This window comes from Aythya marila (genome assembly GCF_965140915.1).
Source record: "Aythya marila genome assembly, chromosome: 11".
NCBI classification, from domain to species: domain Eukaryota; kingdom Metazoa; phylum Chordata; class Aves; order Anseriformes; family Anatidae; genus Aythya; species Aythya marila.
The window spans coordinates 19,680,046-19,821,356 of NC_139052.1; the positions used below are offsets into that span (position 1 = coordinate 19,680,046).

The 141,311-nt window shown below is 41.0% G+C and overlaps 7 protein-coding genes across 11 annotated transcripts; 3 read left to right on the forward strand and 4 right to left on the reverse strand.

Annotated features, from left to right (window-relative positions):
- The first annotated feature begins 4,999 nt into the window (after positions 1-4,999).
- Positions 5,000-18,850, forward strand: DIS3L (DIS3 like exosome 3'-5' exoribonuclease). Of its 2 annotated transcripts, none has more exons than XM_082768922.1 (17): positions 5,000-5,177; positions 7,349-7,502; positions 8,299-8,427; positions 9,071-9,206; positions 10,218-10,394; positions 11,030-11,108; positions 11,747-11,926; positions 12,457-12,626; positions 13,425-13,586; positions 14,306-14,553; positions 15,143-15,235; positions 15,917-16,450; positions 16,855-17,009; positions 17,117-17,292; positions 17,606-17,751; positions 18,273-18,447; positions 18,523-18,850. In XM_082768922.1, exons 1-17 carry the CDS (start codon positions 5,048-5,050, stop codon positions 18,832-18,834), a joined length of 3,156 nt encoding a protein of 1,051 aa, XP_082625048.1. In that variant the 5' UTR covers positions 5,000-5,047; the 3' UTR covers positions 18,835-18,850. The 2 variants fall into 2 exon arrangements, with proteins under 2 accessions (XP_082625048.1, XP_082625049.1); XM_082768923.1 differs by having other exon boundaries at positions 5,004-5,098.
- A 1,278-nt stretch (positions 18,851-20,128) lies between these two features.
- Positions 20,129-26,345, reverse strand: TIPIN (TIMELESS interacting protein). 3 transcript variants are annotated; one of them, XM_082768925.1, is made up of 7 exons: positions 26,132-26,345; positions 25,007-25,094; positions 24,085-24,160; positions 22,947-23,069; positions 22,357-22,420; positions 20,449-20,643; positions 20,129-20,297 (listed from the first exon to the last, which is right to left on the reverse strand). In XM_082768925.1, the coding sequence occupies exons 1-7, from the start codon at positions 26,262-26,264 to the stop codon at positions 20,134-20,136; spliced, it is 843 nt and encodes a 280-aa protein (XP_082625051.1). In that variant the 5' UTR covers positions 26,265-26,345; the 3' UTR covers positions 20,129-20,133. The 3 variants fall into 3 exon arrangements, with proteins under 3 accessions (XP_082625051.1, XP_082625052.1, XP_082625050.1); XM_082768926.1 differs by having other exon boundaries at positions 22,366-22,420; positions 25,007-25,100; XM_082768924.1 differs by having other exon boundaries at positions 25,007-25,100.
- Positions 26,346-32,601: 6,256 nt separating this feature from the next.
- MAP2K1 (mitogen-activated protein kinase kinase 1) lies at positions 32,602-69,243 on the forward strand. The gene is made up of 11 exons (XM_082769531.1): positions 32,602-32,796; positions 48,127-48,337; positions 50,519-50,665; positions 53,686-53,763; positions 54,301-54,352; positions 61,110-61,234; positions 63,825-64,032; positions 64,673-64,737; positions 66,373-66,434; positions 67,303-67,348; positions 68,327-69,243. The coding sequence occupies exons 1-11, from the start codon at positions 32,717-32,719 to the stop codon at positions 68,438-68,440; spliced, it is 1,188 nt and encodes a 395-aa protein (XP_082625657.1). The 5' UTR covers positions 32,602-32,716; the 3' UTR covers positions 68,441-69,243.
- A 1,480-nt stretch (positions 69,244-70,723) lies between these two features.
- SNAPC5 (small nuclear RNA activating complex polypeptide 5) lies at positions 70,724-72,969 on the reverse strand. The gene is made up of 3 exons (XM_082769508.1): positions 72,857-72,969; positions 72,483-72,569; positions 70,724-71,937 (listed from the first exon to the last, which is right to left on the reverse strand). Exons 1-3 carry the CDS (start codon positions 72,944-72,946, stop codon positions 71,830-71,832), a joined length of 285 nt encoding a protein of 94 aa, XP_082625634.1. The 5' UTR covers positions 72,947-72,969; the 3' UTR covers positions 70,724-71,829.
- A 732-nt stretch (positions 72,970-73,701) lies between these two features.
- RPL4 (ribosomal protein L4) lies at positions 73,702-78,854 on the reverse strand. The gene is made up of 10 exons (XM_082768890.1): positions 78,730-78,854; positions 77,390-77,561; positions 76,881-76,987; positions 76,306-76,444; positions 75,718-75,842; positions 75,227-75,356; positions 74,646-74,802; positions 74,365-74,448; positions 74,009-74,129; positions 73,702-73,921 (listed from the first exon to the last, which is right to left on the reverse strand). Exons 1-10 carry the CDS (start codon positions 78,730-78,732, stop codon positions 73,784-73,786), a joined length of 1,176 nt encoding a protein of 391 aa, XP_082625016.1. The 5' UTR covers positions 78,733-78,854; the 3' UTR covers positions 73,702-73,783.
- Positions 78,855-78,909: 55 nt separating this feature from the next.
- On the forward strand, positions 78,910-91,066 carry ZWILCH (zwilch kinetochore protein). Of its 2 annotated transcripts, none has more exons than XM_082768889.1 (18): positions 78,910-79,033; positions 79,449-79,500; positions 80,407-80,502; positions 80,621-80,739; positions 81,471-81,667; positions 82,124-82,203; positions 82,478-82,633; positions 82,868-82,939; positions 83,271-83,364; positions 84,217-84,272; positions 85,147-85,249; positions 86,017-86,096; positions 86,301-86,457; positions 87,806-87,834; positions 88,177-88,313; positions 88,587-88,682; positions 88,793-88,911; positions 89,580-91,066. In XM_082768889.1, the coding sequence occupies exons 3-18, from the start codon at positions 80,479-80,481 to the stop codon at positions 89,669-89,671; spliced, it is 1,611 nt and encodes a 536-aa protein (XP_082625015.1). In that variant the 5' UTR covers positions 78,910-79,033; positions 79,449-79,500; positions 80,407-80,478; the 3' UTR covers positions 89,672-91,066. The 2 variants fall into 2 exon arrangements, with proteins under 2 accessions (XP_082625015.1, XP_082625014.1); XM_082768888.1 differs by lacking the exon at positions 78,910-79,033 and adding an exon at positions 79,249-79,296.
- A 327-nt stretch (positions 91,067-91,393) lies between these two features.
- On the reverse strand, positions 91,394-98,194 carry LCTL (lactase like; the record flags this gene model as incomplete). Its single annotated transcript, XM_082769170.1, has 12 exons — positions 91,394-91,733; positions 92,550-92,798; positions 93,253-93,379; positions 93,664-93,938; positions 94,604-94,765; positions 94,858-94,912; positions 95,599-95,694; positions 96,230-96,358; positions 96,619-96,725; positions 96,861-96,948; positions 97,141-97,301; positions 98,092-98,194. The coding sequence occupies 12 exons, from the start codon at positions 98,192-98,194 to the stop codon at positions 91,543-91,545; spliced, it is 1,743 nt and encodes a 580-aa protein (XP_082625296.1). The 3' UTR covers positions 91,394-91,542.
- Between the last annotated feature and the right edge of the window lie 43,117 nt (positions 98,195-141,311).

Here is a 141,311-nt window from a genome sequence, read left to right on the forward strand (position 1 = left end):
AATTTGTCTAGTTATGTTATAAGCAACTCAAAGCAGCTTGTTCACAGAAGCTAAAAAGGTTGAATTTTAGCCTATTAGACATGGTAATGGAAGCTGAAGTTTCATTTCAACCGCAAATCAGTTTAATAGTGTCTCCCAGTGGTGGTAACCGGTATTGAAAACTTAAAGATAGCAAGGTGGTTCATAACAGGAACCCCAGGAGAAAATCTGAATCCTAACAATGCATGAATACATCATAATTTTATTTCCACAGAATAAAAAAGAAAATTAGCATGTTCCTTGTAATGTTATGTAAAATAATTTTAAAGGATAAATGGGATAATCCAGGTAATTATAGGCTTGTCAGTCAAAGAGCAATCCCAGGCAAAATAACAGAAAGTCTAATTAATATGGGATTCAACAAAAATAATTAAAGGAGGGTGAGATAACTAATGCCAGTTGACATGGGATTACAGAAAATAGACCTTGTTAAACTAACTTGAAATATTTCTTAAATATGACTATGGATTTGTTGGTAAAAGCAATATTGTCACTATAATCACAGGATCACAGAATTTTAGGGGTTGGAAGGGACCTCAGGAGATCATCAGGTCCAACCCCCCTGCCAAAGCAGGTTTCCTACAGCAGGTTGCCCAGGCAGGCATCCAGATAGGCTTTGAGCATCTTCAGCGAAGGAGACTCAACAACCTCCCTGGGCAGCCTGTTCCAGTGCTCCATCACCCAGAGCCATTCTGATCTAACATAATAAAATCCCCAGACCTTCAGCTATGACATTTATGCATATTTTATCACTTTTGCTAACAAATGGAGGGACTTTTTATATGCTTTCCCACAAATGAAGGCAAAGAATTCTACTTTGGAAGTGCAGCCAAATGTAAGAGCTACGGGCAGTGATCTTGATTTTATATGGTCTTTGTTCAGAAAACAGTCAACTTCTCTTATTAGCACTTCTCTGCTGCAGAGTATGAAGGAGACTAAATCCTTAAAAGACAGTAAGTATTGGCATCTAGAGTACAGCTAGGTGAGAACTGTATTACACATTTTTACAAGAGCAAGGAGTGGCATACTAATCCTCAGACCAGATATGGGTACTATTTTTTATGATATTTGGCTTTTACTGAACCAACGATCCAGGAGAAAGAATCTCCAGGAGAAAATAAAGCATTTATTCAGTTTTGTATTGGAGTTAGAAGCAGATACTGAACTGCCAGTTGCTTCAAAAGTGCTTTAAAAATGGAAGAACCAACTTCAAAAGATACACTATAAGACAATCAAATCTTGTATCCTCTACCCAGGTGATGGAGTTCTTGGAGAGAAAAAAAGTATTTTTCAAAAAAAATATAAATAAAAATAAGATTGCTATTGATTCCAGAACTGTGTGAATCCTGGACTTTAATACTCTGACTCTCCTTGTCATTTCATGATTTTTTGTCAGCCTGTATCAGACCTCATAGCTTATGTAACCCCACCGTTAGGTTGCCTATGTCAGAGTTGTGTTTACAGGCACAGCAGCTGACCATAAGATAATTTTCTATATGCATTTTTATATATTTCTCCGTTGCTATCTTAAATATAAACACAAATTTGGCTTATGTATCCCCATTTAGCTATGTAGCCTAGTTCATAACATGGGGAAGGGAGGGAGGGAGTTAGTATCGTGTAGTCACAGGTTTTACAAAGCTGAGGAACAAGTCCCTTCACAAGAAGAAAACCCAGCTGTTGCTTTGCCATGACAGGAAGTCAGGTACATTAAAAGGCTCACCTGTGTGGTGCCAACTGAAAAATACTGGTAAGCAAGTGAAATGGCACTACATTTAACAGCCAACAATGTATCACACCTGAGTGTGAATACTTGCTCTTGCCTTGTACATGTTCCATTTCCCCATATAGATGCCTAATAATCTACAAAATAAACTGTTCTACTTCTGTGTTCAAAATTAGTTTCCTAGGTCATATTGTTGTTAGCCATCTGTAAGATGAGTCATGCTTCGAGCTTGCGAAACCTGAGCCAAAAGCTGGTACTCTCCAATGACCCGACACATTTCTTTGCCAAAACACCGAGCAACTTCTATCGAAAGGTACCACATTGAAATTCTGCACTGCTTCTCCTGACATGTTTTTCCAAGCAGGGAGAGACCTCCTGAGAGGCTCACAGTTCTCAACATAGGCAAGAACAAACATGTAATTGAACTTTAAAGGACTTCTCTCACTCATAAAACAAAAGCTTTTCTAGTATTTACTACTGTTATCCAGGGGAGCACTGTATGAAGTAAGGCATACTCTGTGAGAAGAAATATTTATACTGCTCTCTTTGGATGTGCTCTGCCATGTTTTGTTTCTCAAACACTTAAAGGAAAACTATGAAAAAATGTATGTCTCACTGGTCTGCAGCTGTGCTGCATTCCACCTTCACTCTTTGACATTTATTGAGATCTTCTGATTCTATTATTTTGAACTCTTTAGCAGCTTTTATTTCAAAACAATTAAGGATGCTCCTGTGATCCTGTTAGTTCTGTTTTTCCCTGCACAAACTTCTTGCCATATATAAAATCAATTACCAGATCAGCACAGAAGTTTGACTCTGACCTCATTAGGACAAACTCAGATGAAGTGTAAACATTTCTCTTACCTTTAGTGACTCAACCTTAGACTGACTTTTACTTCTAAGAGGTTGCTCTCCAAAAGAAGAAGGAAGGGAGGAGGGAAACTGAAACTTTGAAAAAAATGTCTAACTGGTATATTAGAAATAAGCATGCAGCTCCTCAGCAGTATCAGCAGTGCATGAACTTAGCCCAAAGGTCTTATATTTTTCTCTGTGAAACGGTGAACAAATTAGAGAAGTGATCTCAGTCACTTTCATTTAATTAACCTTACTTTTATTGCAGTCACTGAATGACACAGAGTAGGCACACGGAACTGCGTTCTTCACTGTGTCACAGCAGGCAGCAGCTGCCGCATTTCAAATTGAATTCACTATCTTTCCCAAAAATGTTGTCTTTTTCTTCCCCCTTCTGTCACCACTGGCTACCCTGTCTTTGTTCCTACTGAAGAAGAGCTCCATCATTTTGGTCTCCATTTCCCCTTTCCTCTCACATCCTGCTTACATAACGCATCTAAAATCATCTAGACTACCAAAACCAAGTCCACACTTCAGTCGTCTCTCACTAAGTTATAACACCTCCTCCTCCTCATATGTTTGAGAACTTGGCTTCTACAAATCAGTTTCTTACAGATGGTACTTCCATTTACTGGCACCAATTGGTTACTCAGAAGTATTAGTCATTGGAGATACACATTTTATAAAATATGTGAAAAATAAGCAAATAGAATAAACAGGAACATACAGTGACATACGGCCTTGGCTCTTTCCCAGTCTTTTCTCCTCGTAAGGACAAATAGTTTGCGCCACATATTCTGTTCAAATAAGGTTATGATGTAGGCATTTCTGAAAACGTATTAATGCTTCTTTATTGTCAAAATCATCCCCAAAATGCCACACTAGCTGCATCACAGCCTTTTAAGGAGCCCTGACTGGGACCCAGAAACACTGTGTTGCACTCATGATCCTCCCCTGCTTTTGTTTCATCTTGAGCAAGAATTAATCTTTCATTGCTATCATCTTTCCTCTGTAAATGTGAGGAACAACATTAGTGCCTACTGTCAATCGTTTGACATTAGGGCTTGCCTGCACCCCTTGCTCACCCCAGCCACCTTCCCTAGCTCACAGACCTGGGGCTGCTCCTGGGAGATGCCATGAATGACCATGGAGGTTCACACACATGCATTGATGCAGGACTAGTTTAGGCATAGCAAGACAGCTTCTTCTTCTTCTTCTCTGGAGCCTTTCCAGTCTCCCGGTGCCTCCAACACAAATCATCTCTGCCCTTGTATTAGGAGGCCTAAAAACAAACATAGAAACCCTGAACGTATCTTCACCACACCCCCCAGCCTCACACCACGCACTGCAGCCTAATGGAGGGCAGATTCTTTTTTTCCACCTTCCACAGGCATCCCAGCCATTTTTTCAGTATGTTCTCTAATGATCCCCAGATCTGTCTGTCTTCCTTCACTGAAAGGGAGCCCGTCTCCTCTGGTCACTGAGCCACACAAGCTGGGGATGTCCCTCGGCCCAGCACCGGGCACTCTCCTGTTCTGCTCCCCAGCCCCTCACAGCCTCCCCTCAGCTGCCACTTTGGTTTCCTCAGCTTGTTCTTGGCTCTCCCTCAAAAATTCCCCTCAGCTTTTTTACCCCTCTCCCTCAGAATTTCCCCACAGCTCGCTCCGGCCTGTCCCTCACAAAGTCCCTCAGCTCCTTACTACCTGTGCCTCACAAATTCCCTCAGCTCACTCCCGCCTGCCCCTCAGAATCTCCCCTCAGCTCCTTACTACCTGTCCCTCAGCTTGCTCCTGCCTGTCCCTCAGAACTTCCCCGGGCTTAAGCCCCACATATTCCTCCGAAATTCCCCTCAGCTTTTTCATACCTCTCCCTCAGAACTTCTCCTCAGCTTGCTCCCGCCTTTCCCTCAGAATCTCCCCTCAACTCCTTGCTGCCTATCCCCCTCAGAAACTCCCTCAGCTCCTTACTACCTGTGCCTCACAAATTCCCTCAGCTGGCTCCTGCCTGTCCCTCAGAACTTCGCCAGCCTTAAGCCCCAGTTCCCTCAACTCACTCTCACCTTTTCCTCAGAAATTCCCCTCAGCTTTTCCACACCTCTCCCTCAGAATTTCCCCTCAGCCCGCTCCCGCCTTTCCCTCAGAATCTCCCCTCATTTCCTCACTGCCCGTCCCTCAGAAACTCCCCTCAGCTCCAGCCCGGTTCCCTCAGCCCGCTCCCGCCTGCCCTCAGAGCTCCCCCTCAGCCCAGTCCCTCCGCCTCCACACCGCTCCCTCAGGCCGGCCCCAGCATCGCCTCCCGCCGCTTTCCCGTCCCTCCCCTCCGCTCCTCTCCGTCCCTCCCTCTCCATGCAGCACCGCCTCTCGCACCGTGCGCAGGCGGGCGGCGAGCCCCGGGCCGTGCCGGGCCTGGCCGAGCCGTGTCTCGGCCGAAATGCTCCGTACGGAGAAAGTCCTGCAGCTGCGGAGCCAGCAGGGCCGCTCGGTGCGCGTCGTGAGGGAGCACTACCTGCGGCTCGATGTGCCGTGCCGCAGCGCCCTGTGCCGGGCCGGCTGCCCCGGCGGTGAGCGGGCCGGCGGGGAGGGCTCCGGGAGGAAGGGGAAGGGGGGACGAGGGCTGAGGGAGCCGAGCTCCGGGGGCTGAGGGAGGGCGCCCGGGCTCGTCCCGGGGCGCCTCAGCCCGCCGCCGGCGGGGCCTGACAGGAACCGGCGGGGCAGTGGCGGGCTGAGGAGAGAAAAGGGCATCGAGGAGCCGGGGAAGGGGGGAGATGGGGCAGGGGGAAAGTTTTCTAAAAGCTGGAATCCTCCCTCTGCCGTCCTGAGCTTTAGGGGTGGTGTGAGGGGCGGCAGCACACGGAGCAGGGGGGAAATGAGCAGCTCGGGGGTATGGGGGGAGTGCTGCTTCAGGGCAAAACCAGTCAGGAGTAAACGGAGTGTTAGGGGAGGAAAAAAATGAACCGAAAAGAGACGGGGGTTGATGCAGGAATTGACTGGCAGCAGCTTGGTGACCGGGGTAAAAGGCTGAAGTGGCATGGAGGTGTAACCGAAGACGCCCATGTTTCACACTTTGCTTTTTTAAAACTTCTTTTACATGTGCATTTCATTTATGCACTTCACTTTTTAAAAAGTTCTTACATGTACATTAATTTCTACAGGGTGCTGCTTTATAGCGTGAGCTACATTGTGTGTCTTACCTGTTGATGCAGCCAAGGGGTTATCATGAAGCATTTGTTATTCTGCATCAGCAGTTATTTCTGTTAATTAATTAAGCATAATTGTTCGTTATTGTGATCTAGGGTGTCAGGACTAGTTATAATTTCGGCTCCCTTATGGATCTCGGTGCTGTAGAGGAGCATATTGAATTTAGTTCTGAATTCCCTAAGGATAAATTACAGACACATACCAGACAAAAGTCTTACCTCTCTCCCCATGCCTAACTTTCCCTCTTCTGGGCGTGAATGTAAATTGTGCTGTAGATGAGTGTCAGAATATGTCCCTTTATAATTATTCCAGGTAACTCAGAGGTAAGGAGAACATTTATTTTTATTCCTGACTCTACACACTATGCTGATCAGACTTTCTTTATGTGCTGAGAGAAACCGCCTACATAAATCATGAATCATGAATCTATAGATACCTTTAATGGCATGCGGTTCCTACTTAAAAGTTATTCTGATCTAGATGTATGGGTTAGAAAAGGATAGCTTAACGTGAGCAGATCACATAACTCTTCAAGTGACACTTCAGTTTTAATGCTCTTCTGAATTATTAATAAATATTAGCTTTCCTATGTGCATTCTGCCATCATCCATTATATACCTTCAGAATGAGATGTAGCCTTGTTACGGTATGCAGAATCGTGCTTACTGGAATCAAACTTCTAGTGATAACAATTAATAGACGGTTTGTCCTGTGACAGCTTCTAAGAAATTCATGACAATAACCCGACTTGTCAAGATCTGTGTAGTTTTATTCTTTATAATTTGCCTGCACTAAATTCAGCAGTTGTTCCTATAATATTGTAAGGGATGAATAGATACCGAGAAAAAATACAAAGGAGTTAGTGCCTGCCAGCTAAAAGTTTAGTGGATAATCATTGAAATATCTAAAGTAATTAAACTAATTAATTTGGGGGGACATTTTAAGATTTAATCTATGAGGGGTTTGTTGTGATATTTTGATGGCGTATGCCTAAGGGATGGAGTCTCTAATAGAGAGAATTGGCAATGATGGTAATAGTTTAGATTTGAGAATGTCTTCTCTTATCTGTATTCTTTTATTCGAAGGAGCACAAAAAGAGCTTGCTGTAAATGGATAATGTTGAATAGAGAGATCTGTGGAAGCAGTACATCCTTTGAATAATTCCATGAAAAGATTTTCTCTGGTAGATATATCGTCTCTCTTTTCATGTGGAAGCAGAGAAAAAAAAAAAAAAAGGAATGTTACACTTCAAGTAACTTCCTTTTTCCAATGAAATTGCATCTTTTTCACACATTTGGATGGAATTTACCCTATATTTTGGCATCCGTGGATAGCAAAAGGGCTCTGTCACAAATCGTAGAGATTGTACCGCAGAATTGTACTATAGAAGTCATTATAACTTTGTTCATCAGAAAAATACATATGTATACCTTTGAAGACACACAACTCTAATGTCCGGGCATTTGAAGGTGTTTTTAAGAGAGCAGTATTGCAACTGAAAGTTTAAACCTTTAACGTCTGAATTGTGTTTTAGATGGCAAATTGTTATCAGATGATGTGACTCATTACGTTGTCCCAGACTGGAAGGTTGTTCAAGATTACCTTGAGGTTCTTGAGTTTCCTGAGCTGAAAGGTATTATTTTCATGCAAACAGCGTGTCAAGCTGTGCAACATCAAAAAGGTCGCAGGTACTTATCCTGTAATAACTCATTTTTTAATATAGATTGCAGTAACATATTAAGTTTGTAAAATACATATTTAAGCACAGCTACCCAAAGTCAGCAAAATGCTGTGCTTAAATTGTTTTCAGGTCTTTCAAGTGTCTTAATATGATTTTACAGATGAGAAAGAACTGTGATGCTTTGTGATCCGTAGGTGTCAATGCTTGGCATATTTTTCACTTAATAGTGAATATTAATATTAGGCCTGTAACATTATTAACTAATCAAATGGCTTGTTACAGGAATTAAGGAGAATTTGCAGTAATGATGTATTGTATGCAACAACTAAATTATGCATGTGGTTTTGTTCCTGCTGTATTACGGATTGAGCACTTGTCTTTGAGGAGCAAGTAATACTAGTACATGGTACTTACCTTATCAGACACAAACCATATTGCTGTGGCATATGAGAGTGCAGTTTGCTATCAAGGTCTTCCAGGATTAATAAAGCATAAACATCTTTGAAAAAATATATCTTGTCTCAGAAATAATAAAATAAGCTCCTGAACATTTACAGTGTTTTGTGGGGCTCATTGGAAAACAACTATGTTTAAAACTCAGAAACATTCATAATGAAAATTAGAAAAGCTTGCTTACAGATGTTTTTTTAGGTTTTATTGTCAATTGCAGAATTTAATAAATGCATTTCTTTATGAATTATAGTAATTTTCCTTGAGTTTTTCAGTCATATTTTCAGCTGGAATTAAAATACTCCCATGCTTTCTTTTGACAATGTTATATTGATCTTTTTTTTGTATTCCAGACAGTACAACAAGTTGCGAAATCTAGTGAAGGATGCCCGTCATGACTGTATAGTGTTTGCTAATGAATTCCACCAGCATTCATACCAGCCAAGAGAGAAGGGAGAATCGATGGAGAAATGGCAGACCAGGTTTGCTTTAACTTGCATAGTACTACACTGAATAACATCGTGACATTGTACATAGAAATATTAGTAGACACTGGCTATGTAAGAGTTCATGCTCTTCCTCTGCTTAGCTCTGGAACAGTTCACAATAATTATAAAAGTCCAGAATGTCCTTTTGTGATTAAGAAAGTTTCAACGTTGTTTTCAGAGGAAAACAGCCAAATGTTAATTAAATGCAATAATGCTAAAATAAAAAGCATTGATCATTTTAAAGTTGGACAACCATTTTACAGGGTGCTTTAGCATAATAAACAGAACACTTTAGATCCCATTAGATGTAGTGTCTCATAGCCTACAAACCCCACAGAGCTGGACTCCTGGCAGTTCCAACTAGATTTTTCCAAGCATTCATTCAGAGGAATAATATGTGATGTTTCAGCTGGGGCACATACAGATGTACTGGGGAGGAAGCACTTTCTTTTTCTGTCCTCTCAGTGCTCTTGTGTGGCACATAAACTTTATACCCTCAAAAATTTATGTAGCTTGTTGTATGTATCTCACAGGTATAAGTGTAAAACCAAAATCTCATTTATACAAAGTCTGCAAATGTCTTGCAAGTAGCAAATGAGATATACCAGGAGTCTTATTTCAAACTTTGCTTTTCTAGGAGTATTTACAATGCAGCAGTCTGGTATTACAATCACTGCTTGGGTCAGATGCCAGTTGTTATGGTAACAGAAGATGAAGATGCTATCAGGCAGTACGGAAATGAAACAGAAGGAGTGTTTGTGATTTCCTTCAAGGTAACATGCCAGGAAAATAGAAGAAGGTTGCCTTGGTGCTTCATCAAAATGACAAAGCAAGTACTTTAAAGCCCCATGTATAGTGCAAATCATTTCGGAGTTTACATGTAAAAATTCTACAATGCTAACTCATGACTTCATTTCTCAAAGATAGCAAAGATGTCTGACATGGGAATGTCATTAAAAATGGTGAGTGAGCAAAGCAGAGAACTGAAAAGAAAAGCAGCAGCTTTAAAGATACAGATCATCCTTCTTAGGAGCCCTTTTTATTGTTTTCCTTGTTTTTAAAGAATTTGGCACTGTGACCAATAATAGGTTACCTCAGCCACATGTCTAAATTTGTAGTGCAAGCATTCCATAAACAGAAGTAGCCGAAATATTCAGCATTATTCTGACAGCATGTGTTAGCCTTGACTATATAGGATACACCGATGCATGAGAAGATAATTGATTTGTCATTTAGTTGTTGATCTCTGATACTGCTTGTATTCAGCTGGATACACGGATAGGATGTTTATGTTTAGCCGTGATAGGATATTAAGTAAAACCAACCAGATTTACTTCAAATTTGTATAAAAATGACTATGCTCAAATTGTTCCTTTGAGTGTGGTTCAAATGTAGTACAGAGAATCATACAAAATGCATACAGATAATAGTGGGTTGCCAGTTTGACGATTTTGCTGTGGCACTTTACAATAATTATGTAGCTTGGATGGGGTATATTGCTAGCAGAAGTTTGAGAATCTCTAGTTTAGGATGTTTTCCTAACAGTCATATCTCTTTTGTTATATTTACCAAATGGCTTAGGGTGAATCTGGAACAGATCTGTGGTATTTAGAGCAGACACATCACTACCATTTGGAAATGCAGTCTGAGCATGTGTTAGCAAGCACTAGACACCTCATGAGTGCATGAGACAGCTTGTCTATAATAGGCTTTTCAAATAAAGCATTATTAAAATAACAGTGACCTCTAAATCTTTTCTTGTTTGTTAATATATGTGCATACAGAATTATTTGGATAACTTTTGGCCTGACTTAAAGGCTGCCCACGAACTCTTTGACTCTATAGTTCAAGCTCGGCATGAACGGGAGACTGAAAGCCAAGAAAACAATGGAAAAGAATATCCTGAGCACTTACCCATGGAAATACTGGAGGCTGGGATCAAATCTGGAAGATATATTCAGGTCAGTTGCTATTTAGAGATTATACACAGAAAGATGCAGTCTTGTGCCACGTGTGATATGGAACAACTGTATCTAATTCTCAAATATAGATAATGCTGTATGAGGGCAGCATTTCTTACTTCATTTGCACACAGTCTATATCTCAGTGAAGTGAATTTACAGTTTTTTAGCTTGTCAGGGCCTTAATTGTTGGTGGGCTTCAGTTAAGAAATAATTTAAAGAATTAGAGGCAGTAATTTGTTCTTTGCTTGACTGTTTCACTAGTGAGGTGAAAACAGAATGTGAACAGATAGACTTGAGTTTTCTTTTTTTCTTGAGATGTGGAGATTCAGTATTAGGGCAGGCAACAAAAGTAATCTTACACTGTCTGCGCTTTGAATAAAATGACCTTTACCGCCTTAGGTTAAATTGAGCATTTAAAAGAACTTGCCATTCCTTTACGGAAGGGAGTGCTTAAAGGTCTGCATTGTACGTTCTCTCTCTGTAGAGAGTACAATCCTGTTCAACATAACCTAAATATCAATGAAAACAACTAATTTATCTAAAAATTGTTGGAAGAACAAAAACATATACTTTAAAGTTTGCTATTTAGAGATGTGGCTATTTCATTCTGTTTATTGGTTTATTACTTTTAGGGTACACTGAATGTCAATAAGCATCGAGCACAATTGGAAGCTTTTGTTCGACTTCAGGGATTTGGCAGCAAAGAAACAGGTGAAAAGACAATGAAAGGATGTGTTCAATGACTTCTTGATGCTGTCTGTGCTTTTTATGTGACTCCACCATATATATATAGAGATGTTCAGTTATTAATCAAGATGAAAGCTCAGATATTGCAATGCTTTTTTTTTTTTTTTTTTTTTTTTCCCTTTATGGGCTAGAAAGGAGGCTAGAGATTAACCCAGAGATCGGACCTCCTGAGAAGACAGTACCTTGTATATCCTCCTTCCACATTCTTAGTACCTTTGGCTGTGTTTTGGACTCTTGTCCTACTAATGAGTGTCGCTAGACTTTTTCTGAAGTTAAATATTGACGCAAATTGTTTTATTTGTGCTTGCTCAAACTTCATATGACCACTCATTTGATTGAAATACGTGTTTGCATAGATGTTGGCAGGATTAGGGAGCTGGTCATTGTGATTGTAATAGGAAAAATGCTTTTAGGATCAGATCAGAGCACCGGTATTGTCTTCCTGGTATGAGTTAGTAATTACTACCTTTGAGGGAACAGCACTTTTTGCTTGCACAAGTGTTTTGTCTCAGCTTTCACTAGTAAATACTTTCAAATGTTCAAATGTAGAATTTTTTAGTAGTTCCTATTTCTATTTCTTTTTCTTTTTCTTTTAAATTCAGACCTTCAAAGTGACATTCTTATTTATGGGGCCAGAGCTCGAAATCGTGCAATCCACGGTGATGTGGTAGCTGTAGAGTTACTGCCTTTGCAAGAATGGAAAGGAAGGATTGTTGCCCTTTGTGAAAATGAGACAGAGGATAAAGCACCTGCAGACACCACTGGTGATCCTATGCCCACAGGTAAAGTAGATAGAATGATACAATATTTTATTGAGACTACCTCACCTTTTTGGTCTGATCTGTATTGTGGTCTTTATTTTATAGTCCCTTCCCTGTATCTTATGAGTGTGCTGAGGTCAGAGTTAAAAGTTCAAGATTAGTTCTCTTCCTACCAGAAAATACTGTTTAATTTTGGTCTTTGCCAGTAAATATTTTCTTTATTTTTTACTAGACTTAGACATGTTTTGGTAGTAGTGAGAATCTCGCTGAATAATTTATGTGTTATATCAATTTAAATCTATACAATAAGTTAGTCTTCGTTAGTATCCACAGGAATAAAAGCTCATTAAAAGATGGATGTGCCAACGATAATTTATTACAAACTTGTATTGTTTCCTGCATAATATAAGTTGTTAGCAATTATAATACAGATTTGTGGAAATCATTAGTTCATATTACAAAGCAAGGGATCTTCTATACCTCTTCCGCGTTTGCTTTCATGTCCCTATTTAACTCTTTAACGTACTACCAACAATGTCCCTTATTAAAAGGTAAAGTTGTTGGAATCATTCAAAAGAACTGGAGGGATTATGTGGTCACTTTCCCTTCTAAAGAAGAAAGCCAGTCCCAGGGCAGAAATGCTCAGAAAATCCTTGTTACACCTTGGGACTACAGAATTCCCAAAATCCGGATCAGTACGCAGCAAGCTGAAGCACTACAGGTAATTTGGCAGAAGCGTTTCTCAGTTCTGTATTCCTACAAAATTGCCTGGGTGTTATATGCTCTCATGATGTTTTCAAGGCAAAAAGACAGGTAGAGAACTATTAATCAAGTTAGGTTTGTGAAAGCAGGACACAGTTCAATGTGAAGAAATGTGTTCAATTCCTGTCAAAACTGTAACCTTCAGGTAATAAAGCATATCATAGTTCTGGATGCACCACACTCCCGGTACCCTGAGCATTTGTACACTGCTCGCTTTGTGTATTTTTGTTGCTTTGTTCTGTTTTGTTTCCTGATAAATTCAGAGTCATATTAGGGGTCTGAAATGCAATAGCCCTTGCAGCTTTATTGGCTCTATGACTATATATAACTGGTGAAAGTACGAAGGAGAGCTTTTCAACAAATTGCTAATGAACGATGATGATTGGCCAGCCATTCCTGTAGAAGCAAGAAACATGGCCTTGTCCATTCCTAGCTGCTGTAAATTCCAGTTGTATTCTGTGGTATAGGAATACTTGTTTACATCTTGGTTATGTCTTTTTTTTTTTCCCTCAATATTTATTTACTTCAAGATAGAGATTTTTTTTTATATAATGAACCCAAATGAGTCATTTATTGGGAAATAAATGTAATTCTCAGTAAGCTTCTGATCAGGGGTTTATTTTTCCTTTCTGAAGAGTTTTTAGAGTTGCTTGTGGCTTGTCTCTTTGGATTGCTATGTTTGCCTCTGAAGAATGTTTATATTGATTGCTCGTCAGGAGCAGATTGCTGTTTTAACAGAAGAATTGTCTTGCTGCAGGAGTACAGAGTTGTTGTGCGCATTGATTCTTGGGAATCAAATTCTGTATATCCAAATGGACACTTTGTGAGGGTTTTGGGAAGAATTGGAGATCTTGAAGGGGAAATTGCAGCTATTCTGGTGGAGAACAGCATTTCTGTAGCCCCTTTCTCAGAAATCCAGGTTAGTCTTTGTGATTAGGTACATTCTTTTCTGTTCATTTCTAGGCTCTTGTTCCTCAAAGAGGGGGGCTCTCTTTCAGCTGAGCGTATTGCCAGCAGGCTTTTGAAAACTGAAAGCTATTTTTGGAGTATTTTTCTGGAATTACTTGTGGATATCAGTGGTTCTAGAGATACTAAGAATTTTCAAGTCAATAATGATTTGAAGATAATCTGTTCAGTATAAGGAGATTTCAAACTCGTAGTTCTAATTTGATGTAGACTGTTAAGATATTATTGTCTTTGTATGTGTTTATAGTACTGATCCTAAAGGCCAAGACCTATTGAAATCATTGCTTTAAATCCTTTTTGTCCTCAACCAGGATGGGAAACAGCTCTCACAGGGAAGTATTTTGATTTTTACCTAAAATTAATTGAAGAAAATAAAAAGAGTGTAAGAAACAATGTACAGTGTTGATGTTGACCAGAGCTGCAATATCACTACAGTAATATCAGTTGATAATAATATATGTAGCATTCTTTCAGATACTCTTTTATACTTTCTGGAAAGTAAATGTAGTAGACTGACTTGGAAAATGCAAGGAAAAAATTTGTCAGGGATGGAAAAGTACACCAACACAGAACTATCAATGGATTACAAAAGCAAGAGCTAATTAAATCTGATTTGTTGGCTTCATTTTATAGGAAAGATGTAACTGTATGTTCATCACTGTTTTTGTACAGATGAGCGAAATGCCCACAAGTTCTTCAAAGAATCCGTGGAAGGTGAATCCAGAGGAGGAAAAAAAACGTCTTGACTTGAGAGATACACACTTGATATTCAGCATTGACCCGAAAGGCTGTGAGGATGTTGATGACGCGCTATCCATTAGAACTCTGCCTAATGGGAATCTAGAGCTGGGTGTCCACATTGCAGACGTAACCTACTTTGTGGCAGCAAATTCTTACACTGATGTTGAGGCAAAAGCAAGGTAATGTATTTTCTAAAAATTAAAAAATTACAAACTTCCAATCTCTATCCATGCTATCCTGAAGAAACATTGAGAAGTTCTGTTAATTCTTTTGGAAGAGTTCTTGTTTTTAATATTTAACCTTATGTTATATTCCATACTTTTTTTCTGTTATTACCACTGTTTTGAACTCAGACTACTGAATCACTTTATGAAATGCATTGTTCTCTGTAGATACAAAGAAATATTGTATTTCTGTAGATACAAAGAAATGTAAACTTAATGGCCAGCAAAGGTATTTGTATAGCCATTAAAATGACCTCTTCTGAGCTGAACTTATTTTGTACAGTCCTACCAAGCTCTGCCTTTATTGCAAGTGGGAGATACAGAGGAAGGCAAACTTAGGCTTGTGCTTACACAAATAGTCGTTTGAATAATTTCATTTCAGTACCGCATGTGTGTGTTGGGTAAGAATAACGTTAAGAACAGCCTTCTAAAATCATACTGTGTGTCACGTTCTGCTGATGCCGTAGTTATTTTGCAAACTGCTTGGCAGATAAACACCAATGAGTCACGGTGAGAAGAACAGTGACTGTGTTTTATTCTTCAGGGCAACAACTTACTATTTGGCGGATCGTCGTTATGATATGCTGCCCGCTGTCTTGAGTGCTGACATATGCTCTCTTCTTAGTGGAGTCGATAGGTAAGATTTGGTGATATTTCTGACAAAAGAGATTTTTGCAAGTAATTTAGTTGTTGCTACCAGTCTCTCTGTTTATTAATTGTGTGCATGTTTTGCATTGTTACTAAGTCTTCAACTGAAAGAATAACGTATGTTTAAAAATAACTTCTGTTTCTATGGTGTTCAGGGAAGGCGACTGCTTTGTAATCCTTTACCTTGCCAAAATGCATATGTTCCTGTTTCTCAAATGTGTTGTTACCCTGTTACCCTGCTTTTTTTTTTATATACAATTTACAGGGTAGGTTCGCTGGCCGAAAATGAGGATATGCAGGGTGCAGATATGATCACAGTGGATACAGCTAGCTAATAAAATATATGAATGAAAGTACCTGTTGCAGTGTATCAGTGCTTTAAAAGAGATTTGGCTTTCTATCTTAGGTGCACTCTGGCCCAACAGGTAGATTGAAAATACTGCTGATGTAGTTGGTTCTTATTTATTAAGTGATGCACAAAACGGAAAGCTAAGTGTGTTATTTAGCAGCATCGCTGAACACAGGTTTGTTTCATGAAGAAAAAAGTTTCCAGTAAAAAAAAAAAAAATCAACACAGGATGAAATGTGTAAATTTGGAGCAGTTGTATGTGCTTGAAATGTGAAGCTAACCAGAACTGTTTATAGCGTTGTGATTTTTTTTTTCTTTAAGGTATGCTGTAAGCGTCTTGTGGGAACTAGAAAGAGAGTCGTATGAAATCCTGAGAGTCTGCTACAATAAAACCATCATCCGGTCTGCGTACAAGCTAGTCTATGAAGTAGCACAGGGATTATTAGATGGAGACACAAGTGTTGTTGATGATATCCCGGAACTGAAAGACTTGGATGAAAGAACGAGAAAGAAGAAATTGGATGAATTGGTTTGGGCAATATCAAAACTCACTGACATAGCACGGCACGTTAGAGCTAAGCGGGACAGCTGTGGTGCTCTAGAACTAGAAGGGGTAGAAATCCGAGTGCAACTGGATGACAAAAAAAACATTCACGATCTCATCCCCAAGCAGCCACTGGAGGTGCATGAGACTGTAGCAGAATGTATGATTCTTGCCAACCACTGGGTGGCAAAAAAGATTTCAGAAAACTTCCCTCATCAAGCTTTGCTGCGTCAACATCCTCCACCACGACAGGAATTTTTTACTGAACTTCGAGAATGTGCCAGTGCCAAAGGTTTCCCAATAGACACACGGTACCTTTTGCTACTTATCTTAACCACTTTAATTAGAGATAAGCAATTAACTATTTGGCTTTGTAATCATTACAGTACAGTCTTTTAAAAGATTTGAAATAATTTAGAATGAATGTGTATGTTGGGATTTGATGAGAAGGCTGTAAGCCTCATCACATCGAGGTATCATTTCGATAGATCCCAGAGCATGAAGGCCAGCGGCAGTGATTTTGTTCAGGAGCCCCCTTCCAACCCTCAGCTGCGTTCTGCTGTACAAAGGGGTTTATGAGCAGCTCAGCATGTTTCATTCTGGACAAAAGCAGGTTTTGCTGGAGTCCTTGGTTCTCCAAGTTGCAGGAGTTTAAGCGTAGGCTATTGGGATCAGGGCAGTGTAACTTTATTCAGAATTAACGCTTTTTTGACAGGTCTAACAAAACATTGGCTGAGTCCCTGGATAAAGCAGATGATCCACTGGATCCACTTGTAAACAAACTGTTGCGATGTATGGCCACTCATGCGATGTCTAATGCATTGTACTTCTCAACTGGCTCTTGTTCTGAAGAGGAGTTTCATCATTACGGTATCCCGTCACCTTATTTTCTATGCTATTTATGTTATTTCTGAACTGTTGGGGAGAGGCAGTTGATTGCTTTGACTTATTTTCACTGCTTCCTTTTTTATTTGTAGGACTCGCTCTAGATAAGTACACTCATTTTACTTCTCCAATTAGAAGATACGCTGACATAATTGTCCACAGACTCTTGATGGCAGCCACTCTGAAGGAAACTAAAGATGTTAAGGATAAAGTACTCAGCAATAAGGATCTTGAGGAACTGTGCAAACACATTAATAACAGGAACAGGGTAAGATGGTCACAGTGCGTCTCTGTCTTTGCTGCCCAGTGGAATGGAATACCAGTCTTGACTGCAGCTTCTGGATACTACAATGCCCTAGTATCACTTATTTTTTTATTATTACTTTTTTTTAACTTAACTATCACATTTCTTCTGAGAGTAGTACTCACCTTTACCACAGATAGGATTTCCTTTCACATGTATTTTTTTGGGAGACTGTAGGGGAGTAAATCATGGAAAAATGAATATAAAGACCGAAACCAAACAAGCTTATTATTTACGTAGGCTGTTTTCTCTTCTCTTTTTGTGGGGGTGCTCCCAGGCAGCCCAGCATGCTCAGAAACAGTCTACTGAACTCTTCCAGTGCATGTACTTCAAAGACAAAACCCCAGAAACAGATGAGCGCTGCATAGCAGATGGTGTTATCTACTCAATTCGAACAAATGGCGTGCTTGTTTTTGTACCAAGGTAAGTTCATTAGAGTTGGGGCTGTTTAAAAATAAGACACAAGTATTACTGGAATGCTGTAAGGACACCTCTGGTCCTTAAGAAAGGAAATATTGACTGATTATGCTATTTTATTTTTTGTAAACCACAGACTGCTTTTCTGTTTTCCTCTCCCCTCATGCTGCTGAACCTTAACTCATTTTTAATGGAGAACCAGTTCCAATAACCCGTTACAAAGCTGTTTTTCCATTATCTGGGCATTCTGGGCTTACAGATAATGGATTACTGACTGTATTTTACTTCTGCTTCACTGCTTTTGAAAAACCTCACTCACCATCTCATGCTGTTTTCATATATACTGCTGGGTTACTTTTTTTGATAATACACATTAAGTGCTCCTGAAGCAGGATTATCAAGCTACCCTGGTTGTACCTTTCTGTTGCTTTCCTATAATCCTCACTAGTCCTCCTTTGGTTTCAAAATTAGTGAGAGAACTGATAAGGGTGGAAATTCTTAAAAGATTCTGTTCATGTTTTTTGAAGATATGGAATCAAAGGTGCTGCTTATATGAAAAACAAAGAAGGCTTAGTCATCTCTTGTCGAGGTGACAGAAGCTGCGAGTGGAAGCCTGGATCACTTCAGCGGTTTCAAAACAAAATTACTTCCACTACAACCACTGGAGATTCAGTTACATTAAGTCTTTTCGATCACATAACAGTGAGTATTTAACCTGAAGAAAGTAAAAGGAAATAGCATGATGAGAAATAAAATAATTACTGAATTGCTTTTAAGGTGAAAATACTTGTGCAGACGTCTCGCTGCCATGCTGACACAATCAAGCTTGAAATAATCAGGAATGCACCGTACGAGACTTCAGCCACAGAGGTTTCCCAGAAGAATTTCAATGTGGTGAAATCTGATTTGGTAAAAGAAGTCAGCCAGTCTGCAGAAACTGCCCGGCACACCCAAGAAAAAGCAAGAGTTGAAGTGATTGAGGAAGAGTATCAGCAGTACTGCCAGACAAAGGGACCAAGCTTATACCAGCTGCTAGAGGAGATCAGGGACTTGGCTCTATTGGATGTTTCAGCTGATATCAGAACTTGAACTGTAACCTAACATATGCTTGTTGATGTTCTACTCACATTCAATTTGTACAATTAAGTTTCTAAAAAAAAGAAAAAAAACTATTTAAATATTTGAGTTGTTTTAAGGTAAACTAAATGTCTATTTTAAATTAGAATTATTTTTATTAGGAATACATGTGACTTTTTAAAAGATTTTATACACGATAAATCTTCTAGATTTAAGACTGTGTAGTACATTCTTTCAGCTGCCATTCAAAAAAGTTACTTGTCCTTGTTCTCCATAAACTAATTTCTTAAAACTTAATTATTTCCTGATGTCTTTCTACTGACTAGAGGTGTTAATTCCCCTCCAACACAGTTAAGCAAGTTTAACTCATAACTACAAGCATACAAACAGCACCCTCAGTCACGCTAATCTAGGGCCTTTGGTAATTGCAGTTCTCCAGCCAGCATAAAGTAACAGCTGTTGACATGAACCTGTTCCAGCTGCTGTAAAGGCTGTTCTTGTCCTAACTTAATTCAACTTCCAGAAATTCAGTTTGTTATGAACAGGCCTACCCTAAGCTACTGGAGGGCAGTCCCAGAGCTTTACCACAGTGCTGGTAACTTTGGACTAGTTTCGTGTTCATTCTACCGAAAGGTTATTTTAGGGCTGGTGCTATTGCATAAGATGGAAAAAGAGTATTGTAAAAGGAACATGAAACAGCTTCAAGGTAGAGGACTAGATGAAGAAAGACAGATAATTTATCAAACTATGGTCCTCTAAGATGTACTTGTCTAAGGATGTTTGACTTGCACCAGGGAGGGGGAAGTTTTCAGTGCCCGTAGTGTAACAGCCTCATACAAGAATTTCAGGTTTGACTTTCAAATTTAATTGCTTCTGTTGTGTAAGAACAAGATAGAGGTACTTGATAAAGGAGTTAAAAAAATCCAGGGTGCCTGTCCAGACTTAACACTCCTGTTATAGATCTTCCATTAAAAACCTGAATACAAACTTAACCTCTCAACATCCCTGTTCATTCAGTTTGACATCAACTGTAAGAACAGGTCAGAGTAGGCCAGAAAACTCATTAACACTTCCTAAACAACATCAGTGAACCATAACAGAAGTCCCACATGCAGATGAAGGATGGCGCCCTGTTTGCCAGCATATGGAGCAATTCATTGGCAGTGTGAAGAAATCAGTTCTGCCCAGCCACGCAGGCGTCACAGTTAGGGCTTCCTTGCACTTCTGGAGTTGGAGTGTGAAGAGCCAGCAGCTTTTCAATAAGAAGGGTAGTACTTAACCGAAGCACCCCACCAGTTCTAAGAAAGTCGCTCAAGGGCTGGGAAAAGGTCTCTGCGTTCCACTGGCACTTTCCAGTTCTGTATCTCTGTCCTCAGCTTCTGTAACAGCAACTTGTGGGTCTTCTGTGACATCAGCCAGGCCCTGCGCAATTGGGGTATTAAACTCCTCCTCTTCTGGGTAACTAGGAGAGAGCTCTGTTAAACGAAAAACAAGGTGGCCCACAGTGAGAAAGCACTGGTGCTGTGCGCTTAATGACTGCAGTTTCTGTCACTCGAATCACGGCTCCTGACTCAGGAGCTCAGTTGCCTAAGCTTATTGGCTTAACACTTCAGTCAGAATTCTTACCGTTGTGTTGCGACTGGCTGTTGCACTGCATCTTTGCTTGCCTACGTTCCAAGGCCAGCTGCCTGTTCCTCTTGATCCGCTGTTGTTGCTCTTCTGTAAGAGTTGTACCAAGCAGAGTATCCAATTCTACGTTCCCAGAGCACGGATACACTTCTTCATTGGCTGTATCCAGTCCATTGCTTTCACCTCCACCATCTGGATAAAGATTGAAGAAGTAAAAGGGTGAGGAGGGGCAGAAAGCAGCATTTTGAACATGGAGAGGATTCTGCTGCTCAATATCTGTCAAAGAGTTTTAAATAATTTCTGATTATGTTCTACATTTTAAAATCATTATGAAAGCTGAAGATCATTCCGTGATTTAGTTTTAACTTGCAATCACCTGTCTAGGTTCCTATTCCTGATACTCAAAATAGGAAACAAATCAGAAGAACCCAGACACACTTCAGTAATAAATACCCAAGTTTAAGGGAAGTACAGCTCTGGGTACTAAGTTAGCAATTGTAAGCCGTGCTTGACGGTTGAAGGGACAGTAAGTTCAAGCTGTTCTTACCAAAAGCCCAGATACTTTTCTTCCCATCCCTTTGGAAAGTAGGAGTAGTTCCAGGAATCAGTCAGATTCAACACAGACACTAAATAGTTTCAAGTTCGCTGTGCTACTGTTACAGAATATTTACTCATTTGCTACATGCAAAATGGAGGCAGTCCAATTCTGTCACAGAACTTCACCCTCGAACAGAGAAGGCAGAGCACTCTTTTGAAAGAGTGCGTGAGGCCAATTAAGCTTGTGCCTCCGCAGTACTCGAAGCCCATGAACACAGAAGGTACTTGACAAGGTTTTTTTTTTTAATACTATACCCTAGATTGAGTTTTTATTTCAAAATGCAAGACACCCACTCAGGTTTGTCAACTGAGGACTGATGGCTGTAGCAGTACACTGGCTAACATGGTTCAAGACCTCACCAGCACTGCACTGAAATACAGATGTATGGAACCATCGCACAGAAAATCTGATAACTCTACAGACACTGTCGGCAGGAACCATTTACTTCACTGTTTGTGGCTGCTTATGGCTGCATTCCATTTCCAGCAAATGCAGTCAACAGCAAAGACAGCCACATGGCATTAACCACCCCCACGGTTTTACCCACAAGTAGGGCAAGGCTGTAGCATTGGGTAACTCATTCCCCAGGTGTGAACACAAACTAGACAAATGGGTAGATAATTGTCTCAAGAGCAATCAGCTTTTACTTATTAGAGTAAAAGAAAAAACCCTGCAACAGACCTTAAGAAGGGCTACAAAATTCTTTCATTTCTGCTAATGAGGTTTCTTTCAAACAACTAGGTGAACTCTGCTCCCTCTTTTTAAAAAAAGCCTGTTTGTTTCTGAGTTATCTAAAAAAACATCATCTGAGTAGAAGAGACTCCTGAATTATTTACTTGTTAAGCGGATAGATTTTGGTATCAGAAGAAAAAACACTCAACAGTAGGCACACAAGACTGACACACGCACCAGTGCCCACAGGTATTAGTGAGTACTTTCCCTATAGAAGGCTCAACATCCTGACTTCACCGTAAGAACTGGTGGTAGGAAGACAAAGATTTTTTTTTCCAAAAACATTGCTAACACCACCAGTGGTAATACCCACTTTTCATGTCCTTCCTCTATGCCATGCACTTCATGCACATACAGAAAGCACTTCAGTCTGAGAACCAGTTCAGTTTTGTAGATCTGAGTCTCACAGAAACTTGTTTGTTTTTTCTCCCCTCCCCAGAAGCCTGGTTTTAAAATAGAGGACCACTCAACAATTTCTTCTAAAACATAAAAATGTATCGTGGGCATTGATTTCTAGTTGGTAAGAGGGGAAGAAAAATTTTTAAACCACTGAACTAACAGTGTAACAAGCATACCTTCATTACCTGTGAAGTCTTCAGATAAAATAGGAAGATCAAGTCTAATCCGTTTTAGGCAGGTCTGCAAAACAAGAGAAATTAGTATTTCACCTGTGACAAAATCTTTCACGTTACGTTGGTATGTTTTTAATAGTACTTGCATTTCTCTTTACATTTTATTACTCTAAAATAATATTCCCTTCATTATGTGTCTGACCCTCAACTTGAATTGAATGCTGTGGTTTGTTTTCCTAGCCTTTAATCTGTCCCTTAGCCAAATGAAGCAGCATTCTTCCTAAGTCTTCTTTTGCAGATTCAAATGTAAAAAGAGTTCCAGAACTCTTCAGCAAATCACTTTGGTAAAGATGCCCTGTAAAAGTTGAAGCAGATTCTCTGAAACATTAAATAAAGGCTATATCTAAATGCCAGATGCCTTAAATACTTCAAATACTGGAAATAACTTTTTAGAACGAGATAAATTAATTTAAATAACATTATACACCTAAGCAGCATGTATAACTTACATCTTTTGCTGTATAATTGTTCTAAACCTGTTCCTTACGCTACTGCACATTGCATGAAGACAAACTGACAGGAACAATACATGCCTGAACTTCCTTTTTGCTTCCCAGAGACTCCACTTTGTCAATAAAATCATCAAATTGCAGTCTTGGAAATAATCTATGAGCCCAATGTTCCATATGTCGTATAAGTGTCTTCAAGTCCTCTGCCTTAAACATAAAACAAGATATCCAGCTGTTAGAAGTTAAGTCAGCAGACTGCAGAAGTAAACACGATAGTAATGTTTCTAAAAAGATTAAGCACCTGCAGCTTGAAAGTCTCTTGAAAATGTAAGTAATATCAATGCTTGGGTAATCATTCCTCCCATAATGAAGTCTGTGAGTGCAATTTCAAGCTATGAGAAAAACAGTGATAAGAGCTCAGGGAAAGCATTTGCATATATTGTGAAACACTTGATAGCTTCTGAAAAGTTGCCCGTCAGCAACCTAGGTGTGATCTCAGTCTAAAGAAGTAATATTTATGGGGCACAGCTGGTATTTATTTTGATATTTAGAACACACAGAAAGACATACACCTAAATAACCTTATCTGATAAAGATTTTTGCTCAGATTAAAAGTATTGTCCAGCTTCTCTGTGCCTGCAGTTGTAAGAAGAAATTTTATACTGTACGTGTTTTCTGTAAACCAGAGATACACTGGCATTCTTGCAAGGGTGCCAGCAAATGTCTGTATGTATGCTAAGCACATCCAAGACAATAAAGCAGTTTGCAGAGAACATACTGCTACGTCATACACTTTTAATATCAAAAACTTTGGGATGCAAGTGTCACAACAGCCAGGAGACTGTCACTTACCGAGGAAATTAATCATGAAACAAAAAGGTAAGACATTCCAGATATATTAACAAGTCTTATAAACCTGTTCCAGTTCCCAAAATCTCTTTCTATGGGTAATACAGAAAGTAAGAGACATGGTATTCTAGCTTTGAAGGAGAGGCAAAAAGCTTTGATATCAAAACATTTCTTTTGTTAAGTAGTCTTGTATGTTTTTTTTAAGCTTCTAACTAAAAATCTCAGCAGGGTACATACAAACACTGTTAGTAAGCCCCCTTGCACAAAACTGGCTAACCAGAGATTGGTATCAATCCTCCCCACAGAGAGGCAATAAATCTATCAATTTAAACTAATCTTCCAGAAAATAACTGAAAAGTTCATTATGTCTTACCTCATGCCCCTTACCCTTGAACTTTACGTTGTCAAACATGTGTCTTAAGGCAGGAAGTCCTCTTTCTGAAACTAACCTGTAACAGGTGAAGTTATTTGAAAACCAACCTTCTTTTGTTATAAAAACAAACAAAAAAATCCACATTCCCTTACATTGCCTAAAGCTACAGAGCTCTATTTGAGAGAGATGCAGAATTAGAAGCCATTAAGAAAACAAAGGAAATACAATAAAGACGGCTGTAAGCCATGAGACTTTTTTCAAAATTCATAATACCTATACTCCTAGTCCAAGCTGCTTTTTGATTTTGGGTACATGGCAAGAAAATGGAATGGTCAGTTCTAGTATCCATATTGCCCAAATAAAGCTTGTTAGACACATGACCAAAGCATCCACCTGTGGTATCACTGAATAACTTCATCAGTATCTTTAAAATGAAAGAAATTGGAACGTCAGATGTTTTCCATCGCTAAGAAGGAACTTAGAGCAGTTTTGGTGATAAAAGCAAGGAAAATACTGAAATCCTTTACACGGAGTTTACCTAGTTTGTAAGTAAGATGAGTGTTAAGCATACTTTAACATTTACAGCCACCGTTTAACTGAGAATTTATTTTGAAACACACTTGAAATAAATTAAAGAAAACCGCAATACTACGCTGGAAGAGTCCTATGCATGAATAATTAATATCTATTAACAAAATTATGAGTCACGTACTAAGTCCCAAGGAGACTTCAAGAAAGTTAAGACTAACAATAGCATTACAGAGGTAAGCAACAAATAAAAGGTTGAGATACAGCACACAAGCACTTTCATCTCTAAACTCCTTGATATTTGACTTGGCTATGACCAAGCAGATATTGCTGTAACTTTTGTTATTATGCCACAGACATATACCAAATTCAAAGAAACATTATGCAATAATACCTGTGAGCATCTAATTTAGGTATTGATCTTTTAACTGCTTTCCGTGTAGCTACAGAAGAATCCTTTGTCTGTGACTGCTGGTTTCCATCTGGTTCTAACAAAGAAAATAACATACTGTAAGTACACAGCACAAATAGCATCAACTGGAACTACATTACATAAAATTTAAGTTTCTACCCTATTTGAAGGGCAAGTCACAAGCATTTGAGTGCAATATTTCATCTACCTTCTCATGCAAGTCTGGTAAGAAAATAGATATCTTACTATTCTGAATGAACTTTTCTAGCAAAGGAAAACTTTTCTCTTTCAGCCAACCTAATTTTAGAACTTTTATACTTTATTTCTGGTGAAAAGTGTACCAAGAGTAGATTCTGCCAATTCTAAAAGTTGAAAAAAAAAAATCAAAACATCAGTAAACATAAATAATCTTTCCCAAAGTTTCCACTGAAATCTGAGAGCCAAAACTCTAGTACAGCCTTCAAAAACAGAGTAAAGAGGTTACGTAGGCACCTGATTGTGTTCATTTTAAGAACCAAAGTTAATGTTTTTTTTGATTAGAGCTAGCTTGACTGCAACAGACAAGGTACCGCTGTCCATCACATCTAAGAATGAATTATTTATTACACTGATTTTTTGTTTAACATTTTCATACTCTGAGCATCAGGAACTCATGAGTTAGAACTTTTCATACATCAAAGAATTGTAGCTATCCAGAACCGAAAGGAAAACACATACTTAACGTTACTTTTACTCATAATTGACTATAAATAACACCAAAAATAAAGCCTTTATACTTTCTATTAGCTTGTTCAGTCCACTGGATTGCACTAAGATCTTCTCAAACGCAAATAATTTGTTTTACTGTCCTGAAGTGCCTTGGATGTTTTCCAGGTCAGACGTTCTACAGAAACTACCCAATTCCAGCAGGAATGCTACACTCGACATTCTCGCGCGCGTGTTCGCTTCCACGGAACATGCAAAAATGAACTTTTCCCACAAGTACGAATCCACAGAATCAAGAACAGCTTCAATTTGAATTGACTGCTTTTTTTTAAAGCCATACAAGACTATTTCTATGCAGCAAGCTCCAGCACAATCCCCGTTTCAGCCCCGGCGCCCTCCTACCTCCGCCAGCCTCAGCCCAGTCAGCCCCGGCCGCCCCCGGGGAGGCAGGGGGCGGGAGGGGCGGAAACCTTTCGTCTTCTGTGTTCTCGTAGTCGGGGAGATCGAACAGGTTGTTCTCCAAGGGGTCGATCATGGCCAAAAACGAAGGGTTTTCGTCTCCTCCCGCAGGAACCACCACAGCGTTTGAAAAGAGGAGCAAAGCGCCCCAACGCGGTCCCCGCTGAGGGGAGGCACCGCGAGAGCCGCCGATCTCGCGAGACCTCGGCGCTGAGGAGAGCGGCAGCGGGGCAGGGCGCATGCGCGGAGGCTGGAGCGCCGCTTTTGGCGCCAAAAGGCTGAGGGGAAAGGGAGGGGTGGAGCGGGGCAAAATGAGTTATAAAGATACATATGCATATAGAGAGAGAGTTATAAAGTTACATGTAGATATAAATACGTATATCCTGCATACGTAAAGTTATTTATAGCTTTGGGAGCTATGCTGCATACGCCCGGCACTGAAATAAACCACATGCCTGCTTTATAACTCATTTTGCTTTTGAGTTGTAGAGTTCTTCCACGAATCACTAGAGGGAATGGCCTCAACTTGTGCCAGGGGAGGTTCAGGTTGGAAATGAGGAGATATTTCTGCTCGGAAAGAGCAGTCAGGTGTTGGGATGGGTTGCCCAGGGAGGTGGTGGAGTCACCGTCCCTGGGGGTGTTCAGGGAAAGGTTGGACATGGTGCTTGGGGACATGGTTCAGTGGGTCACATTGGTGGTATGATGATGGGTGGACCAGACGATCTTAGAGGGCTTTTCCAGCCTTAAAAGTTCTGTGATTCTATGGCCTGGGGGGCTGAGGTCCTGCTGGCCTCATGGAGCAGAAAGAGCAAAGTCAGCGACAGTGCCTTAAGGGAACTGGGTTTCTCTGGTACCTCTCCAAGTTTGATGTAGGTAATGTACCTGTTAATTTAATGTATTCCATCTAACACAGTAAAATCAATTACATGTGCTTTAAATTGAAAGCATAAATGTATTACCCTTTAGTCAATATGATTTTAACTGTGTTTAAAAGATGTATTTCCAAATGCAGAAGCATCTTTTATAGTCAGGAGTACACATAATAACAGTGAACACGCTGATGGGTTTATTGGCATTCAATCAATTTTTCTGAACTTTTTAGATATGACCACTTTCCTCAACTGTGGCACACAAAGTACGAAAAATACACACAAAGATAACTCTAGTTCTTATAGATCATGAGCTGCTCATTTCCAACCCAAACACTGTAAAGATGTCATAAAATTACTGAAAATCCAATTTCTATATAGAGAGCTCTTTATATTGGAATTAATAGTCCCTCTATATTAAAGCTGTTTATCAGCAAAGGAATCAGGTTTTGTGTGTAGCCTGAATATCAGACTTACAACTATTAGTGTGATGTATCTTTTCACTTCAATTTTCTCCTTAGTATTTAATGCTTTTTTTTTTTTTTTTTTGTATGTGAAATGACTGTGTTTTAAATTCTTAGGTAATGGCAACTGAACTTGCTAGAGCTAACAATTTCACCATGTCAGCTGGTCGATATGAGCAGAGCTTTGTCCCATGACAGGTGTTTTGTCTTAGCCAGAACAGGTAGGTACTGAATATTAAAAAGTGCTTTGAGAAGTATAAAAAAATACTATCCAAGAGTTAAAGTGGAAGATCATTTACAATCTCTGTAGAGGAGTATCGTGTTATAAAACCTGTCATATTTATGCATCTGATTAATCAATATTTTTGAAGAGTGTTTAGTTGGAGATTGGATTTGATGCCCTAGGTGGTTCTTTCTCCTCCTATGTTCCTAATTAAATGAAAAGCATATGCCAGCAGGCATTGATTATTGTTTTTTCCCCCCCAGGAAATGAATAAGCAGACACATGCTGATAAAATAATAAGCCAGAGGAGATAGGGAAAAAAAAAAAAAAAAGAAAGAAAACCTTGCTTCAATTCTAGAAAATACTTCTGGTTTCTAGTTGAAGTGAAACAGAAGCATTGCTTGTTTGTTTTTTATCGAATAGTGTTATTTCATTAGAGAAAGTGCTGAAAATTAGGATTTTTTTTTTTAATTTTAAACGTCTCATTTTCTGTTTTATGTTACACATGATATATGGCAGAGAAAATCTATAAAATGGATGATTGGCTACTTCTGCATTTGGAGGGTTTTATATTGGCAAAGCTGTTCATGCAATAAAAGTGCTCTGGATCCAGTGAGCCCTTGGCAAAGGAGGCTGTATTTGTACCAGGGTAGCTGTGTGGTGGATCAGACCTCACAGATGTAGAAATGATCAGGTATTTGTGGGTTATAACTTGTTTATAACCTAAGATTTATATTATGCAGTCATCTTAAATGTTAATTTTTAAGCTGTTGGTACACTGCTCAACATTTCAGATAGTGTTCCAATCCAAAGTATTTTTTTCAATCTCTGCTTCTTGAGGAATATAAGATGTGCAAGAAAGACTGTGATCTCTGGCTGGTTAAAAGAAGGTATGTCTGTTGGCTGCCTTCTAATCATTTCTGATCCTGTAGACCAATTTAATTAGAATTTGAATCAGGCTTCTTAAATTCCATTGCTTTTGGGACTAATTATTTCCTTAAATTGCTCTGTTAGCCACTAAATAAATTACAACGTATTAAATCTTTCACATAAAAATTTGCATGCATCTGTTCTGTCATTAAAATATGCATCTTTTTGTGGCGTTTTAAAAGTTAAGTTTTAAAAATAGGGGTAATTCAGTAGTGCAATTAATGTATCCTATAGTCACATTTTCTTTTTCATGCAAGAAACTAGACAAAATCTGGTATGCTAGTTCCATGACGGAAAAAAGTAGTAATAAAGAGAAGCTCCTCTGATGCATTTCTGTTCACAGGGACATATTTCAGTTCTATTTATTTCCAGTGGTGCTAGAATCAATAAATCAGAATGGCTGCCTGTTCAGAAGTCATTCACAGAGATTACACCACCTTATATTTTTTCTTTATCTTTTCCTGTGGGATCCACCTCCAGAAGCACCTGTTCAGTGAGCAAAATGCAGTTCCTCCCACCGAGAATGTTTGAATTCCCAAAACGTGTTTTGGTTTGGGCTGGAAAATATGCTTGTTTTTTGGTTGCAAATCTACTGAAATTAAAATTGTTTGTTTTACAGAAGTTCAAACCAATCTATAACAATTTTGAAACATTTCAAATGTGCTCTGTAATCATATACAGGAAAATTGGTCATTCCATAGGAGTGCCTACGGAAGACAACGATGGCAAGAGCAATCACAGAAATGGTTCCTGCAGAACCACTACACAGAAACGGTTCTGTATGGCATCAGTACAGAGACCCACGTCTTTATTTCTGTATTCAGTCAATTCAAAAATCCCCTTGTTTTGTCTGTAGGTCAAAGGGCCTTTAAAACAGGTGTGTGAATTCAGTAATTTCTCCAAGATTCCACGGGACTATGTTTGCAATGCAAGTGTAACGTGCTCCAGAGGAGGGAGCTGTCTCTTAGTGTTTGGAATCTGATGGAGGGACCATGTCTGTGACTAGCAGAGCTGTGAAAATAATAATTCAATCTTTTCTATTTAAAAAATGCGCAAGAAGTTGCAAACAATACAGCATCTTTGTGTAATATATAATGTACCTTGTTCATAATTTCAGTTTCCAAAAAAGCATTAATGACTGCTTTGATTATTTTACTTTTGAAAATGATAGAACATTAAAATGTGGAATTGACAGTTCTTCATACAAAGCATTTCCAATGTAAGTTTTGTTATGGAATTCACTGCAGTCAGCTAGAGTGATCTATGATGCCTGCTTCTTTCCTGCTATGCTTCAGAATTCCTCCATACTGAACCCTCTGTTTTCAGTAGGTATGTCAATCATTCATCTGTTGGTGTAGATTTTCAGCATGTAGTTTATGATGATGGAGACAAAACAATTTTGTTACTGGGGGAAATAACAAACTACATGCAAATTCACAACATAGAACTAAAATTCTTCCTAGTTCAGTCCAAATATTTCTCTGCAGAGGAGGCTGGTGTTTCAAAGGAGTCCTTGCGTTTCCCCACACAGTTGTGTAAAGAGAGAAACAACCTCATCTACAGGTCAATTTCTTCATTAGAAAAAAAAATCTGATTTTAGCATAGAAAGACTTGATACTTCTGAGTTACTGTAAATAGTAGTCATTCAATTTTACTACAGTGTCTTAATGCTGTGGCAAAAAAAAAAAAAGGAAAATCATACATAATTAAACATTCTCAAGTAACTATATAAATCGTATTTTATTCTATAATAATTTCTAGTTGAATCAACTCATTGGAGTGTAAAACCTGTTAACGTTTTGAAGCAGTTATTAATTTAAGTGAGGTATTCATATGCCTGCCTTGTATAGCAAAACAACTACAGCTTCAAAAAGCTTCTTCACTTGAGGCAAAAGAAACAAAACTGGCACAATGCCAGTTACAGCAGTCAGCGCCAGGACTGCCAGAGGAACTGAGCTTTCACTCTGCCAAGTACCAAGCCGCTAACCACCGCCCTAGCACCAAGGTGCTCAGAACTTCTTCAGTTCTTGGTTCACAGCTCTGTGGGAGATTTTGTTTACCACTGAAGCAAACTTCAGAATAACTGTAGTCTTTTCTTGTAGATCTGTCCCATTTGTTGATGGATCGGAGCACTGTACAGTGCAGGCACTTACAGTAGCAGTTGCAAGAGTTTTGCACCTGTGTCAGAAAGCAGAAGAAATCTGCAAGTGCTTCTTGATGCATAACTTCTCTGAGTACAGGCCTTAAAAGAGTTTTCATCTCATTTCTCTGGGATTCAGACAATGAGAAATTAATCTTCCAAAGAAGCAAACCTGTCTACAGCATCTCAGCATCAGAGGCAAGGTTTTAAGATGACTGTATCCACACAAGTCAAATACGTGTAATTCCTCCGGAGTCCTATTAGCATATGAATGTCCTAGTTTTAAGCACCGCACATAAGGAATACCCAGCCAACTCTGTTGATCCAGATAGGTCCATAGGTGGTACACCAATATTCCATTGTTTCCTTTTGAGATCTACAAATAAATGACCAGAATCTTTTTAAATTCTCCTTCTCAGGAAGAGAATTGGCATGGAGGGATCACTGATCATGACTGGAGAAAAGGGACTTCCATTACTGTTGAGCAAGTCTGCTTATGCCAGGTGAGATCACCGATGGACAGGAGCGAGGGTGCTCAGCTCTTACCGAAGGTAAGGCTCACTGCTGCCCTGTGAGCACATCCCAGGCTGTAAATGTGGTGCGTCAGGCCGAGCTGGGCTTTTCAGCCATTCAAGGTACCCACCACACCTGGCCCTGATGTTTGGAAGCAAGCTGATTTTAAAGCAAGGCAGCACTCAGCTTATATCCCAAGGTGGAAGCTTTTTTTTAAGCAACAAAGTGGCTTTAGTTCTCTGGAATTTTAACCTCATATTTCTGTTGGTGTATTTCTCCCTGAAACAACCTGTATACAAGACACGCTGTTCCCTCCATGGAGTAGGATTGTAGCCTTGTTCTTTGTTAGTTAGGACTTCTATGTTTAAAACTGTTAAAAAAATCAGTGGGTTCATAACATACAATGCCAATATGCAATGTTGTCTTTATTACTATTATTGTTTTATAAAGCATTCTGTCTCAGCCATATCTCACTTCTGTGTGCCAATATTTGATAGAGAGCTCCTGGAAAGTAACATTTTTGTTTTGCCTTTAGGCTGCCTAAACTAATGCAATTACAAAAACCCCCAAACAGCGATGTGAGTCAGAACTTCACAGAAACGCACACAGAGAAAACCACGATCCCATTAAGCATGAAATGCCTGTGACCAAACCTGATCATTCCTAACAGCTACGCAAAATAAAAGTCCAGAGAAGCGAGAATAAAACCTTTGGCCTTGTGTTTTCATACTTTTTCTGCTCTTTATAACTCACTGTTCTCTGAGTGTAAGTTTCCTTTAAAATTTTTACTGCGGGCACTTAGTTTAGTAAAAAAAATAAATAAATTAGTAGCTGTGAGTAGCCCAAGGTGAGGTTTTGTTGTAGCTATAAATGCAGCAGTTCCCCTGTCTGGGTGCATTACGGAGGGAGATAAACAAGCAGCTGCACAAAACACGCCTTAGCACCGTGGTTTGCTCTGCGGGGAAGATGCTGGGGCTCGTTGCACAGAGCTGCTTCTCTTGGTTGCGGTGAGAGCTCTCTGAAGGGACAGAGCAGCACCAAACCCACAAAATTTTGGCCAAGCCCCGGAGCTGATGCGAACCCGCTCCCCCCCCAGCCCCTCCCACCAAGTGAGGGCAGAGCGCTGTGAGGGCACAGCTCCGCGGCTTCACCCTCCGCCAGCGCGCATGCTCCTGCCTGGCCTCACCTTCCCGGGTGTGTGTGTGGGGGGGAGCGGCTCGCGCAGGCGCAGTGCGGAGGAAGGGCGCGGCCTCAGCACGGGCTCCGCGCGCCGCCGGCACCAGCTCGGGGCCGCTGCGCGGGGGGGGGGGGAGGAGGGAGCGGGGGCGGCCGGAGCAGCGCCTCAGGCACCGGCACCGGGCAGCGGTTTGGGGCCGCCCGGGGGCCGCCATGCCGAAAAAAAAGCCGGGCCCGATCCAGCTGAACCCCGCGCCCGATGGCTCCGCCGTCAACGGGACCAGCGCCGCCGAGTGAGTCAGGCCCGGGGGGGGGGCGTTCGCTGAGGGGCCGTTATGGGGGGGGGTGCCCCTGAGGGGCGCCTCACGGGGTCAGCGGCTCCCGGAGGGTGGAGGGTGGGGGGGGGGGGATGAGGGAAGCGGGGGTAGTGTGGGGGGCGTCTGTCAGAGGGCTGGGTTATGTAATGATGGGGTGAGGGCCAGGTTCTGCCTTTCTGAGTAACGTGGGTGCAGGGAGAAGTTGTGTTGGGAGTCTTGAATTTGTAGGAAAAGTGATGGGGTTTGTTTATCTGTCCCCTTCTTGACTTTAAGCTGATGTCAGTGAAGCTGTTTCTCCGTAACTAGTTTGTAATGCTAGAGAAATCCGTGAGTGCGCTGGGAGAAGCTGTTCTTGAGTTTTCCTGGCTCTAGTATCAGCATTATGCCTTACAAAATAAAGGAAGGTAAGTCGAGGCTAATCGTGGGCGTGCTTTTTTTAAAGCGTTGCTTACAAAGTAGCACTTGAGCACATGCACGGTAGTCAGGCTTCATATTGCGATGGCAGCACCGTGAGGTGTCACAAAAAGAGCTTCCTCAGGTTAGCAGGTCTGTGTTTACTGCTCTGTCTTTAGGTTAAGGTGATGGACTAGCTCCTAACGAAGGCGTGAAAAACAGATGCATGTTGGAAGAGCGCATTCCTTTCCCTGTATGGTTACTTCACTCTTCTTGGATACATAAGCAGAGCTCTGATGTACTTACGTACTGCACTGTCAGGATATGCAGTACAGGGCTGCACTGAGATGTACAAGTGTCAGGTTCCGAATTGTTCCGCATGTGGTGGTGTTGCCACGTTTTCAGGCAGGCTCAAACCTCAGAATATACTCGGTATCTCACAGCTCCTGCTGTGATGTTTCTAGCAAAGTCTTTTGATGACGAACTGAAGGGTGAGCTCTTAAAAACTGTCTTGTGGCAGGGATTCCTGATTGCATAATAGTCAGAACATAATCCTTAGGTACAGTTTTTGCTCTGGATCAATAGGGGGAAAGATGTTATTTTTTTATATTTGTCTGTATAATACTTTACCGTTGATTTTCTTCAAGGCAGCTGAAGATAAGCTTATACAGTTTTCGGGGATCCCTCCTGCATACTGGTCTTGTTTTATGGAATAAATCCGATATACCTATCGCTTATTGTGCCATCTAAAGTTAAGCACCAAATACACAGTATTTAATACAGTACTTATCTTAAACATTTCTTCACTTAAGAAACAGCGTTCATCTGAAATTGCTTAGATGTCTGATATTCATTTACTTCTTGGAAACTTACAGAGAGACCCATGGGAGTGTAGAGTCTTGCTTACACCAGTGAAGAGTCTTGCTGCATTTTCTGTTTTGGATTTTATTTGGTATATGAGACTTTTGGTATATATAGACTTTTGCTCTTCGTTATATGTTAGTCCTATACCTGGCTTTTGCCAAGCGTAGAGATGCGTAAAGATTTTTAAAAACAGCAGCTTAGAGAAGAAGTAAATCCAGTAACCTGTTGTCCCATAAACAGCCAGAATTAATTTGTGGGATGAGGGTGTATAAATCCTCATTGTGAAAGACTTTTTAAGTTGCAAAGCATAGTTGCATCAGAATATCAGAATTTGGAAACGGTTTTGGAATGAAGCTGAAAACAGGCTTTTTTTTTTTTTTTTCTTTCATCTGCAAGCTTTCTTTTTTTCTTTCCTGCTGTGTAGTTCTTCCTTCTGGTCAGTGCTTGAAACCAACTGTAGAGGTGTTTGTCAGTCTGTATACATGGTGAAGTGTTTCAAGTATGTTATGCAGCTGCAGACTACCATATTAACACTTTCTGAAGCTTTGTTCCTGACTTAATGGAGTTTTGGCTGTGTGAGTCTCCAGCTACTTATTTGCTTCCACCATACACAAACCTGTCACTTTGATGCAAATGATCCTGGCTGCTTCCCTGTTCTTTTTCAGAGAAGTGAATCTCTCAAGAGAGAATGAAAAGAGCTCGAATTATTTGGTTAAGTAACATGAAGACTGAGTGAGAGGTGATATGATTGCTCTCTGTAAATGCACGAAGGGAGTTTCTTAGGCTCAAAGGCAGTGCTAGCACAAAATCAAAAAGGTACTGTTTGGCTAGCAGTGGTCTTATGTTAGAAATTGGGAACTTTCTGGCTGTGGGTCAGAAGATTCTGCAACGTTCTGAACAGCCACTTACCCCTGCTAGCTTTCAAATATTGAAGCTTAATACTTCTGGGAATGGGTGCATGTGGTACTTGGACTTCGTGGCAGAAAGGAGGGGGAAAACACAAAACTAAAAGAAGAGGAGACTGGGTGGTTGAGGATGTCTTGCTTCCCATGCCTGTCTTGTCCTCTGTCTTCATCCTTATTTGGCCTTGGGATCAAATTGACTGGAGTGAGCAAATGCATGTGGGGTGAAGGGTGGTGCGTTAAGAAGTGCACAGTGATCCTTGCTCGTGTTAATTATTTTTAAAAAATCCTGTCAGAGTGTTATAAAGGAGAAGTAGAGCACTTGCAATTTAAATATGTGCATGCGGCCCATTCAATTCAATTTCACGCTGTTTTTCTGTGACAACAGCTTTTGTTATTTGTAGCTCGTTATATGCAGTTATTACTTCTGTAATCTGTGCAGTGTATTTTGGTGCTCTCTGGTGCCTTCAAATCCCTAGCTGCTCAGTGGACAATAGAGAGCACGTATTACAAGATTTTTCTGTGCTGTGAACTTCACTTCTGTTTTTGACATTTCCTGCTGAGAAGTAGTTACCCAGAGCTGACCCCGTGCTGCTCTTCTTGAGCTACTTGTTGCTTTATATCATCAGAATGAGGCTGGGATGACGCTGGCCAGCTGCAGACTTAATTTCATTCTGGTACTTCTGGAACGGCACAGGTATGCACTTGCAATGATTTTGCAGAGAGAATGGGAGAAAAGTGAAAGAAACCTGAACGCAGTAAGAGGGATGCTCCTTCCCTTTTGACTGAAAGTGACAGGATAGTTCCGTCTTAACAGCCAAAAGGAACAAGAACAAGATCTCCACTTTCTCTTCCTCTCAAACTTAGGTTTCCATCCTTTTGAATATCTGATAGTTGTTGCTCAATTTCTAGGTTTATTTAAATCCAAACTAGACATGCAATATTAAGTAGACGCTTTGCAAAGAGGCAGGAGGGTACGTTTGAAGTTTTTGTATTACAATAAGTATTTTGTTCACATGAGAACAAAGTTACTTCCATGTCATTTTTAATTACATCTTTACAAAAGCAGTTAAGCAGAAGGAAGGGTTGTATTTATAATGAGGGAGTTATTTTGATGTAAAATGCCAGTGAAAACAAACACAGCTAGTTTTCACCTTGCTTTAGGTACTCCAGTAAATGCCAGGTCAGGTAAGGGCTATGTGTATGGTGTTTACAAACCATTCCAAAACAGAACTTCCACTGTCTTGTCTTAGCAAGTATCAAAAATGCAAGTATCTAAATGTGGTCACTTTACCTGAAGTGCTGTTGACTGAGAAGGCACAAAATGCAACAGTTCTATAGCTACAGCCTTGTAGTATAAACTTACTTAGAAATTGGCACATTTTTTATTCATCAAAACCTATCATTTATGAGTTAGGCTGTACAGTGAGTTTTGAAGTGTCCCACTGACCTCAGGATATTGGATGAAAATCTGCCAGTTAAAATTCCCATGTCCAGAAGGATACATATAGGGGAAGAAAAAAAAAAAAAAGGTAATTCAAGATCTCAGGGCATGGATTTTATGTTTAATGAGAGGCTGTGACTACAGAATGTCTTGGCATGTAACGTAGGCTATTTAAAAAATGCTATTAGAAAAAGTGGAGTAAATAGTCGATACAACATCTTGTCATGGAATGCAACAATCCAATGAGCCACAAAATGAGACGGAGCCTTGTAATTAGTTTTTTAGTTCGTTTGTCTGTCATGGAAGAGATTACTGCTACAGTTAGGAGCGTGCATTAAAGTTTGTTGCAGCTTAAAACTTTTCACTTCAGAAGAGATGTTTTCTGATTGCTTTGCCTGTCTATCGGTTGCACGTACTAGCAGAACTGCTCTGAAGCCTCGCTTTGTTACTTATTGAGTAAATAAAGACTGGTGCTCTCTCTGGTACTATCATTTGAACCTTCCAGAAGTGCCTGGGACTAAAAACTTCTTAAGATGGTGTCACTTTTGTGTTGTATAAGCATTCATATAGAAAAAGTGGTTGCAATTGAAGTCTGTTTTTTTCCCATCTGTTTAAAGAATTGCAAAATCCACAACTACTTATTTATTTTGGTAACAGCTGCTAGCTCCCAAATCAAGCCTAAGCCTCAGTCTCTGCTCCAGGAGGATGGTGCCAAGCAAGTCTCAGCTGTGATGAGGTATGATGTGAGGTGGAACGAGCAGAGCAGGACTCTGTTTTTGGTGACTGGCACTAAAGACAGTGCAAAAAAATGTGGAAGAAACACATGAAAGGAAAAGTGGAACATGGAATTTGTCATCTTCTAGTGTGCTGTAAGGAAGTAAGTTTTTGAGAATATAAGAAGGTGCTGGCTACAGGTTTCTACCACCTCTTAGGGACTCTATTTCTTCACAGGACGTGTCTTAACAGAAAGTCCAAAGGCTTTCTAAACTGTTCTGAACCTAACTGTTGCCAGCAGTGCTTACATGTGTTCTGTCTTAACTGCAGCATATCCTCATCTTAGAACCGTTCGAAGCAATGCGTAATTTCTTAGAAATTGACTGGCAAAATCCAGTCATAAACTATAATTCAGTTCTTAATGTGAGTTTTTTCTTGTCGCTTTCTGTTTATCCTGTTCAAATTGCATTAAGGAAGCCACCAAGTAGCTGGCATGACCTCTGAGTGCAGCTGCCTGCATTTGATAGTCAAAGAGTAATTTGGGAATTACACAAAAGTGGCTTGAACTTCCATTTGTATTGACATTTCCAGAAGTTGCTTGCTTGTGATGTGTCTTGCAATTTTCATGTTTTTCAGCATCTTTCTCAAGGGAACTTCAGTTTGGGCTTCGTAGGAGTAGGTGGGGATGGGAGGTTGATTTTGTTTTTATTCACTTTTTGATTTGAAAACTGGAGTGGTGGGAGGTGAGCAGCAGGATCGGTGGGCTGCTCTCGAACAGACCTCGTTCCAGCAGAATCATCCTGCACAGAGTAAATCTTCTCTGGCTCGCTTTTCTTGGATGTGAGTTTAGATGAAATGACGGGAAGGTTTTCACCAAGTTGTTTGTTTTAATGCCTGCTGGATCACCGCTGCTTTTGTTGTTTTGTTTTTCTTTTCCTTTGCTTTTAAAACCAAATAGCCTCTGATTAGAGGCAGCCCCTGGATGGAATTCCTTTGACTTCAGAGGATTTCTGCGTGTCGTGTTCTGGAAGATTAGGTCCTGAAATTTTATGACTGAGCTGGCAAGATTGCTATCGCATTGCATGTGTACAGGGAATTACTGTGGACCTGTAAATATTTACAAGAAAATTCAAAAAGACAGTTAATACTGAAGTAAGAGTACTGAGTCTTGTTACACACACACACATGTAGACATAATGACTGTAATGGCAACTTATTTTAATTCTTATGATGTGGTCATTGTTCAGAAAGCATAAATCAGCTTATTAGAGTTAAATAAACCAGGCATAAAAATGTTTCATTCCAGTGGTATCACAGGTAAGGCAAGTGCTGGTGGTTAATATGGAGCCAGCAGTTTGTTTTTTTTTTTTCCTTTTTCTGCCCTTTACAACAGCAGTTCTGCAGGTGGAATTAGAAAGGTGTGATTTCACGATTGCACACATACGAGATGCTGCTACTTCAGAACTTCTGTCCTCCTCTTGCTCTGCCCACGTGTTCCTGAGGCTCCTTTTCTTGCATCAGCTCTTTCAGTGAGTCAGGCTTCTGTGCTGATTCAACCGAGAACTTACCCACCAAAGAATCCCAGATAAATTTTTGTGGGGCTGTCTGCTTGGGCTCATGTTAGCACTGATATAGCCCCATGGTGAACTTAATCAGGGAGATACTACAGCTGAAAATATGCAGTTTTTTTGGTGATCTTTGAAATGCATCTGTTCTGAGTGGGGTTATTCAGGAATGAATGGCCGGGGGCAGAATGGGGCAGAGTCTGTGCCAAGAGCCCAAGGTTTTGCAGGATTATGAGACAGCATACCTGGAGCCTGAGATACTACAGAGAAATGCAGAGATTCAGTAATTACAACAGTTTCAGAGTAGCACATCTTTTAATTGAATAGTCTTAGATCTTTGTCTCGAGAGGACCAGATTACCTTCGAGATCTTCCAGTATTACTTAATAGTCAAAGAAGGCTTTTTCATTTAAAAAATAATAAAAGAAGGGGACTAGGCAAGCCCCATATGCAGCTGAATTCTTAGTTTGGCATAACAGCAGTGCTGCTGTTGTTAATCTGGGTAAAGAGTCTTTGCTTAAGTGCTAGCTGGGGGAAAAAAAAAGCCTTAAATTGTGGGAAATACATCAGCAAGCAATTTGAGTGCATACCCACTAAATACTTCAATGTACACGGGAGAAGCATTCTGAAATGAACTGGGGAAGGAATTGTCTGTTATGTGCAGTAAACTTAGGTGGCCCCTTTAAATTATTAAATTTTCCAGTACAAAAGCTCCCCCATCCTCCTCCATGTGTTACCCTTTTTACAGCTGCTCTGGAAGCTGCATTTGTTCTCTCGTCACTGCCCTGGGGACTGCCTGGGATTTAGCAGTTTATGGATTCCACTGCCAAAGCACAAAATCGTCTCTCCAAGGAAGCAATGGTAGTTGGTAACATCAGTTTCTGGGTTGCTGAATTTTTGGGGAGGGCATTCCATCTTCCCACGTTCCTCCTTTGTAAGGAAGCAATGGAATCTTGCTTCTGAAGGCTTGCTGATACTGTTAGGAATTGGCAAGCAGATGATTTCTGGTTTGATGTGCGTTCAATATTACTTACTCAGGCAATCTTTTATTCTTTGGAATGAGTGTGTGAGCCTTTCTGCCAGTCATTGCCCACAGCAACTGAGCAAACGGGCAAGGCTAACTCCCTGCTCACCATCCCTTTGCAAACATCTGCTGTTCAGCCATTGACCTGAGTCTTGTCTGAACAAGAGGAGAGTGAATTCCAGCAAACTTCTGCCTCCTGACAGCTGAGGACGTTCTCTCTCGCCTGGGTTCGTTGCCTCACAGGCATCCAGCAGGAGGAAGTGAACAGTGGTGTCTGTCGCTGCGTGACACATACAAAAGAAATAAGAATGGAAGCAAGATTATGTTTTACTTCATTCTGAGAGCTAGAACAGAGATGTTCCAGCATTGCCAGTTTGCGTGCTTCCTTGTATGACCAAGTATCTTCCTAAAAACCAGCTTGAAGGTTTCTAAAACAAACTTAAAACTTCCTGGTAACTCATCCTTCCTTCAATGTGTTGTTTTTTTTTTTGTGTTCACAACTCAGCATTATTCTCTGCTTTTCTAAACTTTTTTCAGTGTGGCAGGAAGATGAGTCAACAGCTTCAATGCAGAAATCTAGCAATCAGAGAATGCATTTTTCTGGGGAGGGGGAGAAATTCTGTTCTTAAATGTGGAGATATTCAGCTGAGATGTTTGGGGTGTGTGTGTGTGTAAATATGTATTGTTAAAGCCTGTACATAAAAAGTCAAAATGATTAATTTCTTTTACTAAATGGCTCTGTTGGTAAATGTCCTGTGTTGTGCAATCGTTCTATTGCAAATTTGGGTAAAGATCACAGCATCACAGAGTGGTTTGGGTTGGAAGGACCATAAAGCCCTCCCAGTTCCTCTCTGTTCGTGGACAGGGACACCTCCCTCTAGACCAGGTTGCTCAAAACCCCATCCAACCTGCCCTGGATAGATACAAGCCTTCTGTTTGTGGTTTTCTCTGGATCCCAGCTGTGGCTCTCTGTATGCACTTACCTGAGTGTCCAGGCAGTGCTCTTTGCCTGTCCCTGATGTCTCAGCTGCAGCTTTTGACAGTTTCTGTTCTGGACTTCCTGCTCGGCTCTTGCACTTGAAGCTGCTCAGTTCTAACCTTGGCCTTTACAGGCCCTATAAACAGATAATGTAACTTCATCTTTTTATTATAGTGTTTCCCTGAAGCCGTGCCCTTACCACAGAAGGAAGTTGTGAAGATATGGATTTCGTGGCTGTTGCCCATATTTATCCCTTTTTATCATTAAATTCAATTTGGAGTTCAGAGAGTTAAAACAGTTGAAAACCAGGGATTGTTTAAATCCACATGTATTGGCTGACTAGACTTCTGTAAGATCTTTGTGCTCTGTGTTGTGTTTTGAATGCCCGACAAGTAAGCTGGGCTCCGTGAGGTTGTCCCATGGTGTTGCAGACCCAGTGGTGCCTGGGGAAATGGGCGGCAGGAGCACCAGTGTTTGGGAGAGGAGCATCCAGGACTTGGATTTCCAGTTCTGGAGACTCAGTTTTTAGGATTTGCAGGCTTTATGTGTAACAAACCATGGATGTACTACTGCAGCAAGCGTTGAGGAAGCCTAGTAACTGAGCAAAGCACTGTTTGTGTAGCTTAGCCACAGCATTAAATATGTGAAAGGGGTGCCTGGGCCTTGCTGGCAGCTGCTGCCACGTGGGACAAAGGGCTGTAACCCTTAGCAGAGGCTGGGAACAGCTGCAGAAGAAGCTGGGAGGAAAAGGCACCCAGGGCAGGAAGCTGATGGCTGTCCCTTGGTGCTGCCATCCACTTGTGGCTTTTTTTTTTTTCCTTTGCTGAACTCAATCTTCAATTCAAACATTATTTGGGAATAAAAAAACTGTGCAAAGTTTAATGGCACGCTGGTTGGGCTAAAGCAAAGGAGGAAAGAATTCTCAAGCAAATATTCCTGCCTAACAGATCAGCCTACAAGGAGTTATTTATGTTGTGTCGTTTGTTGGATGTTTGAAGTCTTACCACATTTTCATCTTTAAAACATACCCCATTCTGCTTCAGGAAAAATGGGAATAGAAATTTTGGGTGTAATTGGTCTGGCAGGACGCTTTAAGTTAGGAAAAATACACTTCTAGTATTTTATTCATCTTTTCCTGAGAAATAGATGTTAGCCAGAATCATCTGCCTCTTGCTCTTACTGGGTAGTTCTTTTCTGGTAGCACTAAATATCAAAATGTGCCCTACTGGGTCTGTTCCAACCTGAAAGAGGAATGGTATGGGGTGTTAAAATCGGTGCTAGAAAGGAGCAAGTGTGCTGGGCAGTCATATAAGCGCTTCCTTTAGTGGGACGTGTATGGAGGACCTCTGACACGCTGCAGGAAGTGAAAACTAAGTGGGAGTTGAAATACAGTGTCCTTTTTTCCAAGTGAGAATCCTTTGCACCTGGAGTGAGTTCAGATCTTGCTGAATTGTTTTAAGTGCGAGTTTTATGAGGCTGTGCTGGAGTCAGCCCAGAGACGGAGACACCTGTCCTGTTAGCTGCGAGACTGCTCACGTTGCTTGTTCCGTGTTATTCTCTGAGCTGTTCTTTGTTAAAGTTAAATAATAAAACTGCCTTATTGCCCAGGTTTAGCACAGTCATGCAAAATAGTAGTGTCTTCTCAAAGCTGCAAAATGCCTTCATCTTCTTCGTACTTTGTTTCAGCTCCCTGATTGAGGCTGTTCACGGAAATAATGTAGTGAGCTGCCTACTTCTGCTTTAAACTGACAGCTGTGTAGGCTTGGGGAAAGTGTTACTGTCACTATGCTAGAAAACAGCCCCCATGCTTGTATCCTCGTATGACAGTAGATCTGAAAGTGAATGTATGTCTTTGTGCTTTCACTTGTGCTAATTGTTCAGCTTGCAAAACTGATAGTAATAACTCTGAGCAGCTTTGTGACAAGGTACTGGCAAAGATGGCATTGTTTGTTTTTTTTTAATTTCCTCTACCATTTTTTTATGTTTCTGAAGTAGACTTCAGGGTTAAGTACAGCTTTAATATAGATTTTAGGGTTAAATGTGTGGCTAGTTAACACAGCATCCAGTCCTGTAGTAACTAGGGGCACTGCTGTGCCTGCACTCCCATTGTCCTCACCCCCCTGTACTATTTCGAAGCATCCATGTGGCCATTGTCAGGATGTGAGATCCTGGGACAGGTGAGACAACGCACAAACTCTGAGATCAGCTTCCTTCTATGGACCTGAGGTGGTCCTGAGGCTTAAAGCTCCAAGTATCTCATGCAGTGATCCTACTCAGAAAAACTTTCCAACCTCTGGCTTTACAGGAGCTGGCTGTGCAGATATGGGTTTGGGTGCAGGATGTCAGATTGCAGCTGGCCTCGAAAGTGGGAATTTGGTGAGGTGTAGATGGGCAGGAGCAGAACCTCTCCCCACGCACCAGGGGATGGTTGTTGAGTCAAGAAGGTGGCTGTGTTTGGTAGGAGACTGCTTTAAGTTCTGCTCTGCGTCTTTATACTTCGGAGGCCACAGCAGTGCTGCACAGCTGTCAGTGAACTTCCTTGAGTGCAGAACAGAAGAAGTGATGCTGACTTACAGGAGGGCTCCTACCCGATCAAGTGTGGGCAGAGGCAGTCCCAGCTCCACAACACCTGCAGCCTGGTGCTGCCCTGGGAGGAGACAACAACTAACCTCCCTCAGAAAACCTCTGCTGAATGCGATGTGTGGCTTTGTAGCTTTTGATCTGGAAGAGAGAGATTGTGTAATAATTGCACCTGAAGTCCAGTGGTCCACTTTGTAGAGTGGCATTGCATGCTGGCTACACAGCAGATTTGTCCATTTCTGCCACTTATCGAACGTGGTCTGTGAAATTATGCTGTGTCTTTAACGAGTGGGGACAACAGCACTGACCTCCCTGCTGCTTCATTCAGATGATCACATTACAAAAGCTGGATTCTTTCCCTAGCAGAGGATGTTTAGTGTGTGCTTGGCTTTAAAACTGCTGGTAATAAATTGAAGGATAACCTGTTGCTTTAGGGTAGTGCTTGGAACAGCGAAGGGCTGAGGTGGTTTGATGATTTCCTGCTGTGATGGAGCTCTGGCAGAGGCTTAGCTTTTTGACAGTGAAAAAACAACTCCAAGACTGCAGAAGGTAATGGTGATGAATTTTAATAGGAATCTTTGTCTTTTTGAGTAAGTTTTATGTAAGATTAAGTAACTACTAGTGCTGCTTCTGGAGGCAGATACTGGCACACCAGCGTGCTGCTGCTTTTAGCTCCCAAACTTCCTTCATGTTTTCATGGTGTCCTACTGTAGAAGTGGTGTGTGTTCCCCCTTCTGTATTTGTCTGTGTTTTAGTTTGTACAACTTTATGCAGTGACTTGTTCGTTACTTACCCATCTGTTTCTGGATGTTCTTTGCTCTGCAGCATTGTTGTGATGCTTTTACACAGGGAAGGTCCGGACACTGATCATAGTTCCTGGCTGGGAGTAGGACTTCTGCAGAAGCTTGAGTACGAAACTAAAGCTACATAAATCCTGCTTGCTTGAAGTACTGGAACTAGATTAATGCCATCTCTTTCAATGCTACAAATATTTTCTATTTATCTATTTACATTTGAAATTGATTAATATCTAGTGCTTCAAGCAGAGGACCAGAATGAAAAAATTAAATTCTGCCTTGCTATTTGTCATTCAGTTATCATAAAGGTAACTGTAGATGTTATTTAGTTACATACTGGACAGCAGATCTGACAATGTCTTTGGGTTAACTACTTCTGCAGGAAATTTTCAGATTGATTTACTTTACAGTTAAAGAATTGGTCCTGAAAAATTCAAGTGAGATCTGAACTTTATTTGCTGTTACTGTCCTGAATGTCAGTGCAAGTAGTGGAGGTTCTGCCATTAGAGCTTAGAACATTCTGGTGACTTTGGTCTGAAGCTCTGGTTGGTTCTGTGTTGATGTCAGGAAGTTTGAGGTTTTGCCTCTCTAGAGGATTAGGTCTGGCCTCAGTTGGGACCAAAGATCGTGTACTTTAATTTTTATTTTGTTTCTGCGGCCACATTCTAGATAAATGGAGAAATCTGATGTGCTGAAATTCATGACGCCAATGCTTTTCCTTCTGTGAAAGCCTTTGGAGTCCTCTGACTGGTGCTTGTTTGAACAAGGACACTGACAGTAATTTGTGCTTTCAAGCAAGGAAACACTTGTGCTGGAAGTGCAAAGTTTGAGATCAAAACAAACGGTGTAAAAAGTAGTTTTATGCAGATATGCAGTAATCACATCTGTGTTAGCCTAATGCTATATTAGCAAGTTGTCATCTTTGGTGCTAAAGCTTCAGCATGACTGAGTTTTTGTTTCATCACACTAGCTTGTTTGTCTGCTCCAGGTCATGTGCGCAAGCGTCTCTGTGTTGTCTCCAAGCCCTGAAAGCCTCTTCTGCTTCAGAGAAAAAACTCAATAGTTGTTTTCTTCAAAATGGAGCAAGAAAAGCTATGCTGTGTTCTGTCGCTGTGCCTCTAGTTCCTTTATCTTTCCAAATGAGCAGCCCTGTCTTCTTCAGTAATCTCTAAAAGGACAGCAAGCTCAGTGTTCCTTCTCTGGAATTTCTAAGTGAAGCTGGGGACCGCTAGCTGCTGTGGCACACTGGATTTTTCAAAGGAAACTGAAATTCCCTGGTAAGGTCAGTTAGATGCTGAGCTCTTGCCAGTTTGGTCGTGACTTCTTTAAAGCAGTGATACAGAAGAAAATGTCTGTGCAAAAGTTGCATCTGATAAAACTGCTTTATTAATTTGATTTTTTTTTTTTAATAGGCTGTATTTTCTGGTCACTCACAATGTAAGTGCAGGGTTAAAGCAGCTACAAAGTACGATGTAAAAGATTTTATGTAGTGAGCATGCACTATAAAGTTGCTGTGCTACTGATATAAAGAAATATTTGGAGGAATAGGATCTTTAACTGGCCCCAAAAATATCAGAGGTCTGTTCTCCGTTTCTACTGATTGCAGAGGTTTCTACAGAATAGAAAAATGACCTGTAGGTGTGAACAGAATAAAAAAATGACCCCCAAAAAAGTACAACATACATCTCAACAAAAAATAATGATGTGTATCTTGCAAATGCATGTCAAAAGCCTACAAGAGCAAGCAGCTGGTGCATTCCCTGCCCTGCAAGATGCCGAGCAGAGCTTGTGGGGAGTACTGGCAGGGTTTGTCAGTGCACATCCTCTGAAAAACACCAATTTTGTGTTTTCAGAACAGCAATCTTCTAGGGCAAAATACAGAGCTTGAGTCCGTCATTCATTGTGCTGGGGTTTATTGTAGGACACTAAGGGGTACTGAACTTCACTCCCATTTTTATCTTGGGGTCATACTGTAAGAAGAGCAACTTCAGTTCTGTGTAAAAGCATGCGTTACTTCAGCTTTAGGCTGGGGCTTGTTGGTTTTACTGGGCACATCATGGAAAACGGTATCCAGTGATGGGTTTTCTATTTTAGAAATTAGATTTCAAAAATGTCTCTTTATGGTTCATCTTTACAAGAGTCTGTAAGTCAGATTAACTGGAATGTTCTAACAAGTTGTGCTTATCTACAAAGGAAAACTTTGTGGATGCTCCAGGATATTTGTTGTATGGTTATGCACAGATATGACTATACTGGTATAAAGCAATGGATGAGAACAGAAACAAAGGTGTGCTGCTTCTCGTAGGATAGCCTGGAAATGCAGTATCCTGCTCCATTTGTACAGGATGAAGTTATTTTTGTTACGAAAATGCTATCTAAGAGAGACTTGGTGTAACTACATTAGACAGTGTATGTCGGATTTTACTATGTAAAACTCCTCTGCTTTTGAGCAGCATTCCCAGATGGCATTTGCCCAGGGCAAATATTTTTGTGGAGCTTGCTTTGTTCTTGTTCTTTTTTGTTCTTTTTGACATGCAAATAGACATTATTTTCTCATCATTGTTTGGTAATCTTAGGCCTGGAGTGTTTAAATGTCAAAATAACTGAATACAACTCACCTTTCTGTCAAAGGTCTCATTCTGTTTCCCTTACTAAGCTCTTCTACCTGTTACTGCTTCCCAAGCTAGCTTCAGTAAGCATCCCATCAAACACGTTTAAACTGCTAAATGTAGTAGGAGCTTGGGCTTGCTTGAATTTAGAGATCATTTAGCAGAGAAGAGTTGTGAATATTTGAGATTTCTTTATTTGCCTTAATTAAACCTTAGACACATTCAAACCAAGATTGTTGTCCTGGCTGGAAGTGCAGGCTCTCATTAACAAGGCTCTCATTAACAAGGTAAGGGCTTCATCCTGTGATTCTGGCCTCCTGTTGGGTCTGTGGACTATCAGTCAATGCTCCTTGGAGTCAGCCGTGAGTCCTCTGAGCTGACCAGTGCCTGCCTGGGCATCCAGGGGATGCGTCTCTGTGCAGCACGAGTTGTAAGTGGATGTTTATGAAGTGACGAATAGAAACAGTTTTCTTGGTTACTGGTGAATTTTAATCCAGTTTTTACATTGGAAGTGGTGTAGGCTCTGCAGAAGTAGATTCTGTTCCTCAAGTTTTTCATCCTAGCAGCACTGTAATCCATGGGAACGTTGCATTAAATTTGGCTAAGCAAAACAGATATTTGCTCCTGTAGAAACTGACTGTTGTAGCTGGAAGCAGGAAATTTTAAATGAGCATTTAAGCTTTCACATTACCGAGATGAAGTGTTTTCACAGGATCTGAAGTTAAACTGTCAAAAAAAAGAATTCCCAGAAAACCAAATCCCTGTCTATGGTCTTAAATTTAACTTCTGTTTAGAGTCCTGTATTTCTGTTTTGGTAGAAATCAATGACATTAAGCCTAGATTTCTGATAGATATACTTCTTTTTTTTAAATAACTTTGGTCTGTTTCCTATCCTACTTAAAGAGTCATGTTTCCGGTGGCAATCTATGCATGTTTGTGTTTGGTAACTTTTTATTAATATCTAAGTGGATTATTAGTAATATAATTGTGTGAAAGTCAGTGGTTGAAACACACGCTCTGTAGGAAATTACAACACGATCCTGGAAACGTGGAACTAAAAATAGCTGGGAGACTTGTGCTATGATTCACGAGGTCTCTGATCGTGAATGCTGAGTCATTAAACCCACTCCTGTAGATACCAAACCTCAACATGCATGAGTTCGGACAGAACCTCAGAGATGGAAAAATGGTATCAATTTGCTTGTGTTTGTCACTGTTTTATCTGGAAAAAAAATACTGTTTACTTACAACAGAGATCCAATAATACGTCTCTCATGGGTATGACTGTACGGGTCTGCTTCATCTAGATAATTTACATAGGTGCAAAACTGTCATGCATTTAATCCCTGACCTCAGTTATCTATTGCTCTTCCTCTTGCAAAACTGCTGAGCAAGCTCAACCAGCTGAATTGAGTTATTCTTTCTCTATTCTACAGGACAAATTTGGAAGCACTTCAGAAGAAGCTGGAAGAACTAGAGTTGGATGAACAGCAACGAAAGCGCCTCGAAGCTTTCCTTACCCAGAAACAAAAAGTTGGAGAGCTGAAGGATGATGACTTTGAGAAGATCAGTGAGCTGGGAGCAGGAAATGGCGGTGTGGTATTCAAAGTATCTCACAAGCCTTCTGGTCTTATAATGGCAAGAAAGGTGAGTGCCTCAAAAACTAGAACTTGTGGATAACTTTTATTGAGGAGGCTCTCTGAAGTATTTGGAGAAATAAGTGTTGTTGACACAAAAAACTGCTTAATGCCAACTTTCCAAAAAGTAGGAAGGGCTGTGCTTGCTTATCCTACACTTAAAATTTTTCAGAAAATATTCCACCTGTTAACAATGAAAGGTTACATATTATTCCCCCTTCTCATTTTCCCCCCTTCCTCCCATTTTGACAAAAACAGTCTTTTCAGCTGTGTTTGTATCTTTCAGAGAAAATGCATTAGACTCATTATGTAGAAGGCATTAAAAGTTACTGTAAGATGTATGTTAGGGTAAGTGACAGTATCTTGTGTTCTGGGCTGTAAGTCTAGAGAAATCGAAAAACTATGCCCTGTTTTAAGATCTTCCTTCTCAGCTGCAAACCAGAAAATGGCATTTAGGTGCTACTGGATACTAGAAAAAATGAGAGCTTTAAGAACAAGGGAATGCGTTGGAGCATGGTGACATCTCCTGTTCCCAGTTTCTTCATGGAATGCAGGTGGTTCCTGTGTGAAAAGGCGCCTCTCCTTCAGGGGAGACTGGATTTCAGTGATTCAGCTTTATGCTTTGCAACCTATAGCAGCTGTGACCTAGCTTATAAGAACTGTGTTTAACTTAACCGTCCTGGTATTTTAATTCTCATCTTGTATACAAGAACAGCTATTGCTTTATCTCAAAATCCCTGGGAATCAAATACAGCTATGGAAATGCATCTACAGTACGATTTGTGTTTGGGCTCCTCATGTCTGTTCCTTCCAGGAGTGAAGTTCCTTGCACAGGAGGCAGAGTTCAGGCATACATCAATGTGCTGCAGTGGATCAGAAAGCTGGCAGGCTACCTGAGCTCATAAGAAACAGTTTCTCCTTTGAGAGGATTTGCCAGTGCCATTATTACACTGCACTGAAAATTTCTATTTTTTTCAACTGAGGAGCTGAAGAAATCACTGAAAGCCTTTGAAGAAGTGTGCGCTGTCATCTTCAACAAAATAGAGGAGAACATGCACATGCTGACTTTAATAACTGTGCTCAGTATAGCAACAGTTTGGGGAAAGGTGTTGAAAAGTGCCAACTTTCAAGGGAGTGAGAATTATGAAACACACAAGTTGCTGAGGCTTATTTGAACTAAATCAATTTACTTGATTTTTCATGTACTGCAAGTTTAACAGGAATTTTTACCCCAATTCTTTAATATTTGATGCAACTGAGATGTTTGAACTGCATTTTTTTCATGTATTGACTTCCTGTCATAATCAGAACTTGAAATTTTGATAAGGTGAATTTTTTTTTCCCTCTCACATTGGGGAATTGTACATTCTTCTCTGTTTTGTAACGGGTTTTGCTTCAGAGTTTGTTCTGGTAAAATTTTCCATTGAAGGCAAAAATATCTAGGACTTGGAATGTTGATATTACTCCTGTAGCTTTTAGATATGAAAATCTATCCCCCTAAAAGTTTATGTATGAAAATAGCATCCCATTGATAAACTTACTGCATCACTGTCTGGACTTCCTTGTAACATTTTTGCGATGCTATGAGATTTTGTTACTGATCTGTCATTAAACTGAAAAGGTTAGTGTCTGTTACTTACATTGACAGTAGCTTTAATAGGTTAACAGCTGTTACTCATTAACAAGTTTAACTAAAATAGGAATTTGGCTGTTTTTAATGAGAAATTTTTAAAGGGGTTTGTCGATTGTCTGGCTCAGAAACGGTGTGGAGATGACTTACTTGAGTAATAATGAAGAACATCTGTTGGTTTATATAATAAATGGGTCTATTTTAGGGATAGATTCTACTTCACTTTTTCTCCTAAATCTAGCATCTTTCATAAGTACTGATGTTTTGCCCTCCTCATGCTGTATTATAGTGTTTTGCCCTTCCCTTTGCTACTAAGACAATAAGAAGGAATTATTTTACAATTAAGTCATAGAATAGTTGTAATTGGAAGGGGCTCCACGAGGTTGTGTAGTCACCTCTGGCTCAAAGCAGAGTCAGCTGCAAGAGCAGAGCTGCTCAGGGCCTTATCCAGAGAGGTTTGAAACTCTCTGAAGGTGGAGAGTGCCCAGCTTCTGAACAACCTGTTCCTTCTGCAAGGCCCTGTGCCCCTAGGAAAATAATAAAAATGTTTTTTTTTTACAGTTAATTCATCTAGAGATCAAGCCAGCTATTCGCAACCAGATCATTCGTGAGCTACAAGTTCTACATGAGTGCAACTCTCCATACATTGTGGGCTTTTATGGAGCTTTTTACAGTGATGGAGAAATCAGCATTTGCATGGAACACATGGTAAGTGCGTTCAAATCTCCTAATTGAAGTTACTAACGGATCATTAATGCAAAACCTGGCCGTCACCGGGACTTAAGTTAGCAATGTGGACTTCTCTGTGTGAATAAGGAATCTGAAACTGTTTCAGATTCCTGATTTCTTCTATATCCATGATGCTTAATTTATTTTAAAATATTCACCTGATCTTGCTATTCACTTGTTCTGGTTCGTTCTTGTTTTTATGCAGTACTAAGAGCACGTGGATCAGACCACACTGACTGATTGGTATGACAGCTGTGTGGCCCTCATTAGCTATGATAATGAGAATGTAATTTATTGTGATTTAGACAGATCTATATTTTGTCTCCTTTCAAACTTTACAGAATTGCAGGCATAAAGATTACTGCACAGGCAGTGAACAAACCTAGAAGGAACTTCAACAACTTTCTTAATACCAAAAATATTTTTAACTGTGTTTCATTTTAATAGAAAAGTACACATTCTTCTTGACATCTGTTTGCCTTTCTATTACCATATGGAGCCAAACACTAAAAGTAAATTTTCTGTAATTAAAGGTCAGTGAATCTTTTTCCTCACTTGCTTAGTAGAGGAAGTTTTTAACAACATGCAATACAATAAATCTAAGACTATTTTTTTCACTTGACAAAACTCTTTCTTTGGAGAGAAACCTTATTTTCTTGAGAAAGTTTTAATGCTTCTCTGGTCTTCTCTTATGGAAATTTTTAGAACAAATTGATGGTTGCCTAGGAACAAGTGATCATGATCCAGTTTTTAAACATGTGCAAGCTGAATAGAAAGTGTGCATACTCCTAAAATACAAATGACTATTGGGAATTATACAGAAGTTAGTTCGTCAAAATTGAAAACAGTCATGAAAAATGAGACGAAAATAGATGTTAAAAATGACTGTCTGGGCATTGTTTAGGAATACGTTGTTAAATGCCACAGAAGTGCACATCTGTCGTTTCTAAAAGACAGATGGCAGCGATATATAATTACATGTGTAAATACAATGTCTAAAGAATCTCAATTTATATACAAAAGAAAAAAAAAAAAAAAAAAAAAAACCAGAAGCAATTGGGGTTTGCAAGTTCCTAAACAGGGAATTATATAGCTGACAGTAGACATCTCTTCAATTTAAGAGAAGGTGGTATGAAATCTATTACTTCAGTGCTGAATCTAGACAGACTGGATACCAGATTTTACAAAAAGAACACTTGATTAAGGAGATAAGAAATAGCTAGTGGATTGTTTAATTTACAGTCTTAATTAAGTGATTAAGCTGTTGGCATAATGTAGATCTTTAGGTGTAATCTATTGTTCTCCTTTTGGGTAGGAGATTAGATGAGACTCCGTTGTCTTTTTTGTATGTACCTTTCTGTCAGTTAGCATCAGACAAAATTTAGGCTTCTAGCAAAACATACATATAAATACAAAGAGCTGTTGGTGGAAAAGGCATGGAAGTTGAAGATTTGAGGGATATTTTTAGGTTATAAATTCAAAATCAGTGCATAACTTTGCGTAGCATCAAGTGTTTAACATGCAGAAAGTCTGGAGTCTGCTCCTGAAAGATGCTGAAGGCTGCAGCCCGCACATTAGACAAGTGAATTGTGTTCAACACCTTTCACGATTGAAGTTAGTCCGTAGGGGAAAAAAGTTTTTTTTTCTGTATGAGATCTTTGCTAATATACAAGTGTCTCAGAAGCAATAGCTGTCCAGAAATGTGGCCTGTTTATAGGAAAAACATTTCATGTATATATACACAAAATATTTTTGGTAGTGTGTTTTTAATCAAGTTTGGTGTTTTTTCCCAAAAAGGCATGATAAATAAGTTTTTAATATATATCACTTCTCATAAGAATTTTAGATGTTTGTCCTCAAGTAATAAACTTGATGTAGTCTAGTTTTTGCACTGCATATATGAGTAGTGAAAATGATGAAAACTTCCGACAGATAAGGCAGGAGGAAATCACTTTTTTGCAAGTTGGATTTTTGTCATAGTTACTGGGAGCTACCAAATGACTATCTGGACAACACGGTACTGTTTTTTAATTTGAGAAATAACTTCCTAGTTTCTTTGTATAGTGTCTATTTTACAGAATCTAGATCTTAAGCGCATGCCTATTACTGCATCAGTTACTTATAACATGTATATATATTTTTTTATGGTTTTCCTTCTCAGAAGCCCTTAGCAACAGTGGAATGTATCTGACTTCGCTGGGGGTGTCTGGGCATGCGTTCAATTTATTTTACTTAGTAAAATTAGTAAGACCATTACTTACAAAAAATAAAAAATTAAGGGCTTCACAGTATTTTGATGCTTTGAGAGCTGTGTCAAATCAACCCCCTACCTCTGGAAGCTGACAGTCACTCCAGATACACAGGACTAAGAGGCCAGTTTTCTGTGTAGGATCTAGTCCAGGAATGAGGTGGACAGGACTGCGAGATTAATTGTGATCATGGGGTGCTGCAAGCACATATTATATTCGTGAAGCAGCTCTGCATTTTCCAGCATCATAAATTATTTTTATCCTTGGGATCAGTATCATAAAATGTATGCTTCTTCAGCCCTCCTCATTCTATCTTTGGAGGGAAAAGAATAGCATGTGATGGGTGTGAAAAGAAAGAAGAGCATGTTAATGTATTGGACTGAAAGTTACAGACTTTCAGGAGAAAAACTCCTAATGCTTGGTCAACAGCTCGTTGTGTTCGGCACTTCCTTAGCAGGAGTCAAACCATGGAAATACTAGCTTGGAAGATCACTGTGAGAAATGTTTGAGTGGATGTTATTACTGGACAAATATATATATATATATATTTTTTTTAAAAAAAAAAAAAGCATAAAACTGACTAATTCCTGCTGAGGAATGATTTGTTTTTTCAGATGTGCACCATAACGATATCAAATCACATGTGAAAAGCAACATTTCTCACCAAATTTAGGCTTTAGAATGAAATTCTGTTTGACATGTTTTAGAGAAATTTGACTGAAGCTTGAGTATTCAAACATTTATTATTAGGACGGCGGCTCCTTGGATCAAGTACTGAAAAAGGCTGGAAGAATTCCAGAGCAGATACTGGGCAAAGTTAGCATTGCGGTAAGTGTCTTCGTAGCTCTCCAAGGCTGTAGGTGGGTAGATGTGTGTCTCAGCACGGTAATGCCAGATTCAGGAAGCAGACGCTCCAGGATTGGAGGATGTGGGAGAGAAATTTTACTGGGTTTCAAAGCATGTTGCTTCCTTTTAAGAAGTCAGTCTTTATACGTGTCGTTATTTGGTAGCTCGGGGCACTGGAACAAGTAACACATTCTATTGTGTTAGCTTTGATTTTTCTGCCTTTGTATCAGATGATGCTTCTGGATAAGAACAGAGGCAACATTTCATTTAAAAAAAAAAAGTGGATGTTATGCTTCTCATATCTATTGTGCAACAAGCTGCATATGCAAAACTTCCAGTAAGGCTGCAGCTGATTCTGGTCTTTAGTGTGAGCTGGAGGTATAAATTTAAACAAAATATTCTTTTGCAATGTTTACATTTTGGTATTTCGGTTATGTTGTATTCAGTTGGAATTCTTGTACAAGAAAAAACATGCAATTATCTTTTCATAAACTGAAAAATTATTTTGTTTGTCTTTAGGTAATAAAAGGACTCACGTATCTGAGAGAAAAGCATAAAATAATGCACAGAGGTGAGATAAAATTTTGCATTGCAAGTTTTCTTTTTTTTTTTTTAATTCAAGTTAAAATATGTACTTTTTTCCTTTATATGTTCTTTGTGGTTCAGTCTGATTTTGGTTCAGAGGATTTTTCTTGAGTAGCGTAAGGCAGACTTTTATCTTTTACTATGGCTGTCATTGCTCTGCAATTTTTGCTATCTGAAGCATGGATTATAAACCATTATTGTTGGCATAAATTCAAATTGAAGACTGGAGATGGAGCACTTCATATTTTTCTTTGAATGGCACTGTTCAATAACAGCAGTTGTGCCTTGTGTATAAACCATGCCATGCGTTCAGTGGGTCTGGTGCCATATGAGACCAGTCTTCAGATCGTGTCTTCATCTGAGAGGCTGATTTTGGCCACTGAGTTTGGCCAGACCAAAAAGAGTAATTAGCAGTCCCAGTTTATGCAATCTATTGTGGATCACCTTGCATGTGAAGTATAGACTGTGTTTATTACACATTAATGTTGGATTTAAAAAAAAGACAACAAATCAGATATAGCTTTCTACTGGAAAAACGAGCTGGATGAGGTGGACTAGATATTTCTGATGGTAATTGCACAGTTATTTGTCTCAGTTCTTTGTTTCAGGGAGACTCCTGGGAAAGATCATCTTATTTTAGGGCACACTGGAAGAGTGAACGTTGCATCTTGTAGTTTTCAGTTCAGGTACAGCAGTGGTTTGTTTGTTGGTTGCTTGAGGGATTTTTTAGGTTGCTCTTGTTCAGCTGGCTGTTGAAACAGCAGTTCTTAACAATTCTGCAATCTGTAAATCTGACGTCCAAAACGCAGCCAATCTGATTTTAAGCACAGTGAAACCTCACAGCAGTGGCTGCATTAGAGGTTACTCTGAGTATGTGGACAAACAAGTTCCTCTCTTATGCTGCTTCCAATGTTCCTGGATTGCCCGTGCCTGGCAGTGTAAGCTGCTGCGTACAAGCTCTCCGGTTCCTATCATCGGTCCTGTCCAGCAGTGTGCCCTGTGTGTGTGTTATTTGTAGGCTCCCCGTGTAAGATGAGCCTCGTGTAAACTGGCACATGGGCTTGAGCTGTCACAGCTTTTGTGGCTGAGGAGGCCCTGGTTCAGCTTTCTGCACATCAGGCTTATGAGCAAGGTCTGCCCTGCACTGTGAAGTCCTGCAGGCTGGCTGCTTGCTCAGCTGAGTGTGGGCTGGGCTGCTGTGTGGTACCCCCTGGTTAACTGGTGCTGGTGTGTGAAAAAATGGCAGGCATTAAAAATATATAGACCGAAATAGTGTCAGTAGGGGTTAGTGTTGTCAGAACGTGCTTAGATAATGCCTCTTTAAATGCTAAATTTGGCTTCAAAGCCCAATACCACTGTAAATGTACTGACGTCTCTGCTATTTGATACCTTAGAAGCTTGACCTTTTAATAAAAAAGCCTAAGTAAAATGGCAATGTAAGATTTTTTTTTTTTTATTATTTCTTCTTTAAGAATTCTTGGTACCATATGGCCTTGGTTCAAGGGGGCTACCTACTGAAGCTAAGCTGAAGCCCAGTCTGTGCTATAAGGATATCAAAATATTCACCTGGGAAAACCCTTCTAGTGCAGGTGAAGGTTTTTCTGGCAGAATTAATTTTTCCAGAGTGCCTCCTAGAATCCTAGCTGAAATAAGTAGTGCACAGTTCTGGTGTTGGTGGGTCAGCATTATTTTGGTGACACAGTTGTAATTGTTGGAGATTTGTTTTATTTTCTCTAGCCTCTATATTTGGCCCTCTGTGATTATCTAATACTGCACTGACATGGCGTGACCAGCATCTGGCACGTACAGTTTGTTAGAACTCATCCTGTTCCCGGGGAAAAATATGTGCAGCTGGTGGGCTTGGTTTAGTAAGGTTTGTTGTATTTGTTGTGAGAGTGGGAGACCTGAAAATAGACATCCTCGCTAAACACGAGCAAGTAGCAAAAAAAGGCCAAAAAAAATCTTGTTCTTAAATCAAGCATGAGCGAGATTTGGGATACCTCATTTTCAGGGAGGAATTAATTCCATTAATTCATTTTATGTGTGTGACGCTGCAATGTCAGCAGTGGTTTGTAACGACCTGGCCACTGAGCATTCCAGAAAGAGCAGAGGTAGATGATAGTACAAAATGGTTTTTAACAGTAAGATGTGAAATGTGAGCTTCCATCTTCAAAATAAACTATTCTACATAGGTAACAGCTGTTAGCTAGCCAGCAAATAAGCATGCAGTTACGTGTTTCTGGTAGTATTTAAGACTATAAAATAAGATTTTGGGGAGTGTAAGGAATCGTTTGTGTGTAGAATCCCTCCTTTGAAACTTGTAGGCATCTTGCTTCTTCTTTGGTTTCCTGATTAGTCTCACCCATGAATATATATTCTGTAAATCAAATGTTCACTGCTTTTGTTGTATTGTAGAGACTTCTGTGTCTATGATGTCAGATTTCTGTGTATCGGTGTGGTTGACAGCAGTAAGAGGTGGCTAGCACAAAGGGGATTTTGCCAGTGTCACCACAGGGGGAAAACCAACCAGAGTATTTCAGGGTAAAGAGTTTATGGAATGCAAGACTGCCAAATAATGTTGAGCTGAAAGAAAGGAATAAAAAATAAATTGGCAGAACTGGTAAGTGATGCATTTGCTTGGATTAAGAAGTAGTGACAACCAGAAAGGACAGCAAAAACCCAATGGGATGTGGTTGCTACTCATCATGAGATTCAGCTTAGTGCTCACACGCCACAGACGAGTCCTGAACTAGCTGTGACCTCTGAGGAAAAGTATTCACATGTCATTGCAGACAGCTCAAGGAAGAAGTCATTAGGGGTTATTAAGGAAGGAATGGAAAAATCTTTTTATAGACGGTTAGCTCATCTGGACTATCATGCTTTGTTTTGGTTCTCTGAAAAGCCATGACAGAAATCGCAAAGCTTCTGAGAAACAAATTGGGGGATACAAAACCGGCACAGAAAAGGAAGGGGGCAAGGAGCATGACTGTAGTAGATATCCTCATACTAGTTCCTGTTCAGTTGAATGTATTTGTAACAGTGAATGATACAAAAAATGGTACAGAAAATGTGACTTCTGTGCTCCTGTTTACCTTTGGTTAATACCAGAAGGCACCAAATGACAAGGAAAGAAATGTCCTCTCCCTAATTGCAAGGTATGTTATAGTAGGTTTTTAATACAAACTTTTTTCTTTTTTTTTCCTCTGGGTGAATAAAAATACTATAAATTAATCAGAAGGTAAGTTTAGTTCTTCGTGAACACAGTCAGGGGTGTAATTTCCTCTGGAAAAATCTCCTCCTGCATCAGAAGTACTCTGAAATTTCTGAGCTCCAGCTGTAGCCAGCAGCTTCAGGGCAGGAGGTGCAGCACAGCAGGGTGCTGCCAAGGGGCTGTTCCAGTGCGCTGGTTCCTAGGTCATTCTCCCAAGATCCAGTCCTGGGAATTTACTTAAAAACAGAAATCATAATGGGAGAAAGATGGAAAGAAACTCCTGGTTATGTTTGATATACATTGACCTTGTAGTTTGCTAAGTCATCTTTTTTTTTTTTTTGACTTTAATGTCCATGATGTCACTCCTCTGTCTTGGAGCTCTGGGCTGTGTTTCTCTGAATATCCAGAGGACACTTGTACTGCTGAACTTGTGGCAAACAGGGATGAACTTTCTTTTAAATATTTGGGTGCTTGGAAGATACCAATAATGCACTGCAAGATAAATACACTCAAGTGCAGCTACCCAGCTGCCACATACAAAATAAAATACTCTTGCCTGATGTTGCTATGATCATGTTCTGAGCCTTCGTTCTTTTGGAATGAACTGACTTTCTTCCTGTGAGGGAGAGCAAGGTTCAGGCAGGGGAGGCATACTTCTTACAGACAGTACTTGACATCCTATAAACTCAGAAGCCTTTTTTTATTAGCTAGCTCCCTCTTCAGTGTCATGTATCTGTGCATCTGGACTGGCTAAGGGTGTCCCTAGAATTGCACAGCTCTGTTTCTGGACAGTCTGGAGTGATGCAAGCAATGTCCTTTCATGCTTAGAACTTAGATACCTTGCTTCTGTAGCACATTTGATCTTCCTTTTGAGACTTGTCTTTTTCTTGCAAGTTAAGCGTACATTGTGAAGGATGCCTTGGTGTTCCTGTTTCATTTTGCTTTATTTTGGTTTCCAGAGAAACTGCTTAAGAGCTTAGGCACTCTGGAGTTAAAATAGCATAGCAAGCTGCGTTTAGAGTGGAAAGACAGCAGCGTTCCTAACAGCACTTTCTGATCACACTGGGGGCCTTGAGAGAAGAATTGAAATGCTCAGGGAGAGGCAGACTTTGATATAAAAGTCAGTGAGCAGTCATGGTTTGCTGTGCTATTGTAAGAAAGTTGCAGTATGTGATTATAAGCTAGACAAACATTGAAGGTAAAAGATAAGTCTTCAAAAGACCGGGTGGTTTCTAGAATGTGAAACTTCCAGAGCGTCGTTTGGTTCATTGGCAGTGGAATGCTGATGGGATCTTGCCCTTTAGTTATGAACGTGAAATATTCATGAGCTGCAGAGGTAAGTGGGGACGTCTCCGTGTTCTGAATCAAACTAGCAGAGGTACATAGGTGTGCAGTCCAAACATAAACATGGCCTGTAGAAGTTGTCCAGGCTCTGCAGAGCTTCCTGTGTATTTTGCAAACACTTTTTTCTGCTTTGCTTTTACACAGAACTTTAGGTGAAGATTCCTGTGTAGCTGGGAGTATTGTATTTCTGCTGCCTGCTTCTCTGCACCAACAAAACCGGTTTTGTTTTTTTTCCCCTAATGAAATTTTAAACAGGACAAGCTCCTAGAGTAGACTTTTCCTTTTCATTGAGAAGTGTGCTTGTGGTGAGGTCTCTACAAATGGTCAAAACTTGTATTCAAGAAGGTAGAACTTGCAGAAGGTAGAGCTATAGGTCCAAAGGGCTTCTTAAGTCCCTCCCTCTGCTGAAGTCCTGTGCCTGTACGAGAGCTCCCTGCTCCATTAACCAGTGTCTGACATTGTGGTTCCTACCTGGTGAACGGCTCCACAACCTGCCCAGTGTCTTTGTTACTTGTACGGGAGGAAAGTGTACTGAGCAGTGTTGATAAACTAGTTACTTTCCCAGGGATGTGGAATTAAAAGGAGTACACACAAAATACATGCCCATCTTTCATGTATCCCAACTGTTCTTGCCAGGTAGTTTTTCTTTTTTTTTTTTTGTTTTTTTTTCTTCCAGGAGAAGGAAGGTGTATGCAGACATGAATCTGGTGTGTTGAGGCCAGGGGGTAGTTCTAGATCACTGTGTAGGCTTCCTGTGAGCCGTTGCTTGCTCCAAGTGAAGTGGATGAGCTGTAGGCTCCCTGTGCTAGAGCAGAGCCTAGAGGAACTCGTGTGCAAGATCAGCACAAACCCTTGTTTCCAGTGTGCCTGGACAGTTTGTTTCCTGTATTAGAAAGGTGATTTCAGGAGCCAGAAAATGTAGCCACAGTTTACAAAAGTAAATAACTTATTTATTAAAGCTTCGGTTTGTCCTTTGAAAGTGGGCTGGGGGGATTAAACAAAATATTTTGTCTCCGTTTCCGATCTTGCTGGATCTTGTTCAGTGAGGCATAACCTCCTGCATGGGGATCTCTTCCTAGTGAGGAGGAGTCACGTTAGTACCATCTTTCCAGTGACATCCTGTTGACATCACAAACAAAGGTCAGTTTTGCAGTCACCAAAATGAAAGCTACCTGGAGTTTATTTGTGTCTAAAAGTGGAAAAGCAAATGAAAATAGTCTATAGGCTCCAGACTTCTGGATCTGCTCTTGAATAGCAGAGACTAAAGTGAAATTCTGATACCATGAGCTGATTGCTTCCGTCAAAAACAACCTATAGTGCCCTCTTTTATTATTGACCTGTAGCTTTGCAATTGTGAGCTACTGATTACTTCTGTGGATAATGCACCACTGGTAAAGACCAGAAAAGCTGCAAGATATATTTAGGCAAAAAAAAAAAAAAAGCACTTCTTACACCTATCAAAGAAATGCTAAACTGTTCTGAGTACCTTTGCGTTCACAAATAGCTGTTATTAGTTGCATAGTTACCATTGGCCCTCATTAAGTTTCCATTTAGGTAGTGATGGATTTAAAATCACAAAGGGGTTCTGTCACAGGTAAACAATCTCCAGGTATTTTAAGTGTAGCACTGCAATAATAGGCTAGCTTATTTTTTCAGGAGTGTTTTAAAACATCCTATAGCAAAACCATTTTTTTTGTTTATATGCACCCAAAGTTTAAGTCAGGGGTTATGGAGTAGCTGCTGAAGTTCAATGAATTTTGTTTAAAAATTTTTATAGCGTTTCTTGATTATTTCTAGGCAGAAGAACATCACTAATGAGTAGTTAGGTTGGTATGTCAGCATATGCCAAATATTAGTTGTTGCAAGGAAGCTGTAGATGCACAAACATAGTACTTGAAAGCCAAGAAGGTGGGTAAAATCCAAACTTAAAACCAACAGTCTTTTTGCACTTGTGTTTTAAGAAGTTTATTTACACTTACGTATATTTAAAGAGAGCCCACAAATTGGGTCTGGGTAGGGAACCAGATCTCTTCTCTGAGTATTCCCAGAGAAGGGATAGGAGTTATGGGATAGTTAGAAGGGGGACAAAGGGAGACACATGATAATTCTCACCTCTCATGTTACTTTCATTGTCAAATTTCCCATTTTATCTATTATAGTTATAAATCATCCATTCATTTTTTTCCAGATGTTAAACCATCTAACATTTTGGTAAACTCTAGAGGTGAAATCAAGCTTTGTGATTTTGGTGTCAGTGGACAACTGATAGATTCTATGGCAAACTCGTTTGTTGGCACACGCTCCTACATGTCTGTAAGTACAGATTTTACAGCTTTGAGTTTACTATACATTATGGTAGAGTTATCACGATTCCAGTAATCAAACAAGAAACCAACTGTTGCTGTTACCTCTGCTACGTTCATAGCTTTTATTTCACTTCCTGCATTCCCAGCATATGCCAGTATCGTATCAGATTGGGGGCGGGGGGGAGGAAGAACATGTTGCTTGGCTTTTCTTGCAACAGGAATATTTTCATAACACTACTGAAGAGATGCAATCACATCCACATTGCAGAATCCAATTGGTTAATGTGTTTAGGTTTTGTGTGCATACATCTCTGGAAAAACAGTATTTATATCTTGCTCTTATTAAATCCAGTTCTTTCCACTCCAGCATTTAGCTACAGTCACTTAGGCAAGCTGCTGCCTCATTAGGGGTTCTGTTGTGACTGTTCCTGGGAACCCAATCTGGCTCTAGCAGCAAGGAAAAGTATGGGAGTGGCTGGTGTGAACAAGGCCATGGCAGCTAATCTGGGACTACTTACACAGGTCTTTGTTCCTGTTCAGGAGCAGTACCTTGAAACTTGCATTTCAGAGGAGCTCTTTGCATTATGTGAATTCAGTGCTAATGGAAATAACAGATCTCTTATTCTAATGTACTCACCTGTTCAGCATAACGCCAATTACTTCATAAAACCAGAGTGTGCAGAGATCCTGCTGTAGGATTGAAACTGTGTGGGCTTAAACTCAAAGGAAAAAAGCATAATAATGCTGCTTCTGCTCAGCGTGGGACCTGCTTTTCAACATCAAAGACAGTCTTTTCTTTTTTTGTCGTTTAATATGGGTAACATACTTGAAATAACTGTGGCTTATGTTCCCACATACACTTAGGGACTATTGCTAATAGCGCGCAAAAAAAGTCCATCTCTTGTAAACCTTCAGCATACTACTGGCTTTCCCTTTTTCTTCTAGTAGAAAGAGTGAGAGCAGAGTGCTGCCTGCCTTCAGTTTTCATCAGTTTTTTTTTTCTAAAACAGATTCATCTTTGTGCTCTGTCACCATATGTCACAGACCAAGCTGTGTTGGTGATATTATTCTTCCAATAGTCTCTGAAGTACCTTTTCCTGCAATATCTTTCTCCCTTAGCATTCGTTTTCCAATGATAGCTAGAGAATTGTTACATGCCAAAGAACATCATGTTCTACTATACGAAGGTGTGTATAATCAAAATTACTTAACTGAAATATATTTTCTAGATCTTAAATGTTTTGTGCAGCACTAGAAATTTTATGAAAATGTATGTATCCTCCTGTCTGGGCATCTTTATCAATTGCCTAGCAATCATGTAGTTTACCCAAATAGTTAAAACCTTGCTGAGGTGGGACACTGGATTATTTTCTTTGAGGAGTCTCAGTAAAAACAGATCAAAGGATGATGTAGATCAATATACTAAACGCTGAAGAAAATACCTTTAGCATCTAAGAGTACTGATAGAATAAGTACAAAAACTAGGCAAGAGGAGTTAGTTTAGGATTAATCTTACTTTAGTTCTCTAGGTAGGAAATAGGAGATGATTACACTGAGGAGAACTGAGACTCTTTTGGAGCGATATGATTGGGGTATTCATGTATGGTTTCCATCATAACTCAACTGATGGCCAAAAAAGCATTGCTAAGTCTCTTTCCAATGTCTAAGTCACGTAAAAACAATGCACAATCTATTTTTAGCTGAATCTGTTGTCTTACCTGCATACACTTTCGTAACAGTTATATTAGCGTGCATATATAACCTCTCCTGAATTTGCTTTTGTTCATCCCACTCAAGTTTTGTTTTTTTCCTTAGAAAAACTTAAGCCTGGTACATTGGTGGTGGTCAGCTCATAAGTTGCAGGTGGTTTAACTAACGCAACAGGCATCTATCTTCCTGTCTTTATATATATATAATCTGTTCCAGTCATTATACCTCTAGGAAAAGTCTGTGCACTGCATAAGACTTTGTCATTCAACTTCAGTGTTATGTTTCTTTATTTCAGTGGATTATAGATGTCAGCAGTTTATTTAGAAATTATTTGAATATGGATCTAAAACTGAAGTATGCGTGCCTTGCATAAATGCATTTCTTCTGTAGGGACCTATGAGAATGGTATCAGCTGAGAAGTGTCACAAACCACAGGATTATTGCTAGAGCACCAGAGGCCCACGTAGAATCCATAAAATCACCTTCCCTCTTTTTCTCAAAGTATAAGACCAAGCAGGGTTTTTCAGGGAAGCAAGGTGAATGTTTAGTTAGCAATACTAGTTCTGTTTCCTTGTTCTTTAATTATTCCATCACTATTAATAATTGCAACATTGAGATACTATCTTAAAGGAATAAAGCAGCAACATAATGGCATGTTTTTTAAGTCCCAGGTTTATTTGTAATGGTTGTATACAAAGTTTCTGAAGATTCTGGAACTTTAGCTGAGATTTAAATAAAGGTACCTTGCTTGTTGGCACATGCCACACTAGTAAGTTGGGGCTTCATCTCTCACTTTATCCATACTGTTGCAGAATGCAATTTTTAATTTTTTCTTTTTGTTATGGTATTTTACTGTGTCCCCTTTCTTTCTTTCTTTGTTTTCCTAGCCGGAAAGACTACAGGGAACTCATTATTCTGTGCAATCAGATATATGGAGTATGGGGTTGTCACTGGTAGAAATGGCCATTGGCAGATACCCGATTCCTCCTCCTGACTCCAAGGAGCTCGAGTTAATGTTTGGCTGCCCAGTGGAGGGAGATTCTCCAGTCGCTGAGACCTCACCCAGGCAAAGAACACCTGGTCGACCAGTGAGCTGTAAGTTCCGATGCGAGGCAAATATTTTTATATTTGCTATAAACCAATAAAAAAGTGTCAGTGTAACCCCTACTAAGTAGCTTTTCATCTGTACCACTGAGGTACTTTTACAGCATCTTAAAGTCATTTGGAACTAAGTTGAGGTTTCCAATGGTAAGATACACAATTTGTTAGAATGTTTTTTTTAATTCCTTACCTAGTATTGATTTGCATAACATGACTTTAAAATTTCAAAAGAACAGGATTGCGTTGGGCACCTGGTTCAGTCTTACTATGAGTCTTCCTATTTGAGCTTGAAAATCAAGGACCAAATGTGCTTTTGCTAATAACCTGTTCATGAACACCGTTAAGACGTGTTCTGTTGATGTGGTTCATCTCTTTAAGATGCAGTATGATCCAAGTACAATAGGAAGACTCCCTACTGGGAAGTGAAGTTAATTTTTTGGATCAACTCAAAAATAATAGTTTCTCCTTGCATGAAAGCACTACTTTGTTGCTGTTCCACTTCTCTGTAAGTTTACTGGGTGCCCGGCAAGTCCACCATAGAAGAATTAAATCTATGACTGTTAGCTTTTTAAAGCACCCCTGCCTCTGGTGGAGAGTAACACTGTATTTTTCTGCTTCCAAAATTTCTTCTTAGCCTATGGACCAGACAGCAGGCCGCCAATGGCAATCTTTGAACTCCTTGATTACATCGTCAATGAGGTAAGCAATTACTTGCACTTGTACCAATTTAATTGTAAACTTTTAAAGTGTTCCAGAATTTGAGTGGGTGTGGGGTTAGGATTATGGTATGTCAGGTCTTGTGATCTTTTATTACTGCAGTATGACAGACGTCCTTGTCTTCTGTGTCAGTTTGAATTTAAATTATTCTTGGGGATGGTTTAGCTTGTTCTTTTACACCCTTGTTAAGTAGCTTTATGGGTTTTCCAGCCTGGATCACACAACCTGTTAGATTTAATAGCACACAGTACTATCAAGCATATACAAAACTGTTATTTATAACACCTTGAAAGAAAATACGCTGATTCATAAGACCGTCTTTCAGATATCTAAGCTACAAGGCTAGTTAAGAGAGTAGTACATCAGAATTGATGGTCTGTTTTCTGTATTTTTGCAAATGCCATGGAAATTCATTATTCACGAGTTCATTACCTGTGTCTGTCAAAAAAAAAAAAAAAAGCATGTGTTAGCTATCAGATATAACAGCTGGATAACAGTTATTCAAGGTGAATAAATTATAAAATGATGCATCTGCCACTTATCTAAAAAGCACAGTTAGTGTCTGCAAAGGCTAGCTCTTACTCGTTTCTGCTGCTGAACGATACTAATAACTGCTTCTGCTCCTTGGCTGCATGCACTGTTTTCTCACGGTACGAATTTATTTTGTACGTTACATAATGTTTAATGTGAAGGCATTAAGTCTTGGAATAGTGTTAGCTTCGGGTTACATAAGATACTATGGTGTCATGATCTTGTAGCTTCTCTGAGGAGGTCACTCTAAGCTGAGGTCGCTAAATCTGAGAATTTGACAAGATTATGTTCTGCTACCTCTGGCATAGTGCAAGGGATCTTCAGCATCAGCTGCTGTATCAAGGCCTTTACACCAGTAACCCACTGCAGGCTGCATCTCAAGTCTGCACTTACAAGGAATCAGAAGTGCAAGTGCTTGTAGGACCCATGGTTTAAGAATGAAAACTTCACGCTGACCCTAGAGCAAATGCTTGGAAAACACGACAATAATATGCAGATTTATATAGTACCTGAAAACTCATTTTGAGTTCTAAATCTGAACAAATTCATTCCCTGGGACTGAATATTCAGATCAAAAGGATTATGGAAATAATACCATGCAGGGTGTCTTCCATTCCCCAAACTAGGGATTAGTAGTAAGGAGAATAACACAATACTAATCACTGTAGACTGCTCTGAGCCTTCTTTAATCACATCTCAGAGCTGTGTTAACCCCATTGAGGTATGTGTGTTTAAAAACAATAATAAAAACACAAACACAAACTAGTCTGATTTATTATGGAAACGTGTAAAATCCAGTAGCTATCAGTAAGTAATGACCAAAATTAACCAGTAATAAACTGAGCATCTTTACTTTTGTAAATCATATGGCAGCACATGCTCTGTTCGTATGCATGGAGACGGAGGTCGGCCTGAGACTTTCTTCAGAGCTCAGCTTTGAAAGAAGGCTTGGGAAGTGCTAGGGCTGCATTGTTTGTGTTTGTACCTTTACTCAGATATTAGATGTATAACTGGGAGATCTCTGGGTAGGTTGTACAGCCTCATGTATTTCTTCTGCTTTAAACAACTCTTCTCTTTTGTTTTAAGCCACCTCCAAAATTGCCCAACGGTGTTTTTGGTTCTGAATTTCAAGATTTTGTTAACAAATGGTAAGTATTTTCTCTTAATGTGCCTAAAGCTCACTTTACAGGGACCAGCTTGACAGCATATGCATCCAAAGAGAACCCCAGAGCTAAGAGATGTTCCCCTCTGTAAGATACGATCTCTGGTTCTGTGTGCAACTCTAATTTAGTACTTTCTCAGCATTGAAGACACCACAGTACTTTTGTGGACTGATCATACAACACGCTTCTGTAAGAGGATCTGGACTTTCATGGGTAACCTTCACAGCATTCTGTAGTGAGCATTCCATATGGTGCAGAAGTCTTCTAGGCTCCAGATGCTTTTTCTCTTCCCTAATGGTTTGTTGAACTAACATTTTTATCTTACCAGTCATTCTCCCATTTGTTTACTTTTCCAACATTGTTTCAGTGATACCTGCACTGAGCCAGTATATTCAGTGCTTAGGGAGGTAGTTCATTAATGTGGGAAAAATGAGTTGTCTTTTTTTCTAAAGCTACAGATCTGAATTACTTCTTTCTCAAAGAAAGAGCCATAATACAAAGTAACATATACTTGATACTGAGCTTGAAAAAGACTTGGGTAAGAGAGAATTGAGGGATAAAGCCACTGAGAATGTTGAGTTTAAATGGGAATTTGATCTCTCCAGCTTGGTCCCAGATGCTCACTCCTGCCCCCACTGAACAATATTGGGCAACTCAGGTTTTCATACCTAAAACTATACCTATGAAACCTACAGAAGAGAATTGCTTACAGACCAAGTTCTGTTTGAGTGGCACTACATTACTTCATGCTTTTATCTAGAGTGGTATCTTCTCAGGATGAAAGCAGTATACTAACAATCTAGCTTGATCTTTATTTTAAGAGTATAACTTGTGTAACGCTTTGTTTTCCTAGTTTAATTAAAAATCCTGCTGAGAGAGCTGATTTGAAGCAGCTGATGGTAAGTGAAAGTTCTTCACTTGAACTAGGAGCACTACTTCCATGCAGGTTGGGTTCCTCAGCTGACCTGAGACCAGGATGAGCATATGGCCTAGAATGTTGTTTGTGCCTCCTGATACAAATGGCTCAAACTGTCGGAAGGGGCCACTTTTCTCATCCAGAGATCAAGGGGCTTCAGGCTTTCACACACTCCTAGAACAGGAACTGTCCAAGAGCCCCATACTGGTGGGTTTTTCAATCTGACATTTGATAATTAGAAGTATATGACTTCATACTGTTAAATTGATTAGCAGAAGAATTCTCTTTTACTTTGGTTTGTACTTTGGTTTATTAACCAATCATAAAGTATGCAAGATGACAAAAGAAACAAATTCCAGTTATCTTATGAACCAGTTAAATGAAATTTTATCAACATCTGAGAAACAAAATTTGCCTGTCTCTCATCAGCTTTTTCTTACAAAATCTGTAGAACTACTGGCCACAAACAAATCTTGCATTTTTTTTTATATGAAATGACTTTATGTAATGGCCTTAAGTTTAATGATAGGACTGAAGTTCTACTGCATAAAAATCAAGTTTTCTGTGCCTTGATACTGCTGTGTGGTATGAGTGCAAAATGTAATCAAAGCCTGTTACAAAAAGCCCTTGTGTATGAAAGCACAGGCAGACATTTTCCAGAGTGTTATCAAGTGGCTGAGTCACATCCTTATCATATACTGTGGTGTAATTATTCTGCAATAGGCACTCTGTAGGCAGTATTTCTCTGGAATACTTTGCAATGTGAACATTTCATGTGCTGGTTATCTCATTAATCCTATAGAAAAGTTTTACTGGTCACTTCAAGATAGCTATAAGATCTGGCAAACCACACAAACACAGGAAGGAAACTAGACTTTTTATACCTCGTATTATTCAAAATTATTCTTTACCTGATCATGTTACCTTGAGCGTTTGAGTAATTTTGTTTTCCTCTGCTAAGATTCATGCTTTCATTAAGAGATCTGAAGCAGAGGAGGTGGATTTTGCAGGATGGCTTTGTTCAACCATAGGCCTTAACCAACCAAGTACACCCACGCATGCTGCTGGAGTCTGAATATGGAAGAGCAAATACTGTACTGTACGTCTGTTAACAGCGCTACTTTGGTCCTATTTCCTAAGCTTGTACCTGTTCAAACATGTATTTCACCTCTTAAGGAAGAATGTCTTTATAGCATGTGCCAAATGGTTTTAAATTTTGTCATAAACTAATTGGTATTGTATTGGATTACATTTGTTTGCTGACCAAAACGTAAGATGTTTAAGTTACAGTGCTTGCTGATTTTAAGTGATTATGGATATTCTTTCTTAATGAAATATCACTGGGGGCATTTACCCCTAGCTTGTTTGAACTTTATCAAGATTCTTCGTAAATCATTGGTACTTCAATCATGCTTACCTAATCTCCCACGCAAAAAGGGTTAGGGATGCTCCAAAACTGTATCTGTTGAGCATGCTTTTGCTGCTGCCAAACTGTATCTTGAAAGTTAGGCCTAATGGTTCCAATTTTGCTGTTGTTTAGAGATCTCTCTTTCCAGGTAAAGAAGGCAAGAGCTCTGTATCTCTTGGAATGTACAGGGCAATATTCTAATTGTAGACTTGTTCATATTTCTATATTTATTTTTAAAATGTATCATCATACTTGGATTTAGTGATGTATGTCTTTCTAATTGATTTTTAAAAGTTAGCTCTTGGAAGTGTCCTACAGAATCATGACAAAGATCCAGGCAGTTTGCTTTCTTTTAACCTAAAGATTCATGACAGCTGTGTTTGGTGTCTAAAGTGTATGAAGATCCTCTATTGTTTTATTCTTTCAGATGTTTAGCAATGAGTTCTCTTAATAAATATATTATCAAATAAGTTCTTGAAGTTTTTATTTGAACTCAAGAAGAAAAACTTAACCAAGACCTTAATCCTAAATTGTGACTGTGTTTTATGTTGTGCCTCTTTTTTTCACAACTGTGTAGTATCCTTGGTCTGAGAAGTATAAACTTGTGTATATAAAATGAGAATTTCTAACATAGCTGTGAAATTAGAGGGCTAGGGCCAGCTGTCACTTGAGCCTGTTACTTTCCTGCATACTGGATTTGTGTGGCAATGCTATGCAAAGCTTAGCTGCATGAAAGGACATATCAGACAAGGAGAGGGCATTCCAGACAAGGAGAATTCGGAAGTTCCTTTCCACATGGAATCCAAATCATTCTAGATACGAACTTCCATGAATAGTTAGTTGTCAATCTGTGAAGAGCTGGAGATCATTCAATGACAGTTCCAGGGCTTCCTTCGACTTGAATGTGAGTGGTGGTAGTATTGACAGGGCTGTGCGGTTTAGTTTAAGAATATATAAAAATTAAAAAAGATAGTACTTTTTTTTTATCATTTGTTAAAAGAAATATGCAGCCTGTGAATAGCAAGTATTTAGAGAAGAAAGCTGATTTTACTTGTTTGCTCCACGTACGACAATAACGTGAGTGCTGTAAGCACAGTCAGATGTACTAGGACAGGACAACAGCGGTAGTACTTTATTGCAACATGCAAACTAGTTTGTCTATTTTAATCCAACATCCAATCCAAAAGGCATTGGCTCACAAAAGGTAGAGGGAAGAAAGGAGATAAAAGTATAGCCCTGAAAACTACTTTGTAACATGCTGAAGAGTAAAACAATTTTTTCAAAGGTCAAAATGAACTTCTGGTAATGAAACCCTGGAACAACCCTTCCAGAACTGGCTTTGGAGAAGCAAAGCCTGAGGCAGGTGCACCTGTTTTAGGATGGAGGCAAGGAACCACGTGCAGTGCCCAATGCAGGTCGAACACGAATGCAAAGGAGGGAGAGGATGTCTACTGAGCCCCTTACAAAGCAGCTCTTTGCATGATACTTCCAAAGAATTGTCACTCCAAGCCACAACATCTGCTTAGGCTTTTTTTCTCCCTGTACACCTTGGGATGGCTTTGCCAAGTGTTTGCGCTGGTGTTCTAAGCTCTCATTAGGACATCCAGGCTTCTCAAACAATTAGTCCTGAGTACAGGATGAAGCTACATTTACATTCTAAGGATCAGTTCCTATAGCTACAAGTCAAGTAAGAGCCAAATAATCGCTCTTCAAACAGTGGCAGAAAGTTATTGGCAGCTGAATCAAGTGTTCTGACCACACCCAGGATCCTGGACACTTTTCCAAGTACTTTTCCCACTCTTAAAAGCAAACTTGAGAGGATTATTTTTCTGAGCTACTAATACCAAATACCAAAGACAGCAGTAGCACCTTTAGCTACTAGCCATGCAATGAACAGGCCTGGATTGTTGTAACTGACTAGTTTCTCAGTAAGACAGTTTGACAAAGTATCTGAATTAGAATATTACTTTTATTTGTTTTTAATCAGTTTAACAGAGTTTGAGTTTGTGTGTGTCAAAACGAGTCTTCAAGAATTGATAAAATAACTGTACCACATGGTGTCTGCATTCCACAAGGAGAAAGAACATACTGTTACTGGTAGGAGCAGCACTAGCTTGTTACTGTACAAAAGAAACTGTGGAGGAGACTTCATATCCCTTTCCATAAGCTCCTCCTATTCTTCGAAGATAACTTGAAAATGGAAAGTGGCCTTACACTGATCTCTGAAGTTACCATGAGGGAAAAAGAAAATAAAACTAATTTTAAAGTATCAGTTTTTTATTACAAGTAACGTGGACTAATTATTACCATACAGTTTGTGTCACAATAGAAGGCCAATTAGCTGCTACGCTGAAAGAGCAAGAAGTAGAAAATACTTCACTGTTTCAGTCAGACTGACAGTACTTAAGAACAGCACCAGTAGGGACAAAGAGAGGCTCTCTTGCTACTGCACTTAAAATGAGGTCAACAGTGCAATATCTGCTTCTCCCAGTGTAAGAACACCTACATCTATCAGTCACATTTATAGGAAGTGTACATCTGGTGGTCTGTGTAACTGAGAACATACATAGCAGCTGAATGCCTGGAGACTATCCTGGACACATCTGTGCTCACTGCGTATCTTAAAATTCCCAGTTAAAGCAGATGAGGTTATAACATAATCATTGGTTTAGCAACCAGCATCCGTGGCCTGGTTTTATATTTCAGCAACTGGAAATAAGAACAGACAAATTATTGCTTTTACTGTGTTAAATTAGTCTGACTGGATTAATGACTTTTCCCATCCATGTATAAAGATGTAATAAGCTACACATTAGGTTTTAAACACAAAATGAATTATGCTACATATCCGTGCAGCAAATTTTCATTCTTTTAACATCTAATTCAAAATCTGCCAAGCTTCTGATATTCGTCTTCAAGGGTAAGCCTCCCCAGACTCCCCAAGTCTTGCATGTCATATGCATCATAACCATACATGAAAATCTGCTGGCAAATTTTATATGAACGAAGAAGAAATTCCTGAGTCTGTATTAAAAGCCATCTTTGATTTTTTTCTCTCAAGAATCTGATTCCTCCTCTTCCTCTTCTTCCTCTTCATGATCTTGAAGACTCAGCTGTAATTCAGTTTGATTGATAGCAGCCTCGTTGTCCATCTGCCCAAGAGTCTGTTACAATAAAAGAGTTTAATTTACCAGTTATCAAAACAAGCAGCAATACCGAATGCTTCTCACACCACTACTAAAAGAGAATGGTTACAGTGTCTGTTAGAGATCTTGGTACTAGAACTGTTGGCTGCAAAAGCCCATCAAAGCAAAGCACATCAGTTCTCCACAGAAGAGTTTCAACCCATTAAACCCACACTTCAGGTAAAGGTTCAGATGATACCTGTACCTCCATCCCCTACGATCAGATGGCTAAAACAGTGTCACAGTTAAGAGTAGCCACAATGCTCAATAAGCCTTGTGTACTTGCATACTGTGAAGCGAAGGTATGCCCAACCCTTCTGCCAACAACCTGCTGCTTTCAGGGGTGGGAAAACCCCTTTGGGTTTACCTTGAAAGGTAACAAACGGGGCGGATTTTACAGCTGGGCTGTTCCAACCAACAGCAAGCATAAAGAAGCTCAACCTCCCGTGCACACAACCGAGCAGGGTGCCCGCTCAGAGGGCCCAGCTTGCTGCTCCCACCGCAGGGCCGAGCGCTGCCCTCACCTCCTGGCTCTCCGCAGCGGCTGCCGCCGGGACGGCCGCGTCCTCCTCCCGGGACCTGATCATGGACTGCAGCGCCAGCTCCTCCACCTGCGGGCAGGGGACAGACAAACCCTTATTGCTGCGACTCTGCCACACCGCAACGAGGTCCGCCTGAGGCACTGGCAGCAGCCACAGCCGCGAAGCCGCGCTTCTGCCCTCACTGCACGAGGGACCGACGTGCCCTGAGGCAGCCCCCGGGCCACGAGCAACCCCCTCCCGTTCCGAGGAGGAGGAGGAGGAGGCCCCGGCACCGGGCCCGCTGCCACCCACCCGCCCAGCGCCGCGTTCCGGCCGCCCCGCTCCGCCTCGCTCCGCGCCGCCCGCCGCCCGCCGACCTTGAGGCGGGTGAGCTGGTCGTGCAGCGCCGCCTTCACCCTCAGCAGCGTCTCCTCCTCCTTGCGCAGCTCCTGCAGGCGGCTCAGCATCCTGCCCGCCCGCACCGCCCAGCACCGCCGCCCCGATCCCCTCCCGGCTCCTCCCGGCCCGGCCCCGGCAGCGCCCCCGTGAGCGCGGGCGGAGCCGCCTCAGCCGAGGCCTGGCGTGACGTCACGGCCCGCCGCCATTTGCAGCCAGGCTGCCCCCGCCCGGCCGCGGCCCCAAGCGCAGGCAGAGCCGCCCCCGTTAATTAAACGTGTTAATTAAACGTGCGTTTTAACTCGTCACGCACGGGAAGGGGAAAAAATAATGTAATTCGGTGCAGCTGTGTTGCCTGAAATGGGCTCGTTACAGCAGTTTTACTGAGGGATAAGGGAGTTCCCCCCAGCTCCAGCCCCCTGCTGCTGACAGGAATTTGCCTCAGCTCTCCCCCCGCCCCTGCTGGCTGCTCGTTTCTCTTCCAAAAGCTGCTCCAAGTGGGCTAAGTCAGGTAAGCGTTTCCTATCCCTGAATTAAGATACTTAAAAAGAATGCAAATCCTTGCTTTTAAGTAACACTCCTCTCAAACCCATCAAGCACACGTTTTAAGACGTAAAAACAACAGCCTAAGATGTTTAAGTTAAGCCTTTGTTGCAGAAGACTCTTTCCCAGGCTACTGCCTTCAACTTGGACAATAAGACAATTCTTTCACACATCCCCTCCTCATGTGCTTCTAAAGCCACATTAACCTGGTATTTTTATTTTCCTGATTGTTGAACTGCATTCTGCCCCCACCAAAATAAACTGTCAGAAAAACATGGAAGCATTTCACTGTTCCAATAGAATTTATTAGATGGAAATCCACAATACAGCTCTCTGAACTTAGGTGGATGAGAACTGCACAGGGTTTACGCTTCAGCCTGGGCCTTTGCTGCCTCCTTTGCCGGAGCTTTTCCTGCAGCCTTGCCTTTGGTCTGGGCCTTAACTGAGACCTGGGCCTTAGCTGTGACCTTGGCCTTGGCTTTCTTCTCCTGCTTGAGTTTGTGCTACAAAAAAAAGAAAAGGATCATTAGCAAATACAAAAGGGGTTGTAATGCTCCAAGACTGTATTACTGGCTTCCATTCGTACTCACATTTTGAGCATGGCGCAGGATGGTGTTGCGTCGCATGGTTTTGGCGTATGGGTTCAGCTTGATCATCACTCTCAGATTCTTCAGTGGGTTCTTCTTCAGGACTCTGCGGTGAATCTTTTTCCTGAAAGGGACAGACATGCATCATGACCACATTTCAGTTCAAGTTCCGTAAAACTCTCCCTGAAGTCTGATTTGGGAGAAATGTAATTCCTAATATTTACACCCAGTAACTAAAGAAACCTCAGCATTCTCTCACATCTCAAGGGACAGAGATTTCTGATCTCAATACAAAGTCTTACACTTGGCAATTACTAAAAAGAGACTACACTTGGAAGTCATTAGTTAAAAATTATTACTTTGGAGGACGCAGTGCCTTCTGGATTTCCTGGCTTTTCAGGATTCTTCCCAGGTCCGTATTGGTCATCTTATGCATTGGCAGGCTGTGAAGCAAACGTTCAGAGTTTAGGTTGGTACGAAAAAAACAAAACTAATTCAATTAAAAGAGATATTTAGTAAAATTACTGACTTGTGTTTGTTTTCCATATCTAACCTGAAGAATCTGTGACACCAACAGGTTATTCTGCTACGTTTTTTTTTCTTACCTCATGTAGCTGTGTCAGAGATCAGCTGTACTTACTTATAGTCGCTCTTCAGAGTAGCAGGTTTGCGCCAGGTGCCGTACAAATCGTCCAACTTGCGGAAGGCACTTTCAGTCCAAATGCAGAAACGCCCAACGTGGCCACCAGGAGCAAGTCTCAGCAGATTCAGCTTGTTCACATCCAGAAGAGTAATTCCTATAGAAAAACAGACACACTTTTCTGATTTGTAATGAAAATTAAAGAACACAGAACTAAGAAAGAAACAGAAACTGATAATGGACTTACTAAACTTCTACATTACTAAGTTATATATGCATATACATGAAAAACTATTAAATTAAGAAAAAAAAAAAAAAACAAAAACACAGCCTTTTCCAGGAACAAACTTAAGAACTTCAGTTTTACTGTTCCAAGTAAAGTTTATGGATGGTGACAGCCATAAAATTTGTTGTAAACATTTGTTAGCATCACCAAATCAAATTCCCAGAAATGAAGTTAACTGCTCTAAGTCAGAACTTCCACAAAATCATGTGTTTCAGAAACACGGACCAATGAAGTGGAATCTCATCATTTAAGGCAGTCTCCCAAGAAGAGCAAGCATGTTTCAAGTTAAAGTTACCTGGGATATTCCGGAAAGCTTTAATGATCCCATTGTCCTCGTTGTAAATGATGCAGGGTCCGCGACGCTGGATGCGACGGCGATTCCTCATTTTACCCTTTCCAGCCCGCATACGCTGAGAGGCATAAACCTAGACAAAAAAATCAAATTTGTGAATATTCAAAAACAGCCACATTACAATAGTAAGACACAAATCTATTTTAGTCAGAACTTCACAATCATCACTGATTATCTGAAACACGGACCAGTGAGAAGTTCATCATTCCCAAGAATCAAAAAAGACCGAGCTATCAATGTTACGCAGCACTGAAATGAAATGAGCTCAGAGTAACGCAGCACAGGAAGAAGCTGCCATTAAAAAAAAAAAAAAAAAAAAAAGTTTAAGCAGTCAGTTTTGTTTCCAATGGATTTTTTGTGGCATCAAACCAAACAGAACTTTGGGTAGCAGATTATAGGAACGTGTTCTTAAGAACATACCTGTAGCAACTCACCTTTTTGATGTCATTCCAAGCTTTAAGCTTCTTCAGAAGAAGAACAGCTTCCTTTGTCTTCTTGTAACTCTCAACTTTGTCCTCAACGACCAGAGGAAGTTCTGGTATCTCCTCAATGCAGTGGCCTAATGAGGATTGTACAAGGATTATTCAGAAGTGACACAACATGAAATTCAGTCTCTACTATGCAGGCAGAGTAACAACAGTAGAGAGGTTTCAGTGAAGTCTTACAGGCCTGCCTCAAACAATACCCAAGTAAATTTTAAGCATAATCTCTGGCTTCTATCAACAGAAATCAAACTGAGCTGCCATGTGATTCAAAATTCAGTCTCATTTTCCGTAACTGTGAGGACAAGATTCATGCCAGTAATGCACACTGGAGCACCTCAGTTACCAACTAACTTCCAACATTGCGAAGCTGTGTGTGACCTCCCCTAGTTGTACATAACAAAATCTGCCTCCTCAGCTCAGCTCTCTAAAGGAGCTTTTATTTACCCACAAGAACCATTTCAAGTCATCACACAGTTACTGATAATGCTCAGACAATGCCAAACTGCAGGAAAACGTTTCCAGAAGCAGAGTTCTCACCTTTAGACATGACCAGTGCTGGAAGAGCAGACGCTGCCAGCGCGGAGCAGATGGCGTAACGCTTCTGAGTTATGTTCACTCTGCGGTGCCAGCGTCGCCAAGTCTTGGTTGGGGCAAACATGCGGCCTCCACGACACATCTATGCATCTACAGTTAAGAACAACCTTTTTCAAGTTACTTTTTCCAGCGTGTCCCTCTTTAATACTTGCTCAGCATCAACTGTTCGTCAATCATCTGTACCAGTACACTGACAGCAGGCAACTGTCACTGAGCACAGAGTAAGACGCAAATTACGACATCACGGCAAGACAGTGTGCATCACAAAATTCGTCCACCAATTTTGTAGGGGGAAAAAAAAAAGAATAAATGCTTCTGTTCATTAAAGTAAGTCTGAATTTGCACACAGGTGCTTCTAGTCACATCCAAGTTTTCTCAGACTCAGGTCCAGATCACTGTGGGCAGCCACTACCCCAAGACATGGAAAAATTCCATTTCACCTTTAGTTACTTTACAATTACTTCTCCTGGATGAGTTTAGATTTAAACTCGACGCAAGCAGCAGCTGTGAAAGGATACGTTCCCAAAAGCACCTTGGCCAGAGCGGTGAGTTCCGCCACCTCGTACTCGAGGAATACGAGCGACGGCTCTCCCAGTGCCCCATGACTCGGCACTGGTCTGATGACCTGCAGCAGAAAGATTTTAATTCAGAGAGTGACAACACTGCCGTTTCACCTAAGTCACCGGTACACTGAGTTCGATACCAATAATCAGAACTTCCACTGTTATCATATGGTTCAGAAACACGGACCACTGAAGTGGAATCTCATCATTTCAGCAAAACAAACCCTGATCGGGTAAAATCACTCTTATCACATTAAGGATTTGCTTTTCCTAATAGTTAACATTTCATGTAATTTAAAGTCGGATCATTAAGAATCAGAGTATTTTCCTTGTTTTCTCTTCAAAATCCTACTGATTGTTGCTTCTCTTATTTCAATTCTAGATTTGTTTCAATTTTAACCCACCTATATTAAAAATCAACAGCCACCCCAAGTTATTCCACCCATTCTGCAGACAAACCATACCTGCAAGTTCACTGACAGCATAGGGCTGCCTGTTGTTCTTGCGCAAATTGGTGTGAACGAAGTTCACGACATCAGGGCGAATGGGAGCCCTAAACACGGCAGGCAGGGTGACATTTTTCCCTGATGCTTCTCCCTTCTCGGAGTAGACAGATATTAACGGTCGAGCGCAAGCCTGAAAAAGAAAAAAGGAAAAACTCTTGAGCACAAGTCAAGTCCATCGCTAGCATTTGAAATGATCAAATATTGCTCAGAATGAAAGGTGTCTTCAGTTCGACAGTGCCAGCATGCTGACAGCAGGCAACTGTCACTGAACACTGGATAAGACGCAAATTACATCATCACAGCAATAGTCTTCACTTAAAATACTGCTCCCCAACATTTCCCAATTTCTAAACACCGTATCTGAGGTTTGAATTCAGGAGATGTCAACATCATTTGAGTAAGGTTAATCTAGAACCCAATCTCTAGGCCTTCTAAACAACTTTCCATCTGCTATTAAAAAAACCTATATGAAACCCACCTCTGTTTATCAGTTTCTCAAAGATCTGAGATTCAGATTATGTACAGCAGCTGAAATGCTGTAAATAACTTCTCTAATACAATATAGAGACTCACAAGGTGTACAAACAAGTTCACTTAAAATCAGTGATTTCTTTTTTAATGATCCCCGAACAGTCCCGTGCCTCAAAATTTGAGGGATGAAAAACTGAGTGGCCAGCAGCACCAGCTTCCTTCCAAAAGGTCTTGGAGATGAGCAATGATACCTTGCAGGTCTGAACAGCAATCTTTACCAAAGAATCTCTGAGCATTAAAACGTGTTTGTCACAAACAGCTCATGGCAGCGGCACAGGCAAGGTACCTTCCTTCCCTTCCTCATATATAATTTATTTCACAGATGCTAAAAACACCCCAAAACTCCAAGCCAGTTGCACGGGGGGCACCGCGCTGCGTTCCTAATGGTGGTTACTGGCAAGGCCCCGACTCTTGGAGCTGGCACAGGGGCCGCACACCACAAACTTCATTAGGGTGAAGGAAAAGGGAAATGGTTCAGGACCTGAATCGCATCAGCAATACGTGCATATATAAATGTGTGTGTGCATATAAATATATATATATATATTTATATATGTATAGGCAGCTCCCAGGCCCCGCTCCGAGCGCTGACGCCTCCAAAATGGCGGCCGCGCCCCCCCCCTCCCTCCACGCCTGCAGCCCTCGCGCTGCCCGCGGCCCGGCTCTGCCTTCAGCCCCCGTCCCGCCAGCCTCGGCCCGGTCCCGCCGCCCGCCCCAGGCCGCCTCCATCCCCGCCGCCGGCCCGGTCCCGCCGCGCCCCCCCTCACCATGAGGGCAGCGGCGGAGCCCCTCGTGCTGCCGCCTGTCGCCGCCGCGGCACAACCGGAAAAGGAAGGACGCGGCGCCGCTGCCTCGCTACCAGCCGTGTCCTTCCTCGCCCTGCCACCGCCCCCGGCGGCACCGCCCCGACCCCGGCTGCAGCCTCAGCCCCGGTCCCGGCTCCGGTCCCCTCCCTGCACCCCTCCACCCGCCGCACGGAGCCCTCCGAGCCCCCCCGAGCACCTCCGTCGCCGCCCGTCACCTCCCAAACCGAGGGACTCTTTTGTGGCGGAGGGATTCCCGTGACGTCCTGTCTGTGCCGCCTCACAAAACTTAAATTTTTAAATATTTTTTAATTATTTTTATTATTTTCCATAGAAAGGCGCAGGGAGAGGATAAAACCGAATAAAATCCTTTCCTAGATGGGGAAAAAAATATTTTTTTTTGGCCGTGGGGAGGGGAACGGGAGCGGCGTGGGGCGGGGTGGGCGGGAGAGGCGCGGCTGAGGCGGGGACGATGGCGGCGGGAAGCGCGAGGCGGGCGGCGGGCGCCGAGCTGTACCGGGAGCTCCTCCGGTGCGGGACGGGGCCGGCCGAGGGGGACGGGGAGAAATCCCGACGGGTCCGGGCCCGAGAGGGGCTCCTGGAGGGTCTCCGGTGGTTTAGTGTACGGAGGGGGGTTTTCTGTGAGGGAGATGCCAAATAGGTGATGCTTCGTTTTGTTTCAGGGTATATGAAGAAGGAAAGAAAAACATCCCCGAACAGCCGCGTCTCTTTGAGGTAAATATGTCGAAGTAAAGCCTCGAAACCACGTCTGTGTGTTGGCAAAGCGGCTGCTGGTCCCGGTTGAAGCAGGTGTGCGGGCACCGTGCAGAAATGGAAATTAGAACCATAGAATTCACCTCAGGGATGGCTTTACGCTGGCCCCAGTTCTTCACACCTACTAACGGTTAACTTGTTCAAAAGAATTGGTAGGAACAAGTGAGTGCGAGGGCACTGCGGAGCAGGGCTAACTCCAGAAATTAATCTCAAGCTTATAGAAGTTTGGTAGCAGTTTGAAAATAAAATCAAGTGATCATTTAAAGATACAGTAGTATGAAAAACCGAGTAGATAGGATGGATCAAGCAATGCTTTCCTGTATTCTTAGTGAAACAATGCTCAAATAAAGGTATTCTTTCATTCTCAAGAACAGACATGGGTTATTTGATGTCTACAAACAATGTTTAGTGCTCTCAAGAGAAATTCAGAGATCAGTTGACTTTAATTTTTACTTTAAATGAGTATATCTTAAAGATATTTACTGACTACAGTTGCTATTTGACAACAGCGATCCCTCATTATCTGAGGGACAATATCTTCACTTCATACCTGAACTTCTATTCATCTGGGTAAACTTAATTTTCTCAAAGAACCAAACTGTTAAAGATGAAAGTTTCTATGTTGGTTATTTGAAAGTTGTTGCATTTTCACAGTTGCTTTAATATTCTGTTCCTTCTTTGTGGAACTGAACACCAAGAACTGCCCATGCAGTAACTGTTCTCCTGAAATAAGAAAACCTTAAATTCATGAATGGAGTTGGAAAAAGACTTAATTAATTATTTAATTTTACAATTTGAAGTATTATAAAGGTGCTGAAATACATCAATTACATGTAATATATTATTTTTATTTTCTTTTTCCTTCAGAACGATGTAGAGATCTGTTTGATTGGTCATGGTTGCAAAAGTCCCATTGAAAGATTTTGGAATGGAAACAGTATGGTGTATATTTTACAAAAAGCAGTAAGTGTGTATGACATTTGTTAAACTTTTAAATGTAATATCAAGTTTTTAATTTATTCCCATCAAATATTTCCATATACCTTGTATTTTTAGACTCATCTGTGCCTTTCTCTTAAAGGACCACAATGAAGGAGGTGACTCAATGGAAGAATCAAAATCAGATGATGCTCTTTATGCCTCTGAGCTTTTACCAAAGGAAAGTGCTGGACCAGTCGCTCTTTCTGTTAGAAGGGCAAAGTAAGTGCTCAAAGGTCTACCTCCATCCACTTATTTCAATGTAACTTCTTTTTTTATTTTTTCCTACCTTTTGTATCTCTTGCTAATATTCAGCACATGAGTTATTTTTGATCCCTCAAAATTACATTACACATCAGAGAAATGATGAGCTGAGCATTTTTCAACCTGCAAAATGACCTCCCCTGGTAGAAGTATTCCTAACAAAGTGTAACTAAAGTCCAAGTATTGGAAAAGCACTTGTGGCCTGTCTCATTCTGTTAATGGGACTGCCTGAGCATAGATGCACAAAGAAAGTTTAGTAAGACTTAAATTCTTGTTTTTTTTAGGAGTTCTGTTTAAAAAATCTCATTGGGGTTTAATCTTTTGACTGTTACTAAAATACAAGGTGTGGTATCAAAGCATGGTGACTAGTTTGCTTAACTAACTTACCCTTTTAAAACGCTTGAAATGTAAAATTCAATTACACTTTTAGAATTGTTAGTGTAAATTAAAGTATTGTATTAAATATATTATCAATTATGTCTTACTTTCTTTCATGACTTCATTGCTCTACCTGTAAAAAGAAGATCATAATGCTGCATTCTTTATGTAAAATGATTTAATGTCTGCTGATGAAGCAGGGCAGGGCAGATAAGAGTTAAGTGTTACTGATGTATTATTCAAAGTTTTATGTAAGAGAAGGGTTTAGTTATACTTGCTGGCATCTGATTCTTTCCTGTTCATATCTCTAGGCAGTTGATTTCCTTATATACGATGGCACAAAATCCAAACATGACCCATTTGAAGACAAGTGAGCGGGTTGTGCTTCCTCCCCTCTGGATAAGGTGTGATGGCTCTGATCCAGAGTGTACTCGTTGGCTTGGAGCTGAGCCTCTCAAAGCTGGAAACAAAATCACAGGGATCAATATTTATGTGGTTACATGTAACGGTAAGATTATGATGTTCCGCATAAAATTGAGTGAGGAAGGCTTAAGAATATGGGAATACAAATATAGGGATTCTGCCTTTCTGTGATGTTGGCTTGGCACTGCTCCCTTGCTGTTTGTTGGTATGTGTGGTTTTTATTTTTGGTGAAAGAAAAGAGAAAGATGTCTGTCTGCCGTGCAGTTTGGGAAATAACTTTTAAATATACTTACTGCAGCAGTATCTGTGCAGGCCTACCTTCAGTCAGGTGCAATCATCTAGTACTGACTCTTACTAAACATTTAAATATTAATGTCAGCTTTTATTGTCAGTGGAGTAGATGCAAGAGAAATGACAGCTTTGTGAAGGACAACATGAATCTAAATAGAATATTTGAGCATTAATTCTGCATGGCAGATATGACTTGCATCATGTTGCAACTGGTTCTTTGTTTTTGATTCTTGTATTTTTCCTTTTCCAGGTCCTACAGCTGATAAAACCTGTTTTGCAAACCTAGAGGAACTTAAAATGGCACATAAAGTCAAACATCATTCATCTATTGTAGGTTTCTATGATCTGTCATGCCTCCAGTTTAAAAACTCTGTATTTGCATTTATCATACTGGTTTTGGGAAGCTTTGTAGATGTTATTTAGAAACTCAGCATAACCCTATAGTATCATAATCTATTTTTAAGTGATGTTTGGGCTCCTCATATTACATAGTATATCTCACATTAGCCATTTTTTTGTGTGTGTGAAATACTTCCAAAATATTTTGTGTGGGTACCAAATAAAGTTGCGCTTCTTAATAATTTTTAAAATCTATTTATTCTAGGTGACAACAAAAGGATTTGCTCAGTATGAACTTATTAGAGCTGCTGCAATAGAGGACACAATTGTAGAATCTGAAAGCAATATATCTATTGACATTATATGGAATACTGTAGATAAGATTCTGCAGCCACCCCCACTTACTGCAGCTGCCACACTGGTACGTCAAGGAGCTCAAACTCTTTCCACTGCTTATATCGTGAATAGTGTAAAGAATAGAAAATTTGTTTGACTCTTGCCATTTGTGTTTATATAAGAGATAATCTTTATATAAGCAGTACAATGTGTTCGTAGGCTGAACTATTAATTATGCTAATCTGCATTTCCCTAATGAAAATCTTAGGACACCTGATTTCTAAAGCTTGAGTCTGACATAAGTTTCTGGAACTTTCAGAATATTTCACTGGAGTCTGGGGATCCCAGGAGTCCTGTATATCCGCTGTATAGAGAACTGCAGTTTCTCCTTGTAAGTATAAATGAGAAATTCCAATTTCAGATGTATGTGGAATGGTGACTTTGTGTGTTAATAATTTACTCTTTAAAACTCCATCAGGTGTTTCAAAGATATCTTTAAGTATTTAGTTCAGAATAAATTTTGAATTCAGTTTCAGGAATCTGGAATACACAGAGCACAAATTGTGAATTGCAAAGCGAGGAAATCTGGGAATTTTCAAAATTCATAGTTAGCTGTTCAGAGATGTATGATTCTGGGAGAAGTTAACTACATTTTGAAGAAAGACCTATGCAGAACCTTAAACAAGAACTGTTTTGTGTTTTGTTTTTGATGCTTCTTTTAGACTTTGGCTGAAGGTTTGAAGACAGGTGTGACTGAATGGCCTGAGTCCTTAGAGTCCAAATCAGCTTTTGAACTGGTCCAAGGATTTCTGACTGGTAATTTCTGTTTGTTGTGTGGGAAGAGAAGAAGGCCAGATTTCACAGAAGCAAAGGAAATTCCACATATTTAATTTTTAAAGTATTAGAATTAGTGATTGTAATTTCTATTCTGAAATAGCCTGCACAGAGCAGTTAAATAGGTTAATCAGTACATCTCTGAAATTTTCTTTGTCCCAATACCTTGTAAAAAATAAATATATTTTTTTTCTTTATAAAATGAGAACTATGTTTAAAAAACAATTGGACCAGTTTTGGGTGCATCTTTCAAGTTACTTAACATGCATATGAGCATTAAAAGTGTAGAAAGTGAGTGGTGGTGGAGAACAGTACTTTGATATCTTGAAATAAAGCACCCAAAATTACTGATTTCTTCTGAGAAATGCTATGAAATTCTGCAATCAGAAGTTTAAGATATTAGAAAATGAATCTAAAAAGAAAATCAGATGTAGGAACACACCAAAAGGTTTTCAAATGTGACAGTATATTTTTCAGAAAGTTTTGTATAGAAAGAACTTAGAGAAACAGACAAAAACCATCTCTGACAAATAAATTTGGAAGAAAGCCAGAGACGATTATTAGACCACTGGTTAACCCTTATTCCTTCATCACTGGAATTTAAGGAGTTAATGCTTAGCTACAAGAATGTAGTAAAGATATACAGGAAAAACGTGTATCTTATAATAAACATATTAAGAAATTATTTTCAGTAGAAAAAAACTAAAAATGGATACATTTTGTCTATTAGCCACCCATTAAAGTGCTTGTTAATTACGGAGTACCAGGGGATTTATGCAGTTGGTTTGACTATATTTTTTTCATAGTGGTGACTTTTATTTTCTCCTCTACTAGATTTAAAGAAGAAACTGGATATATATTGTACATCAGGAAATGAGAATGGAACAGAGGTACGTGCAATTTCCTACCAGTTTGTGTCACCTTGTTCCATTGTTAAGTAGTTATTCTGAGTTTTCATTGTGTCTTGTATATTATTTAGGCATATATGTAGATACATAGACATAAAGAAATAACGAAAGATCTCTTGCTTTTTTTTTTTTTTTTCTGTTTAAGAATAATGGACACAAAATTTAAAGATAAAGTTTAAAGTTCCGTAGCTGCCCTCTAATAAGTTCACTATAATTTTTACCTTCAAAAAAACTTTTTTTTTTTTTTTTTTAATATTAAATGTTCTACCAGTCTCCGTTAAACATATTTTTGATATAACTTAGCCTATCAGCAGCAGTCTCTGAGGTACTAGAGCTGTACCTTCATGCTTCTTTCCCTTCCCTTTTAACCACTATATATATATATATGTATATATATACATAAGTGGTTATATATACTGTTATTTAATCATCTGTGAGTTTAGTATCCTATCACAAAATATGGTCTATGCTACTTTGCTGGTCTGTGTTCTGGCTGTTTACTGATGCTATGTGCAGCATGCCACTGTAAATTGAAAAAGATCATCTTGAGCTAAGCAGGCGTTTTTTACAAGGCAGTCTTTACTTGGCTATGATCAAAAAATCTTTCCAACAGTAGGCTTCACTTCCTGGACTAAACCTAGCAATTATCCAGGGTGGTAAACCTGAAAATAATTAATTTTACTTTTCAATAAAAATATGCTTCCAAATTATTGTGCAGTGCTAGCTTCTATGGAGTACGTTCCCTGGATGAAAGAGGGGAAAAATCAGTTGCGCGCCCAAATTTAATCTCTGGAGGGGGTTTGAATTTATAAGGCCTTTGAATCTTAGGCATACTTTTTTACTTAAACTCTTTCAGAATATCAAATCTGACACTGCTGCTGTGGATAGTTCAATGAAATCAATCTTCAGTGAACGAGGAGGCCTGGATTTTGCTGAACAATTATGGTGCAAAATGAGAAGTGAGTAGATTTTTTTCTTTCTTAACCCCATCCATTGCCCTTTAATTCTTCTCTTCTGTGTACCTACTGTACTGTATTGCTTTCTTGATGAAATGAATGTAAATGTCTCTGAGTTTTAAGGGCTGATCAGCTCTTCAGAAATTTTTTACCAACAGGCTTTTTCTAAAAGAGCTAAATTTAGGTATGTAAGATGATGTACTTTCTTACAACATGTGAAGATAAACCAACATCTAGCAGGAGATACTGTATTTATTTATTTTTTGATTGTAAAAGGTACTAAATAAGCAATAGCACGCATCAGCTCTAGAAGTGTCTACTTACATAAAATACTTACAAAATTGTTCTTCTAGATCTGAAGGACTAACTTTTAAAGTTGATGAAGCTGCATACAAGCTTTATTATCCTTGTAATAGCACTCACAGTGCTTCAGTAAAATACATTTTATTACAATATTTTCAGATTACTAATTGGCTTGTTACACCGTCCAAGAGATTAGACCAACTCCTTACTGTTTGTGGGGTTGGTGTACATAACTTTTAAAAATTCCTTTCATTCCTAGTATTGCAGCCACTGTCGTTCCTTAGAGTAACCCTATTCAATGTCATGGTATGACAAACTTAACAAAAAGCAATGCAATCTGTCATTTCAGTCGTCATTTTTTAAATGAGCAGTTTAGTTTTTGCAAGTATGTGTTAGCCTGTTACTGATCTAACAGCTGAAGGGAAAGCCTGCATTGATAAATAAAATATTGCATCATTTTTCTTAAGGTGTCAGTTCCTATCAGGAGTTGGTAGAGTGTTTCACATTGATCATAAAATCCCTGCAACATGGTGAAGTACAGCCATGGGTATGTATCTGTATTTCACAGTGAATTTTACCCATTTGAGTTGCTTGAAGAACATGATTCTTCTCATTTAGCTGACCCCTATTTCCATGTTACGTTGCTTTTAAGTACTTTCGCATGTTACAGGTTGTTTCCTTGGTGTTGTATTTGTAGTATTATGAGGTTTTGTACACAGCTACAACATAATAAAACTCTTATAACTTTTAGATTCACCAAGGGAGTAGCAGTTTGCTAAGTAAATTGATTAAGCAGTCTTACCATGGCAAGATGAAGGCCGTTTCCCTCAGTGGCATCACTCCAGTTCAAATGCTTCTGGAGATCGGTTTGGATAAGATGAAGAAGGATTACATCAGCTTTTTCATAGGTAAGCCTATTATCTGCTAACATGATTAGAAATTCAAGGGAAAAGGTTACTTGGTGCAGGATATGGAGATTACCAGGGAGCATGTATGAAGAAAGGCTGAGAGAGCCAGGGATGCTCAGCCTGAGGAAGAGAAGGCTCCTGGGTCTCTTCGTGACAGCTTTTCAATACTTAAAAAACTACTTTCACTACTTTCAAAACTAAAAATGGGGACATTTAGACTAGGGGTTAGGAGGAAATCCTTCACTCAGGGGGTGGTGAGGCACTGGAACAGGTTGTCCAGGGAAGCTGTGGATGCCCCATCCTGGAGGTGTTCAAGGCCAGGCTGGATGAGGCCCTGGGCAACCTGATCTAGTAGGTGGCATCCCTGCCTACAGGAGGGGGTTGGAACGTGATGACCTTTAAAGTTCCTTCCAACCTGAGCCATTCTGTGAAATAATGAAGTCTGTGGTAACCTTGATCTCACTTCTGCCTGCCATCTGCTGAATGTCCACTTCCAGTATCCTTACTATTTGTACTTCTCAGTTGTAAACATTTTTCCAAACTTAAAAAATGAGTATGTTTCAAAATAACTACATTTAGCAAAGCTGTGTATTTCTTTTTCTAATTGAAAAAATCTCGAGGTTTTACTTCTAGTAAAATGATACCATACTTAAGTAACAGGAATGTTTTTTCTTATCTGTTTGCTATAGGTGATAAAATAAGACCTTCATGCTCTTTTTGTCTTTTCTTCTGTGGTCTACAAGGGTTAAAAAGAAATCAGGCAAGGGTGTTTGTATGTAATAGCTGTGTTTGTATGGTCTGTAGTAATTAGATAATTTTTTTGTACATATTTTATTCTCAAAACAAAAACTAGGCTGAAATGATTTTTGTAAAGAATTTTTTTTTTCTTGAAAACATTGTGGCTTTGTTTTCAGTATTACAGGTTTATTTTTTCTGAATCTGGGAGGGGTGTCATGTTTACCACTGGTGTTATCCACTTCCTTTTCCTTCATGTCTTAATTTCTTGATCTCTTCTTTGCTTTGTCACACTGTTTTCTTTAATTTGCTTGCTCATTTTTGCTATGTGTAAATCTGTATGTCTCTAGAAGGCTGATTGTCTCAAAGTATATGGTAGGTTTCTACATTGTGTTTCCATGTTTGTGCAGCCCTGGTAGTATGTAAGACAATGCCACTTGGCAGGTTTTTTTCTTGTTTTGAATGAGTAATTGTAAATAAATAACATCCTCAATCTTAGTATCTTAATGACTGCCGTTTTGTTTTGTTTTTGAAATTCCCTGTTAGATTGTCAGATGACATAGAAGCAACATTCAGGCAATGTGAGGTAATTTTTTTCCCGTTCACTTTACAGGCCAGGAACTTGCAACGTTAACCTATTTGGTGAGTTTCTTTACTTTTAACTCCTAAAGTACAGCACACGTAGCTGATGGTGGGATGCAGGTCATCTTTCTGATAAGTAACTGAATTGCAAATCAAGAGGATGGGACAGTATTCTGCAAAAATGTCATTATGTTGGTTCCTGAATTATATATTATTTCCTAGGTATCTGGTATGAGTTGTTGTCAGGCAGTATAGTTCTGACTTTATTCTGATTGTTGGGCCATTCTTCATATTTTTGCTTTTCAAAAGAAGCGAGAAAACATTTTAAGTAAACTGAGAGCGCATTGTGTGTCTGTAGAAATTTAGTGTCTAGTTAAGAGTGGAATCTGTTTGCTGTTCCAGGATTACTTCATTTCCACATCAGTAGATCTACAAGAACAAGTTCATCGTGTTCAAAAGCTTCACCATATGCTGGAAATAATGGTCAGCTGTACAGTCTTACTTCAGTTTAAACATGAGAACCTCTTCCCTTTGACGCAGTAATTATTTCATTTTACTTTCCTTTTCAATAGTACTAGCAAATAAATTCTTAATAATTTGTAAAGAAACTTTCAAAAAAAAAAAAAAAGCAACCCTCCTGATTGAGAGTGCAGAAGCTGGATCTTATTAACTTTTGGTTTGTGATTAAAATTGATAAAACGAATGAAATTATAAAACATGGGGATCTAGTTAATTTTGGACAAGGCTTATGCTGTGTCACACAAGTATTTCTCCAAAGAATGTTTATAACTAGTTGATTTATATTATTCTAGAACTTGTCTGAAATATTATAAGGAAAACCCTCTAAATGAGAAGCATGTGTTTCAACTGCCAATCAGGCCAGCTCTCGTCAAGAAGTTCTATGAAAAGTAAGATAATCTTCTGTGTTTTAAAATTAACCAGTAGCGTTAAAATTCAGATAGTGAATTCAGATCTGAATACCTAATTAAATTTTAACATTTTTTGATTATTTTGTCAGCGATCACCCAGAAATATGGAAGGTGGACATAAGTAGTGGGCACGGCCAAAAGGAGGTTAAAACAACATGGCAAGTTAGTACTAGTCCTCCTGTTGAACATATGATATCAAACAATACAGGTAAGGAACATGTATGGTGAAAGGAAATAATGAAAGTAGACATTTTAAAAGAAATTTGGTTTTTATACTGTGTTCAGTGGTCTATACTTTTCCTTGTTTATATCTCCAGCAAAACTGAAACACAATTTGCTTTTTTAATAAAAATGTGAGATGGTATCTGTAGCATCTGAAAGATTTTCAGAAAGTTGTGACCTGCCTTCTTACTTTCGCTGAGTTATGTTTTTAGAGTTAAAATGACAGTAGAGTTCTAAATATGACACGATTGTTCAGTATTCTCCACAGTATCTTACAACTTTTAAAATCTTTGCCAGTGTATCTGAGGATGGGTTTGAAGAGAAACTTACCTGTTACTGAATGCTGGCCTCTAGCCTGAGATGCAAACAGGCACTAAGGAGAGAAGGCATGCCTTGCTTCATAAAATCAAATGTAGGATAAGTGAAAATGCATAAAGTCAGGGACAAATTTAGAATATAGACTGGTATAGAAATGGTTTGCCTCTTTGTCTTGGGTGGAGGAGATTTGTTACAGGGTAATGCTTTGGTAAAGCTTTCCTATCTTTCTCAATTTTTGTCATGAAGTGCTTTTGCTAAAACTTAGCTTCAAGAACTGTTTTCAGAATTACTGCATGAACTAAATACACTGGCTAACCATATCTTTCGTCTCTGCAGGTCTCTTGTGCGATTCTACAGTTAATGGAAGCACTGAAGAAAGAATGTATTTTATTACAATGACTAATTGCAGTCAGGTGCATTTCACATAAATAGCTGTTACTCTCCAGGCAGGCACTGGAAAGGTACAGTAAAGGGGAAAGTTCAGTATATTTAGCAACATTCTCTGATTTGAAGAGCAATACATCTTACTGAGTTATTTGCTTTAGTATACTCTTGTGACATAAGCAGTCATAATTCATTTGTACCCGTCTAGTTTGTAAATATTGTGCAGTTATGAATGTACAGTATAGTTACTTTTGAAAATATGGTAGACATTTTGGTTCACAAATTTACAAACGTTCAATAAAGTTCTACACTTTGGGATTTAAAATTTTATTTTGGTTTTTACAAAACAAGCAATATTGTCACATTTTTCTGGTACCAAGTGATATTTCATCATTCCAATATATTTGGAAAGCTGTTCATCAAGGGCATCATGAACTTCTGACGGCTTGGTTTTCCTCATCCCTGTATTTATACTTTGGAGTTATCTTGGATATACTTATTTCTGCTGCTTGTATTCAGTTTTTCTCTTAATGCAGAGTGAATTACTTTAGATGGTGTCATATATACTTTTACATTACTTTCTTCAGAAATACTGAGTATAGCTGATTGAACATAATCACTTAAATGTGTTGGGATTAATTACTGACAGTTACATATGGTCGTGCATTAATAAGATACTGTATGTAACCTTTTGGTATTATAACTAAACAATTGCATATGCTGATTAAGTTGAGAGGGAAGTATTTGCTTGAAAAACTCTTAAATATTGATACGTAAGAATAAGAAAAACCTTATTCATGCATTTAAAAACTGAAGCATCTACCATTTCTCGTTTCTCCTCAGAAAAAAAAATATATTTTTATTTCTTACTCCTTGCTTTAGTATATTGCATCTTAAAAGAATAACTATCAATTTAATAGTTAATGCCTTTGAATAGAAGCTAAGAATGAGTTCCTTTTTGTATATATGGCTGCTACTGTGTTCAGAATATGTACAGCACTGCTGAAGCTGTATTGAACGCTAAGTTGGAAACTAGTTTGTTGGTTTGCTTTAGAGCAGTGATTTCAAGCACAACACCAAAGACAAATGTAGCCAGCTGGCCATAACCTGAAACATTTTATTTATTTTTTTAATCATGTATTTGACTTGTACCTACTTGAGTGAATTTGTAGTGGAATATTATATTCTGGAAGTGGCTTCGATTACTTACGTTACATACTTCTGTGTGCAATAAAATATATTGTTGTATGAGGTAAACCTAGTTCCCTGTTTAAAAAAAATAGATTCTTTAATTTAAATCTGACACAGCAGTTATCTTTGATAAATCACTTCAACTAATTCTATTCCACACCTAAATAGTAAGGCATATATTGTCCTAATGTTTAGACATGAAATAAGAATTTAATATTTAAGCAGTGCTATTGGAATACTTAAGTCCCCTTCCATTTTACAGTTGTGTTTATCTCTTCAAATAGCAGCTACATGATAATTAGAAGTGTGATGATGAACAGATTGAAAACAGAATAGTTTTTAATAAATAAAATATAAACAATAAAATAGTTTTTAATCACTTGAAATTTGTAGTGACAAGTTTAGAGTTGCTTTATACTTAGCTAACTATTGTTCTGGTGAACAAAATATATAATAGTTTCCAAAATAACAAGAAACAAAATCTACTCAAAATTTGTAGAAAATAATGCAGAAAAAATATGTGCTTTGGGTTTTCATAAAATTTCAAAATCATTTTGAGAATTAAGTAGAAAAAACCTAGAAGCAGTGCTATGTGGACAGGTAAAGTAATATTCCTGCACCCTTACAATGGTACAAAAAGAGGCATTTGTGGTAGGATTTAAACAATATAATAAAACAGTTGCATTGTATAATGCAAGATGAAGATGTGTCCAAGTGTGCAATTTTAGCTATGATTTTGAAGGAAGAAGAGCAGTAGGACAATACTGATGAGTATGCAGAGCGTGAAAATTGTAGGAAGGACGATCTCTGTCACCATTTCCATATGAGTAACCAAGGAATCTAAAATTTGAGAAATGAATAATATGTAAGAAACTTCATCTTCACTCATTGTTAGGCTACGGATATCCATAAATACTCAAAAAATCCTTAACCTAAAATTATTTTGTCATATGTTGACATTAGCATAAATAACAAGTAAAATAAAACAAACATTTTTGTTGCTCTGTAAAAGCTGGAGTAAATCCATAACATATTTTCATCTTCTATTTCTAAGGAAAATTTTAAGATGTCAGTGCTCAATGGGCTGCTAAAGTTCTGCTTACCCTGAATGAGCTTCAGTACATGAGCAGTATACTACTGTTCCTTTGATTTTTCAAGGGAAATAATAAACATAATTACCTGCATCAAGGAGCTGGTGTGTGATAGAACAAGTGTCCATGGCCTTTTGATGCCAGTTTTCCACCTGAGAAGATTGACACGCAGCAGATCCGTTAGACTGCAATTTTCTGTCTTATTCACAGCAGCTTCTTCTTGGTCCCTGAACACTTGTCCACTACAATTCACTTTAAAGTATTTTACTCTGTGAATACATGATTTTCTGAAAGTTTCTTTGCATCTTTGTTACTTGTTTTGAATGCATTTTAGTTGTTTAATTGAAAAAAAAAAAAAAAAGAAAAAAGCACATACCATTCTATGTCATTTTCCAGCTAAGTATCACCTATGTGTAATTTTTTGCATAGAAACCTGACCAAGTACTGTTAACTTGTGATTCAAAAGTTTTGTCACATAACTAAGTCCAATTAGTGTTTGTAGAATGCCTTTGAAACAGTAATTGAGGCCCTTTCCACTCTGCAAGCATAAGTATATAACACATCCCTAAAGTACAGTACCACAGCATTAAATTTCATGTGCCATGGTCATACAAGTTGTTTCATGAAGTTGTGTGATAGTTTCCATACACAGCACACACATGCACATGAAAAAGCATGATGGACATTACCTCTCTTGGATTTGGGAAGCCATTTGCACTAATAATATTTTTATAGTAGTCAACAGATGCTTTTGGGTATCGTGGTTTGTTCTTGTTTTTGAAATCAACGTGATAAAATCCAAATCTTTCAGAGAAACCTTTGTTCCATTCAAACTTATCCAACAGAGACCAGGCAGTATAGCCTCTTACATTAACACCGTCATTGAGAGCTGTAAACAGAACACAAATTATTCTGTTAAACTTGTTGCCTATGTTTATCTTCCTTAAAATATGGCTCTGTGGGTGTTTTGTTTTATAGCAGAAGGAGAGAGGTGGTGGGGACAGGGCAGGGGGAAGGGGTGGAGGACAGAAAAATGACAAAGTAGAAAATAACTTAAATCCTCTGAAAGTGTTTTCTTTAGCTTAAAGGTACAAAGAGCTCCCTAAGTATGATAATTAGGTGCAATTTCTCCTTTCTACCGAAACTGATGCTCTATTACAGTATTTGACCTCATGTAGGTTATTGTATTTATTAACACGAGTACATTTAGTCAGGTTGTGTCACTTTCGTGAAAGAATTTAGTAGTCTAGATTGCTGTCCAGTCTAATCTGTGAATATTTATTTATCTATGATGTAAATTATAAGAGTTTTTTAAAAAGTGAAAAACATGCTTTTAAAATTACCTTTTAGTATTTCATTAATATATCCTTTCAGATACTCTATCCGCCATTCATCACACAGTTGAGTGCACTGTACCTTTTCTGAAACTCCATTCTCTGTCACATAAATGAGAGGGTTTCCATACTGTGTCTGCAAACAGAGCTGTCTTTAAATTGGATTGTAGAAATAAAATCACTTTGACAGAACATAAAATTCTTTCTAAAATGCTTTACGACTGTTTTTCTAGATCTACTTAGTTATCTTTAATAAGAAGAATGTGTAACTAGGAATTTAACTTTTAAAATTATTGAATTCTATTGCTCTGAACTGAAATGAAGTTTCTTGGCAAAAAAGAAACTTGCCAGTTTAAGTAGGTGAAGCTCCTGCTTGAAAGCAGACTTTTTGTTCTTTTTAAAGATTTACTCTGTAATTACCTTAATGAAGTTGAGCAATCTTCTGAATCCCCAGGGCACAGAGTATAGCCACTTCGAGCCTGGAGCTGGCCATTTTGGGTCCACCAGTTCTGCCAGATCCTGGTCCATGTGGTAAGTGGACACTTGCAGAGATGGAAAGCTCTTCTGTGTAACATACCGGGTAGTGAAATGGCCTATTCCCAGGAAATCCGATGTGCCTTTAATATAAATTTTCTCTTGCACTGAGAAAGTCGGTAACCTTGATGTCCCCAGGCCCTGCTGGGCACTCTTCCTACCTATCAAAATAAATACAGGAAACATATTTCTGCGCAGCACAGAATCTTGTTTTCTTTAAATGACAAACAATAAATATGGTTTCCCTGAACTTAGTGTAGAGGACAGTTTAGTTTGCTTGCTTTTTCCTTTAGGTGAAATAAATGGTCTTCCTTTTGGTTTGCAGAAATAAGTCAGGTATAGTACATGGAGAGGACAGTGAATTCATGTGCTGCTTTTTTCAAAGAGCATGGAAATGTAATGCGATGAGGAAGGAAGTACTTTGCTGCTAGGTGCATCACTTATCTTCTATCTGTGAAATAGTGGGGCCCTGGAGAAATGTAAGCTTTTAGCGATGAAAAATTCTGCAGTTTTTTTGTGCTTAGGTAGAAAATACTGAAAATACCTAGTAATTCCCAGTCCTGGTTAGACCACTGCAAACAGGCTATTGCTGAAAAGACAGTTGCTTCCCTTCCAGTCATTCACTGGGACACTCAGATGGGCAACTGTTGAGCTCAACAGCAGTTAAATGTTTTAGTTCTGTTATGTCCCCCTGGAATACTCAGGGGATGTGTCTAGCCCATATTGGTTAGCGTCGTCTTACCTTTGTCTTCATATTTGACTAAAGTGCGTATTGGTTAGGGGTTTTGTTGATTTGTTCATGTCATAGTGGGCTACTGAGGCTTACCTACATAATTTTTCATCGCTTCTGGATAGTCTCCTCTGTAAATTGGATTTGCAAACCATCCCAAATGAAACTGTATGTATCTTTCAGCTGCATCGATGTCCGCTTGGCTGTGAGGATCAATGGGTTCACCCCAGCCAGTGGTTAGGGAAATTCCAACCATACCTTAAAAACAAAATGACAATTCTGCAGTTGATGCATAAGCATTAAGCCCTTAATGTAAATAGAAGCATAATTACAGAATGAACATTTATTACCTTGCTGCTCACTACGCCAAGTGTTATTGTAAGAGTGCCAAACCTTTGCGTGAGTCTGTAAGAATTAGAGGGGGGGAAAAAAGGGTAAAATACAGTCACACAGTAAGTATAGAGAGACACCAAAGATGGAGAGAAGCTTTTGCATTAAGGTACATCAGAAAGTATCGCATCATTTCTTTCATGTATATTGTGGAAGCTTTCATTTCATTGAAGATATCAAAAAAACATTGCTGCAATATTTCTTCCCTGAACTCCTTAAGGTCCTTGTAAAGGTAATAGCATTCAATACAGCATTCCAGCATCTCTGGTCTTTGGATGTCTTTGCCTAATTTACTGAGGGAAGTGAAAGTTTTTCTGTGAGAGCTGGCTTCACTGAAGTCACTTGCAAAATTCAAGTTCATTTCACTAGGCCAGGATTTTACTCCTTGTTTCTAGAGTAACCTAGCTATTTTCTTATTCAACCAGTTTTACAGGATGTTTCAAAGGGACCTTTAAATTACAAGGAAAGTCTGAGCTGTTACAACAGTGTCACATCGAGCACCTCTGACTGCCTGCTACACCTGAGTGTGCATTGGTGGTCTAAAACTTGGTTACCTCAGCTACTGAATGCATTTGATATGCTAGTTGGAAATGACATAATTACTAAACTATCTTTCTGTTTAAAGAGCAGGATCAAAAGCTTAATCAGTCTGCTAATAATTTTCAATTTACGCATAATTTAAAGTGCAACTCTAATTTTACTTTAATTATATGGTGTGCTGCTTTGTACGCTCCACATCCACCGAGCTTCAGTCCTGGTGCATGCTCTCCTGTTTCATAACCTTTTTCGGCAACTGCCTACAAATACATAGAAATAGTTATTAATTGAACAGTGCAGTTAACGAATTTGCTAACATGGATTTAGACAGTGCGGAATCTGTCTCTTAATCTCTCTGTCCTTTCCAGGCCCCTTTTTCCCTCTCCTGCCCTTGTCTTTTGTCTACTGTCCTACTGCTTGGCTGATGGTATGCTGCAGCTTGTTGGAAACAATGTGCTGCTGACCAGCCATAGGGACTGCCTTGCCAGCTTGCTGTTGTCTGATGTAGCTTGCCCTGCACCCATTTCTACTGCCTTTCTCATTTCTGTGCCTGTCTTCTCTCTAGCTGATGACTTTTCAAAACTTCACTGGAATTTCACGTGTCTTGAAATTCAGTACTGGTTGAAACCAATTTTGGGGCACAAAGACTGCTTACAGAAGACTATCTATCCATCTATCCATCTATCATTTTAAGCTACAATTTTTAACCTACTTTTCTGTAGTGTCCCTTCCACAGACTTTTGGGAACAGAACTGAGCAACTGAAGTGATTGGAAGGAAAGCATTGATAACTTACCCACGGATTGCTAAAAGTAATCCAGTGCTTCACACGGTCACCAAACTTCTCAAAGCATAGGTTGGCATAATCATTAAAATAATTTATCATGCTTATATTTTGCCAGCCACCATACTTTTCTTGGAGAACCTTCAAAAATATGAGTATCAAGAATCAGTAGTGTTATCTAAAGTTCAGTTTCAAAATAACAAAAGACTTTTCTTCAGAGCTACTGGAATATAGCATATTCCAGGATACAGCAATGCAAATGAATAAAATTAACTATAAGCACACTTAAAACCATGCAAGCATCTTTAAGCATTTTTCTAATGCATTTGTAGTCCATAAACGTAGAAGTAAATTTCCTATCAGAAACATTTGCGTTAGACATTTCACCAATTTGTCTTAACCTGTGGAAGATCCCAGTGGTAGAGGCTCACGATGGGGATAATGCTGCTTTCCAGAAGACTGTTGATTGTGTCATTGTAGAACTGTATTCCTTTCTCATTCAGTTCTGCTGATTAAACACACAAACAAGAAATTACCTGGACTGCTTTCTAAACTGGAAAAAAAATACAACTGTGGTTTACTTGGAAGTAAAATTGCTTGTCTATTACTACTGGTAAGTGTATGGTGAAATTGTTGTGCTTACTTTTGATGCCAGTGGGCATAATCCGAGGCCATGAGATAGAGAGTAGATAGTGATTAACGTTAAGCTCCTTCAGTAGCTGAATGTCATCCTATGAAAAGAAAGTCCAGTCAGCATATGTCATATCCAAGCAGAATAACTCTTCAGTTATTTTTCTGTCTTAATACAGGGTGGCTGGAGAGCAACCAAAATATTGCATCTTAGTTGTTAGTTCTACATGGGAAATCAGTGTCATGAAATGGCTGCAGAAGGTTTCTAGAGGGATAGTTCTCCTTAATGATACCTGAACTTTGTAGTAGCCATCACAGGCTGAATCTCCTGTTTCATTTCTGACTACTTTCCCTTTTTTGTGAGTGAAAGCATCCCAGATACTTGGTCCTTTCCCGTCCACGTCCCAGGCCCCTTCAGTCTGATACGCAGAACTTCCAACACCCCATGAAAAGCCTAAGGGTAAGAAGAAGTGAGTTACAATTCAAACACTTTGCTGGCCCAACTGCTCTTTCACTGAAAAAATGATCTATTTTTCATTTAATGAGCTGTGTTACTATTATTTTATAGTGCTGAAGTAGTGCTTTGATAGGATGGTAGAAGTGGCTTACAGTAAGAAAAAAATATGTTTTTATGTTATTTATGCCTGCTGCTTTTTATGTTCTTGGTGAGAAGTTTAGTTTTTTTACCATAAATATCTAAAGAGATTATTATTCTTTTTTTTTCCTAGTATTGTGGAAAAGGACATGATTAATCCATATAAAATCCATATGAAAAACTTTAATCAGAAAACCAAATCAGAAAACCAAATCTTTTTAAGTTTTGGTTTTGGTTGAATTAAACGTGTGTGTGTATAAATATTTTTGCATAGCAAAGAATATTTTTAGTTTGTAGTTTTTCATCAGTTGTAGATAATCTGTCAAAAGGAGAGGAGTTCCCAGGTTTGATTTGTTATACTGTGTATCTTATTTCATCACAGACATGAAAGGGAGATCTAGATATAAAATATTAATCTGATAGCAATTACTCCGAGTTTACTGTTTTAAATGGCTGTTTGAAGGGCAGGGTTAACCCAATCCTTACATTTCCAGGGCTAGGTGCAGAAAATGCATTTCTGCAAGAGCCGAAATTTTTGTTTCAGCTATTTCCTGGAAGGGCAAGGAAAACACTTCAGTAGCATTTTTGTGCAAACACTGGTCAATCTAGAGCATTATAAAAACCACAATCAACTGTAGTTGTAAAGTACCAGGTGGAAAAGTGCCGTAATAGAAGGAGCTGGGATTAATCTTTGTCCACTGGAAATCTTCAGCAGTGTTCAGGTGTAGTGCCAGCACAAGCGTATACCACATTCTCAAAGTGTAAATTTTCATCCCTGTTAATTTTATAATTGCAAAGACTTCTCTTCAAGTTCCCACCTGATGAAAGAGAACAGCATTGTCAAGTGTTGTCCCTCTGCAAAGCAGGCTTAGGCTGACTGAAAGGGAAAAGCTTATTTTTGCTGCTGAATGGGAATGATTTTCAGTGAAGGCTAAAAGTAGTGCTTGGGATAAGTGGAAGATGCAGTTAAGCGTCTGGCAGAATGATAAGAATGAAATGCAAAGTTGTCACTATTCAAAGTGCTTCCTGCATATTTTTCATAATGTTATTTATATTTTCTATATTTTAGAAGTGTCTTTGACAACTGCTTCATTCTGGATTTCAAACTCTCCCACCAATGTAAGTAGCTGAAACCCTGCAAACAGTGAGTGGGAGCGGGAGCAAGAAATAAAGGCGATTCTGCTGCTAGCATCTTGCCACCTAAACACACTATGTAATGGAAACAAACCTTGTGGTTTGTTTAGTAATTTTAAATACCTGCAGCTTTTATCTTGACGATGTCCCTTTTATCCTGTTCTAGCAGTCATTTAAAATACTAGTGTGTATGCTAGTATGTACGCACTGTATTTCTAACTGCTGTTGCAGGCTAAACTATAGTAATGACCTGCTGTAACCATTTTATTTGAAGTTGCAGAGCAGCTTTGTAGAACAATACTGTTTTTACAAAATTAATACAGTTCTCAAAGGACCTGCTTTACATGAGCCTCTGCTGGTAAATTTGAAAATGGGGGAAGGAAGTGAGGAAAAGTAGAACAGACATCTAATTAAAAATAATCGTATTTTGCATTGGAGCATTGTACAAAGAGTAAATACATCTGGAGCTTTGAAAAGGAAACTGGGGTTACAGGACTGGACCTGTCTGCTAAGCCAATCAATTGGACTGCTTTTGTGAGTCAGAGCATTTAACAGCCTTGGGGATCCCAAGAGCAGGTAAATGAAGGTCTGAAAACACTCCATCCTTGCTTGCCTGTACAAAACCAGCCTTGCAGTTGTTCTGCGACATGCAGGAAGGAGAACTGGATTTAGACAACACCTCTTCTCATCAGCTCTTCTTGCATAGCCCTGGGGCAAGTGACAGAATCAGGGTGGAAAAAACATGGTCAGAATCAGATTGCCTGTGGTGAGCCCACTGTGCTCTCTCACCTTTCTTTGTTAGATGTCAGTAATGGGACAGCATGGCTAAGCAGCATTTTTCAGCTAAGCAGCAGTTTATTTCTGACATGCTTTTTACTGTAATTTTGTAGAATCTAACTCTTGCATGTAAAAATTGAGGAACAGAGCTAAAGCCTGGTGGGAAACCTTGCACTGACTTCCCTGGCCTGCAGGTCAGAGCTCTAGTGATCTCTTAGACCAGGTCCAAAGGGCCCATGTAGTATCTGTGTTGCTTACAGATTGGTTCCTGATAAAAATGAAAAAATAACAAGTTTGGTTAAAACCAAAATGCAAAATAACCACTTTTCAAAACGTGTAGTCAATGTATGACCTCAGAGATCTGCCTCTCTCCCGTCTCTTCTGTGCTCATTAGACAGCACGCCGTGTCTCCTAATTGGCTCAGGAACTGCAAAGCTGCTTTGCGAAAATGTGGCCACTTTTACGTCAAATGCTTTTAACTTAGAATTAAAGGAATCTTCAACTGTACGTTGCTAATGTGAACATTTCAATTGCAAGAGAAAAAAAAAAAAGAGAGCGGACTACAGCCATTTACATTTTTTCCAATTGTAAAAGCAAAGTGGAGGGTGAAGCCAAATATTCAAATCTCAGTGGATAATTTTGCTCTGGGGATGGCGAAAGTGAAAAGCATAATGAACTTAATATCCTCTAATGAGGAGGAAGCTACAAAAAGGCCTGGTTCTGCCAGCAGGTCCACAAAGGGTCTTCTAATATTGCCCTTAAGGAAAGGCTTTTAATTATTCCATGCTATAGGTCACAGTGTCTAAATTCTCTTTAAGTATTTGTATTTTTAATATAAAGGGTTGCAGGATGCATGTGATTTTAATTTGGATATTGACAGTTAAATCTCTCTCTTCAGCCCAGTCAATCCATTTGTTAAAGTTTAGCATTACCCTTCGTGTTTTTGTTAGCAATGACTGATCGTCAGGTGAAAAGGAGCACAGCGAGCAGAAAACGTGCTGCAATGTCGATTGTTGGCTTCTGTAGCGTGATCAACCCAAAGGCAAGAGGAGTGTATGCTTTTGCAGGAGGGCTGATACTTCAGTTCCAATTCTAGAACATAGCTTTCATAAAATTTTAGGGTGTTTGTTATGGCTTTATACAATTACAACAATCTGATATGTATTTTGTATAACTCCATTGGAGCTAGGAACAACAGTTAATCAAAATCAGTAGATCTTTTTGCTTTTTCATCTGAGAACTGCATTACAAATGTCAGTACTGCAACAATTACTCAACTACTTGCATGATGCATGCTATAAAAGAAGCACATTTTTAAACAAACTGAAAGTTTTACAACACCCCGTACTCACAGAAACAGCCTTATTTCATGTACAGTTCGCTATGGACTGTTCTATCAATTTCCTTTTCAAATGAATACATGCTTTTTGGAACTCCTCTGTTCTGTTTGTCTGGCATATACCTTTAGAAATACAGTAGGAGAAAATAAGGTTTATCAAGCTGAGACAGTAAGGCTGTTATAAAGAACTCCCCATTGACCCTCTTGCTCTGCAGATGCTACGTTATCCCACGCCCTGGCTGAGTTATTTTCATCTCCCCCTGTTTCTGACTTACCGGGTGTTCTTCTCAGTTGATGTGTCCCAACTGGGAGATTCCTCTGAACTGCCAGAAATTTGCCAGGGCATTTAGAGTAAATTTACTTTCATGGAATAATTGCACAGAGTTAATCGAACTGTCATGAAAACTCGGGGGAAACAAGTTGAAAACAGCATTTTGTTGACTTACAGGCAAAACAAAACAGAACAATCCTTTTGTATCCACAGTCAATGCTGCAGGAAAAGGTTTAGCTTAACCATACAGATCTTTTAGCGATGAGATATTTCCTTTGTAAGCAGAATTAGCTTTCTGAGTGATCTATACGGTCATACAGAATCGGGCTTGCTCTTGAAGAGGGAATTTGTAGACTCTTTTTTTCTCTTGGCATAGGTGTCTGCATCCCAGATAGTATTTGGCAGGGAGATTTGACTGAGGGATTTTGGGAGGCCAGGAGTTGTATTTTTACATGGAGTAATAATGCATCGGGTATTTATAAGGCAGTCTTGAAAAATAATATGCTTTTTAGTTTCTTTTATTTCTAGAGGAATACCTTAGGGTGATGTCTTTGCTAAAATATGAAAGTCATATGAAATGAACATTCGCTGGCAGCTTTCTAGGGTACAAGTAGAGTATCATTCCCAGTGGAAGCTTCAGATACCTGTTTTAATGCTGATCTTTGCCTTGTTTTTCCAGCTTTCTGCAATGTAAATGAGCAGTTCCGAACAGGGCCGTCTGCTGGTACAGGTCTCACACTGCAGCTGCAGGGGCTGCATGGCCGGGCATCGCAGTACCACGGGGAGCTTCTCAGATTGCTGCAGCTGCCCTTAGAAATTAGTTCAGCTGAGGGAAGTAATTTACAGTCAGAGTACTTTTAAATTTATGTATGTATAATTGGGAAACAGAGGGATCTCTTCTGTGCTGTAAAGTTGCATGCTGTCAGTAAGTAGCTTGCGAGAGCTGGGCTCGTAATACAAAAGAGCATATGTAGGGATTGGAAAGAGGATGAAATGAGCAAACTTATTGCTAGGGCTAGCTGGGCTGAAAACCTGTGGTTTCAGCTGTTGCTGCTCATCCAGCTTTCAGGAACGAGTTCTCCCCCTTGAATGCTAGCAGCCCGGATTTCCAAACTGCAGGGCAAGGGGTGTAGTCCTGAGAGAGAAGGGGATGGGTCGCCCAGGAGCAGCGGTGAAGGTAACGACTGCTCCTGTAAGAAGCAGGGAGGTCTGGGGTAGGAGAGATGCTGCAGGGAGAGGCTCTGGACAGCATTGATAGAAGCCGTGTGAACCTTTAACTCATCAGCCCTAAGGAAAGGGGCTCTGTATATAAAGGGTGTCTGTAGGGGAAGCAGCTCTAGGGGGCTGGGTGTTTTTTCCCCTGTTGCAGTGCACCCAGGTTGCTGCCTGAAACGAGGGCTTTCTGGGGAACGCACTGTTCAAGGCCTTTGAAGCTATACAGTCAGTAAGAAAATTCCCAATTATTTATTTGCCTGTTTTTGTATTTGTGAAGTAGTGTTGGTGCCCTCTCATGGTCAGTTTCGTGAAAGATAGTGGACATTGAAAAGGTTTCCTGGTAGCCTAAAATAAACAATAACATTGTAGTTAATATAATACCTCTGCTCTGAGAGGTGAAAAAGTGCATTTGAAGACCCTTCTCAAGCCTGGAGGAGGTAATCCCTGAAAATCAACCAGCTGATGCACTTTGGGTTTTAGGATGCACAGAAAGGCCAGTGTAGCATACATAGATTGGCCTGCTGCAGCTGTGCTTGGTGCTTAAGGCACGTTTTTAAGTACTTGCCACAGATCTGGCAAGTTTTCTCTCCTGCAGAGGTGGGCACGGCAGTGTCCTGAATCACCGCAGCGTTCTGTGATGCTGGAGCTGGTAGGTTGGTTAAGGCTGTGCGTTAGTCGTTCCTTGTTACAGCACATCTACACCTACAAACACCAAAAATCAAGGCTTTGGCATGCCAGGAGAGAGGCGATGACAATTCTGAGAGCAGTGGAAGCAGACAGAGACAGATCACCCTCTTAACAGATGAGAAGCTGAGGAAATTTGACCAAAATCACGCAGGGAGTTTGCATCGAAGCTAGGAACGGAGCTCACAGCTCTTGGCTCTCTGCACAGTGCCGTACGTAGAAGCCAGGCTGCTTCTTCAGGGACTGGCTCATGCGTCACCGCAGTCAGTTGGTGAATTGTCACCGACTTCAGTGGTCAGAAGGGGCAAGCCCCTGGTGTCCATGAAACCACGACTCAAGCTACGTTTAACGTTGGCCGCTAGAATCATAGTGCCGTTCTGCTTGGTGCCTTGTGCCTACATGGGTTTTCTTCTCTTACCACAATCTTATTCGGGGATGTTTTTTTCCCAGTTTCCTGCATAAAAGCTCGACTTTACAAAAAAACTACAAAATCAAATCATGAGATAATCACATTGCTACAGCTGGGTCATTTTTTCCTCTTGTTTCATCTTGGAAAAGTTTTATTAGCAACAGTTTTAAAATGTGCCAGAAACACATCAAGGCTATAAAATCTTTTATTTTGTTTTATTGGTGAGTAAAAGGAATGTTAAAAAATGTACTTAGTGGAGTCGGTCCAAAATTGCCCTATGACTGCAGTAAAACAACCTGGAAAGTAGGTTATGCAACTGGCTCACTGCAGCGTGTTGTGAAGTCAAGGCAAAGTCACAACTGACTCTCAGTTTAGGCTTATCTGCAGTTTATTGGCTGCACCCTGCCGTGGGTCTTCATCCGTAAATGATGGAGGTATTTATGTGCTGTCTGGCTGCAAGCTTACTTTGTGGCCATATCATACAAACTTTTGCAAAAATCCCTCTATCTTAAAGCAGTGGAAACCTACTCTCCCAGATGATTTTCTATTTGTGCTCTACTTCATGTTGCAAAACCTCTCAACACCCTGACATGGAGGCACCCATAATACTAGAGACCATAACACTGCCATGTGATTGATTTGCTTTTAGCCCTAGGGTCTTCTGCAGGCTGATGATAAAGTAGAAGCTGTTGTTCCTAATTCCCTGACAGCTGCTCAGACAACTAGACCAAATTATCCTCATACAACTGTAACTGGAACCCAGTCTTTCCTGATCTTTCATTCTTGCTAGTGAGTTTTACTCCCTCTCCAGCCCTGAACAGGCCTTTTTCTGTCTCCGAGAGAAAAATCCTTTTATTACACAGCGACCAGAAAAACATGTAATTTTTCCAGTGTGTGGTCTACTGCAACTACCCTGAGATATTGGAGATTTTTCAAAATCAAAACAAAACCCACTTACAATTGTTCTTGGAACAAGAACACTTGTATAACAGTACTTGTATTTTTCTGTGTTACAAAATGACTTTCGTTGCATTATATTAGCTGGTTTTGGAAACTTTTTTTCCAACACTCAACTGTACTAATGGGCTGGACTTGCTTTTCAGAGAAAAATAGAAAATTGGAAGTAATTTAAATGAGGATGTCTTCTTTTACCATCAATCATGTTGCTTTGACTCGAAGCAGTTGGAGGAACATAGTTGTTAACAGGGTTGTTCAGAACTGTTTCTTACAACTGAGTGCATTCAAAAGGCAGAAAGGAGTGTTTGGAAATGTAGGGGATGCATTTTATTGTCTATAAAAAGAGACCAAGAGCATGATGAGTCATTTTGCCCTAAGAGCTTGTTTTTGAACTTGTATACATATATATATGCACCAGGCTTGCCCATTAACTTTACTCTAAAGATTTGTTTTATTTCCATGCTTAGAGCATTTTTTTTCTACATAAATGCTTTTAGCCAGACCGGTATGCTCATGTGTGCACAGTTCTGCCCTTTACCAGTAAAGCCTGATAGACCTGACCTTGTTTTATGCCTTTTCTCCAGCTCTTCATGCTGCCAACTGACCTGGGCTGCCAGTGAGCCTGCATTCCCTTGGGACTACCAGGAGGCTCGCCACCCTTTCCAGGGCATCTGGGATGCAATTTGCTGGTGACATTGGCCGGCACCATCAGCAGAATTGTACGACCCAACTGCCTGGTACCCAGCACAACAGAGCTACTTCTGCTGGCCTGCCACTGCAGGGGATGCAAATCTGTCTGTATTGGGGAGAATCCATGTGCTGCTGCTGAAGAGTGGCTCTGTCTTAAAACAACAGCAACAAACACAGCTCCAGAAGTTTGCAAGATCTTGTGTTTGAACTGTGCTCCCTGAAATGAGATCAAGAATAGGTAACTGAAAATTACCCCATATTTCCTTAGCAGTCCCTACCCTTATGAAAGCTACTGCCATCGTATTTTATGCCTGTCTGTGACACTGAATAGCTGTAACCACTAACCACTGGTTTTACTGGGGTAATTTCTGGAAAACCGAAAATATGCAAGAATCTTCCGTCTCTGTTCTGCCACAGTATTGTAAGAATCGGACAGGATAGGGTAAGTCTGCAAAATCTATTCCAGTTATACTAAAAACTCAATTATTAAGGCCTAGTTTTCAAACAAGCCCCTAAATTGTGTATTCTTAATAACATTTCTTGATGAATGTAGAGAGATGCTCAGACTTCTCCCTTTTGTGGAATGCTGTTCTCCCAAATGGTTAAAAACTCTTCAGATTTTGCACTGATGTATTCAAAGGGCCTTATTGGATTTTCAATGTCCAAGCTCACTGGATGTTTGAAAATCCCAAAGTTGGTATTTAATACATGACAGATGTTATGGATATTCCTGGGTGCAAGGAGGGTCACGGAAACTGCGTCTAAACATCAATTTTAATTTAGCTTTTCCTGCTGATAGCTTCATACTAAGAGTTGGCCCCCATTTCAAGTGAACACTGAGAAGCTGCTGTAGGCCACTGCTGATTGGAATTTACTTGTGTTAGTTTAATTGCAAACTCTACCATCATCTGTTTGCAATCACAAAGAGGAAGCTTCTGAAGCTTGGGAATGAGAGAAAATGAAGTGTCTTAACAACTACAAAACACTGAGAATGTTTTTGGAGGTTTTCCCATCACTGTTTGTGAGCAGGAACGAAAAGGCATAGATGATTTATTTTTTTCCAAGTCCACCCTTATGTTGCACCTATAACATAAATACATAAAACAACCAGGAATAGTGCTAATTAATGAAGGTCCCAATGTACTGTGTAACTCATGAGTAAGAGCTCATGAACTGTTTTGGATGAAGTTGAATTAGTGCATTATTGAACTAGTTGAGTTAGCTCATTAGAAAAATCATACATTTTTTCTCTATGGATATTCAACTCAGCTTATAAAACATTCGGATTCAGTGCTTCTGGCTGTCCAATTTAATTACCAGTTTTAAAACACACCGCTGGAACATCTTTCCTTTAATAATGTCCCGGTAAGTGTGGCATTAGTCCTTTTCACATGCAGCAGGCAGATGGGAATTGTAAGGACTTCACCTGAATAGGTGAAGACACAGACTGGTTTTGCTCTGTTCAGGTCTGGAGGTTTAGGCTGGAGAGGAGAGTGGAAAGCCTTGCCGAGTGTTTAGCTGTGCTCCACCAAGAGGCAGCATTGCACAGCACGGACAGAGCTTGGGAAGAGTCAGGGGAGTGCCAGGCTGGCCCTGGGCTTGGTCCTCAGTGAGGACCTGGGGAATGGCTGCAGCGCTGATAGTCCTCATGCACAGTGAGGACCACTTTGAAACACGCTTGTGAAAAGTGCTCTGCGGGGTACCAGGGGTTTGGAAATCTGTTATTTACTGATGGACTGCTACTCGTTCAGCAGTAGGGACCTGTCTTTTTTGCCTGGCCAGTGCACGCAGAGAAGAGCAGCAAAGGAGCAGAAAAGATTCTCTGCAGCCTCGGGAGAGCTGTTAATGTGAGTGGTGTGTTTTCAGGTCTGCTCAGGAAAGTAAAACTTCTTTCACATGAGCAAAGCCTGAGAGGACTGATTCCTAAGCTGCCAGGCTCCTTACTGCCTGGGTAAACTCTTAAACTTCATGGGCAAAGTGTGAAGTTGAACTAGGATAATTTCCGTTCTTGTGCACCTGCAGTCAGATCTTTAGTGAAGGCTGTCTGCTGGCACAACATAGTAGTTTTTGTAGCTTGTTTATTAAACAAGAGGAAAGGATTGACTTTTGCTTTTGCTTTTTCAGAGATGAATTTCAGAGATTAGACCTTACTAGTACTCATTAGCAATTTTGGGGTGTAAAATATGTTCTGCAAAATATGTAAGAACATGCTGAATCCCTCTATCTTAAACAGATGACTAAATGATGCTAATGGAGATGTAATATATTCTTCAAGTGGAATATCTGTCCCAATGCCTTGCTGTAGCACAGCCTCCCTTGTTGTTTTGGGGACTGATCCAAAGTTAAGTCAGTGGAAAGTTTCTAGCTAATTGCAGCATGGCTTGGATGAGGTTTTGAGAGCCTTTGTCACTTTGTGATGTGAAGGGTTAAAACTTCAGGAGCCTGTTTTGTATTTTAGGCAGTGAAAAGGGGAATAATGGAAATAATTCATTGAAAGATTGCTGTGAATCAGAGAATGTACTTACTGAAGTTAAAAACAACAACAAAAAACACAACCCTGAGTTGAGATTAATAAAGCTCAGAAAAGTATGAGGAGATGTAATTAGAAGCTTTACAAGATTCCTGTTTTAAACTTGACCAGATGTTGGCAGTAAGATGATTATATTCTGTAATTTGTACGTTGTAGAGCAGCCATGGCAAACGTTACATCACTGTAGCTTCCTAAGGCATATAGGTGAAGCAACACTGACTTCTGATTCCCAGTGCGCTAAGAAATGTGTAGGCATTCTTTGAGTGAGGCATTTTTGTGCTGAGAACAAATCAGTGAGCTCAGCTGAGAGCATCAGATGGCTAGTGGGTAGGAATAATTACCAGAGTCTCAGACAGGCTGCGGAAATGGGTGCCTACAGAGTTAAATGCTCGTACCAGACCTACAAGTTTTTGTGGGTTCTTACCTTCAGTGATAATTTCTGCAAAAAGGGAACCTCAGCGAGCTTTCAGTCCAGCACTCCAAGTATGTCCCCTTTCAGAGAAGAAGTGTAATTCATTGTGTCGTGCTACTGTGCTCAGTCCTCCTCACGTTTCCCTTCTGTAGAACAAGGCTGGAAATGCAGTCTTCCTGAGAGATTTAACTGCAAAGTGCCTTGGGATCCTCATACTAGAGCAACAAAATAATTGCGTCGATCTCTTGGAGGATGTGGTAATTTTTATTTCCCTGCTGTGTTTATACAACACTCGGGGTAGTGATGTCCGTGTCTGCAATGGAAGCTCCCTGGCCCTCTTACAACTGCTTTGTGTTGTAGTACTAATACTGCTGAAGAACAGTGCTGGATGGGAGGATGGATTTACAACCAAGGCAGTAGCACCAACTTGTGTCTTTACAAATTAGAGGCCTTGCCTTAAACTAGGGGGTGTTGCAGTGGGACAACTTATATTATGAATTAAGCACATCCTTGTGAAAACAGAGCAAAAGGTAGGATGGACAGTACTAGTTCTGGATAGGGATAATTTGGTTTTCTTAAACTTTTTAGACTTTAAAATAGATTTCCATTAAAGAAAAAAGGCCATTCCAATCAACAAATCTGTATCGATTGAACCTAGGTTGCAGGAGGGCCAGATTTTCAGGTAGCTGCATCCTAGGATAATGATGGTGGTGTTTTTAAAGACGTTGCTAAGTGATGCTTGATGTTTGTTAGCTTTCTTTTTACTACAACAAATCAAAAAAGAATGTTATTTACAGCCATTGCTGAAATACTTGAATTCAAAATAATCCAAGCTAACTTAACACGTTAAAAAAATAAAGCTACATTCTTTACAACAAATCTTTCAGTTATGCCAAAAATACAAATTCCAGAATATATTTGTAATAATAATAATGCTAAAGCCTCCAGGCATGCCAAATTTCCAGTCTTGTGGATATAAGCTGTAAGCATTGTGCATTTTTCTTTCAGCCGTCAGATCCTCTCTTCTGAAGAGATCATCGTTGAAGAACAGCTTGAGATAAGCACGACGAACCAAAAGAACACAGAGAGATCCCGATGGCTGTCAGATCAGTAAGTCATTTATTTCTTAAATAACATCTGCTCCTTTCTTTAAGACTACAATGTAAAACAAGCAGCATGACATGGGGGATCGTAAATCGATCTCTCTGATTGTGCAGGTGGGATTGCAGGCTTGCACAAACTTGAAAGCTGTGCTTCTCAAAGGTGTTCATACTGGTGAACTTGAGGTAACATTTATCTCTATGGAGAGTGACTTGACTTGTAGCTTAGGTCCAAATCAAAAGGGTGGATGTAAATTGTCTTGTCTGTGAGAAGAATGATTATGTAATGTAGTCTCTGAATTATTTAAGTTTGCTTAAAACTTTGCTGATTAGCACTGCTGTGTTCAAACAAGATTATACAAACATGATGTGTGTTTTTTTCAGTATTTTTGCTAGCAGATACGGCTACTTTTTGGTTTTAGGTGTATATACGTAATCACATGCATGTATGCATAATCGCATGTACGTACAGTTACACTTCTAAGTAAGAGGGTATGTAAACAAAGGTAGGTAGTAATTCTTATTTTTAATTTGTTAATTACCAATGTAAGTGGGAATCTTCCAAATTCATATGAACTAGGAATTATTTTATTCTAGCCTTACAGTGCCACATTGCTTCGCTCCAGACTAGGCCTTGCTTGTCGTTTGCCTAGAGGTCTTAGAAGGAAGTGCTATAAACCACAGAAAACAAAGTTTGCAAATACTATGGATGACCCTGAAAGGAAACAGATGGTTTCTCAAACAGAAAACTCATGGCAGTGGAAGTTTTGGAGCTCTCTCCAGAAAAGTGGGGTTTTGTTACCATTGGTTTGCTAGAAACAAGAATATATTATACACTAAATTGCATTCAGATGATCTCATGCTAATCAAAACAATCTTGTGGGACCTCTGATTCTGATTAAGCACTTGGGCTGAAGGGTCCCGTGCTACCATTCTACCTCATTGGCAGGGTTTTTGTCGGGAGACATTTGTTATGTTTTTGAAGAAAATATTTCTGTGATAAGTGTTATATAAAAACCCATAAGGATATGAATAATCCTGTATTCAGTGAAGAGTTTAAACTGCATGCTATAAATAAAACCAAGGCCACACATTGACTCAAAAAGGTTCAAAAAAAACCCCAAACCCAAGTGAATAGCTCTGTTCATCCTGCTTACCAAAGGGGTGAGGCCATGGGGGAAAATATATTTTAATTGTATCACACAGGAGAAGTGAATTAGGACGGCACAAGGCAATCTTAATTCTGGAGTTCCAGTCCTTGAATACTTTCAACTTTAGTATAGGTGGGTGTGGGGAGGTTATTAATTTTTTTGTCATCCTGCAGCTAAATTGTACTTGAAAGTACTCAGAGTTTTAACATTTGTTCTGCTGGTACATTCCATCTACTTAGTTTCAACTGCTAGTTCTCAAAGTGAGCTAGGAATGACAAATTCTCCCTTAAAAGGATTATTTTTCTCATTGTGAAGTGAAGCTCTTAGCTGCCATCTTCATTTCTTTCTGGTCATAAAACTTCAGCCATCAGACAAAGATCAGCGAGTCTCCTAAAATGAATAGGCGCCCCGAGGAAAACTGAATAGCCTCCAGAGCAATTGTATCAAAGTGACATCAATGCTCAGACATTTTCATCTTGGCTATTCCAACGACTTTAAGTCAATAACGGGCAGCAGAGCCAGTCCGCACTGATTCTCTTTATTGCTCCCCCACTGGGATCGTGTCTTTTTGTAAGGGACCCGCTGAAAGTGGTAGGTCCAAAAACTAAACAACTTTGTTCCATGGAGAAGGACTTGCCTTCAAAGTCCACGCAGCGCAGCGTTGTCCTTCAGCCAGAGCTTGCTTAGGGAGCAATACCGTGCTGAAAGGCAGCCTGGTGATCCAGCGAGCTCTCTCTCATCATTAAAACCTTTGACTGCTGGGCATCAGCCTGGACATCAGCCTTGATGGGTCTGGAGGCATAAGATACCTTTTAGGGGTTGTATGACCAACCTGAGAATCACCCCTGGCTTTTATTATGGGCATTCTGAGAAGCCACAAAAGTCACTCCATCTGTTGTATTCAATTTCCCAGCGTGGGATATCATCATCTCCACTTTAATGTGCTGTAAGATTTAGGGATGAAAAACGACCTTTTTAAGTATTTTAGCACTCAGTGTTACCGGTAACTCTCTGAACTCATTCATTCCTTTGGCACCACCTAAAGGAATTCTGGCCCTATGAGGCCTGCTTTACAAATGGGAAGTGGATGCACTGGGCAGGATAAGAGCTTGCTTAATGCTTGCTTAGCGTAAGAGAGTGGGACAGGAATGGAGAAATGCAGTGATGTTGTTGAGCTGGGATGTTTTAGCTATGCCTCTGCTCTCCTGGATGGTGCCTTCTGGGGAGAAAATAGTTTTCCCCAACCTTCCCCCATCTCCTTACTAACGTCTTTCCATGTAGGAATAATATTTGGAATCTGACTATGTGCCTTCTGAAGTGGTTTCCATCTTGCTGTCCTCCTGCGAGAACTTTAACCTTTTTTGAATGATCATGTTCAGCTACATAAAATTCCAAATCCATAAAAAAACAAGTCCCCTTGTATTTATATACACGGCAGCAAAATGTACCTTTAAGGAGGAAACATTGCTTCACTGTGACTATCTGAATTTATTGGCTATTAGAAGTCTTATAGTACGGGGCTCGCATTTTAGAACTCTGATTTCAAGCTTAATGTGGTCAGGAAATATAAAAATACATTTATTTATGTCATCTACTAAAAATCTCAACCTATGTTACTGCTGGTCTAACCAAATCTCTGTTTATGTTGGAGATGAATGATCGGTTTGTAGCTGCCTGTGTTTCTAGCCGGGCTGAATGGAATGATTCTGCAGCAGAACTGTTTCTTTTTTTTATTTACTGCATGTAGCAGCTATTTCCTTCCTCCCCAAACCCACTGCCCAGTTCTCAGGGGCAGTGCAGCCGTCTGACTCCTATCAAACTGCGTACCTGGAGCAATGTGATTTATTGAATTGTTCTAGGTGATCAAAATTTGAGCAAATATTTCATGCCTGCTGATACCTGCTCACTATTGCAAGCTTGAATTTGATTTGCTTTTCCAAGCTTTTGGAGCCTACACACATGAGCTGCTACTTTGGCTGATATTTGCAAAGCTTTGCTTGTTAATATTCAGGAAAACAGCTTTGAGTGGGATTTCTTCTCAGACATTTGATAACCACACAGGGTGTGAGATCCCATTCTGTCCCTCCTGTAAGAGCTGCTAAAGGAGGAGCTGCCAGAAGAGCTGCTGAAGGAGAAGGATCAGGGTTGTTGTTTGTTTTTGTCTCTTGTTTTACGCTGTATGTTTTATGATTAATTTTTATAGCACATTTTTCAGAGGTCGCAGGCTCCATACGTGTATTGGAGAGCACACTGCCGTTAGCAGGCTCTCCAGGACAGAGGGCAGGATCTAGACAATCCTGAGAGGCCCCTTCTACACTTCAAATGTTCTGTGAGCTCCCAGATCTACTGGTCGTAAGAGACCTTGACAGGTTTCTGTGCAAGGCTAAGAAGGTGCTGTTCATCATCAGAAGTACATCCCAGGAACAAAGGGACCTGGAAACAGAAAGCTTTGCACTTTTGGATTCTGTTCTAAATTAAAAGATGAGAAAAATGATTTGGTGGATATAAATGAAACTAGACAGCATGAAAAGACTCAGAGGAGCTCTGGGAGGCCTCTTGGAAAGAAAACTAGGGTTTTCAGTCTTTAATCACCAGACGTAATACCTAATATTAGATCAAATGTTACAGGAAAAAACCTTGTGTAAACTTCATCTTGTACAAAACACCTAAATAGGTGACTTGCAGTCTTTTTTAAAATGCAGGTGCCTAACATTTTCCAGTGAAGAGGGTTACAACATCTCTGTAGCAAATTGTAAACCTGTGACATTGGGCTCTTCTGTCTCAGTTTTGTTACACAGGTCCTTCGGAAGTAGCCCCGGAGTCCTGCTTATCCTGTGAACCACAGGCTGGGCAGAACTGTAAAAGCCCACGTGCTTTTCTGTAACAGGCACAAAGAACTCTTGTATCATTTTTCCAGTGAAAGGTCCCCTGATAAACAACTTGCAGGAAGACATTTCGCTGTTGATCTGAAGTGACATATTTGAGTAAACTGTGTCAGGCGGCCTGCAGCAGCCTCCCTTCTGCTACCTTCTTTCATTGAGCTTTATTTTTGTTTTTGGTACACTTGGACTCTTCCTGGGATGAATAATACACACAGTGATCTCAGTTGACCTTTTATGTACCATACGAAACAGGTCTGCCTCCCCTGAGCCATGAATGCAGAGGCTTTTCGATGTAATTTCCTGGAACAGGTACAGCTGAGAGGCTTTCATTGCTGTGACCGGCTCTGCAATGGGCAAGCCTTCTTGGCATCAACACACTTAACCTTTTTGTTCAGTAAATTTCCCATCCTGTGTAGGTGGACAATGAATACTAATATGATGCAAATGATTTCCTTTTAAATGTGAAGGCTCCCTGATTAAAAACACACTGTCCAGGAACTCTGAGTTTGTTCTGTTCCCATTGAACAGGATGCCCTTGTTGCCTTTGACTTTAGTGACTGCAGGATCAAGCTCCCAGTTTCAAATAGGTTGCAGTTAAATATTTTTTTCTACAAAACAGGGAATGAATTACCAGTTTAGTAAAGGGAGTGTGTAGAATGTGGATGAAAAAAAAAAGCCAGGAGAATCTGGGGGAAAAATTGCAGAGAGGTTAAAAAAAAAAAAAAAAAAGTGTTAAATGTCTTGTTTGAAAAAGCCCAGAAGTATGCAGAAAAATCAGACACTGAGTTTGGTAGAAGGTAACGTGGGACTTCTTTTGATATATGCGGGAGTAGCACTGATGAAAAGCTAAAATCTTGTGCCTGCCTGGGAGAATGCTGGAACTTCCATTACTTCTTTGGTTTGATGCACTCTAAAATGTGGTCTGGACCATGCAGCTCCTTTCCTGGTTGCCAGGGAAGTTATTCCTTGGGTTATTCAGCCATTGAGAAAAAATGCTTTAAGTATCTTTGGGTTTTCGTGTGTGTTCTGCATTGCTCTTCCCTTCATATAGAGCCTCTTAAAACAGCATTAGTCTGTGTTACACAGCGGAAAATAGTATCAGTGTACAGAGTTAGATAGTTATTTCAAAAGGTTATTTTTAATCCAGATTAGCACTAATTTGGTTAAAAAAAAGAAAACATCTCACTGATCATATATTTCAGGTTTTAGAGCTCTGTTAGTACTACAGTTTTGGTATACTGTTGTCCTACTTTGTATTTACTAAAAGAAAGATATTCTAAAATTATGGGAGAGCATTGCTCATTCTAATAAGTATCTTAAATTTAAGAAATATTTTCTAATCAATATGTTTTTGTAAATGCTATTACCCAGCAAGCAACCCTATCACACTAACGGGGCCATAAATACGCGTAAAGCTAGTAGCCATGCTGGCAGATTTGGGGCCTGGGTGGTTTAAAGAAACTGCTTTGTTTGCTGTAGGAACTCAGCCATCTCTGGGGTGGATCCTCCAGTTGTTTTAGCAGTTTGTGTTGGGATTAGTGCCTTAGTCGGTCTTGTATGTTCTCAGCTCCTCGTGCCACCCTCTGGATTCGTGTCGTGCAAAAAATCCTCAACCAACCAACCAAAGAGGGGGGAAAAAAGAATGGGATGAGGCTTTGTTTATGAGTGTGCTTGAAAGAAAACAAGCCAGCACAAATGCCCACTAAACAATCCTATTTAGAAGAATGAGGCCGCACTGTCATACCAGGAGCTAACACCTACAGAAGTGGAGGGTCTGTTGTTGTTCTGAACGTGTTATGTCTGGAGTAGCCCCTTTCTGGAAGTTCTTTGACTTCTTTAAGGATCCCTGTGTAGGTTAGCTGGAAAGTAGTTGAGGTCTCCCGGGCTCCTTTGCCTTGTCCTGCCACAGAAATCTCTTCTGAACAGCACTGGTTTGGGAAAGGAGCCATAAAGGAAAAAAAAAGAACAGGCTCCTTTTGTAGCTAATAACTTCCTTTGATTGGTAATTAAGCTGCCTGCTACTTATAAATGTCAATAAAGGTCAAAATATTTAGAAGCAGAATCATTTTAGTGGCTTCCCATTTCTCATTGCATAAGCTGCCTGCTCAGACCACACACGCGCACATTTGAAGATGGTTCAGATTTCCGAGGCCTCGTCTTCCCACCAAATTCTTACATAAAGCGCCCCAGAAGGGGACAGAGCAGCTTTAGTCAATAGGAGGGAGGATGTGAACCGAGCCTACTGGGTGAGCATTCCTCACATTTTGGAATACCACCGCGGGCGCTGGGGCTGAATCAGGCGAGGGGCTGGCCAGATGGTGCTCTCGTTTCCTCTTTAATTCAGGGAAAGGGGCTCGCAGCTGATCCACGTGCGAAATGACTCAAGGAAAAACTGCCTGCTAACAGCTTAAATACCAATCGCAGCTTGGAAATGAGAGTGGGTATAAATGCTCGTATTTCAGTCAAGCAGAGGAAGATGCAGAGGGATCGCTTGGTTTTGCTCGAGGTCCCTGAGTTAACGTGTACGAATCCTTATTTTCACTGCAAGAATCTGCTGATTTTGTGAGCAGATTCATCTCAGGGAAGTTAATCTCTTTACAAGGGGGCAAGTGAGGGGACATTTGGCTTTGAAGTTTGCAGAGAATGTATTTCCAGGGTGATCTTTGATCTTTCTATGGTATTTTGTTTTTTAACGTGTGCGTCTTTCAGGGGCTTGATATTTTGGAAATTAGAGGCAAAAGAAACTAGACTTTTACATTATACTTCTTGAACATGGCCTCTTTTTAATGATTTCCTGAAGCATCTTTGAGCAGCTTGGAGTCTAATTTACCATTCCACAAACTCGCCAAACAGCGTGTGTTTGGGTGTGCAAGTGCATACACGTGTAGGTATGAAAACAAACCTTACACCAGTGACGAGGCACTCCTAACTCCTGCCCCTCACTGCACTGCCTCTAGGCCCATAGCTCAGTGCCTCCCCACAGCTCCGTGACCCCCCAGGTTCTGGCTGTTGTGAGACCTGTGCTCAGACAGCTCCAGGAGGAAGCTCGCTGCTCAGCAGTCTCCAAGGTTTGCTGCCCTGTTCATGACGGGCGTGCAGTGGTGCTTTGCTGCACGTGCAGCCGGGGATGAAGTGGCTGATTAGCTTGTGGGGTAGAAGCTGATGCTCCTCTGGTCCTTCCCTCCTGCCAGACCAAATTGGGGATGCTGGGCAGGGTACAGAGCACACGCACCCATCTCAAGTTTGCTCTTGGCAGCATCAGGCAGCATAGCTGGGGGCCTGACCTGAGAATGGTCTGAAAGGGGTGATGTCCTGCTGTCCTGTTGGCACTTCCATCCTGCCTGGGAACTTCACATCTGATCCGCCCACCCCAGCCAGGTACAGCTGTAATTACAAGCAAAGATCCTGAGCAGTCTTGTGTGTAAATAATAATGCCAGCCTGGTTAAATCTCCCTCCCATTACAAGTTTTCTTGGGATAGGTATGTTTACTGGCTGCACTGTGTGATGTGTGTTGTTGGTCAGCTAATAAAGCATTTCTGGCTTTATACATAAATGTGCTTATGCCATAAAAACAACAAAACAAGGAAACACGAGGTTTATATGTGAATGCTGTATGTGAATCTTGCTTGCTTGTGTGCTCTCTGTTTCAGTCAAAGATGTTTTCTGCAAAGATTTTAAGGAAATATCAGTGATGAGCAGTATGACTTACCCAACCACTAGCTTTCAAAAGTAAAAAATGCTCCCCAAAGTCATGAGATTGTCTTGGAGGCCATAAGCTTAAAATAGATAAGTATACTTTCAAAATGTGTTGTTTCCCTTGGATTTTGAGCCATTAGACTGCTCTTACCTAATTTCTTCTGAACTTTTCTACTGTAATTGTGGAACTGAGAAACTTTTTATTAAGGAAGCCAAAAATCTGAAAACAGAGCACTCCCTGAAAATCAATTCCGTGACTTCAGAAGCTGCTGATTTGCTAATAAAACACATAATAGTCCCAGAAGAACAATATAGCTGTTTGTCTATCATACCAGAAAAATAATAAGTATTTTGATATTAAGGACACAAACATGAATTAAATAGTATTTTGAGAGCTGTAGTTAAGTGATGCTTCGTGTGTAATCCATACGCCTTTCCTGCAGCAGGTCTAGATCCCAAGATCTCATGGTGCAGAGTCCTCCAAACCCATTTTTTATTCAAACACCCTCCCACCTCTTTCCAGAGGTCAAATTACAGCATGGGCCCACAGGCTGTTGCATGGAAGGGGTGCAGAGGTTCAGCAGCGGAGTGAGTGGTGCCTCCACCACCCCCAGAAAGGCCTCCTGGCACTGCTGGCAGGGCACAGAGGGTTTCAGGTCCTGCAGCTTCCTCTAGCATCGATCTCTCAGCGTTTTGCTGGGGGTGGCCTTGCGTATGCGCGCATCTTGTTAACAGCCAAATGTTTACAAATGAAGATAAACACTGAAGTCATTTAAACTTTCATTTTCATCTTGCAATTTCTCTAATACGATTAGGGTTTGTGCTGATGCTTCTGATAAAACTCCTCCACGGCGCAGCAGCGCAGCTCGGTACCAAGTAGCCAGTGGGTGCCAGGCTACCAGACGCTACCAGGCAGTCTGTCTGTCTGCGCCTCTCCGTCTGCCCCCATCCATCCCCGTGTCCCACATCATTTCAGCTAATAGAATTTGCAGATTATTGGAGGAGGAATAGAGGAATGGGAAGGGTGACTTATTTCCTACATCGTGGTCATGTGTATATCTTCAGTGGGACTGAGGGAAAAAGCAAAAAGAGGGAAAGAAAGAGAATGCGGGAAAGATTACAGAACAAAGCAAAGGAAAAAAAAATCAGAAAGGGGGGAAAAGAATTCCAACATGTCATTTCAGTAGTGAATATTATTACTCAAAAACCTATATATTTTCTTGGGACATATGTAAGAGGCAGCGAGTGAGTGGGGAAGAATGAATGTACAAAACTCCCCTATCTACTGTATTTGTTTCTCCTTTGTCTGGGTCTTCCCAGATGGAAATGTGCCTTGTGTGCCATCAGCCCATCACCCCGGGGTGATCAGATAAAACCGATTTGCATCAGACACGCTGCACGTACCCTGCAGCACTGACCTGTGAATGGCAGTGGTCGGTCACTCAGGGCGGTTGCTGTGACCGGGCTGCTGGGTGTTTGGAGCTCGCTGGCAATGGGCTGGAGCCTTCGGATTCTGCCTGCACAAAACCTGTGATCACAAGGGAGGAGGTGTGCATATTTTTCAAGACCCGTGTAAGCCAAAGACAAGCCAGGATTGCTTCCTAGTGACACGCAGAGACTGCAGTGGCCGTGGTAGAATTTGTAAATGTGCATTCAAAGAACTTGTTTCTGCCCGGTGCGTCTGCTCCGTGCCTCTGCATGTGTGACCAGTCCCAGGGCAATGGAGGATAACAAAAAAGTGAGAAGACAGCAAGGTGGGCATCTCCTTCATATCTTAGCAGTGCTACTCATCACGCCTGTTACCTGTCTTCCTCTATGCAGTAGTTTAGGTGGACAACACCGAGAGGGCCGGGAAGCTGCAGGCCACCTGCCTGGGAGCCCAGCAGGGACAGCACGAGTTCCCCTCTTGGTGTGCCTGAGCCCCTCTCCCCGGCTTGCCGTAAGTTTTTGTTTAGCCTCGGCTGTGGCAGGCCGTGTGGAAACACTTGTGAGCACTCATTAGGAATTCTTTCCACAGCTTCTTTCTCTTCTAATTCACATAAATAGTAAATCACTGCTGTCAATTATGTAACCCTGCGCATCAGCAGCGCAGCTCAGCTCTCGTAACACTGAGCAGTGACAGCTACAGTCAACCAAGGAATGGTGCCGCACATTTTCCTATGCAGCTTCCCAGCACTGAGTGTATGATTTAGATTCTTCAGCCTCCGAAGTACTCCGCTGGGTGTCCTTTAATATTGCATTATATTACTCATGATGCATAGTCGATTCCATTGCTTCCATTTACTTTAGCAATGATAAATGTCAGAAACTGTACGAGAAGTTTATAAATTTTAAGTGCTTTGCAGGCAACTGTTACCCAGAAAAAAATTCAAACTGTTTGTTACCGGTGAAGGGTCATGGAAAAAATCTCATCCAGAAGCCAGGTTAAAAAGTTTCAAAATAGGGTAAAATGCACGAATTCTTTTTGACTAAGAAGGATGTTAGTGTCGGGATTTTCCCTTCTGTAGTAAACAATTCTGCACAGTTAATATTTAAAAACAGTTTACAAGAATTTAGCAAAAAGAAAAAAAACACAACACAACCCTGAGCACAAGAAACTTGCAACTCAGCTTTTCTCAGGGTACTGCTCCCGTGATGAAGTGTAAAGTTCCTAAAAGCTTGCTGTTCAAGGGCAGGAGCTAGCGGCGTGCGCTGGTGGGGTCGGAGCGTCCTGGCACAGACGATGTGTGTGCACCGAAAGCACTGCTGAGACGGAGGGATGGAAACCGTGCTTTGGTCAGGCTGCTGGTACTGCACGCCTGCGTCAGCCCCGCTCCTTGTTTTCATCGAAGTGCAGAGAGCTGGAGGCTGGGCACCGTGCCCTGGCACCGCTTCCTTCACCAGGAAGGGTTTGGCCAGCCCGCGGGCTCCTGGTCCCTCTGGCTGTTTGCAGGCTGCGGATGAGCTGCAGGATGCGAAGGGGCCTCCTGGCCTCTGCTCCTCACTGCTGGGGGTGAGCAACAGCGAGGGAGGTGGGAGGGCAACGACAGTGGGGCGAGTTCAGAAAGCTTTAGGGAAGGATGCTCACTCCATTTCCCACTAACAGCGAGGTAAAGCATTCAGCAGGAGAACCACGAGAGCTATTCTTTTTTCTTTTCATTCAAAGTGCCAAACCTTTGGGGATGGGATGCTCCCTGCCCACAGGTGCTCATTCCTGCTAGGTTGTGGCTGGGGCTGGTTCAGCTCTGTCCTGCCCATCCCAGGGAGCTCACTGGCTGTGAGATCAGTGCTGGGCAGGGAGGCTTTGTGCGAGCACCAGCACTGCTTGTGCCAGGGTCAGACAGCGCCGCTCACACATGTGGGCACTTGTGTTCACCTTTCCCAGTGGCTTTATCACCTTTGCACCCAACTACCAGCGTAGGGTTAACTACTGAATCTGTTGTTTTGCAGCACCAGAGGAGTGATGCCAGCTGTCCTGGCAGCAGTGGAGACCTTTGTGTCGTGCTGCCCGGTGCTCCAGGAGCCAGATCTGCTCTGTGAAGGTATCTGGAGCTGTCCCCGCTCCTCTTAGGGAGCCTGGCTCCAACCCCAGCGCTCCAACAACCCAACATAGCTGCCCCAGCGCCTGGTCCTGCTTTGATGGACTCCAGGGCAGCACAGCCCCCCTGAAGGACCCCCGAGGTGTCCAAATGTGCACGGGGAACGCTAACCAAGGCACTGCCCTGCAGAAGGGGGCTGGTGCGAGGTGCCCAAGTCAGCCCAGAAGCTGTCCGAGGGCTCCCTGGGCTGCTCGGGGCCGGCCGCTGGGTGGCAGCGTGGCACCGCCGGGCTGCGGCTGCGGGGCCGGGGGCGCTCGGTGGGGCTGCAGCCACAGCTCCTGCGGCTGTGTCCGCCTGCACCGCGGCACTGCACTCGTCTGGGAGTCAGGGAGAGGGTCTGGCTCCCTTTCCCAGCGGCCCAGCTTTTTGGGGTGCTGGGGAGAGGAGGAAGGCCAGCAGTAAGTGCCACCCGCAGGAGCATCGCTGCTGGCAGAGCCTCCCCTGCTGCAGAGGTGCTGGGGTCCGGGCACAGGCTGCAGTGGTCACAAAAATAACAAAATATCGGGGTGATGAGGCAGCAGGCTGCCTTCAAAGCTGTGTCTGAGAGCACAGGGGTGGGAGGCAGCGTGAAGGTCTTTGAAAACCGACAGCACAAAGCAACGCCGAGCTGCTAATATCAGATCCATATGGCATCTGGTCTCGCCGCACAAAAATATTCATCCAAACTTTCTGTTCCTTGCAAATTATGCTTAGATGCTATACATTGTCCCTATTGTGCATTGTAGGGGATGGTTTCTTTCATGTGCCAGCATCTTATGGCTTTCATTTGTTCGCAGACCTCCCACTAAGTGACTGCTGATTGAAAACCTTTTTACTTTCTTGCCAGGTTTAGCAAAAAGGGCTCGGTGTACTTAGTGCCTTTGATCTATCTAGGATGAACATTTTCATTGAAAGAGGTGGATGAGTCATCCTCTGTTTGACACGGAGCTATCTTGGAATACCTCTGGGTTTGTCTTTTCGAGCTCTTTTATATTTTTTTGCGTGTGGCTATAAATATTTTGCTCTGCGAGAAGCATGGAGCTCTTTTTTGGAAATGAAAGAGCCCTATTCCAAATAGGAAAAACACACTTAGCTAAGGTTTGTGCAGTGCATATTTAGTGGTAGAAGGTGCTGCGTTGGCCCTGCCTTGCTTTTCAATACAATATCCTGCAGTGTGAAATGAATGGCTGTATTTAGAGGTATCTGGAAGTGATGACTGATGTTTGGAGAAGTTACAAGGCTTTTCCTTTTCCACATGAACTCTCCAACCTGGCATTTCCACAGCAGCGAAATACTTCTGGGGCTGAGATCATCTGATTATTATTTCCTGTGTCATGTGCAGAATTTATTATTTTGTTGAATATTACAAATATATTCGTAAGTTGCCTGACTTTTGGATTCTCCAGCTAAGCTCCCTGGCATCACAGGGATATTGGGCTGGCAAAAATAACTGCTTTTCCTCAGGGATTATTTAGTTGTGACGAGTGAATGAAGGTCCCAAATGGGGGAGGGGAAGGAGAAGCGGGGGAAGATGCCATGAAAACGTTGCTCTGATATTCTGCCAACATATACAGCCGGGTCAGGAAAAAAATGAAATTTGTAGTTTTGTGCTGAAAACTGTTAGAAGCCAGGAATATGAACATTTTATTTGCTTCAGAGTCCAATTTTTTTTCTCTCCTCTCTTCTTTGGAAAAAGTGAACACATTCGTACTAATCGAGGATTATTTCTGGTCACAGCAGAACCCCGGTGTTGTTACTGGTAAGTGCATAGGCCAGCAATGGGCTCATTGCCACAGAAATATTTTCATGCTTTTTTATTTTATTTAATTTTTTATACCTCTAAAAGCTAAAGCAGAACAGAGACTAAAATCTAGTAAAATTCCTCATATAAGCATATTTGTTCCTGTTGAAATTAAAACGTGTGTGCGCTTCTTGCAAGACCAGTAACTATAAAATAAGAATATAAGAAATAGAGAAAGACTTCTCATATCTAGATGTCATTGCTTTAAACTGGATATAAATGTCTGCAAAACTGATGCAAATTCCTTGTAGGTCTCTTGAACTCCTGAGCTGTCTGGTATGATGCTCAGAGCAAGTTCTGATCAGGCTTCTGCTTTTTTAGCATCGTTTGCTCTCCCACCCCTCCTCTGTCAGCTAAACACAACAGAAAAACCTTTGGCACCTGGAATCCTGTAATTGGTCTGTTTGTAACACTGACCATATTTCTTCCTCACTTGTTTTGGAATACTGCGCGGTATGCAGGTCTTCATTAAGGGATATTTTGTCCTTTGGCTTTTTCTACCCATGATTACACAGTAGCCATCCGTTCCCAACATCTGTGTTTATTAAAGCCTTTCCAATAAATCTGTGCAGGGAGGAACTGTCCACGTTTCCTCTCAGTTCTGGAAAAGATACGATTCTCTTTGTGATGAATTGGTTAAAGATGATGCAGTGAGATGTTTGCTTTTAGCCAGATCTTTGACATTACTGCTCCCTGCCCCAAAAGGTCGTTAAAGATGGAGATGGGGTGGACAGGCAGCGCCTCCGGCTTTCCCAGGACACCGAGTGCACTTTTCTCATCAAAATCCTGTTTATCAGGATACATGAGATTAACTCTGCTGCCTGGAGGTGGCAAAAGCCACTGAAGGCTGTGGTAAGGTGGTGTTGGCTGGTGGGAGCATCTTGTCACTCCTCACAGTGCCTAAGAAGAAACATACCAATGTTGGATTTGGGGTGGGATGGGGGACTGTGTAGGATGGGGCCATCCTTCAGCAGGCTGTGGCTTCATGGTTCTTGTCACATGAGTTTGAACGTGCCTGATTAGGATGATTGTGGCACCGACCATTTTGGAGTTTTGGAAGGACCTCATAAGAAGTTGTTCAGCAGTGTGTGAATAAGAGACAGCAGCAATATCCAGCTCTATTTTCTTGGCTGGGCAGCTTTGCCCAGCTCTTATCCTGAGCATGTTTTTAGGAATGATCTCACCAAAAAGCCCGTGGGCTGGCAGACAGTTCCCAGCAGGTGATCAGTATCACACAGGTACGACCTGGAAGTGTTACTAGAGCTGACGAGCTTTTATCAGGGACTTCTGTGGGCCAGATGTGTCTTGGGAAACCTTTATGTGGGTAATTACAGAAATAGTCAAGGCAAATGTGTGTGCTTGGAGCATCCTCTCATACATCTGCAGCTGCCCGTGGTTTTGAACAACTTCTGGTGCCGTTGCCAACAGGACCAATGCTAATTTTTGTTGGGATTGGGAGCGCTGAGCAGGTGAGGAGACGTGGGGCATCCCACGTGGCTTTTCTTTTGCTGTCTGGGTCTGTGCTGAGTATCTTGGGCAGACGCAAGGACGTGGCTCTCTGTGCTGAGGAACTTGAACTGGGTTTGGAGATGATAATTACTTGACCTGAAAAATAGCACAAAGGCTTATGATTCAGGAGGCGGTCATCATACACTGCTGCTTACTCAGATGGCGTTAGATCATAGGCTGTGATCCTTTGGAGCTGAGAGCACCGCACCTCCAGTTTTTCCAGCTCATCGAGGAAGGAAAGACTTTGGGGGAGTCAGTGGAGAACGGACTTTGATACATGACTGTGAGTGAAAGGATGGTCTTGGGGATAAGGCACTGAACTGTAGCTCGAGGGATCAAGATTCATTTCTGGTTCATGGACAAAGGATTTCTTCTGTCTGGCAGTCATTTCCCCATCCATAAGCCTGTGCGTATCTTGTTTCTACTGCCAAAGAGAGACGGTTTTCATGAAAATGAGGAAATCTTTTGCTCTTCTCTCTGATATAAAAATCAGACAACCGTGGGCATGTTATCTTCAAGTTCCTAAAGCTCCCATTTTCCTGAAACGAGTAGTCCTGAATTTAAAGTTTCCTGGGTATTGACAAACAAACATTCTGCTCAGTTTATCCTCCAAATATAAGGAAGTCAGTGGGGAGAAAAACGTGGGCCCTGTTTTGGAGGGGGTAGGATAGAGATGTTATTTATCAACTCTCTCCAAGCTCTGTTGCTGGGATTTTTATAACGTTGTTTTTCCTTTCTTCTCATTTATGTTTTACATACAAGTCCTGGTATTTTGGTTTAGCCCACAAACAACATGAAGCTGCTTTGAATGCCTTAATTTTTCCTGCCTACTGCAAACCAGACTCTTCCCCAGCATCAATTATCCTGAAGGGAACTGCGTATGTAAAACCACACCAAAAAGCCTGAAGCCCGTATAAAAGCATTTTCATTTCTCACAAAAGGCTGCATTCTTCTCTGCATGGTGGCTTTGGGTCACCTTGTTTTTCAGTCGCTGATGACGAAGTGGGGCAGAGGGACTGTCCTTTATACCATTTTCTTCCTTTTGGTAGTCGCTGGGGCAAGCACAGCGGTTGCCACTGAGGAGAGAGGAGCTGTCTTGTGTAGGGCTGCTCATTTCTGTTCCTGGCATGGAAACCCAGCCTGGAACTAGAGTTAAGGCAAATTAATTGTGCAGCCCTGTCTTGCAATGAGCGGTGCTCTAACGCTTGGTTTCTAGAGAGAAAAATTCTCCAAGAACAGTGATGAAATGTTGCCTCATGTTCCTGAGCGGGTTGAGCTGAAGGAGGCACCAGCTTCTGCTCCCAATAGTGGGGACAGCTGTGGAAGGCACAGCTCCTCTGTCATTGTCCCAGCTTACAGCCCCCATGAGCTGCCTTCACTGTGTTCCTACACCAGGTTGTACAACGGGATGGGTTCAAGCCACCAGCTAACCCTGCTGGTCTCCAGCAGCAGAGCTCCAGCTCGCTCAGGTGACGACATCGGGACGAGCTGTCCCTTCTTGCCAAAGCTCCCTCAGAAACAAGCAACCATGACAAATTGTGTCAGCACAGGCTTCAGGGACCGAGCTGCTCACGCACTAAAGGACACTCAGGTCTCCCTGTGACGCTCCCCTGCCAGCATTATCAATTTCCCTTTCTTATTCTGTTTCTTACTGAGCTGCTGATAGGAGGCTTAGGAAGCAGGAAGCAGGGAGAGCACAGTCAGGAAGAAGCTCAGCCCGCACATGTTCTGATGTTTGCCTTTTCTCCCCCTAAGCGATTGCTACTGGGAGTCACTGGAGACAGGATGCTGTGCTGTATAGACTCCTGATCTGCTGCAGGCTGACTATTTCTGGTTTTAAGTACTGTAAGACTGGATTTTGGCCAGATCTCCTAGGGCCTATATGAAGATAACAAATCAAAATGTCTTCCCCAAGGACCAAACAATTTAAGCACAAGACAAGAAAGAAAGGGGAACAGAGACAGACTGGGGAGTATTAAGAACAAGTTTAAAATTTCCAGCTATTAATGAGAGAAGTTTTTCATTTTTCATCCAGCTCTGGGGAGGACTTCTGAAGAGTTTGGATTTCAGTTTCATGGTCCGGGAAGCCATGCTGGCAGCATTATTGTTTATCTCTCCTGAGAAACAGCATGTTTCAAGTTGATTCTCTATCGAATAAAGGTTTAAAAAAAATATTTTGTTTGCTGCTTTCTCAGCTGCGCACAGCGTTTGTCTTCATCCTTCGCTGGTATAATATTATAATAGTTTCTTGTAAGTGCTGAGCCTTTACTGCTGACAGCTGCTGAGAAATGATGCTGTCATGAATCATGCTTGCAAACACAGTTCTGTGATGTGACCAGTTCTCAGCCCCCATAATTAACAGCCAATTACTTCCTCTCAGAGAAGCCAAAACTCGAACAGATGAAAGAAATAGTGTTGTGGAAGCAGTGGGAGCAGATGTGTTGTATCGGTTCCTGTGTTCTTTGCAAACACACACAGTACGGCGGACCAAAGCGAGGGCTCATTTACATCGCCATGCAGCTCGGGAGAGTGGAAGTTCCTAAAAGCAAGCCCGGATTTGACCATCTGTGCTCTGAGTGCACGAGGAATGCGAAAGGGAAGGAGGGGAGAAGGAAAGGTTCGTTTCAACTTCAGCACGATATGGTTACAGTGATAGCAGGTCCCTGCCTCCGAATTTTTTGGCTGTTCCCTCAAGGTAACAGCCTGCATTTATCAGTGGGTGGCTGTGCACATGCATCAGCACACGTATAGCAAGCTGTGTACTCCAGATGCCAAAAACCCAGAGCAGAATGTTTACAGGCTCTAGGCTGCCGCCCTGCCCGCTCTTTTGTTTAACCAGGAGACCCAAAGCTGAGCCTTCTCCATCTGCAGTTTGTGTAGCACAAACCAATGTGGTTTAGAGGACAGAGCTGGGGACTGGGAGCCAGGAACTCCTGAGCAGAGCCTGCAGTTAGTAATTTACTGAGTTTTTCTCCTGATTATAGATTATTTTTAACAGAACTTCATTTTTGTTGCTTCACTCTTACATACCATGCAAGATTCACTTCCTGGGAAGCGATTAGAGCCCATAAGGCGTTCTTCATTTTTTTGTTTTCTCTTTCTTTCATCATTTGGTACTTGCAGTACTTGATTGGGCACCTGAGCAGCACGATGATGCTCATGTTTTGTGAATGGCTTTGGAAGTAGGGAGAGTTTAACCAGGGTTTGCTTCAAAAGGACTCTCTGGATATTTCAATATCAATCCTCCACGTAGGCCCTGGTTCTGTCAGCTTAAATCAATTTGTTAGTATCATGAGATGTACACAGACATAATGAGTATCTAAAAATAACTAGAGGGTTTTCTTTTATTTGCTTTGTCATAGGTGGTGCCAGGCTCTTTTCCACAAATATATTTTAGAAGGTTAAGTACAATAAATAAATAAAACCCCAAACCATAAGAATTCAAGTGGAGGTTTGATTCCCCAAGCTGAGGCTTTAAAAACGTGCACATTTTGTGAAACGTGCATTACATGGTGAAAGTCAGCAGCGATGCAGAAACGTGAGCATTTGAGAGTCCTGCTTCTCTCTGAACCAAGGAACAACTCGAAAGGAAACCTGCTGACACAGGTCAAAAAGGATGGTGAATGCTGTTAAAGTAAATCTGCATGTGCCATGAAGTAAGCATTCTTAATCTTCTGCAGTGTTTTTTAGCTCTGGATCTCTTCAAACCTGCTACCGACTGTCTGGCGTTGGAGCAAGCTACTTCTCTGCCTCTGCTTATTCCATAAAATGTGTTCCGAACATTTACGGGGAGACTGCAAGAGTTAGTATTTCTATAATTCTCTAAACATTTGAAAATGTAAAATATTTGCAGATGTAGTGCCATATGTAACTACACAGTGAGTGAGTTTTTTTTCCTTGTACACTCTATTTCTGACCAGTAAGGCTCCTGGCTGCCTGTTTCTCAGCTGTGAAACATTTAAGTGTCTTTTTTTGGGGGGAATGCATCCTGCAGACTGTGCTCCCAAGTCAGTTTTACCACCTCCTGCCCTGTTTTGTTGTTGCTTTCGGATCAGTAGTGCTGCAAACTGAGGGCCTGCTCCTGTCTTTATGCTAGCAAGCATCCCGTGTTCAGCTGGCTCCGTGACTGATGCTCGGAGACCAGCAGCAGTTCAAAGTGGATCAGGGAACAGGCTCTCTTGTCTTTCAGTCTTTGCTAATTTTTACCAGTGCTTTTCCTCTGCTTTTGCAAAATATCCATGTGTATCTGAAAGGCACTGAAAACATTCACCCCCTGCTAACCCTGTCAATCTGACCAAAACCGAATTTCAGAGCACATCATTTGTATCATTTTCCCCACTGCTTTCCTAAGGCTGACTCGTTCCCTCCTCCGCAGCACCCCTCCTCCACAGGGCTCTGACAATTTTATGGAGTTTCCCGTGGCCTCTCACCCTTTGTAGTTGCACGATGCTAATGAAATAACTAACAGATCATCAACATTATCACAGTGGATTTATGGAGCATATGGCATTCAAAGTAGGTCTTTCTGGTTAGCAGAAAGCCCCCTTGTCTGATGAAAAAAATAGAACGTTTTTCAAAGAGAGAAATGCTCTGGATGAATGCGAGAGCTCGAGGAAAGACTGAAAATTCACTTCTCGCAGCTCATGTGCCTGTAAGGAGCGTAATTGCCGTAACTTCCTTGCTCTGAAGGGCTCTGGAGAAACCTGCCGTCAGGCACATGCTCTTGGGACCCTTCCAAGTGCCATCCCAAACCACTTCCTCGCTGTTTAATATTTTCCTAGTGCGCTTCCTTCCCATTTATCTTCATCTTTCCTGCCACGAGCAGTTCAGAAGAACTTTTTAGCATTAAATTGCGCTTGCAATTTACGGGTTTATTGTCCTCGCTTTGTGTCTGTTGTGCTGGGAGGTATGGAGCCACAGCCGGGGGGAAGGAAGAGAGAGCCTGCTCAGCACCCTCCTCCGCAAGCAGGGGGCAAACGGACCATACCCCGGCCAGATCCTGCTGCACCCTGAAGAGAGGAGAGCTCACAGCCCTAACAGAGACCCGCAGGTGATGGTGGGTGGCAGAGCCCCAACGCTGTTTCTCTCGTGGCTCTGAATTTGTCTTTCAAACAGTTCACGGCTTACACGAACTGCTTTGTCAGTCCTCAGTGAGAACGGGCTCTGTAAGGCCAATTTCTGGGAATGCTCTACCTGCAAAAGTCCCAGTGATCGCCCTGGGGCCTCCAGTCACAGCAGCGTGGGCAAAAGGGGCTCATAAAGCAAAATTGCTGCCTTAAAGCTTCTACATCCCTGGTCTTTTTACAATTATTGTAATCAGTCTATTTTAGGACAAGCTGTCCAATGACATCCTGGTCATTAAAAAACAAAACAAAACAACAAAAAAACACATGAAAATTCAACAGGAAATTCTGAATGTGAGTCATGCCTTTGTCTTAGTGTTTTTCAAGGATTTTTGGAATTGATTAAAAAAAGAAAAAGCACAAATCCCTGATGTTGACAGAAACAATCACAGAAAGTCCATGGATTGAGAACTCACTCAACAAAGAAGGAAAGCCTCTAAACTCCAAATATTTACTCAGTGTAAAGTCTTTCTGATTAACCCAAAAAACAAAACCCAAAAACTCAAGAGGGAGACCAAGACCTACTGGCCCTGCCGTTTCTCCTTTACCTGAGAGTGCTGAGTTTTGCCGTTTGGTGGTGGAAAAGTTCTGCACTGAAGGACACTGCAGAAATCCCAGATGTTTGTGAATATCAGATGCTTTAGGAGCCACATACACGGATTAATCCCATGCTCCCATCTGGAGTTTACAGACTCCTGACGAATGCATTAACAGTAGCTGCCAGCGAGCTGCGTTCCAAGGGCAGAAGTAAATGGCTGTAGAGCAGTATAGAAAACCAGAAGCACAGGAAGAGGAACTGGGACTCTGCAAAGGCAAGGATGTTCACGAAAATCCCCATCCTATGAGTTCACAGGATTTAAATCTTTAAACTGATCATCGTCTTTATCACGGAAATGTGAAACCTTCTGCATGGGGACTGGTCAACAGCTGTTAATTTGGGATCACAGGTCTTTTATCTTAATGGCTTTGGACAAGGAATCCAAATTTCATTCCGAATCACACAAGAAAAACATATGGCCTTTAAAAAAAACTTGTATCAGAATCACATTTAACATTTATTATTTGTCATTTTCCTTGTCCTCTTCGTGACTGTCATCAGGAAGCAGCAGAAAGCGTGCAGAGGGACGGGGATGCCATCCTGCAGCCTGCAAGCTCCAGACTCTGGCAAGTGCTTGTTCTTGGGAGGGACACAGTCCGTTTTTGGTGAGGACTGGGCTGCTCCATGGCCATCCTCAAATCATGGACTTGTGAAATATTTCAAGGAAAAATGATGCTGGCTTCAGACCAGCCCTGAACAATGCAGGAGCACTGTTATCGACAAGACCAGCCCTCCAATTTCTGAGTCAGAAAAAATTTAAAGGAAAAATAACCTTGGCTTTTTAATTTTGATTTCTTGCACTGGACTCCTGCATCCTAGCCACGTTTTTTCCCTCATAGCTTTGAGAAGCAGATTTATTTTCTTATATCCTTTTGACCAGGTAAACGCTGCGGCTCACATGAAACTGAAGACAATATCAAATACATCCAGCCTTGTGGCGTAAATGTGAGTGCAGGCAACAGTTCAGTAGTGTTAAAACTACCTGTTAAAGCTCCTCGCAGTGCTGGGCATGGGGCAGGGCGATTCCTCCCCAGCCTCAGACTCTGACCAGGCACCTTTGAAGTGCGGGACAAAGGCACTGTCTGGCCAGAGCTGAAGAAGGGGTTAACTCCTGCTTTCTCCCTGCCTTTGCCTGGGTGCCTGAAGGAGACTGAGGAGAAGAAAGGAAATGGGTTGTGACTGCAGAGGCAAAACTGTGCAGTGTTACAGGCACTTGGGTTATTGGGCTGCTGCGGGGGCACGTGTGAGCGCAAACCGCAGGCTGCTGGGGCCGTTGGGGGAGGCGAGGCATCGCCAGGCCTCGCAGGGCTGTGGGACTGGGACGTGCTTGGGAAGGGCAAAGGGGTCAGGCCCGTGGTGCTCTGCCTCTTCCTCCTGCTCGTCTTGGGGTAGGGCAAGTCCTCTGTGGGCACCTCGGGTGCTGCCCCACATGTGAGCAGGGGCTGTCACCCTGTGAAAGGGCAGAGGGACGGAGGGACAGGCGACGTGGGGCCGCAGGACTGCCACAGTGCAAGCGAAAGAACTGGCACATTCATTTTCCAAAATCACATTTTTAATCCAAATTAAAATGCTGTTACAGGTCCCTGGACTTGTCTCCCTTAGGGATGTTCCCTCTGAAAGGACGAGGCTTCATCGGCCTGCTGCTGGCACGTGTAAGGCACTGCCTGGGAACTGCTGAGATGGGCGAGGAAGCAGCTCAGCAGCTGGGCAGGAGGAAGCCCTGGTCCTTCCCTCTCAAAGAGGAGTCCCAGGAGCTGAGCTCCCCCTAAGAGGTGGCTGTGCTAGTGTCAGTGGCCCAGGTACCAGCAGATGGTGCTCAAGAACATGAAATGCTCTCCCATGGCTTTGAGGGCTGTTGAGCTTCTGAGGCTCTGCACTCCAAATGGCTGCTAGCGAGCAGCACCGGCCCTCGGCAGCTTTGCCATCCTCCCCAGCAGAGGTGCAGGACTTGGCCCCATGCTCCATTATTTTGCACAGAGGATTTAAGAACAGCCATGTGGGTCAGGCAAGGGTCCAACGCAGAGTGCTGGGGCAGGTGGACAGCTGTCCCCAACCTGTACTGAAACAGAAGAAGGTGAGAACCTGGGCGCTCAGGGGTCCTGCTTCTCGTGGTCAGCACCATAAGTGGCCATACCCAGGGAACGCAGCCGAGCCTTTGTGCTGTGCTGTCGTGCCTTTTCTAAAACACGCAGATTGCCTTCACTTCTGTGTTGGCCTTCCCTCTTCATTTGTGCTGCTGATCACTGGTGTGGGACGAGGGAGTCTGCTCAAGGTGATTGTAAGAAAATAGGTTTGATCAGGTCTTGTTGCAGTTGCTTCACAAATGGACATGTTGTTTTTTTTTTTCTTTAAACCCCTACTGCAGAGTTGAAAAAGGAGCCCTATGCCCCGAGTGAAGTGAATTAATGTTTTGCAAAGGGAGGGTGTAATCATTTATTAGCATTGTGCTGGACAAAGTTCTTTGTCTTTGCGGATTTGGCCAAGTGCCCAGATTGAGGCAGGCTCTGACTTTTGCTTTAGTCTCTGAGATAACCGCTCAATGAAACGAGGCTGGAGTCGCCCCAGCTGACATGGATCCAGGGAGCGAGCCCTGTCAGGAGGAACAGGCTGGAGCAGTGCCAGGCCCGTCAGAGGTGGCCGAACTTTTTATAGATGTTTGGGGTATTTATGGGACGAGGGGAAGAAGGGCTCTGTTTGCAACATGAGTCCAGGTCCTGGTCAGGTTTTGCTTAACCGAAGGTGATTTGCTCATCTCTAGGACCAGACCTTATTAAAAGAAGGGTCAGTTTCTCTCATCTGTCTTTTTTTTTTTCTGTAGAGTATTGAATTTACTACAGCCTAAATTTCAAGACGTCCCTGGCTTGTTCTCAGCATTTGGTTCCGTATTCTGTTTCCTACGGACATGTACTCTGTGGCTGGCTTAAGCTTTGTTTGAAAACCACCGCCGACTTCAAGGGTAAAACCTTTCCAGTACGAACGCAGTTAATTTAGTATGAATGTCACTTTGAGCGTTTTCCCAACATAATCTCCTTAAAGGTTAATCATAAAGTGAAAGAATGTGCTCTGGATTCTGACACAATGCCTGACAAATATTTTCAGCAGGCCACCGCTAAAGAAACACAGGTGTGGTCTTACTCTTAATGTCTCTGAAATAGTGTTGTATCTTTGCAGAAACAAAGATAAATTGAGAGCTTAACCCGTTGGCTTCTTGGCATTTAAAAAAAAAATTATTTAACTTCCACTTGTTCTGTTTTTGCTCATCCGTAATTCCCTGTGGGAGATCGTGTTTCAGAGAGATGAAATACTCTTGATGTCTTTATGAAAAATGCAAACAATGTGTTATTTTTAATGATGCCTTAGACTTTCTGTTCTGTTGAATTCAGCAGGATGCTCAGAAGCCTGGGATTTACACGGTAAGCTTTAAAATGTTTTGGACTTGAAGACAAAGAGTTTAAGGAGATTAAATAATTTTATCGAGATATGTTAATAATTTCTGGGATTAATCCCAATTTTTTTATTCAGGCAAATCTACAATTCAATGTTCTTGTTCAAAAGTAAGCTGAAGAAGAAGGAGAGATTCTAAAATTTAGCTTTGCTTCAGCACCAAAGGGTGCCCCAAAGATACACACGTATCTACTTCTAGCAGTTGGTTACAGCTTTTTTTTTTTCTTTTTTAAAGTGTCCCCCTTTTTTTCTTAATATAACTTTCCATTTCCTTCTTCAGTCTCAGAACCTACAATTAATAGATTTTGTTTTGTTTTGTTTTGTTTGTTTCCTGAGATAGGATTGTATAGAGGGAAATGGGATGTTTCATGGAAACATAGGAAATCTGTCCAGGTCCTGTCCTGGTCATGAGCACAGCTTCTACTAAATTATGTAATGTTACTGTCTACTCCGGGAATCTCAGTTTCATTCTCAGAATAACCTCATTTCAGGAGTTAATATATGTGGATAACCTGCCAGGGTAAGAAGCCTGCGTAGCTCTGATGCTGCTTCTTGCACAGGTCATTGCAGAGCTGAGGGAAAGCCCTTTATTGTGAGCGCAGAGTGTAAGTAGGTTCCTTACGCAGCAGCTGATTTATTTGTGCAAACACCTTTTGGCTTATCCTTTTACTCATCCCTTTATGATGTTCTCACCACAAGTATGCTCCTACCGATTCCCTGAGTCCTCTGCTCAGGAGAGGAAAGGCAGGATAGAAGGGAGCACGGAGAGCTTCCTCCTTCCTCTCCCCAAACTCCAATCCTCCTCACCAGAGTCTCACTCCCTCTGATGAGCCAAATGCTGCATTGGCTGTATGTGTGGCTCTGAGGGAAGAGGCTTGATGGGGGGATAAATAACCATTTTTTTTTCCCACCTCTGTTTGTTTTTTTTTCCCTCCAAGGAAGCTACTGGATGTATTTATTAGGCAACATTCCAGTTAAAAGTGCTCAACATTTTGGTGTTTGGTCCCTTCACTGCATTTGTGAAAACAAGTGTGTTAGACAAGGTTGTCTGCAGAAGGTGAGGGTCTTCTACCCTTTGGTCAGTCACTCTTCTATCAGAGGCCTAATTTTCTTCAGCTTTTATCCTTTCCACGTCTCTGGGAGGTGATCGTGGTACCCTCTTTTCACAGGTATGAAAATAAGACACAAAAAGGTGGAGACTTGCACAGTCTCATAGCAGGGCAAGAAATGAAAATCAGGTTGCTAAAATCCTAGGTTCCAGCACTGACCTCTAGCCCTCCTTTCCCTAATTGTGTTGGGAGAGCTCTGGCTAACTGAACATGCACACAGAAACCACGTAGGAATGCAGTTTTTAATGCCATTGTTTAGTCCACTGACTTTCACTGAGGAATTCCTTCACTGAGACACGCAGTCTAGGCTTGACATGAAAAACTGATTAAAGGTTTTGAAAAAACAGAATAGGACTTTCCAGATTCTTCAAAAATAATTTCCTTTTTCCAATATTTAAAATCTGGACAAACTAGAATTTAGACTTTTGGAAGTCTGAGGGGGGAAAAAAACCTCTCCTACTGTTAGAAATTCATTCAAGTCATGCTGTAAACTGGCCATTATGATATTTCATTTGTCAGCATGTACTACAATCACTTATTCGGGATCCCTTGGGCAGGCTGCCTTTCAAATCAATATTAATTATGTACCACTAGACAGTAGCTAATCTGAAAGAAAGAACAGGTTTCATTTAACAGATGACTGATGGTTCCTAGCCTCCCCGTGAGCGCGCGTTTTGGTTTTTGTTCTGGTTTCTCTTCTTTCTTTTGAGAAATCTCCAATCACAATATTAGAGGGCTAATTGTGTTTTGCTTTGCCTAATTAAAAAAAAAAAAAAGTTGTATTGCATTGCTTTGCATAAATCTCACACTGAACTCAGAATTATTTCTATCCTCATAATTAAGGTTCTGTGAGTTCTGTTAGATCCATCAGCAGAGAACTTGAGCTCCAGCACCTAATGCCTTCGGAGAGCTCACCCCTGGGTAACGTTTTTATTCTTTCTGGCGACTGTCCAGCGAACAACAGAGGAACGTGACGAAAGTAGCTTTGAAATGTGTGTTTATTGCATTGTCATCATGCCAGAAGTAGCCGTTCATCTGAAATTGGAAAAAGTATTCCTCATAAGCATCTGAGTTTCTGGGGAGTGATCTGCAGTAACCGTGAGCTGGATGCTCTGCTGGGATGGCTGAGCTTGACAGGTGATTTCTGTTAGGGTTAGATGTGGCTCCGTTTTCTTTTGTCACTGGGGTGTAAATGGAAAAATACCTCTTTTATAGGTGATGTAGTAGCAAGACTGCTGGTAATCAGTGAAAATGAGGATGTTGGATATGCCTTTGGAGCTGTAAAATTACCTGGATAGGTAGGAGTAAGGATCAAAGTAATAGAAGCTCTTGATGTGAAAACACTCCTGAATTGGGAGAGGGTTGGAAGGTTTCTCACCCAGCCCAGGCCCTTAACTGCATTGGCTCCGTGCTGATATTTAGAGTTTTTCAAACATGAGTTGTGGCAGGATTTGCAGAGAACAAAGTGTTGCTCGATGTTGGGAGGGTGCTGCTCATACTGCCCGTGGCTGAATCTCTGGTTGCCACTCCAGCCCTGCCCTCTGGCTTTCCCCGACGGCTGCTGGGATGGATGTGAATTTGGGCCCTCTGTTTAGATTGCAATATCTATTAATCAACATTCTTGGGTCTTCCTTCATCGCCGTAACTCACTCGAGCGCCTTAGCCAGCAGAAAACTCTGTCAACTCTCCGTGTAAACTGAGACATCACCGCCGTGAATGGGGCTGGAATTTTATTTATTAAGTCAAGACTCTTGGATTTCTAGCTTTCGCTTTGGAATGGCAGCCGTGAAATACAACCCTCCCCGGCCTGTCCCTGGGGAAAGGAAGCGTGGAGTGGAGCAGGCGGTGCAAGGCCAGGGGTCAATCTCATGAGAGAGGTGGCCCAAGCCCAGCTGCGCAGTGGAGGCACGCTTGCAAAAGGAAGGAGTATCTTCATGGGGCTTAGCACAAAGCCCTCCGTGCCCGTGGAGGAACACGTGCTGAAGGAATCACCAGGAATACGCAGTCGGGTGCTCTCCTCCTGTCAGCACTGAAATGTACCCTTACTGTTCTTCCATGCTCGTACCTCTGCGGCTGCTACACTTGAGTCTTAAAAAAATTAAAGTCAGCATTAGCTGAAGGTAGGGCACAAAAATAGTTTTTTTCAGTTACTTTAGGTTGTAAACTATAAATACTTTGAAAATCGTGATGCTTACAGCGGCAAGCTGAACAAAGGTTTAGAGCACTGCATTGTGTTTTTTTTTTCCTTGCTTTGCCATCTATTGATGGGAACGAGTCTTCTCACCGAGGGAGTGGCAGTTTCATTGCTGGGGTTCTCTGAAAATTGGGGGAAAAGAAACAATGCAGCAAGCGGCGTGAGCACCATCACAGAGCGCTTATCTGTTGGTGCTCAGAGCTCTAGGAAGTATCCCCGGGGAGGCTGCGGGAGGGGGTCTTTAAAGCCTCCAGACTGTTAAATTATGGAATTTAGGGAAGTCTGAAATTTAAAGAAAAAAAATGAAATAGGCATCATCTATTTCTTTTAAGTAGGCATCTCTAAACATGATTGCAAATTACTCATTAGTATATATATATATATATATAACCTTTTAAATTAATCTTAGCTATAATTTTAAGGTCCACTTTCTCATACCTTAAGGACCTCTGTTGAAAAACGCACACAAATAGGAGCACAATTGACTTCCTTTTTTGAAAGGGCTGTTGTAAAAATAAAAAAGTTATGTGTTTCCACTCCTACAAGCACAGAAATAAATACAATTGAAAAAGAAAAGCAATAAACAAACATTCACAGTTTAGGCTTTTTTTTTTTGTTGTTAAAAAAAAGTTTAAAACAAACTAGGCAACACTCCAGGAAATGATTCCTAATGTTTTAAATATATTGTTTTAAATTTAGGTGATCCTTCAGCGTATTAAGCAGGCAGGGGAATGAGGAAACATTGTTGTAGGTTACCTGTTTATAAACTCTGCCCGCTGCTATGCCAGAAATAACCGAGCGGCACAATTCACACAGGCACTATCAGAAAACAGATCGTCTAAATCAAAGCTTAAACCTGAAATTCTTGTTTACCATTGTAACTGAACCTCACTCGCTGTGTTTCTATTCAGACAGCGATGTAAATAAGATATAAAAGAGAAATTGTTGCAGGCCGGATGCGAGCTTAGATGCGGAGCCCCTTCCCGATACAATGCCTCGCGGCCCGCTTTTGACCTCAGCTGTGCTGCCTGGGTTTGCAGGCACAGGCACACAAATCCCTCGCCACCTTGCCTGCAGTTTTTGCCTGGCTCTTCCCAGTGGCCGAGCACCTTCAGGATGTCTGGAGGTGAACCACAGCCGCTGGTTGGAGCAGAGTGAGGTGAGAACCAGCGCTCTGAGGAGTGTGGCTCGGCCTGCTGCTGGGCTGGCTCGGCTTGACCTGCTTGGGTTGCCACTACTGAGCTGGATGCATTTCCTTGTGTTCTGCCTGCTTACATCCATCTCCTGCCCTGCTCTAAAGGCAGGCTTTGGGGCCAGATGGTCATTTTGTAAAGGGCATTTACTGTTTCTGGTTATACCTGGATGTGCTACGTACCATAACCACGAGCCCCAAGCCTCCCAGGTTTGAATATGTCTGAGGGTCTGGGTCCATGGGAACCCAAATAACGAGATGTTATGGTCATTGTGTGTGTCAGGTAGTAACAGAGAAGTGCAAATGGCATTTAGGTTTCTACACAGCCTCCTGCACGCTTTGGTAGAAGGCTGCAAATGCTCCGAGGTGGAGGCGCCATGAGACCATAACACACAAGGCCCCAATTTCCTCCCTCTCCGGGAGCATTTTTAATTTGGGTTAGCACTTTCTGGGGGTTTGGCTCCGTGCTGCTCTGTAATTTGGGACTGCTAGATGGTGACCAGGGTATTGGATGGTCACTGGGTGGATGTGTTGCCTTTAATAGGAGGCTGTCAGTAAAAACAGGCAGCGAGGAACCAACGTCTCAGGGCAAACCACCCAAAGGCCTGGTGCTCTTGTGGGGCTATGGGAGGGCCAGTGGCTCGGAGGAGTCTGGCTCAGCCTCGTACTGCATTTGCAGAGCTGGTGTGGGTGAGCAGGAATTCAGAGAACAAAGAAAGCCTGTCTAAATTATAAGGGACACAATTTCTCCAGAAATTGGGAACTGTTTGAGAGAGCTAGCTTAACAGAGGTGTCAGTCGGGGTGTTTTGAAGAAGCCTCGGCTACCCTACAGGAGTGGCAGGACACACGAGTTAACAAAACTGCTCTTTACTTGTTGTTGTTTTTCTCTTTAAAGAAAGCCCTTCCCGTGACCTTGTTGTAACTAATTAAAAACCAAAGGTTGTGTCTTAGGAAGAAAGATTGCTTTGTCACCATGCAAAAATGGGCAGACTTATAGGTACCAAATTCGGAGGTACCTCTGGGGGAAATGTGCCTTATAGGCAGGGCGCAGAAGTTCAGAGTATGTCTGATGCAAAGAAAATCACATAATTTCCAAAGACAGGATTCCAGGAAAGACTCCTGAGAGGGAATATGAGGGGAAGAATTATGCAACTACTACAAAAGTGAACTGAAATCAACCGGGCAGTGACAGAGGCCTGGAAGGAAGGCAATATTTTCCCGAACTAACACTTTGCACTGTTACAGACGACATCCTGGCTCTCCCAATACCAACTCTGTAATTTGTTGGGTTGAGGATCTACTTTCAAATGGTGGACAAGTCCCCCTGCCCACTGATTGCAGTGGAATTTCTTCAGGTCCTTCTTCAGCGTGGAGTTTTCAGCCTTTGGTTATTCACTAGTTTAAGTTATAACTACTAATTTAATTTTCTTTTAGAGTGAAATTTTGTTTTGGTTTGGTTGTATCTAAAGGTTTGAACAGAATGGATAAATGTCACCTTTAGTCCAGAGACAAATCTCAGAGTTCTTCTAAGCATGTATGCCAGAGGAATTAAAAAATGACTTTGTGGGCAGTGGTCTGATGGGACTGCTTGGGTGCTAGCTGCAGAGTTCAGTCTGCTGGGACTGTCTGGTGCTTCACCTACAGGTTTATTATCGTGTCCTGGCATGGCCCGTGTGACAGCTCTTAGTTGTAAGGTCTTTGTTGTACAAACCAGCATCCTACCCATGGCCTGTTTGCAGTTTCTGAAATGCTGAATTTAACACAGCAAAGAACCCAGGCTTTGAAAGAAGCACGCAGATGATGTGTCTAATACCAAATGAGATCTTAGTCAAATAACTTTTCCCAGACATTATTAGCTGTTTTTTTCATAGGCATGTGCTGCTGGAAGCCTTTAACTTGTTCCAGAGAATGCAAATTAAATGAAATTGGTTATAGGCCACTGAATGCTGCTGGATTCTTGGTTTTCCAAATTAATTTCTATCAGTTCCAAACCCTTTCCTCATCCTGAGCCTGCAGGACTGAGATAGTTGATGTAGCCTGATGTGAGAGAGGAATCACCCTGCTCATTTCCAGTCCACCTCCAGCTATCTTTTCCTTTATGGGTCACTACCATCTAAGCATGTGAGTTAAAAATAGGTGCTGCAGAGCCTGCTCCAGCCAAGGAAGCCTTCTACTGTGAGTATATAGTATCTGACTGGCATGGGAACCCGAAAGACATTGATGTATGCTTTTCCTAAAAGCTGCCCAGTAGAGCTGAAAGGCTTGGTACAGGGCCCTTTGGCAGCTGTTTAGGTGGGAGCATGATTTACCCCCTTGCAGTGATACTAAAGCTGTAACCTATATCTACAAATTAAAGTCAAGGATTTATGAACCTTGGAATATTTTACCCGTGCCTCTGAACTGCCAAGTGTAACTATTCTGGGCTGTAACCCAAAACATAGTTTACTGAAATTCCACTGCTTTAATGATGACTTTTTTTTTTCCCTCCTATAGAAAACAATATGAAACATTCTGCCATCCAAACAAAATTACATTCTGCATCTGGAATTTGTTGATGTTTCCTTTTGCTGCTCGTATACATTCGATTCAATGAAATGGTTAGCAAATGCCATCGTATCCTAAATCTTGGTTACTGTTGGTTGTTTCAGCTTTTGCATTACAAAAGGGAACTGTTGGATGGCCAATTCCGGCGGTCACTGTGTGAAATAATGTCCTGTCCTTTCTGTCAAGAAGATTTGAAGAAGTAGGTTGCTCGGGTTGAAATAAGTCTTGGGAGAAAAGATGAAACCATTTGGGTGTACTTTGCTTGAAATGGTTTGCGTCTTGTGTGCACAGGCAGTGAGCTTCTGCTCTCAGTAAATAGGGGTGCTGGGATCAGGATGGAAAGGCACCTAGAGCTGCATGTAACGGAGGTAGGAGCGATCTCATGGAATGCTTGGTGGGGCTGTGGATGCTGGAACAGCAGAGGCAGGGGAAGATGGTCCTGCACGTTGCTTGCCTGTGCCTTCCTGGCTCCTCTTTCTGTCCAGGATGCAAATGGCCTTTGTCTCAAGGCTACAAAAGAGCTTGTTCCACATGAGAATTGGTGTTCAGTCTTCAGAGGTGAGCTGCTGCTTGTTCTTTGTTTGCAGAGTTAAACATATGGTACTGCGTATCACGAGTTCTTTCATCCCAGGATGATCTATGGCAACTGGGGAGGGTTAAAAGGAGGCAGGGCTGTCAGGGACAGAGGCACCAAAGCCTTCAACACGTCAGGAGATGTGTTGTGCAAAGCTCTCACGAGGCAATGGCAGGCTTTCAGGTAACCACAAAATGAGCTCTGAAGCCAGTCTTTAGATGAGGGTAGAGGTAATCCACAAACGTGGCCCTGGTGGAGTACACAGCAGTGTAATTTACTCAGGTTCCTGCTCTGGTGGGCAGAGCAAGTGGATGTTTTCCAGATGTTTGGAGAGATGTATTTCTGAAACTATGTTGTAGGAAAACAAACTACCACATGAAAGGACGCTGGTGCCAGGAAAGTGAAGGAGAACGGCATGCATTAACAGTGCCTAATCCTTCCTTTTTTCTGCTCTTGTGTTCTGAGAAGTAGAAGCTTGTGATGATCAAGGGAGCTCCTCTGTACTAAGCATTTGGTGGCTCCTAAATCCCTTTGACTTCACATGTCTGCTGGTGAAGTTTCACCGTGTGAATTTAAGAAGGTTGTACACAAGCACTGTTAGCACAGCTTCTGGTCAGCTCCGTTGTTGGGGATGCCATAGAAACACAGCTGAATTGGGAGGATGTCTTTTTTTTAAAAAAAAAAAAAAACTTTATTTATTTATTTATTTATTTATTTATTTATTTATTTATTTATTGTTGCTCTCATCCCCAAAGCATGTCTAGCAGACATCTCCCATGATGGAGTGATGGGGATGGCACTGAAGCTGTGCAGAGGTGGAAGATCATCAGACAGCCCCAGTTACAACAGCCCGATGGCCGAACCTTTGAGCAGTGGTGGTGTGTTTAAACCAGAGTTAGGGGGAAGAGAAGAGAAAAAGTGATTTGATGCAATTCCTTGGAAAGAGCCCTGTTCACTGCTGGCATAAATGTCAGC

Excerpts from the sequence above, each read along its gene's own strand:
- DIS3L (XM_082768922.1), top strand. The coding sequence starts at position 5,048 with ATGCTCCGTACGGAGAAAGTCCTGCAGCTGCGGAGCCAGCAGGGCCGC. Across the intron at positions 14,554-15,142 it reads GATGTTGAGGCAAAAGCAAG|GGCAACAACTTACTATTTGG; the intron begins GTAATGTATTTT and ends TTTATTCTTCAG. Across the intron at positions 16,451-16,854 it reads GGTTTCCCAATAGACACACG|GTCTAACAAAACATTGGCTG; the intron begins GTACCTTTTGCT and ends CTTTTTTGACAG.
- TIPIN (XM_082768924.1), bottom strand. The coding sequence starts at position 26,264 with ATGATCGACCCCTTGGAGAACAACCTGTTCGATCTCCCCGACTACGAG. Across the intron at positions 24,161-25,006 it reads CCTAAATTAGATGCTCACAG|GTTAGTTTCAGAAAGAGGAC; the intron begins GTATTATTGCAT and ends CACCTGTTACAG. Across the intron at positions 20,644-22,356 it reads AGACTTCACAGGTAATGAAG|ATGGTGGAGGTGAAAGCAAT; the intron begins GTATGCTTGTTA and ends ATCTTTATCCAG.
- MAP2K1 (XM_082769531.1), top strand. The coding sequence starts at position 32,717 with ATGCCGAAAAAAAAGCCGGGCCCGATCCAGCTGAACCCCGCGCCCGAT. Across the intron at positions 64,738-66,372 it reads TTGATTACATCGTCAATGAG|CCACCTCCAAAATTGCCCAA; the intron begins GTAAGCAATTAC and ends TTTTGTTTTAAG. Across the intron at positions 67,349-68,326 it reads CTGATTTGAAGCAGCTGATG|ATTCATGCTTTCATTAAGAG; the intron begins GTAAGTGAAAGT and ends TCCTCTGCTAAG.
- SNAPC5 (XM_082769508.1), bottom strand. The coding sequence starts at position 72,946 with ATGCTGAGCCGCCTGCAGGAGCTGCGCAAGGAGGAGGAGACGCTGCTG. Across the intron at positions 72,570-72,856 it reads ACCAGCTCACCCGCCTCAAG|GTGGAGGAGCTGGCGCTGCA; the intron begins GTCGGCGGGCGG and ends CCCTGCCCGCAG. Across the intron at positions 71,938-72,482 it reads CCGCTGCGGAGAGCCAGGAG|ACTCTTGGGCAGATGGACAA; the intron begins GTGAGGGCAGCG and ends TTATTGTAACAG.
- RPL4 (XM_082768890.1), bottom strand. Across the intron at positions 76,445-76,880 it reads GCCAAGGTGCTTTTGGGAAC|ATGTGTCGTGGAGGCCGCAT; the intron begins GTATCCTTTCAC and ends GTAGATGCATAG. Across the intron at positions 75,357-75,717 it reads CTTGGAATGACATCAAAAAG|GTTTATGCCTCTCAGCGTAT; the intron begins GTGAGTTGCTAC and ends TTTTTTGTCTAG.
- ZWILCH (XM_082768889.1), top strand. The coding sequence starts at position 80,479 with ATGGTGTATATTTTACAAAAAGCA. Across the intron at positions 82,634-82,867 it reads TTACTGCAGCTGCCACACTG|AATATTTCACTGGAGTCTGG; the intron begins GTACGTCAAGGA and ends TGGAACTTTCAG. Across the intron at positions 88,683-88,792 it reads GTCAAGAAGTTCTATGAAAA|CGATCACCCAGAAATATGGA; the intron begins GTAAGATAATCT and ends TTATTTTGTCAG.